The following is a 144,179-nucleotide window of genomic DNA, read 5'->3' on the forward strand; positions in this document are numbered from 1 at the left end:
CACCAGGCAACATCTCGCGGCACACTAGTGTGCCGCGGAACAGTGGTTGAAAAACACTGCCCTAGATGGAGTCATTATGAATGCCACTATTTTAGATCCTTGAGTTTTCCTGCATTGTCTTCTTAAGTGTCTCATGTACTCAGCTGCAAAGTCCAAATTGCTTCTAGCTAGAATGAGGTTATCTTTATCCATCTGGCAAAAATCAGGATTCCTATTATGTGACAGGGAAGTACTCAAGTAATTGAGGACAGAGCAAGGAAGAAAATTGGAGGAAGGCGAAATGATCTTACCTGCTGGCTACATTTCTTTATCATTTGGGGGAGGGTGTTCTTGATATTTCCCATGTGTTTTTTTAAAAACAGCAAACACACTGAATCAAATTTGTCTTATTTTTTACTTGTAATTTATGGCTAATAATTAGCACCCTGACATTCCTGGTTTTCAGTGGTGTCCCCCCCCCCCAAAAAAAACCTTTCTGATCTGGTGTGTAAGAGAGAGAGAAAGAGGGAGGGAGAATTTCTCTAGCAGTTTTAATTAGAATATTGTCCTACTTCTCAAATGATTTTATTCCACCTCAAACCCACCCACCCCTGTTTATATTCTTGGGCTACCTTAACCAATGTTATGCTGGATGAGCATTCGAATGATTAGTTCCTGTTTTTGTTTTTAAACTGGCATATGATGGGTTTATTGCTAATATGTGCTAATGAATGAATTTATTAGTCCACATGGTTAAAGATTTAGAGTGACAGGTTGCAGCTTGGATCCTGCTGATGCGTAGAATCAGGATGTCTGACAATATCAATAACTTCTCCCTGCTCATTGCTCACCCCCACAGCTACCCAATGTGTGTAAGTGTGGCAAATTAAACACTTGAGCATTTTTCACTCAGATATACTCATGGAGACAGTTTCAGTAGGCACCCATATTCCCTACCTAGGGACAGGCAAATCTATTCATTTTTCCAACCCTAAGTAAAGGGCATCCCATTTCTGCATCAGTACACACACCCCCCCAGTCCGTATGAAAATTTGTACTAATTTTCAACACATTTCTTAACATTTTTGCACACAACCATTCCTAAAGCATGCATTTCTGCAAGCTATTTCCTGCAATCTAATTATTATTTTGGTGTATTATTTTTTCTCTGTCTCTCTAGATATATACAGTTTTGTTTGCACTTCCCCTTTTAAAAACACATTTTATTGCTTGGAGAACTGCATTGCAAAATTCAGCAAGGTGCAAATTTCAAAGGATAGCTTTGTTTCCATTTGTGATTTGGTTTGCCTGCCACTTTCTCTCCTACCTCTCTCTCTCCCTGCAAGTTCAGTTTAGCATTAGTGCAATTAATGGGCCTTCAAAAATCTGAAAGGCTTGTCCTTTTAGATAAGGCTTGTGGAATGAATGGAAGGCCAGCACTGAAGAAAATGTACATATTTAAAAATAAAGGTAAAGGTAAAGGGACCCCTGACCATTAGGTCCAGTTGCAGACAACTCTGGGGTTGCGGCGCTCATCTCGCTTTACTGGCCGAGGGAGCCGGCATACAGCTTCCAGGTCATGTGGCCAGCATGACAAAGCCGCTTCTGGCGAACCAGAGCAGAGCATGGAAATGCCGTTTACCTTCCTGCCGGAGTGGTATCTATTTATCTACTTGCACTGATGTGCTTCTGAACTGCTAGGTGGGCAGGAGCAGGGACCAAGCAACGGGAGCTCATTCCGTCGCGGGGATTCGAACCGCCGACCTTCTGATTGGCAAGCCCTAGGCTCTGTGGTTTAACCCACAGCGCCACCCGCGTCCCATTATTTAAAAATGCTTCCCTTTAATTTCTATTCTGCACCAACCCAGCTAAAAGTTTCTCCAACTTGATGTCCTTCAGTCTAAGCCATTTTAGTTTCTCTCATTTTCTCATTCTTCCACTTCTAAATTTAGCTCTCCACATTTCTTCAGTAATATATAGATATTATTTTTAATCATTTTTTGTTTTTTGTTTTTATTTATTTATTCCTCTCTCTCTATATATATATATATATGGTATTATAAATTTACATAAACGATCTAATTTATACAATATGAAAGAAAGAAGGAAAAAAAGAAAGAAAAGATTAAAAAAGAGAAAAAAAGAAAAAGAAAATTTACGTTTAAAATTACAATAGTTGACTTCCACCGCTGCATTTCACTACCTGTAGCTGTCTAAACAATTTATGCCATCTAAACATTTTATACCTGTAGCTATCTAAACATTTTTAATCATTTTGAAAATCCACCAGCATTTTACTGCAAATAAATGTACTTTTGTGTACCGTTTTGACTAATATACACATTCTATTGCTAGCGATTTCCCCATGCATTTTTGCACACTATTTTCATGAATGCATGCATTTGTATGTATGTTTTCCCCTTAGCAGAATGCATTTTGTACATATTGCTTAGTCAAATAACTGCATCACAAAATTTTCTAAGGATAGCTGTGTTTCTGTTTATGTATTGGCTGAAGAAGTGCAAACTTGCCAGGTTCCCATCATAGCTGCACCCAAGCAAATATGTTTCAGCCTGTGTTGGCTGGTTGGACTGGTTTGTGGATACAGCTGCACACCTGTTACCTGCCTCTAAGGGCAACTCTGATGTACCACCATCCCTTGTGGCACTTGAGTCCAGTTTACCTATGAGATCACCTTACCTCCACCTTCCATACACCCTTGACCACTTGGATTGCTGCAACTGGCACTAGTACAGGTGCCACACAAAACCTGTTCCTCATTTTAGTGTGTGCACTTTGGAACTCCCTGCCTATTGATCTCAAGCAGGTGCCTTCACTGTACACTTTTCGACGCCCGCTAACACATTCTTGTTTAGACAAGCCCTCCCAGATGTTTAGAAAGTTGATGCAAGGTTTAATCTGTTTTTTCATCTACTGTTATGTTAACTTTCTGAAAATCTTAAATTATTGTTGTTAATTTTTCTTAGTGATTTTTTAAATAAAATTTTATTATTTTCTACAATAAACAACGAATACAGCAAACAAATAACCAAGAACAATTAAAAAGAAACAAAAAAACACAACAAACATTCTTAGTGATGATTTTATAGTTTTATCACTTTTGTAAACTGCATTGAGGTGGGTTTTTTTTTTACAATCAAGTGGTGTATAAATTTTATGAAATAAATAAATTAGTAGTGTGAGCCCTGGAAAATTATTCAGTGTAAGGTGGAATTCATAGTATTAACCGGTAAGGGGGGGGGGGAGATTAAAATCAACAGCGTTTTCTTTTCTTTTCAGCTGAAGGCAATAATAATAATAAACCCTTGCAACTGATATAAATGCCTGTGCTGCCTCTAAGGGCCCATCAAGGCAGAAGATGTTTCATAGACAGTTTAAAAATAATCACCCAATTGGGGAAAGAAGCTTTTTGTGGAGACTGGATTCTTGATTCTCTGAAAAGCCTTTGAAAAAAGACTGAGAGAATACAGGTGATGCAGACAAATGGGGGTGGGGTGGGGACCAAGACACCAGAAATAAAATCTTATGCTGTATTTGGTGTTGCCATTTAAAATAAAAAACGATGTAAGAATTTTGTGTCTTTTAACACCAAACTCAGGCGGCTGAGTGGCAGCAGGATTAGGGCCAAAATGGAGCCACCAAGAAGCAAGATCAGGGGAACCCTGCTGTATGCAGAAGAACAGAGCATTGCAGTGGGGGAGACAAGCCCCACCAAAGTCAACACAAGGAGAAACCTTTTCGGTGGCGGCGGCTGCCCATTGATGGAATGTTCTGCCCAATGAGGCTTGCCTGGTGAAGAAGAAGAAGAAGAAGAGTTTGGATTTGATATCCCGCTTTATCACTACTCGAAGGAGTCTCAAAGCGGCTAACATTCTCCTTTCCCTTCCTCCCTGACAACAAACACTCTGTGAGGTGAGTGGGGCTGAGAGACTTCAGAGAAGCGTGACTAGCCCAAGGTCACCCAGCAGCTGCATGTGGAGGAGCGGAGACGCGAACCCGGTTCACCAGATTATGAGTCTACCGCTCTTAACCACTACACCACACTGGCTCTCAACACTGGTGGTGTTGTTACATATCTTTAGAGGCCAGGGGAAACCATTCTTCTTTAACCAGGCCTTTGGCTATTAACAATTTATCAGGGGCGCCTTGCCCATAGAGGCTAGATTATTGCAGCACCAGCCCTTTCCTTAAAAGCAGTCAGTTCCCCAAAGCCTGTTGGAAGAAGAAGTCCTTCACCTGCTGGCAGAAGGACAGCAAGGAGGGAGGCTGTCTGGCTCCTCTAAGGAGATCCAAAGTCTGGGAGCAGCCTTGTCCAAGAACAAGGATTTGGAGCCTCAGGTCTTGGGCCTAGTGCACCCCCCCCAGCTTCTTGATCTGGCCCTCAGGAACCTCCCCTATGCCAAACCCTCTTGGAGATGTTTCGCCTGGCTGGAAAGCACTGTTGAAGTCTTGACGCCTCTTGTTCCCCTGGATGGAGGACATAGAGGGGTGTGTAAGTGTGGGCAGAAACTGACCTGCTACACAAAGGGGAAATCTGCCTCTGTTGCTCAGCCCCACCTACCACTAGACGCGGCCCTCTGAAGGCTTGCTCTGAAGGGAATGTGGCCCTCGGGCTGAAATGCCTCGCCCAGCCCTGGCCTCAATGCTGCTTTCCTGATTCCTCTTCTTCATGATGGTGCCCCACCGGCCGTCTACATCTTGAAAGTAGCCATTGGCAAGATGGAAAACAATTCTATCTCCTAACGCATCCCATCACGTACCCCCCACCCACCTTAGTGGGTGTGGGAACCCCTCTATGGTGAAAGGCATTAGGATAAGGTAATACAAGTCATGCACTGCTTGGTTGTTAAAAAAAAAAACCTCAAAGTACTTTGCAAAAAATGATAAAATTATCAAAAGGAAAAATTAACAAGAATTCAAGACATTTCAAAAGTTGAAACAGTAAACTAAAAATGGATTAAGACTCACATCAATTTTCTAAGGTCCTGGGTAGTCTTGTCTAAACATGAACGTTCTTTGCAGGCACGGAAAAGGAGTGCAGTGCAGACATCTGCCTGATGTCATGAGGCAGAGAGTTCCAAGGTGTTGGTTCTGCCACACTATAAGATCCAGTTCTTATAAATGTGAAACGGGTATTATGTGGCACCTGTAACAGGGCCAGTTACTGGTAGAGTAGGCGTAAACTGGTCCCAAGTTGTTAAGAGCTTTATATACTAATAGTAACAGGTTTCAAATGGGTCCCGAGTTGGTTAAGTGAATGTTTCAGCTTAGGACATACTTGGGTTTAAAGAGGGGCCATAAAGGGAGCTGGAATTAATGCCAGATATTACTAGCCAACTGGCAGATTGATAGGATAAAAGCTGCAAGACAATGACTGATGGTATGATTGATTCATGGCACCTCTGAGATGCTTAAAGCTGGTGGGGAATTTTTTAGTGCACCACGGATCTTTCTGGACAGCTCTGTGTGGGAATGTTTAGGAGTGTGGATGAGTATATATTATTTATATATCTCAATCCCAGCTTGTGTGAGCAAGCTCCAAACTTAGCAGAGTTTACATTCCCTTTTAAAACACAGCAAAAAACGTTTGCATAGGCTTGCTTAAGCCAGCTATATTCCTGGTATATTTCCCCTTGTTCCCTCTTAAAAGCAAAAAGACACAATACAGTACTGATTATTAGATATAATAGAGTTTACTCACGGACATCCAAGAGTCACTGTACAGGCTACAAGGAGGCAGACAAACTTAGGTAAATGTATTTACATGCAGTGGAGCTGCTTCCATAGGGGAACAGCCTTCACCCCTGCTTCTCTCAGCTGCAGGCTGAGAGATAGCATGCTGCTTCTTCAAAGGACGAGGCAAAATGGAGAGTCTTCTTTGGGATCTTCCTCCCAGGTAAGACCACACCTACTTCTGGTTCCTGTAACTCAGTCCAGGTAAACAGGAAGTTAAGCCTGGAGGACTGAGTTACCTTCATGTCCTCTCTAGGAGTGTTGTGTTTGGCTGCTCTGTGTTTACATCCCACACTCTGTGGCTGAGCTTGTGATGGAACCATTAGCCGGAGAGAAATCCCCATTAGGCCTGTGATGGATGGTGACCTGTCTCCCTCATTCCCCAGCCAGAGTCGGCCTGTTGATGGATCTCTCCAGGCTGCGCTCGGTGTTCATCAGGACTGTTGTTGGGCAGGCAACACCGCTGGCCTTGCGGGAAGGCTGGCCCTTTCTCTGTGCCTGGCCCGTCAGGGTCTCGGTTGTGATGGAGTGTTGGTTTCGGGGCTTGGCGGTCTGGGCGGGGGAACAAAGGAGGACCTTGTCAAATCACTGAGTAACCCAATGAGGCTGAAAAACAAACTCTGTTGTCAGAGCAGGCAGGAGCCCCCTCTCCAAGCTGTGGAGGCATATAAATGCTGCTCATCAGAGCATAAGCTTGCAATTTGTAGAGCTTTCGAATGACTGTCGACTGGGTTAGGGGGAGGGAAGTCCTGATGGATTTATCAGAAGCAGTTTCAGAAGCAAAAGTGTCGCCGTCCAACCTCTGCTTAAAAAACTCCAAGGAAGGAGAGTCCACCACCTTCTGAGATCATCTGTTCCACACTTGAACATCTCTTACAATCAGGAAGTTCTTCCTGATGTTTAGCCGGAATCTCCTTTCTTGTAACTTGAATCCATTGTTTAGGGTCCTACACTCCAGAACAGGAAAGAAAGAAAAAAAAACAAGCTTGCTCCATCCTCCATGTGACAGCCCTTTAGATATTTGAAGATGGCCATCATACCTCCTCTCAGGCTCTCTTCCAACAGGACTCCAGGTGTGGTCTGACCAAAGCAGAATAGAGAGAATACAGAGGCAAGGGAAAGCTGGATGTAGTCGGACATGCCCTCTGGACTTTAAAAAGACTTTAAGAAGACCAGTTTCAAAAAAAGTTTAAGGAGCTACTGGGTGAGAGTTCTGTGGTAAGAAATACTCAGAAAGAAGGGAGTCCAAGATGGATTGGAGTTTCTGGAGAAATGCTATTGGGTGGCAGAGAGAAGGCGGAACTGCCCCTAACCACTTTGCCTTTGTCTTCACCCAAAAGGAAAGCGATGCCCAACCTGGTGATAACAGAATAAATGATGTTAGGAGGGAGCTGCAGCCCAAATTAGAACAAGAGGTGGTAAGGGAACACCAGGCTACTGCAAATGAATTCAAACGTCAAGGCACTGATGAGCTGCACTCAAGGGTACTAAAGGAGCTTGCGGATGTAACCTCAGAGCTTCTGTCTATTTGTTGACATCCGTGTGTTTCGGGAGACAATGGATGGGTGCGCCTTGGTGGGTGAAGTCAAACTGTTGGATGGTTGCAGCGCCTCCTGTGGGTTTAGAGACTGATAGGGGAGAGATATGTTTTGGTGCAGCTGGGACAGATGAAGGCGTCTGGTTGTGCTGCTGCAGGTGCACCAGAGTGTTTCTTCTCTCTGCGCTCCTCCCAGCAGTCATTCCTCCCCTGGTCACCGCTGTGGATATACAGCCTGGCTGCCTGTCTCCAGGCACTGTGGTCATCTGCAAGGGATTCCCACACGGCGGGGTTGATGTTTCCAGCCTTTATGTCCTGTTTGCAGACATCTTTGTAACGCAGAGTTCATCTGCCAACGGGCCTGGTTCCTGTAGCCAGCTCCCCATAGAGCATTTGCGGATCCTGCCACCTTCCATTCTGTGGACATGACCAAGTTGGGAATGTGGGCTTGGGAGAAAACATCTTTGTTTGAGACACTGTCCTGCCAAGTGATGCCCAAAATCTTCCTGATGAAGCACACATGAAAGGCGTTGAATTGCTCCTAGCAGTTCCTACGTGACTTTGGCCCAGTCATTGTCTCAAAGCCGCCTTATTATTATTATTATTATTATTATTATTTCTAAAGCCGCTAAGCCTTATTACTATTTATAATTTTTTGTCCCACCTTCCTCTCATAGGAGCCCGGGGTGGCAAATGTGCAAGCACTGAAACAATACCATGAAAAACAGAATTTAAAAACCATGTTTAAAACATTTTAAAATGTCCACAAAGCACTCACGTAGCCTCACAGCTAATGTTTGCAAGGTTGACACACACAGTATTGATCAACCTTGCAGGGTTGTTGTGAGGAGGGGGGGGGATCTTGCATGCTACCTTGAATTCCTCGGAGGGAAGATGGGCTATAAATGCAACGAGACATACAGAAAATAAATAAGAATTGCTAATATGGGGTCGTGCTAAGCCAGCATAGGCTTCCCAGGGAAACGAATGCTCCTCTTGATTGATTTAAGACTCTAGAAAAAGAAAAAAAAATACTAAGGAATCAGTGGCAAGAAACAAATCTGACATTAGGATAAGGTAATTATTAGGTATTCACCACTGCCAGCTCCTTCCCTCTGTAATAATCGCTCAGCGCGTGTCAAGTGTCTGCCTTTACAAGACAAGTAAATTGGCTTAAAAGGGGGAAATTGCTTTTCTTTTATACGTGGAGAAAAGAGAGGAGTGTGTGCCAGTGCTACTGACAAATGCAGAAACTGCAAAAACTCACTTTAATGGAGCTCACAATGACGCCACCAGCCAGCCCGCTGCTTTAATTATTCACCAGGTGAACTGGGTTTATTTTATTTTATTTTATTGCATAAGCGGAATGGAATGAATTCAGCAAATGTTGGCCCCTAAGGGGGGGGTCCAGGATCATTGCTGCTGTTGCATTCTAGGATCCTACCTGCCTATTGTATGTTCTAGGATCCAAGCTTAGTGCATAACAGATGGGGATTTCTTAAAGGTGAAATGTTGAAGGCACAAATGCAGAGGATTCCAAAAGAAAGAAAAGCGAGAGGGAGTTGGGCATGTTTAACCTGGATAGGAGGAGACTGAGAAGAGTTAGGATTGTTGTTGTTGTTCAGTCGTTCAGTCGTGTCCGACTCTTTGTGACCCCATAGACCAGAGCACGCCAGGCACGCCTATCCTTCACTGCCTCTCGCAGTTTGGCCAAACTCATGTTAGTAGCTTCGAGAACACTGTCCAACCATCTCATCCTCTGTCGTCCCCTTCTCCTTGTGCCCTCCATCTTTCCCAACATCAGGGTCTTTTCTAGGGAGTCTTCTCTTCTCATGAGGTGGCCAAAGTACTGGAGCCTCAACTTCAGGATCTGTCCTTCTAGTGAGCACTCAGGGCTGATTTCTTTAAGAATGGATAGGTTTGATCTTCTTGCAGTCCATGGGACTCTCAAGAGTCTCCTCCAGCACCATAATTCAAAAGCATCAATTCTTCAGCGATCAGCCTTCTTGATGGTCCAGCTCTCACTTCCGTACATTACTACTGGGAAAACCATAGCTTTAACTATACGGACTTTTGTCGGCAAGGTGATGTCTTTGCTTTTTAAGATGCTGTCTAGGTTTGTCATTGCTTTTCTCCCAAGAAGCAGGCGTCTTCTGATTTCGTGACTGCTGTCACCATCTGCAGTGATCATGGAACCCAAGAAAGTGAAATCTCTCACTGCCTCCATTTCTTCCCCTTCTATTTGCCAGGAAGTGATGGGACCAGTGGCCATGATCTTAGTTTTTTTGATGTTGAGCTTCAGACCATATTTTGCGCTCTCCTCTTTCACCCTCATTAAAAGGTTCTTTAATTCTTCCTCACTTTCTGCCATCAAGGTAGTATCATCAGCATATCTGAGGTTGTTGATATTTTTCCCGGCAATCTTAATTCCGGTTTGGGATTCATCCAGTGCAGCCTTTCGCATGATAGCTGCCTTCAAATATCTAAAGGTCTGTCACACAGAAGATGGAGCACGAGCAAGCTTGTTTTCTCCTGCTCTGGAGGGTAGGACCTGAACCAATGGCTTCATGTTGCAAGAAAGGAGATTCTGTCTAAATATCAGGAATAATTTTTTCTGAAGGGAAGAACTGTTTGACAGTGGAACACTCTCCCTCAGTAGGTGGTGGACTCTCCTTCCTTGGAGGTTTTAAGCAGAGGTTGGATGGTCAGGGATCCTTCAGCTGGGATTCCTGCATTGCAGGGGGTTGGACTAGATGACCCTCAGGGTCCCTACCACTTATACAGTTCTTGGATCTTCTTTTAAACTACAGGGGAAACTCGAAAAATTAGAATATAGTGGAAAGGTTCATTTCTTTCAGTAATTCAACTTAAAAGGTGAAACTAATATATGAGATAGACTCATGACATGCAAAGCGAGATATGTCAAGCCTTTATTTGTTATAATTGTGATGATTATGGCGTACAGCTGATGAGAACCCCAAATTAACAATTTCAACTTTGGGGTTTTCAGCAGCTGTACGCTATAATCATCACAATTATAACAAACAAAGGCTTGTCATATCTCGTTTTGCATGCCATGAGTCTATCTCATATATTAAACTCCTGTAGCTAATGAAAACAATTGCTTACATAAATGGACTTTTCCACGATATTCTAATTTTTCGAGTTTCACCTGTATACTCTTTACACAGGCCTTCACAATGTGAATAGCTTTCTTTTTAACCAACCAGTATCCACTGATCTTCTATTACTACTTATGCATTCTGTTTTCTGGATATTTTAAATACTGATTTTATTGTATTTTGTACATTGCAAGCCAGCTTGATATACTTCATAAAAGTGCTAATGATAAATATCTAAACTGCAGCACAGCTTTGGATGTTCTTTATAAATGGGCATCCTTGTATCAGTCTTCAACCACCTTGATAGCCAGTACAAAAAAATATGGTTAAAGTCCATTAAGGGTAACTGATCTGCGTTAAATAGTCCTGGCTCCTTGCCTCAAGCTCTTCACCGACACGGGGTCCAATTATATGGCGTTAATCATCATTATACTGTCACTTTCTCTTTTCCAAGCCTGCATGGATAGGAGGCATGGATGTTTTATTTATGTGTTATTTAAAACAACATTGATTAAAATTTCGTTTCCTTGGGTCAGGCAACAGCAAAGAGGGAATGAGCAATGTCAGCCTACTAATTATTTTCTTTGAGGAAGTGCCTTACAGTCATATTTTAAGGGCCTAATCCTCGGCGTCTGTTTTGCTTAGCTCAGTGATCCAGCCCCACTCCCTGAAGATGGGAGATGGAGGCCAGGGAACAAAGGACAGCACAGGCATTGTCTTAATCTCCAGCCTAAATATAATTGCTTCCTGATTCTTCCACACCTCCTTCCTTGGCCTGTTCTGGAAGATGGATTTTCCCAGGTGAAATTGCTTCCCATGTTTCAGTCAGCGGAGACAGGCTGGGGCCTGTGTCATTCCAGCTATGCATTAATAGACCTTCAAATAAGATTTCATAGCCTCAAATCAGATTATTTATAGGGCTTGGGTTACTCCAGAGAGCAGAGATGGGCGGATCATGGAAATGGAGAGGAGGAGGAGGTGGAGGAGGAGGAGGAGAAGGAGGGTCACCGCAAAGGAGAGCTTTGCAAAATCGAACCAAATACCTCTGTAGACCAAATATGCTTGCTTTTTCTTTTTTCTTTTTAGTAGGAAATGTGAGGCAAATGCTAATTTTGCTGATGTGGAGATTGTCGGGAACAAACAAATAGGAGACTGTGAGAAATCTTGGATAAACATCCTTGTTGAGCATATTAAATTCAGCTACTGTAGCGAAATGGTGGCACAATATTTTGCTACCAACATTGGGGGTTATGAGGACGGGGAGGTACAAATGAGGATGTTGGGAAGGGGTTTGTGTGTGTTCATGCCCCCTTCCCCCACCCCCATGCCTTCACATCCAGTACCACCACTGGCACCAGATTTCACCCCAAGTCTCTGAGATCCCAGGAATGTACATAGGGACATAGGAAGCTGCCTTATCCTAGTCATGGCTACCAACCATGATGGCTCAGCTCTGCTTCCACAGTTGGAGGCACCAATGCTTCTGTCAGTTGCTGGAAACCACAGGGTTCTCCAGGTCAGACTGCAATGCTGCAGCAGATAGAACAGGCCAGTGCTGAGGCAACACACCACACACTCCCTCTTGCTCTCAGCTGTCCGTGGTCCTGGAAATCTGCTCCACTTACCTGTGGGGAGGAGTTGCGGTGGACCGCGTGGCTGCCCTCTCACTTCCGGGTGGGCGGGGTACTTTGTCCCTCACCGCCCAGAGGATTCCCGGTTGCGTCAGCGAACTGCCAGCCAATTGGCTGGCTGGGGGGCGTGGCTAGGACCCACTTTAAAACAGAGGCGCGAGCCGGAGGGCTTCCTTTCGGCTCGCTTCCTCAATCTCCCACCCTCCCTCCCTACTTGCAGGTTTTCCTTCAATGGCCTTGCTCTGGACTTCGGTTGGTCGCCTGCCCTTGTCAGGGGCTTGGTAGGAATTTTTCCACTTGGCAGATTGGCTTGGCCATGTGGTTTTCGCCTACCGCTTAGCAACTGTCACAACTTTGTAAGGTGTTGCTGTTAGGCATTGGGTGACCTTATGATGGGGGAGGGGAGGCCTGGCCCTCCAATCTTAAGGGTATTCCATTAAAGGAATCCATGGATGTGGATCTTGTCCGAAGCCCGGGGCGGGGCTAGGGCCATGCCGCGACCCCTTGGGAACCCAGGGGGAGCTCGAGTTGGTCTGAATCGATGGAGCTCCCCCTACCAGTGGTTTACCCTTACTTGACTTCTCTGCGGGCAGGAGTCCGATATAGTCAGGTCCACTCAATGCCTAAGCCAATACCGCTCACATTCTGTAACCAATAAAGTTGTGGCCAAATTTTGCCCAATAACATTAACCTTATATCCTGTGCCCTTGTGTTTTATTTCATCCTCGAGGGGGCGGCCGCGGGGTCTCGACACGGAACTCTTGCTCTCAAGCAGTCCTGAGCCTGTTTTGGAGTCTCACATCTCGACATTGACTGAAATGCTTATAGGAATCTTCTGCTTTGTATGACTTCTAAGGGGAGGGGGCAATTAAGTGCTTTATAAATGAGTCATTATTATCAGTAAATGACAAATAGGAACACTAAGCGGAATTAATACTACTTCCAGATTATGATGCAAAAGTCCCCAATCAGTTTTTGCTTTGGCTGTTTGTTTCACTTTTTTGTGTTTAAATCTGTTAACGGCAGCCAGCAAATATACTGCACTGTAGTGTTCTCTAGCATGTAGTTTCTTGGTAAATGCAAAATTAAGTGTTGAGGTGACTATCCCATCATCCATCCCTGTTCTCCTCAGCACACAAGTTCTTAGAAATTGTTATCAGCCCCCCATATCTACTCTCTGCTTCCAGTACCATCCCAGTTGCTAATGAAATCCTTGCACTCTCTTGTTACACTGCGGTTATGGTCTGTAATGATGCTGTTTAACCCTTGTCCCTCTGCCTAATGGGTTGCGAAGCCAGATCCCAAGTTGCCCATCCCTGTTCTCTTCTTATTGCTGCTCATTATCAGATGCATCAATCATTAATCGGATGAGGCAAAGGAGGGGAAAGTCAAGGCGTCTTCCGGGGGAACGGCGGAACTAACCTTTGTATCCCACAACATTCACAAACAGGCCAAAGAAGCAAAGCCTTGGTCAACCTTGAAAGTGGCAACTTTTGAGGATCAGAAGAAGGTAGCCTGACGTGGCAACATTAAGAACATAACAAGAGGAGTAGAGCATCTAGATCAAGGGAAGTAATAGTACCACTGTATTCCACTCTGGTCAGACCTCACCTGGAATACTGTGTCCAGTTCTGGGCACCACAGTTCAAGGAGGATACTGACAAGCTGGAACGTGTCCAGAGGAGGGCAACCAAAATGGTCAAAGGCCTGGAAACGATGCCTTATGAGGAACGGCTTAGGGAGCTGGGTATGTTTAGCCTGGAGAAGAGACGGTTAAGGGGTGATATGATAGCCATGTTCAAATATATAAAAGGATGTCATATAGAGGAGGGAGAAAAGTTGTTTTCTGCTGCTCCAGAGAAGCGGACACAGGGCAATGGATTCAAACTACAAGAAAGAAGATTCCACCTAAACATTAGGAAGAACTTCCTGACAGTGAGAGCTGTTCGGCAGTGGAATTTGCTGCCAAGGAGTGTGGTGGAGTCTCCTTCTTTGGAGGTCTTTAAGCGGAGGCTTGACAGCCATCTGTCAGGAATGCTTTGATGGTGTTTCCTGCTTGGCAGGGGGTTGGACTGGATGGCCCTTGTGGTCTCTTCCAACTCTAGGATTCTAAGAAGAGCCCTGATGGACCAGGCCAATGGCTAATCTAGTCCAGCTTCCTATTCTTACAGTGGCCAACCAGGTGCCTCAGTGGGACAACAGTGAGCAGGATTCAAGCACAATAATCCTCTTCAGTAAGAGCCTAAGAAGAGCCCTGCTGGATCGAGCCCATGGTCCATCTAGTCCAGTATCCTGTTCTCATAGTGGCTTCCTGTGAGGAGCCAGAAAGCAGGATTCAAGCACCAGAGCCCTCTCTCCTCCTGTCGTTTCCAGAAACTGTTATTAGAAGCAGCGTTGCTTCCAACTCTGGAGGCAGAGCGGAGCCAACGTTGCCAGTACTCGCTGACAACCGTCTGCTCCAGGAATTTGTCTAATGCTCTTTTAAAATCTTCTTGGCAGCCATCACTGCCTCCTGTGGATGGGAGTTCCACAGTTTAGCCATGCAGTGTGTGAATGAGCCCTTTCTTCTGTCCTGAATCTTCTAGCATTCAGCTTCGTTGGGTGTCCAGGATGCTCCTCTTGACTTCCTTCCCTTTCACTGTGGCTCACGTGTATTTCACTGGCAGACAGAGAAAGTGTAAAGCAATATTGCTCCATTTTCTGTGGCTGCTCTCATTCTTCCCTGTCACAAATGGGCTCTTTCCTCATTTACTCTGCCGTCGTTAGCCTGCATCCTGAGGTCTCCATCTGGTTTTAAGGGCACCCAGGGAACTATTGAGTTAGGGAAAGCTTACGCCGGTGATCAGTTCATCTTCATACCACCGAGCCCACTATTATTTTATGAGCTCTCAGGAGAGGGATAAAGATGGCATGTTCCAACAACTGCTCATAAATCTCCTGCGGGGAAATCTTCGATGTCACTGTGGGGCTCTGGGATTTGTAACAGCTCCCTACTTTGAGTAAGTTAAGCAAAGGAGTTAACAGTGGAATGAACAGGGGAGGGAAGGGAGAAGCCCATACATGCGTGTGTGTTGGGGAGGAAGGGAAATAGGAGGGATTCATTGTTGAACACTGTTAGTGCACCAGTTTCAGAAGTATTAATTCAGCAAGCCAGAAGGACACCTGATGGTCTCATTTTAGAGTCTGGTCTTTATGGTCTTATGAGGACTGGCACTCAGTGGTTTCCCAATATTGGGTGGGGTGGGGATGTGACTGCCTCCTTGGTTCCACGAACTCATCCGCAGTACCCCCTACCTTACCCTACGAAAGGCAGTATTGGGAATAGCAGTGCATGGCCCACTAAGGAAGATAACAATAAGGCCACAAATTTCAAAACAGTGACAATTAATTGGACATTTCTTCATTAAAACTATTCAGTTTAATGAATTCAACAAAATGGATGATACCAGTGCCTCCTGCTGCCCCCTTGCCTCTTAGCAACCCCCAGGTAATCCCACCTCCCCACACCAGTGGGTGGTACTGCCTATTTTGGTTTAGGTAGTAACACCTCACAATCTGATAAACCAGCGCTACTTCATTTGGGGCCCTCTGATGAATGGGACCCCGTAGGTCTGCTTCAGAGTCCTGATCTGAGGGTGCCACTAAGCTCTGAATCCCAGTTTGTGGTGAGCAACAGCAGGAGAGATCTGTTACCTTTATGTTTGTGAGCTTCTGGTAGGCGTCTGGTTGATCATGGGAGGAAACGGACAAGGCTTTGGACCTGATCCAGCAGGATTCCCATCCTTATCGATTCAACTGGCATCCCAAAGTAGCCCTGGGTGGCAAACATTTCAACAATATAAAACACAAGGAAGCATTCTAAAAACATTTAAAAGTGATGTTTGTATGTTCACCTAGAAATCCACTTTGTCAGGGGTCCTCAAACTTTTTCAGCAGGGGGCCGGTCCACTGTCCCTCAGACCTTGTGGGGAGCCGGACTATATATATATATATTTTGGGGGGGAACAGCAGCGGAGGGGCGATGAGCAGCGTGCGAAAGGGCTCCGGAGAGGGGCTGGCAGCAACAAAGCCCAGCTCCCTTCCTCCTCTAGGCAGGGCAGGGAGAAGCCAGGAGGGAGGGAGGGAGGAGGCATCGCTGGCGCTGCCACTGTGTGAGGGAGAGGGAAAGAACAAGTGCGCTGGCAATCCACGCAGCGATTCCTGGACCGTCCGCGGACCTGATTTAGAAGGCAATTGGGCTGGATCCGCCCCGCGGGCCTTAGTTTGCCAACCCTTGCACTATGTTGAACTAGGGAGTTTTGGTACCCTATCAGAATTATACATCCCAAATTGATGCAGGAATCCATCCAAATCCCAGATCCTGACTTGGGCTGATTTGGGTTGATCCAGCATTCAGCTGCATTGGGTTGAGAGAGGTTTAGATTGCCTTTGATCAGATTGGGTCCACCCAGAGTGTTCTGGAACTGGCAAAAGCAGGGCAAGGAGAGTGGGCTCAGGTAGCCTTCCCCTCCCCCCTACCTTGCTTAAACATATAGGTGTGGGTGGGAAGGCCGGGGGGGAGGAGAGCTGCATCTGGTTGGATCAGGCCCCGAATCAGATTGAGAGGCCCATGCACAGCCCTCACCAGAAACACACACACACAGCATCTTAAAAAGCAAAGACATCACCTTGCCGACAAAGGTCCATATAGTTAAAGCTATGGTTTTCCCAGTAGTAATGTATGGTAGTGAGAGCTGGACCATAAAGAAGGCTGATCGCCGAAGAATTGATGCTTTTGAATTATGGTGCTGGAGGAGACTCTTGAGAGTCCCATGGACTGCAAGAAGATCAAACCTATCTATTCTCAAGGAAATTGGCCCTGAGTGCTCACTAGAAGGACAGATCCTGAAGTTGAGGCTCCAGTACTTTGGCCACCTCATGAGAAGAGAAGACTCCCTAGAAAAGACCCTGATGTTGGGAAAGATGGAGGGCACAAGGAGAAGGGGACGACAGAGGATGAGATGGTTGGACAATGTTCTCGAAGCTACTAACATGAGTTTGGCCAAACTGCGGGAGGCAGTGAAGGATAGGCGTGCTTGGCGTGCTCTGGTCCATGGGGTCACGAAGAGTTGGACACGACTGAACGACTGAACAACAACAACAAATGAAGTCAGGTCAGGTCCCATGGGAATCACTGAGCAATGTTAGCTGTGACTTGAGTCCCATTGGTTTCAGTGGGGGAAATGTGCAACCAGCTTAGTTTAGACCCAACCTATTTTGGAGCAAAACGTATCCCCTGCCCTTTGTAGGGGCGAAGTGGGAGGGCAGGAGCAGCCCTTGAAGATGAAAACTTTAGAACTGAGATATCCTAGGATGTCCTAAAGAGAATGTCCTAATAATAGCCCAACTTCATGCTGTAAATCTCTTTGAGAGCTTTGTTCGAGTGCATTAAAATTCCAAATCGATCTGCCGGTATATCCTTAAAAAAAGGAAGTAATGCTGGTTGCAGAACTGTAATGCTGATGATGTCATAAGCAGACAGTTGTGGTGGAATCCGCGCCAGGAAGATGCAGTTCTGTGGGTCGCCTCACTGATGACTTTCAGCAAAGTTCTCCTTGGACTGACCTCTGCAGAGGCTCCTTTGAAAATAGGATGGAGTATGGCTTCTGTTTTAAAGGAAGGAAAGCCACAGTGATGATCCTTGGAGTCAGGCTTCATTCTGCCATAGCAGTGCCCTAAGAATGTAGATAGATAACTCCTAAACAAGAAACAAAAAAAATGTCTCAAATAATGAATGATGATCAGGAAGAGGAACCTCAACCTCCTGCTCGGGAGGTGAGTTGCTGAACGTTCAATGCCCTCTCCCCAAACACAGAAAAACATGGGATGAGATAACATCTCTAGTATGCAAAAAATAAAAATGTAGGCTTTAAAAACCCACAAAGTCAACAGTATTACTGATGCACTGCTTGACTAGTTCATTTAAAAAAGGACTTAAGTTCTAGTTCCACTTCACCCCTCCAAAAAAGAACTATTTCTGTTCCAGTTCAATTCACCGCTCAATTTACAATTTGATTATGTGGTTTGCTGCATCCCCGGCCCCAAACCTCCAGAATTCGAAGTTCAAAATATACTCAAGAAAACATTGAAATGTGAACATTTGTTTGGCTTATTTCCCTCCAACAACGAAAGGAGCATCACTTTTCAGGTAGCTTAAAATGGCCACTGTAATAACTGCAGAGTTAAGTGTGATGAGACATCTGCAGGGCATCAGGTTGGGGGAAAGCTATCCCATCTTCTCCCACAGTAGAAGGCCTCTCTATCTTCTTTTGGGTGGCCCCTGCCCTGGCTAAAAGCCCAGAAGCAGCTAGTAGATAGCCTTTCACTGCCTCGTTTTCGCCTCAAAGCAGCTTTTCTCAGCTCGCTTGCTGAACTACAACTCCCAAATAGCTCCAGTCAGCATGGGCAAACGTTTGGGATGATGGAAGTAGTAGACCAAAACATCTGGGGGGCACCAGGTTGAGGAAGGCTGCTATAAAGACATGGCAGGGAAAAGGAATTTTATATCCTTGCTCAGTTACTGGAACAGTGGATTGACAACCTTTGCTGAACCACACTTTTCTAATGGTAGCTGTTCAATGCAGCTATATAGCTAGCCCTTGTCTTGTTGCATTGAGTAAACTCCCTTGGTGATGTCTCCAGGTGCTTAACTCTCAGTAAGTCTTCTACACCCCAAGCCCAGGCCAGGAACTTTCTTCACGGTTATATTGGCTAGACCCAGGATGGGCAACCTCTGACCTTTCAGATGTTGTTGGACACCAAACTCCATCAGCCCCGGCCTGCATGGCCCCATGGCCAGAGACTGTGAGAGCTGCAGGCCAGCAACACCCAGAGGGCCTGTGGGGTCCAGGCAGACTAGAAAGAAGCTCTGGTCTCCTTTGGTGTTTCCAGTTGGAAATCTCAAAGCAGTATTTCTCCCTACTGGGACGCACAAATTTGCTTTAGGCTGGAGATGGGAAGCCTATGGCCCTTCCTCACCCATCATCTCTGACCACTGGTCTCGTTGACTGGAGTTGAGGGGAGTCCAATGGATATCTGGAGGGCCACAGCCCCCCCTTCATTCTCTGCTTGGTGTGAACTGGGCAGAGTAAGGACAGTACCCATTTGTGAAACTGAGAAATTTCTTTCTGTTTCTCTTGGTTTTTGAATTTTGGGTCTTCAGAGAAAAGAGAGCAGCAAATCCCGCATACGAAACCCATTCAGTTTCCTTTCCTTTGGAACAAAGAAGGTAGGTGCAAGTTGCTGGATCCAAGCTTAGAAATGAAGTGTTGAGTATCCCCTGTGAAAGCTTATAGTAGTCTGTGGTAGGTCATATATGCCTGGTGTAGAGAAGCCCAGACCTGTGGGCCACATATGCGCCCCCCCCCCAGCCTCTCTATCTGGCTTTTGGATTTTCCCGAGACAGATGTCCCTCTCCCCTGACCAAGCCACACTCTGTCCCCACTCTCTGACTTCCGTGAATGCTTTTTATCAGCTGGAATTTGTGCTTGAACTGCAACCATGCCTGCTTTCTTAAGATTTAGTGTCAGGAATATAACGTAGTCCTGGACACAGCAGAGTTAACCGCAGGTTTTCTTGAAGCTTCTGGCTGTTGAGCATTAACTGGACAGCACAACGCAAGAACTCAGCAACTCACTTGGATAACTATATACAGTATTTATTGAAGCAACTAGTATCCATAAATTACTATGTACAGACTTTACAAATAAAAGAAACAAAACATAAAATCTCTCTCCCCCCCCTCTCTCTCTCTCAACATTCAGTACACCACTAACAACCAACCACACAGCTCTCACACAGAGCTCATTCTTTAGGAACTCATTGACCAATCACAGGTCGTTGCTAAGGGTCTGGAGAGAGAGCAGATCTTGGCTTTCTGCCAACTGGTAATTGCTACAGATGATAAGCTGACTTTCTGCACGTAGGCACTTTGAAATCTCTAACATGCTTTCAGGTATGCATTTGGGGCCTGAGTCACTGAGGGTTTTAAACACTGTTGTATCACTGCCTTGTAAAGAGACCAGAACAAATGCTCCGTAAAGACTGTGAACAGTCTAACCTCTGTGTAAGCAAATCAGGACAGGCGCTCAATAAGCAGGTCTTCTGGAGGAGCCCTAGGAGCGGAGGGCTGTCATGGCATGACACTGCTGCGTTGAAGCTAAGAACATCAGAGGGACTGCTGGATCAGGCCAGTGGCCCACCTAATCCAGCACCCTGCTCCCACAGTGACTGACCAGATGCCTGTGGGAAACCCACAAGCAGCATTTGAACAGGAGAGCCCTCTGCCATCAGAGCAGCCTGCTGGATCAGGTCAAGGGCCCATCAATCCACCCTCCTGTTCTCACAGTAGCCAACCAGATGCATAGGCTCCAACTGCCCCAAAGATGCCGGGACCATCACAAAAACCCTTAAACCAGGCATGTCCAACAGGTAGATCGTGTTATAGGTGGGTAGCCGTGTTGGTCTGCCATAGTCAAAACAAAATAAAATAAAAAATTCCTTCCAGTAGCACCTTAGAGACCAACTAAGTTTGTTCTTGGTATGAGCTTTCGTGATTGTGATCTACCAGTAGATCACTGGCTCTTCACAAAGCAGCTCAACAACTTTGGCTCCCCTAAAAAAAAACTAAACATTTTTTGCCCTGCACCCCCCCAAAAATGGGGCTTTCCTCCTCCCTAATAGAAGCTCAACAACTTTCACCTGAACCCCCCATAAGGGGGTAGATCACTGCCAGTTTTTAACTCTGTGAGTAGATCGCAGTCTCTTGGGAGTTGTCCACCCCTGCCTTAAACCATTACAATTTCTCACTTTGTCATGCAGAGTCCCAATTCCCAAATGCCAGCCACTGCCCCCCACCCCAAGCCACCCTCAAATCTGTTTCCATGTTTTCATTCATTGCTCCTTCCATCTTCTGGCCAGGGAAAGAGAGAAGCAGCAGCCTACTTTGGGTTCTCATTTGCATGCTCTTACGAGCTGCTCAGCAACATTGTGCACAACTGGGAGGGTCTGCTTTGCCCCCAAACGTCTTAGGTCCCTGTCCGGTCTCTTCGCATAGCTGTTCTTGTCTTTCATTGCCAGTTTCATTTGGGAACCCGAAGTGTTACTGAACTGTTGTTCCTTAGTGTGTGGTGTGGTTGGGTGTTTCGTATTTGGCTCCGGCTTTGAGAGAGATGCAGAGAGATCTGGTCCTGCTGTTGTTGTTCAGTCGTTCAGTCGTGTCCGACTCTTCGTGACCCCATGGACCAGAGAACGCCAGGCACACCTATCCTCCACTGCCTCCCGCACTTTGGCCAAACTCATGTTAGTAGCTTTGAGAACACTGTCCAACCATCTCATCCTCTGTCGTCCCCTTCTCCTTGTGCCCTCCATCTTTCCCAACATCAGGGTCTTTTCCAGGGAGTCTTCTCTTCTCATGAGGTGGCCAAAGTACTGGAGCCTCAACTTCAGGATCTGTCCTTCTAGTGAGCACTCAGGGCTGATTTCTTTGAGAATGGATAGGTTTGATCTTCTTGCAGTCCATGGGACTCTCAAGAGTCTCCTCCAGCACCATAATTCAAAAGCATCAATTTTTCGGCGATCAGCCTTCTTTATGGTCCAGCTCTCACTTCCGTACATTACTACTGGGAAAACCATAGCTTTAACTATACGGACCTTTGTCGGCAAGGTGATGTCTCTGCTTTTTAAGATGCTGTCTAGGTTTGTCATTGCTTTTCTCCCAAGAAGCAGGCGTCTTCTAATTTTGTGACTGCTGTCACCATCTGCAGTGATCATGGAACCCAAGAAAGTGAAATCTCTCGCTGCAGCTTGGCTCTTTTCTATAGCTTAAAATGAATGGTAATAGATTCCTAGAGAGGAAAGGTATTCAGGGAGATGGGGAGGAGTCCTCCGGTGCAAAAGCGCCTCTCTCCAAAGCCCTTTCCTGCCTGGCTTCTCACATGGATAGGAAGAAGAGGAGTCCTAGGGCAGCGGGGGGGGGGGCTTGTGTGAGGGGGGGGGGGCTGTGTAGATGATTCATCCAGAATTCACCACAGCACCAGGATGCTGAAGTTGCTTACACATTCCTGATTTTCTCTGAAGTTTGAAATACTTAAAAAGTGGGGGAGTTTATGTATTCCTGAACTGAAAAGACCCTGGACCCAAAAAATAAACATTGGAATACCCTATATCACACACCTGTACAATCTCAACAATAGAGGTTGTTCAAAGTTAACATGCTTCCAAAATGCATGATGACCTTGCATAGTCTCCTCACACAAACACACACCTATAATTAGTTGTATTTATTGATTTGGAGTTTTCTTTACCCCCCTCAGCCTTCCTTAAACGCAGTACATGAATTCAAAGATTTCTGTGCTTAAAATACTGTAGTTTTCCACGTTTCCTCTAATAACTTTTGTACTTGACCAGGAGAAAATGCTCAAGCAGTGATACTGATGTAGAATAGAATGTCCCTATTTGCACCTTAGGTATGTGGGATGCGGGTGGATTGGGACATGGGTGGCGCTGTGGGTTAAATCAAATAGCCTAGGGCTTGCTGATCAGAAGGTCGGCGGTTCGAATCCCCGCAATGGGGGTGAGCTCCTGTTGCTCGGTCCCAGCTCCTGCCCACCTAGCAGTTCGAAACCACGTCAAAGTGCAAGTAGATAAATAGGTACCGCTCCGGCGGGAAGGTAAACGGCGTTTCTGTGCGCTGCTCTGGTTCGCCAGAAGCGGCTTAGTCATGCTGGCCACATGACCCGGAAGCTGTACGCCGTCTCCCTCCGCCATTAACGCGAGATGAGCGCAGCAACTCCAGAGTCGGACACGACTGGACCTAATGGTCAGGGGTCCCTTTACCATTTACCTATGTTGGAGGCTAGGCAGGTGAAGGACCTGAGCGCCTGCAATACCCAGTGACTGGCATTTGGAACCATTGCTGCCTCCAGCTGTGGAGCCAGAGCAGAGCCACTGTGGCTAGCAGCCGCCAGTAGCCCCGATGCTCCCATCCATCCCTGGGAGATTTCTCTGCTTGCCGCCAGCCCAGATCTGTAGCCAAAAAGCTGTTAGTCACAGGCCGTTGCCTCTTGTGATTACTTTCACTTTGATTCCCATCACAGGGTGATTACGGCATTCGGGAGAGGGGAGCTTTGCACTTAACCTCTCGTTTTCTTTGCTCAGCCCTCGAGAGGCCCGGTGGGAATAGCACAGGCCCAGACTGGCTGCCAGGATGACACGGGAGAGGGGAGGGGGGGAGCGGGAAGCAAGGCTGACAAGGTGAGGGGCGGGGGCGCTGGATAATGCCAGCATGTGGAAGAGGAGAGTGAGCTCAAACAGCAGGGCATGGCAGAAGGAGCAGGATGTCAAACCAGCTTAGGCTAGGACCTTTGCCAATTGGTGTGCAGATTCTGTAACTGTTGTGGTGGTTGGAAGCCCATGTGCACTATCTAGACCAAAAGGACATAAGAACAGCCTGCTGGGTCAGACCAATGGCCCATCTAGGTCATCATTCTGTTCTCACAGTAGCCAAGCAGATGCCCTTTTGGGCAGTGGCGGAGCTTCATGTTCTGGCACGGGGGGGGCGGGGCGGAGAGCAGGCGTGGGCGTGGCTGGTGCGCATCCTGGGGGCGTGGTGTGCCACCTGTGGGGGCGTGGTGCCCAGCACGGGCGGGGGGGCAGCCGCGATGGCCCCCCACCAGGATCGTGCTGCCGTGGGCGGCGCGCTCCCCCCCGCCCCCTCTTCCTCCGCCTGTGCCTTTGGGGAACCTACATGCGGAACATAAGCACAAGAGCCCCCCCATCCTTTCCAGCAACTGGCATTCAGAAGCATCGCTCCCCTCGACTGTGGAGGCAGAGGAGAGCCAACCTGGCTAGTAGCCGCTGAGAAACCCCCCCCCCCTCCTCCTCCGTGAATCTATCTAATCCTCTTTTAAAGCTAGCTCAGTTGGTGGTCTTTGCTTCCTCCTGTGGGAGGGAGGTCTCTATCTTAACTCTGTGTTATGTGAAAAAGTACTTCCTTTTGTCTGCCTTGAACATTCGGCTTCAATTAGATGTCCACTGGCTTTTGGAGAGTCATTGCTAGACAGTGCCAGAGCTTTAGACTGTGACTTGGGAGACCAGGGTTCAAATCCCTACTCAGCCATGAAGCTCACTAGGTAGTAGCCTTGGACCAGTCCCGAGAGTAACATTAGTGGGCATGGGGGGGGGCATTCGCAAGGCACAGTTTGGTCCCCATTGTTATTTGGCATCTATTTGAAGATGTTGGGAGGGAGCACTAATTTGTAGTTTGAGAACATGGTGCCACCAGTACACTGGTGAATGTTCTGGCATTTTATGAGATGGTGGGAGTGCTTTTTTCTGGGGGTACTCAAGTGTATGCAATGCTGGCATCTCTTTTTTGTTGTTGTTAAGACATGTGGCACTTACTGTAACAACTTAATGATGAGTAAAAAGGTAAAGGGACCCCTGACCATTAGGTCCAGTCATGTCCGACTCTGGGGTTGCGGCGCTCATCTCACTCTATAGGCCAAGGGAGCCGGCGTTTGTCCTCAGACAGCTTCCAGGTCACGTGGCCAGCATGACAAAGACACTTCTGGCGAACCAGAGCAGCGCACGGAAACGCTGTTTACCTTCCCGCTGGAGCAGTACCTATTTATCTACTTGCACTTTGTCGTGCTTTCGAACTGCTAGGTTGGCACAAGCAGGGACCAAGCATCGGGAGCTCACCCCGTTGCGGGGATTCGAACCGCCGACCTTCTGATTGGCAAGCCCTAGGCTCTGTGGTTTAGTCCTGAATCTTCCAACATTCAGCTTCATTGGCTGTCTATGAGTTTTAGTGTTTTGAGTATATAGTGCCCTGATATTTTATGAGATGGTGGCTTACCTGCATATCTATATTATCCATCCATCCATCCATCCATCCATCCATCCATCCATCCATCCATCCTATTATAAATGAATAAAATGCAAAATGACTTGAATTTCTTGCCCAATCACTACAGCCTGAGTAGACATGTATGAGATGCAAGCGCTGCTCTCACTGCTCTCCTCCTTGGTGCTTGTTCCTTATTCCTTTGTAAATTCTTACCTGTTGCCTCATTCTTGAACAAAGCTTGCTGAGAAAGCGTGTTCTCCTTCATGGAGAACACGTGTTGCGGTGGGGGCTAGCAAGTCACCCCTCTGCTGCTGGGCGGGTTTGTATGGATGGCCGCTACTGTGATTGGGCTCTGGCTGTCGTTGGGGAGATTCATATGTTGCAATTTGTTGATGGAGAGTCCAGAGCCTATAAATGACCCTGCACTCAGCGTCGGAGCCCTCCTGGCTTCGTGCATCGGTTCGCCCGCCCTCCCGCCCTGTTGTTAGGCCTCTGCATTGACCTTGCTATGCCTGTCATTGGGTTGTCTGCGTTGGAGCAGGGGCCTGGTAGGAATTTTTCCATTTGGCTGATTGGCTGGTGCCATCTGGTCTTCGCCTACTGTGTAGCAATTAGTCACAACTTGTAAGGTTGGCGGTTAGGCATTGGTTGAGGAGGGGCAGAGTTGGCTGTGGTTGCCCCTCCTATGCTGCAAAGTGGCAGGTTGGCTGTGGTTGCCCCTTCAAGGCTGCTGCTGCAAGGGGAATTCCGTTAAAGGAATCCAGGGGCTCACCATGCTTGTCCGTTTCCCCCCGGTCAGGGGACAGGGCCCACGCAAGAGCCCCTGGGAGCATTTGGGGAGAACGGGCACACATTCTCTCCCCAAAGTGTTTTCCCCTATACTGACTCCACAGGCGGGTGGATGTCAGTTCTGTCCCCAGAGGGACAGATAGTCTTAACCAATGCCTAAGCAACCACTCACTTATTTTGTATTCAATAAAGTTGTGGCCAAATTAATGCCAAAAACCTAAAACTTATATCTGGTGTGAAGTGTGTTTTACTTGAGGGGTGGTTTGGGGACCTCGACACGCAACTTGAGTGAGTCACTAGGGGAGGGAGGCTGTCGGTTTCCAGGATGTTGGATCATCCACACCTACTGCCCCATAACAACCATTATTCCAAGTTCTGTGATCAATAGCTATGTGGTTTTTTAAAAAAATGTCTGAGATCCTATTTGTGTTGGGGGGTGGGGAATAAGTAAAAGAAACAAAGGAAAATAGCAATTCCCAAAATTGAAATGTGCAGAGGAGTGCTATTGGATAAGGAAGGCAGAAATATTAAAGATGGGCCAGTGGGGAGGGAGCTATAGAGAGACCTAAAATGGACAATTAACATTGCGACACTGTGGGCTCATCGACACGTCCCACTGCTTTCCCAAGGGAAAACCCACCATTTACCACTGAATCGGACCAAACGTCAATCGGTTTTTCTGAGGATTGATGTCTCTTTTGATTCAGTGGTAAACAGTGCGTTTCCCCAGGGAAATCTGCAGGCCAAATGAAAAACGGCTCAGGCCCGTGCCTGAAAAGCGTGGAACAAGCGGAAAATCTCCCGGAGCCAAGGACAAGTGGGGAAGTGTGCAAGAGCCCTGGGCAAGAGCTGGTGAAGTCAATGCTCTATTTCGCAGGAGTCTGCAGCAGGAGGCTTTGCTACATTTCCTCCTAAGTCAGTGGTTCCCAAAGTGGGTGGTGGAATAACCTGGGGGGGCACTAAGAGGCAAGGGGGCAGCAGTGGGGCACTGGAGGTGTTTCGAAAAGCTGGCATTGCTGGATCACGCTCATCCACCTTCCTGAATTAGTTAAACTAAATCGTTTGAATTAGGTTTTAGAAAAATGTCCAAAATGGCAATATGTCGGGGAAACCAGGATGTATGGTGAAGCAATGAAAAAACAGCAGAAACAGCTCCAAAAGCTTAAAAACACTATTTTGGGGGGAGGTTCCCCACCAAAAAAGTTCAACAATTCCGGAGCCTTCCTTAAAAAGCCCAACAACGGTGCAGGTGTCAGGAATTTTACTTTTTGAAATATGGCAACCCTACCTTATTCTGAATAATGTTTTTTATAGGATAGGGGGATCTGTGGGTGAACTTATGGAACCAAGAGGACGGGGGGGGGGGGGCAAAAAAGTTTGGGAACAGCTGTTCTAAGTGAAACACAGTTGACCCAACTAAACTGCCATGGTGACTATGTGGCTCTGAGCTCAGCTCATTACAGTGGTACCTCAGGTTACAGACGCTTTAGGTTACAGACTCTGCTAACCCAGAAATAGTACCTCGGGTTAAGAACTTTGCTTCAGGATGAGAACAGAAATTGTGCAGCAGAGGCCCCATTAGCTAAAGTGGTACCTCAGGTTAAGAACAGTTTCAGGTTAAGAACGGACCTCCAGAACGAATTAAGTTCTTAACCCGAGGTACCACTGTATCTGGCAAAGCAACTCTGTAATCTATCTATCTATCTATCTACAGTGGTGCCCCGCTAGACGAAAATAATTCGTTCTGCGAAAATTTTCGTCTAGCGGGTTTTTCGTCTTGCGGAGCGGCAATGACAGCCGCGCTCCGCAAAACGGGGGGGAAAAAAAGACGAAAATTTTTCGTCTTGCGAACCAGAGCAGCGCACGGAAATGCCGTTTTACCTTCCCGCCGGAGCGGTACCTATTTATCTACTTGCATTTGATGTGTTTTTCAAACTGCTAGGTTGGCAGGAGCTGGGACTGAGCAACAGGAGCTCACCCCGTCGCAGGGATTCGAACCACTGACCTTCCGATCGGCAAGCCCCAGGCTCTGTGGTTTAGACCACAGCACCACCCGCGTCCCACTACCCATGTCCTGCCTCTACCAAACCCTACATATATTAAGTAAATTAGAAACATCGTCACCAGACCCCACCCCACCCATTTCCCCCCTGTCCACCTGTTCCCCCCTTTTCTTCCTAATGCTCTTGTGCTCAAATCCTGCTTGTGGGCAGTGGTGGAGCTTCATGCTCCAGCACCGGGGGGGGGGGAGAGCAGGCAGGGGCGAGGCTGCCGAGCGTCCTGGGGGCATGGTGTGCCACCTGTAGGGACGTGGCCCCCCACACAGGCGGGGGGCAGCCGTGATGGCACCCCACTGGGATCGCGCTGCCAGGGGGCGGTGTGCTCCCTCCGCACTCCTCTTCCTCTGCCAGTGCTTGTGGGCTTCCCACAGGCATCTGGTCAGCAACTGGACCACTGGATGGTGATTTGGGGACTAACCCCAGGTGTTCCAACCAGAGGCAGGAACTTCACCTTGCACACCCTCCAACTTTTCTTCGATGAAAATAGGGATGTGCCATTCCATAATGATCATTTTACTATTTGCACCCCACACATCTTACTGGGTTGCCCCAGCCACTCTAGGTGGCTTCCAACATATATAAAAACATAATAAAACATTAAACTTAAAAAAAAAAAACCCTTACCTATACATGATTGCCTTCAGATGTCTCAGGGGTTGGATAACTCCATACCCTCCAACATTTCTCCAATGGAAATAGGGACATCCTAAGGACACTCCAGGATCAAATCAGAAACTGGGATGCCTTGTGTAAATTAGGGACACCCCTGGAAATTAGGGACACTGGGAGGGTCTGACCTTGTGGATTGACTTCAGGCCTTGGCTTGTTGTATTACACCTGGACTGGCATTTGACCATTTGGACTGTCTGACTGCTCTCTAGGTCAAAACAAAATAAAAAAATTCTTTCCAGTAGCACCTTAGAGACCAAATATGTTTGTTCTTGGTATGAGCTTTCGTGTGCATGCACACTTCTTCAGATGCACACGAAAGCTCATACCAAGAACAAACTTAGTTGGTCTCTAAGGTGCTACTGGAAAGATTTTTTTATTTTGTTTTGACTATGGCAGACCAACACGGCTACCCACCTGTAACTGCTGTCTAGGTTTTCCCTTTTAGGGCACTATTAGGACTTACCTCTGGGTATGCTGAAGTTCAGGACACTTGCTTTAGCCCAGTTGTTTGGAGGTTCAGGGCCTGTTCCTGTTTTGCCTGGCAAAGGTAGCTGCCCTGCTTTAGTTTTTTTTTTAATTGTGTTTTTCATTAAAAATTTTATTGATTTATAAAAGTATGTGCAATGTCTCTCTCTCTTGTATTTTTTCCGTATAACATTTTTACAAATCAGTTTCATTTGTTGAGACATTAGGAAGAAAAGGGGGGAAGAGGTAGATGGGAGGGGGGGAGATGGGTGGGGTGGGGTCTGGTGACGATGTTTCTAGTTTACTTAATATACGTAGGGTTTGGTGTCAGCGTTGCTTGTGCAGGTTCTCTGCTGTTCGCTTGTGTTCCTTTGGTGGTGAGAGAGGTTGGAGTTGGCCTAAGGTGTGGTTGTTCATTTGTGGTTGGCTGTGGTGGTCTTTGTTTCCACGTGCGGGTGGGTGTTTTGGATCAGGTTAGCCATATTGATTTGTATGCTGTTGGTGGATTCTTGTTATTGTCTTGTTGGGCTGTGTGTGTGATAAAGGGGAGCCATACCGGGGTGAAGGCGTCTTCTTCTATTTGTCCCCGTGTCAGTTTCAGCTTGGCGCCGCAATCTTTGCCTGCCACTAGCAGGTGGGTGGTGCACCGAGTTGCTGAAGGAAGCTGGTTTTCCTAAGCCAGGCTGGCACCGGCAGCGCGGCCTTGGGGTTCATCTGTTGGCGAGATCACGTTCGTGATATGTGACGTGTGCTTTTCTTTCTTTCCTGTTAACAGAGCGGGGACACATTCCAGCCTCACTGTAAAAGAGAGCAGCCCTCTTTTCTTGTGTCCCGGAGGGCAGATTTAATTGCATTAAGACATTGCTGAACTGGTCAAATGAAATAAAGCAGAACCTAAAGGGCCCTTTCTGTAGAGTCAATAATGCCCTCCGACCGTGGACTAGCCTGCTTGTTACCCGCACTGTAGCACAAGACAAAGCGGTGCTTTGTCCTGGATCTTAGGCAAGTATTTGAGTTTGCCTTGGTGAAGCCAAGCAGCAGAGCGGACACCAGGGATTTGCATCACTGGGCAGCTGCCAAGGCTCAAACGCTAGTGATGGAGGGCAGAGGTGCCAACCTCAATGAAATATGGGGAGAGCGGTCAGGTAAGCCCTACCCTGCCAGGTGGCGCTGTGGGTTAAACCACAGAGTCTAGGGCTTGCCGATCAGAAGGTTGGCGGTTCGAATCCCCGCGACGGGGTGAGCTCCCGTTGTTCGGTCCCAACTCCTGCCCACCTAGCAGTTTGAAAGCACATCAAAGTGCAAGTAGATAAATAGGGACCGCTCCGGCGGGAAGGTAAACGGCGTTTCCATGTGCTGCTCTGGTTTGCCAGAAGTGGCTTAGTCATGCTGGCCACATGACCCGGAAGCTGTCTGCAGACAAACGCCGGCTCCCTCGGCCTATAGAGCGAGATGAGCGCTGCAACCCCAGAGTCGGACACGACCGGACCTAATGGTCAGGGGTCCCTTTACCTTTACCTCAGGTTAAGAACTTAATTCGTTCTGGAGGTCCATTCTTAACCTGAAACTGTTCTTAACCTGAGTTAACACTTTAGCTAACTGGAGAAGCTAGACTGCAGGTGAAGTCCTTCTTGTTCCAACAGGCTTTTAGGAACTGGAAGTGTTTAAGGAAAGGTGTGGTTCTGTGATTTTTTTTATTATTATAATTATTTGAATGTCTTACTAGTTCTTATATTGTTTTAATTATATTAATGTTTAATTGTTAAAAAAGTTTTTCCTATGTCTTTAGCTGTTTTGACTTTATCTGTAAGCCACCTTCAGCCCTTGTCAGAGGAAAAGGTGGGAGGAAATAATAATATTAACAACATCATGATATATTGAATATAATTACAGTTTTTAAATGTAGTACAACAGTCCTGTGATTGCTGCACCACTTGCTTGTTGTTGTTGTTCAGTCGTTCAGTCGTGTCCAACTCTTCGTGACCCCATGGACCAGAGCACGCCAGGCACGCCTATCCTTCACTGCCTCTCGCAGTTTGGCCACTTGCTTGGTCCCCCACTAAACCTTCATTATTTACTGTGCTACTATTGCAGGGTTAAATTGGTGACATGACAAAAGGGGGTGGCATGGGAAGTGTCTACCATACTAAACTCTGCATTTAGGTCTACTCAGCCCACAGGGAATGGATAAGCTTTGGATTCAAGGTTGGGTTGCCAGGATGCACAATCCTGAAGGTTCTCTCGTGGAGACAGGTGTCAAGTAGGGCTTTGCAAGGATGGCGTTCCAGTTTCTGCCCTCTTTGTTGTCATGCCGGTTGGTGACCTGTTCGTTTTGTGATAACACTTGGCTGGCCATCGTTGGCTGTGCCATGTTTCGGCCTGTGGGCCACCCACCAAAGCAGCGTGCAAAAGGCGAACTCCACGCTGGGAATTGTTAGGAAATGAACTGAAAATGAAACTGCCGGTATCATAATACCTATGGTGTGTACAGTTCTGGTAACCTCACCTCAAAAAAGATGTTGGAGTTGGAAAAGGTTCAGAAAAGGGCGACACAAACGATCAACGGGATGGAGCGACTCCCTTATGAAGGAAGGACATCCAATTACCTTAAGCTGAATTTTGGAAGATTCAGGAGAGATAAAAGGAAGTCTTTCCTCACACAGCACATGGTTAATCTATGGAACCCCCTTCCTCAGCATGCAGGGATGGCCACCAACTTGGATGGCTTTAGACAAATTTATGGGGGAAAGGGCTATTGAAGGCTGCTAGCCACAACGGCTAGGCTCTGTTTCCACAGTTGGAGGCAGGAATGTTTCTGAATACTAGTTGCTGGAAATCACAGGAGCAGAGACGACTCTTGTGCTTGTGTCTTGCTTGTGGATTTCCCACAGGCAAGTGTTCAGGCAGACAATGAGAACAGGATGCTGGGCTAGATGGGTCATTGGCCTGATCCAGCAGACTCTTATTATGTTCTTAGAACACCTTCAGCAAAAGGACCTCTCCCCAGATTTCTTTCCCCTTATTATCACTTGAGCCTTGCATCCACTGAGGTGTGTAACAACCTTTCTCTCTCTCCTCCTTCTCCCCCACAAACCTGCAAGGTTTTGATTGGTGGGGGTGCAGGTGCCATCTCTGCGTGCTCCAAAGAACTTCTGGCTCTTTGAATTAAAGGAGGAAGGCTTTGCAAGGCTCTTGGGGATGTTGCTTGTCGATGAAGCCAGATGAGGTGCTAATGAAAATATGATTGAAAGGGTCTTCTGTTGCCTTTCATTTGCAAGTCAAGGAGGCCAGAGATTTAACTCTTGCTTCTGCCGTCCTCTGGTAGATTTGCACAGAGGCCCTTTAGGGGCTTTGTTGCCAAAGCAGGTCTTAAGATGAAGCGAGATAGAGCCATTAATGCCTTCAGCACATCCTTTCTACCCTAATTTCCAACCAGAATTGGCTCCAAAAGCCACATGCTATTAGCAGTCAAAATGCCTGGACGGCAAACCGTTTTTTCAGTCTGAGTGGTGCATGAGGGCATTGGGTATGTGGAGACTGGTAAAGAGGAGACTGAGAGGAGATATGGCCTCTATCTTTTCCATTCCTCATCAGGCTTGGTTTCCAGACCCTTGAACATCTTGGTTGCTCTCCTCTGCACATGTTCCAACTTGTCAACACCCTTCTTGAATTTTGGTGCCCAAAACTGGACACAGTTTTCCAAGTGTGGTCTGACTGAGGCAGAATAGAGTGGTGCTATTACCTCCCTTGATCTGGACACTGTACTTCTGTTGATGCGGCCCAGTATTGCATCACACTGTTGACTCATGCAGGGGCGTAGCAAGGGGAGTGCAATGGGTACGGTCTGCCCTGGGTGTACCCACTGAGGGGGGTGACAAAATGGTGGGCGGCACTCACCGCGGGCCTGCAGCACACCCGAACCACACGTCTCTCCTGGGAGTGACGCAATGGCTTGAGCGCCCGCAGGCTCCATACTACCCCAAACCTGTTGCCTCCCCCTCAGCTGTAGGGCAGCTGAGTGGGAGAAGACAGGCAGACTCCTTGGAGGCCCTGCAGAGAGTCCTGCCCCAGCTTGCCCCATCCCATGTGGGGCTGTAGGGCAGCTGAGTGGGATAAGACAGGCAGACTCCTTGAGTGGGAGAAGACAGGCAGACTCCTTGGAGGCCCTGCAGAGCGTTCTGCCCCAGCTTGCCCCATCCCATGGGTGGCTGGCCCCACCCCCGGGCACAGGGCACATGCGCCACCCCAGTCGTCCAATCGGCTTGCTCCACTGCTGGACTCATGTTAAGCTTGTGGTCCACTAAGACCCCTAGATGCTTTTCACACATACTACTGGAAAGCCAGGTGTCCCCCATGTTATATTTGTGCAGCTGGTTATTCCTGATTAAGTACAGAACCATACATTTGTTCCTGTTGAAATTCATTCTGTTAGTTTGGGCCCAGTTCTCCAATCTGAGTTCCAGAATTTAACTACCAGCTGCTTTGCTGCCACATTCTGCAGTGGATGCTGCCGGACAAACCTCCGTTCTGCTGAGCTGGTGTTCCTTCTGCTTCCCCTGGGCAGGTGAAGGAGGATCCTGCAGAGCCAGGAACGCTGACTTCCAAACCCTACGCCTGGCACTTGGCTAATCCTGAGATGGAATCTGTTGAAGTCACGCTGCACGGGGCCAGCAATGTTCCCTCGACCAAGAAGGGCAACATACCCAATCCCTATGTCATTGTGTGAGTATCTTTTCTGACTCTCTTATCTTTTGGTGTTTTCTTGAATGCAAGGAGATGGTGTCAATTTGGGGAGACGTGTCGTGGTCACAGGCAGTGCTTTTTTCTAAAAAAAATGTTTAGGGGTACTCTCATTTGGGCTGCTCCTTGTTCCCTTTCCCCCCAACCCCCAAATGAGCGACTTGAGGCGGCGCTAAGAGGATGGATAGGCCCCCGGCAATGGCGGCGGTGGGGTCGGCTTGAGCAAGGAGGGGCAAGCGCTCACCGGCTGTCTCTAGCCTGGCAAGGGGAGGAAGAGGAGCAGCACCGTCGCCTGCACCGTGGGCCCCCCCGACTCTCCCCCCACCCCGGGCACTGGCGTAGTGAATGACAGAGCTCCAGTCTGTGCTGCTACTGTGGAGACAGCTGGCACGTCGGTCCATCGGTTGGTTGGTTGGGGCAACGTAAAAAAAGCACTGGTCACAGGAAAGTTTCTCTGGGTTAGGAGTGTATTGCTTCACAGAAGACCTATGTCAGGAGTGGAGAACCTTTGTATGAATGTCGTTGCTTATGTAGCCCCAGTGGCGTACAAGAGCGAGGCAACAGCAGGCTGAAGGGGAGGGAAAGGAGACTGGCTGAGAGGGAGAATGAAATGGAGTGTACCTTGGAAAAGGGCATGGCTGCAACATTTTGCTGCATGTCCCACCCGTCAATAAACTGATGAAGAAGAGACCACGAGGTATAGAGGAAATGTTGACACACTCCACCCCCTCTACTCTTTGAATTCAAATACAGTACTTACTTCTGTAGGTGATTGCATCCTTCACCACAGATTTATGATATCTTCTACAGTTGGTGGGCGAGAGGCCAAGGCAGCACTTCCAGCATTTTAAACTTGGAATGGAATAAATAAAACAGAGCTGCATCTTGATGCACTGAGTTATCCAGCCTTGTGTATAATAGATGCATCCTGGGACTCAATTAAAGGCCTCTGACTTTGGTATGGCAGACTAATTGAAAGGGCATCACTGAGTTGTTTTGAATTCTGAGTGTCTGAGTCATGAACTCATATATATATATATATATATATATATATATATATATATATATATATTAATGAAAAAAGAGATCTGGAATATAGAATCCCCCTCCTCCAAGGGAAGCCAAGGTGCTCACTGTGTGCTTAGTGCCTTGGCAAACAAGGTTTGATGTTTGGGGAAGGAATGTTGGTTTAGCATCCCTGAATCCCAGATCTCGGCACTGGTAGGCACAGCTGTGCATATTCCATAATTCCAACACCAAACCTTGCAAACACAGCATTTTGCATTTGGTGCAGCAGAGCTCCTGACAGTTGCAGTTTGCATTTCTGGACCTTAAACCTGCATTTAAAAGGGGCTATTAAGAATTAAAGGGCAACCACTATGTGCCTCTATATGCTCTATGAACATGTCAGCTTTAAAATAAAGCTGGGATCGTATTATTTTATTTATTTGTTTAAATAAAATAATCCTCAAGTTGCATTCCCCACTCAGTTGAACATCTGAACCAGAGTTCTTAACCCTTTTCTGAATGAAGGGGGTGGGAATAAACAAGAGCTGGTGTCACCAGCAGGATAGCTGCTAGCCCTGCTCACTCAATGTACTTACGTTTTTATTTCATAAAATTTATATACCACTTGATTGTAAAAAAAAACCCTCAAAGTGGTTTACAAAAAAAGAGAAAGCAATAAAATCACCAATAAGAAAAATGTAACAATAATTTTAGATTAAAACTTGCAACAACTTTCCTTTTTAAAATGAATTTTCTTTTTTAACGGAGTAATAATAATACAAATAGAAATTTGCACCCACCCCCAAGACCATTATTTATCACAATTATCCAACTTTCCCAAAAAAATTACACTTCTTCGGATGGCATGGCCCCTTTCTGTTTTAACAATACAAATATCACAAATACCGTCCATATTTCCTCAAAGTCATTTCTCTTCCATATTTCCCTTCTTAACTTTGATAGCGCACGTTAAGTTATCATTAATTGCTATATCGCACACTTCTTTATACCATTCTTCTGTTTGAAATCCTCCTTGCTTTTTCCATTTCCCAGCTATGATCATTCTTGCCGCTGTCAGCAATTAAAACTTGCACCAACTTTCTAAGCATCTGGGTAGTCTTATCTAAACAAGAATGTTTTTAGCAGGCGCCCAAAAAGTGTACATTGAAGGCTTATGTCAATAGGCAGGGAGTTCCAAAGTGTAAGTGTTGCCACACTAGATATTTCTTACAAATGTGGCGGGGGTATTAAGTGGCACCTGTTAACCTGTGCCAGTTCTACTGTTTGAAGCGATCAAGTGGGCATATATATGGCATAAGGCAATCTCGTAGGTGGATCCTGAACAGTAACTGCGTCTCTCCTCTCTGGGAAAAAGATCTAGTGGGAGCACGAGAGTTGGACTTTGGGGCAGATGTCCAGAATGAGCAAAAGGGCCCCAAACACAGCAATTACTGCGTTTTGAAATGAATGGAGTAAGACAGACTTTGCTTTCTAAAATGCATTAAACCCAGGGCAGGGATAGGCTAATCTGTCAGCTTTCGTTTCTCTTGGTTCTTCGTTTTTACAGTTCTCCACATTTCCGCATCAGACTTTGTGGAAAGTCATCAGGAATTTACAGTGCATAAACACGTTTTGTGTGCAATTTCCTCCTTAACACGCAGAGTTGTTTTCCTCCAAAGCAATTTCTCTCAATAGAATGCATTTTTGAATGTATGCTGCTTTCACAGCTGTCTGCTTTTGATGTGCACTTTTGCCCTCGCGCAAGCATATTATTTGTAGACTTTACTTTTGCCTTGCAAAATCTGGAAGAGTGCCAACCTGGCTGTGCTTTGGTTTGTGTGTTGTTTTGGAAAGGGTGAATTCTGAAGGCAAACCAAATCAAATTCTTTTCCCTCTCCCTAATCCGTAGTCTAAGATGACCAAATCGTACCCCCTGCAACTTGACAAAGTGCATGGGTTATTCTAAGCAAAGGTTGGTCCATTTCCAGATATAGATCTGCTCGTTGATTTGCTGTCCATTTCTGCCGAGGTTTTCTATAAATTAGTTCTGATGGGAGGAAGAGGGTCCCGGAGGGTCCTCCCAGTCAGGACTCTGTCACCCAAGAACAGCATGTTTCTCCAGGACAGGATCAAGGTGCCAAGCCATGCTGGGGGAAGGGAAGGGGCTGCCAGTCACAGGTGCCCGTTGTTGATTGGCAGGGTTTTCTCTGTGTGGATGCCAAGCTCGCCCTACAAGCCCCTGCCCACCCAGAGCTGTTTATAAGGTTTTCCCCCCCCCCTGCATAATAAAACTCCATGCAAATAGACTGAAAGGCATGCTTGTGGATACATTGCCCTCCTCGTATTATAAGAAGATTGGAAAGCTGGACAATTTCTAAAATGTCTTTATTAAACAGCGTTGATGAAATGTTTACAAAGATACCACACTCCACCACACAAATCCCACCCATGCAAATTGAAGCATAGCTGAAAATTCTTTCCAGTAGCACCTTAGAGACCAACTGAGTTTGTTCTTGGTATGAGCTTTCGTGTGCATGCATCTGAAAAAGTGTGCATGCACATGAAAGCTCATACCCAGAACAAACTCAGTTGGTCTCTAAGGTGCTACTGGAAAGAATTTTCTATTTTGTTTCGACTATGGCAGACCAACACGATACCCACCTGTAACTAAAACATAGCTGAAAAGAACAAGATGCCTGTGAGAGGCAAGTACAGAAGGAAGAGCAAATGGAGAACCCCTGCTATCTTCTGAGTATAGAATCATAAAATCATAGAGTTGGGAAGGGATCGTGACCAGCTTCTTTTGCCAGGTCCCTTGATGCTGTAATTAAGCCCAAACGGTCTCCTCCGTGGGCTTTGCCATGAGCCAGGGAGGAGGTGAGAGAAGACAAGCTCCTTCCTCCGTTAGTTTTCTCTCCTAGAGAGGCTTCTGCTGGAGCCAAAATTTGTTACCCTGGAAAAACACTTGTCTCTTGGGCCTTTGCGTTTTCCACCCGCTCACAAGATGGATGGATGCAAAGACTTTTTCACGGTCAAATGCAGATCTTGTGAGAATACAGACTGTTCCTTGGTGCAAGTGGCTCACGACTGGTTTCATCACCAGAAGGTGGCTTTTGAATGGCTGCTGCAATATTTGGATTAAGGGCTGGGGATAAGAACATAAGAGGAACCAGATGGATCAGGCCAATGGCCCCCTGTTCCAGCACCCTGTTGTCACTAAACCAGTTGCCCACAAGCAGGATTCAAGCACAAGAGCCCTCTCTACTCCTGTGGCTTCCAGAAGCACAGTCTCCTCTTGACCATTGGGGCAGAGCACAACCATCTTGGCGAGTAGCCATGGATAGCCTTTTTCTTCATGGTTGTCCCATCCTCTTTCAAGACCATCTAGGTTGGTGGCCATCACCGCCTCCTGTGGCAGGGAGTTCCATAGTTTAACTATGAGCTGCTTGAAGAAGGACTTTCTTTTACTAAAACCTGAAACAGACAAAACCCAGATGAGGAATTACCGACCAAGATCACTTCTAAATCTGGATTACAAAATATTTGCCAATGTCATGGCCACGAGGTTAAAAAGAGTTTTGAAGGAATATATCCACAAAGCTCAAGCAGGGTTTTTTTTACCTGGTAGACGTATGAATAGCAATACAAGGAACATTGTGGATATATTGGAAAGATTGGAAAAGAAGATAAACACAGAAGCGGCATTGATGTTCATAGACGCGGAGAAGGCCTTTGACAACATTTCTTGGAGTTTTATGAAGAAAGAATTTGGAAAAGATGGAGGTCGGTCAAAGATTCTTGAATGGCGTAAATGCTATTTATAAAGAACGAAAAGCAAAAATCATTATAAACAATGTGATATCGGAGGAAATCAGAATAGAAAAAGGACTTTCTTTTACCTCTCATGACTCTTCCAATCTTCAGCTTCATTAGATGTCCTCGAATTCTAGCGTTACAACGTTGAGCAGTTGTGTGTCTCTGGGTCCTGGAAGAAAGGTGCTTTTTTTAGGATTCTAGGAAGCTGCCTTATACTGAGTCAGGCCACTGGTCCATGTGTAACCTGGGATCTGCTGCTTGCAAGACAAATGCTCTGCCACTGAGCTATGGGTGGGGGTGGCATCTATGGGCCATGACTCCATCTTTTCCGCACCCTGAGAGCCAGTGTGGTGTAGTGGTTAACAGCGGTAGACTCGTAATCTGGGGAACCGGGTTCGCGTCTCCGCTCCACATGCAGCTGCTGGGTGACCTTGGGCTAGTCACACTTCTCTGAAGTCTCTCAGCCCCACTCACCTCACAGAGTGTTTGTTGTGGGGGAGGAAGGGAAAGGAGAATGTGAACCGCTTTGAGACTCCTTCGGGTAGTGATAAAGCAGGAAATCAAATCCAAACTCCTCCTCCTCCTCCACCACCCTTTGCGTCTCCATATTTTACCATTTATATTGTTATGGCATTTTTGTCTGAAGCCGTACTGGAAAAAAACATTTGAACAAGAATCACAGGAAATGCCTGGGTGAAAAGGCAGGGAGTCTTTCTCAACCCTGGACCTGCCTGGAGGCAGGAGTGACATTCAAAGCAGCGAGAAAGCAACAACGTGTGAGATTAAAACCAAGAATGCTTCAGAGCTCATGCTTTCTCCCCCCCCCCCCATTATTGACCCTCCCCTCTCCAAGCCTTAACAACACACACAGTCTAGGAGGAGCTGTCCGTGCATTTGCTGTGCCAAAGACCCAGATGAAAGTGAGATGAAATTGCTGTGATTCAGGCTGCCGCCAGACGTGGACTTAAGAGGTCAGCGCTGTTAGATCAGAATCCACAAGACAGAGGCTGATCTAGTCCAGCGTCTTCCGCACCAAACCAAGATCCCTCATGTGGCCATAAGGCATGCCCGTGTTACATGCCATCCCAAGTGGGGAATGAGTCTAGGGCAGGGCCAGCAACCTTTTTCAGTTGTGGTCCGATGCACCGTCCCTCAGACCATGTGGTGGGCTGGACTATATTTTTTTGGGGGGGGGGATGAATGAATTCCTATGCCCCACAAATAACCCAGAGATGCATTTTAAATAAAAGCACACATTCTACTCATGCAAAAACAGCAGGCAGGCCCCACAAATAACCCAGAGATGCATTTTAAATAAAAGGACACATTCTACTCATGTAAAAACACGCTGATTCCCGGACCATCTGTGGGCCGGATTGAGAAGGCGATTGGCGGTGGCGAGCCAGGCGTGCAGTGATCAGCCCTCCATCCCTCCGTCCGTCCCTCTCCGGTTGGTGTGTGCGCCCCACCCAGGAGGCGGGCACAATCCCCGGCGGCCGCCCCTCCTCTCGGTGCTACAATTGGTCACTGGAGTGCTTCTCCAGCCTGCCACTGCGCAGGACTGGGGGGGGGCACGGGGTGGCCAGGAAGGAGCCCGAGGGGTCCCCGTGGAAGGGATCCACGTGGAACGTGAGCCGAGATCAGTCCCTAAACTGGAGACCTCCCTGCCACAGGAGCCGCCCTCCAGTTGCTGCCCACCCGGAGGGAAAGGTGGGCATCAGGGGGCGTTGGACGGATCCTTGCACCACGGTGCCAGATAGGCTTAAGACGGCCCTGACCACAGCATTAACACCACAACAGATCTTGCTTCTCCATTAGTTGCAGCTTCTCTGTGTCTTGCTTCCAGCTTAGCCCTCACACACTGGCTTTCATCTTCCCACCTAGCAGCTAGGTGGAGGAAAGGCCCCATCACTTAGTTGCAGCTCTTGCAACCTGGCTCCTTTTGGGGTGCTGAGGAGGACACTTAGCTGATGAGGACCAGCTACGGTCATTGGCCTACAAAGATACTCGCCCGACCAGTTTAGCAGCAGTATCCTACTTCAGATTCTAATCCTCACTGGGTATAGGACCCACAAAGATTGGAAGGGACTCAGAGCATCTTCTAGATTGCCCCCCCCCAAAACCCACAATACCCTGGTTAGGAAGTCAGATGCTTAGAGCATGGGTAGGCAAACTAAGGCCCGGGGGCCGGATGCGGCCCAATCGCCTTCTCAATATGGCCCGCAGACGGTCCGGGAATTAGCGTGTTTTTACATGAGTAGAATGTGTCCTTTTATTTAAAATGCATCTCTGGCTTATTTGTGGGGTGTAGGAATTCGTTCATTTCCCCCCCCCCCAAAAAAAATATAGTCCCCCCCACACAAGGTCAGAGGGACAGTGGACTGTCCCTCTGCTGAAAAATTTTGCTGACCCCTGGGCTTAGTTAGAGTCCTGCTGTACCAGATCAATGGAATGGCCTGATCCAGCAGACTCTTCTGGTGTTCTGGTGCTATGACAAACAGGAGCAACCGTGGGTGGAGGATATTTGCATATCTCACAAATTAGACGGGCCACGTGCACCAGGTGTCTGAGTAGCCATGGTGAGGAGAACCAGGGGGCAGAAAGATATATGTGCTATTGTTTGCAGGAATGCCGCCTAGATCTCTGAGAGTGGCGTAAAGAAGGGTGGGCCATGTTAAGGGCCAGGCAGACCTTGGCCTAAGAACAGCCCCTAATGAGGCTGTTGCTAGGCAGAGGGAAAGCTGCATCCATTATGCAATGTGAATTAGCAAAAGATACAAATGAGAGGGAGGCTTGGGCAGGTTGTCAATCAAAGGCTGATTTGCACATGAATGGCACTTCCCCCCTTATATCAAAATAGCTCCTTTTGAAATGTGAGGTGTTTGGTTTTTTAAAAAAACAAACAAACAAAACAAACCCCACCTTTATTGGGGTGGGGAGCCTCCAGTAGAACACTTACTAACTGTGAATCCTTAAAAGCATTTGTTTTTAAAAAATGAAAACGAAGCCCTAATATTAAAGGAATGAGCGCAATTAAAAAGCCAATAGAAACCATTTGAATATCGAAAAGCACATTGTAGAGTTGGATAAAGTTCAGAAAAGAACAGCCAAAATGATCCAAGTTTGAAGTGACTATTCTATGGAAGAAGGTTGCAGAATTTGGGACTTTTTTGTTTAGAGAAAGGCGAGGAAGAGGCAACATGATAGGCATTTATAAGATTAGGCCTGCAGTGGAGAAAGTGGACAGAGAAAAGTTTTTCTCCCTCTCTCATAACACTAGAAAATGTGGATGTCCCATGAAGCTGAATGTTGGAAGATTCAAGGCAGATAAAAAGAAGTCCTTCTTCACGCAGGGTAGAGTTAAACTATGGAACTCACTCCCACAGGAGGCAGGGAGGGCTCTTGTGCTGAGGTCCTGCTTGTGGGTTTCCCACTGGGGCATCTGGTTGGCCACTGTGAGAACAGGATGCAGGACTTGGTGGGCTATTGGCCTGATTCAGCAGGCTTTCCTGATTTTACATTCTGTCTGGTATTTGTTGCACACAGCACTGTTTCCATTCTGCTGCAGTCTGTCTTCTGCCAAACACTTGGTCTTGCTGTACATTGTAGCAAAATTATGTAAGCTATGCCATGAATTATATTATTCCACCCCATTAATTTCACTGCAAAGGAATCCCAGTGCAAATGGTGTGTGTGTGTGTGATCAATTATGTACCATTTGTGAACTGAAAGCGACAGCAACAGTGCATATTGATCATTAGCAGCTGGATTGATTTCCAATCCAAGCACGGGACTTATCCATGAACATGGGCAATTTCCACTCCTGTTTCTGTTTGGATCAGAATTCTCCAATCGTTCTACTATCTAACAAAAAGACACATAAACATAGGTTCACAGAGGTAACATTTTCAGGGCAATTTCTCAGGGTGGATCTTACGGCAGTGGTGTCTCTAGCCTTAGGCAAGGGCTTAAGAGCGGTAGACTCGTAATCTGGTGAACCGGGTTCGCGTCTCCGCTCCTCCACATGCAGCTGCTGGGTGACCTTGGGCTAGTCACACTTCTCTGAAGTCTCTCAGCCCCACTCACCTCACAGAGTGTTTGTTGTGGGGGAGGAAGGGAAAGGAGAATGTTAGCCACTTTGAGACTCCTTCAGGTAGTGAAAAGCGGGATATCAAATCCAAACTCTTCTTCTTCTTCTTCTTCTTAATTTGTCAAAGCTAAATTTTTGAGCATGGACACTGGTCCAGCCATTCTTTTAGGACTTTCAGAGGTGATGCAAAAGACATGTCATGGGTCAGTCCAATGCATTCCTTGCCTCCTGCCCCCGTGGAAGTGCTGAAGAAGTGAAAGCCATTAACAGTTGAAGCCAAGATATTGTCCCCCACAGGCTCCTGGTTTTCAATTACATTATGTCCCTTTTAATTCCTGCTCCTCTCTAATTTTATTCATCGTTGATGCAAGCGGTCTCAACAGCATTTGGTGGGTTGTAAAAGCAAGCTCTGTGCATCTGTTCATGGCTCACTGAGATGAGAAATGAGTTCTGTGCCTCTTGCCGGGTCTGTGGGACTGCAGCATTTGAGGAATGCCCTGATGACTTTCTATCAAAATGCTTGTAGTAGCCGGTGGAGGAGGAACACACGTTGGGGAGTGTGCAAGGAATTGTGGGGGGGGGAGGAGTTCCCCCTTTACAGCTCTGTGGGGTTACACTGCACCATCACTTCTGACACAGGGCCTGGACTGAAAACATACCTTGCTGAACCTGTCAAAGCAGGTGTAAAGGTAAAGGTAAAGGTACCCCTGATCGTTAGGTCCAGCCGTGGACGATTCTGGGGTTGGGGCGCTCATCTCACTCTATAGGCCGAGGGTCATGTGGCCAGCATGACTAAGCCGCTTCTGGTGAGCCAGAGCAGCGCATGGAAATGCTGTTTACCTTCCCACCGGAGTGGTACCTATTTATCTACTTGCACTTTGATGTGCTTTCGAACTGCTAAGAAAGGGGGGATACACAGATAGATAGATAGATGATAGATAGATAGATAGATAGTTACAGTTTTCAACCAGCATATAAAGAGTGGGGAACATGATGCATTGGCTATGTTTGGCATTAAAATATTTATTTACTATATTTATATAATATTGTTCTCCAAGCAGGATTTCTGTAATGCTCTTTATGTGCAGCTGCCTCTGAAGATGCTTTGAGATCTTCAAATGGGGCAGAATGTGGCCACCCTGGTGTTTATTATTATTTTATTTTATTTCATTAAATTTATACACTGCTTGTTTGTTTAAAAACCAACCAACCAACCAACCAACCTCAAAGTGGTTTACAAAATGTGGGGGGGAGGGGAGAAAATCGGGACATGTAACACCAGTTCTACACCATTTATATTTCCAGTTACAGGTGGGTAGCCGTGTTGGTCTGCCATAGTCGAAACAAAATAGAAAATTCTTTCCAGTAGCACCTTAGAGACCAACTGAGTTTGTTCTTGGTATGAGCTTTCGTGTGCATGCACACTTCTTCAGATACACTGAAACAGAAGTCACCAGATCCTTAAATATAGTGAGGGAGTGGGGAGGGGTATTACTCAGAAGGGTGGTGGGAATGGGTGATCAGCTGATAGGGGTGGAAAACCTGTTGACGACTCTTAACGGCTGCAATTAGTCTTGCAGGGAAAGGCAAGGGGTGAGATGGCTAAAGATAGCTTTGTTATGTGTAATGAGATAAGAATCCAATGTCTTTGTTCAGACCAGGTTTCTCCATGGTTTTAAGTTTGGTGATTAGTTGAATTTATATTGGCTCTGGGCCCAGCTGAAAATGCTGGTGCTGATCTTTAAAGCCCTTAATAGCTTGGGACTAAGTTACCTAAAGGGCAGCTTCTAGTTGTCTGCAGTGCCCACTCAAAGAGCTCCACTTCAAAGGTCCTGCTCTGTGGTCACTGGTCAAAACAATTAGGGGTGTAAGGAGGAATTGCTCTCAATGCATTGCTTTCCATTCTGCACTCCAGTCATTGCCTGCAGCCCTATTTTTGTTCCAGTGCCATTCACCATCTGCCAAAAAGTACTTTTATTAATCTTGCTGTCCGTTGGGGCAAAACTATGCAACTTATTTAAGTAATTAGGATGTTGCCATTATGTTACTCCACCCCTTTCATTACAGTGCAAAGGAAACGGGATGCCAATGTAGGGGACGTGGCCATCATCCGTTGCTTGCCATTTGCAGACTGACAACCACCACAACAGTAAATACCAATCGTATTCGCTGGATTGATTTCCATTCCAGACGTGAGATGAATAAGAGCGTGTCGGCAATTTCTACTCCTAAATTTTCCGACATCCCTTGTAACAAAGCTTGCAGCTGAGAGAACCTTTGTCATCTCAAAATGCACCACCCTGAGACCATTTCCAATTCTCTTTACACCGTCTTAATACATCTTGATTTCCACACGAACTATTTCTATCACTTACGTATGCAGCCATCAAATACTTGTCGTGCATGTTGCAAGGAAGGACATGCAGAAATGTTGATGTCAGTGCAACTGATCAGTGAGAATGGAATAGCAAGACCCCCTTGCTCCCTCCTGGAGGTGAGGCATGCAAGACTGAGGTTGTTGTTGTTCAGTCGTTCAGTCGTGTCCGACTCTTGGTGACCCCATGGACCAGAGCACGCCAGGCACGCCTATCCTCCACTGCCTCTCGCAGTTTGGCCAAACTCAGGCCAGTCACTTCGAGAACGCTGTCCAACCATCTCATCCTCTGTCGTCCCCTTCTCCTTGTGCCCTCCATCTTTCCCAACATCAGGGTCTTTTCTAGGGAGTCTTCTCTTCTCATGAGGTGGCCAAAGTACTGGAGTCTCAACTTCAGGATCTGTCCTTCTAGTGAGCACTCAGGGCTGATTTCTTTAAGAATGGATAGGTTTGATCTTCTTGCAGTCCATGGGACTCTCAAGAGTCTCCTCCAGCACCATAATTCAAAAGCATCAATTGTTCGGCGATCAGCCTTCTTGATGGTCCAGCTCTCACTTCCGTACATTACTACTGGGAAAACCATAGCTTTAACTATACGGACCTTTGTCGGCAAGGTGATGTCTTTGCTTTTTTAAGATGCTGTCTAGGACTGAGGTGGGGAGGGGCAAATGAAAGGTCCCCCTCCAAACCTTGTTCTAATACTTTAGCTCGGCCACTTCAGAGCAGATGAAAGAAATTCAAGGACCCCTTAATGATTGTTTTCCTCTCTCCTTGAGGAACCAGATTGCCATGAAATATCCCATTTGTCACGGCCATTTGTGCTCCTGGAAGTGAGGAGCACAGTTTGTGAGGAATTGGGGCATCTGGGGGGACAATGAGCTTTTGAGACGCCAGGAGCAGTTGAGCACATTATCTGCTGCAGAAGGAATAGGGTTCAAATAATAATAAAACTTTATTACGGTCATAGACCAGCAAAAGAGAAAATAAAACGATAGTACATAGTATAAATATTTCTTAAATATTGTCTTTTAACAATACTATTTCAGATCCCATGTTAGATTAAAATTAAGCTAAAATTTAATGGGAGATAATTCCATTTAAGTATTATCTGCTACTGGACGGCTTTATCGCTGTTGTCGGTTGATGTCATGATGCGTCTCAGTCTTGCCACATGATAGCAAAATTTAGCTACAGTCATAGTTCGCTCTGGGTTGGTGTCCTCAATTAAATATCTAGTCAGCATTTCAACTGAACGGCCTGGTAGATTTTTTAACAGGGGTTCGATTAACTCCTTCCTCAAATCTCGATACAGAGTGCAGTGTAGGAGGACGTGGCTAATAGATTCGATTTCCTTGAGATCGCAAGGACATAGCCTCTGTTCTATTGGGATCCGAAGATATCTACCAGTTAGTAACGCCGAGGGTAATGCATTAAAACGAGCCCTAGCATTCTTTATCAAACCATCTCTTAGAGTGGGTCATTTGTTGGGGTTTATAAATATATGGTTTTACAAATAATTCTTGAAGTCTTGTTATCAGCTTCTGGTATAATGATTGCATATCAGATGTATTCGCCGCCGATTCTAAACAGCTCTTCTGAAATAATTCCGCCCAGGAATAGGGTTCAACTTTACGTAGCAGCTGGGTTGCTTTTCTGCTCAGAGGTTCTGCTGGTCTCGGAAGGCATTCATTATTCACACAAAGGCAGCCTTCTGTTGATGGCTTCAAGCTTGGCATGCTTGATGAATCATAGAATTGTAGAGTTCTGCAATTCTAGGATCATCTAGTCCAGGGGATAGGCAACCTAAGGCCCGTGGGCCGGATGCATTGCCTTCCCATGGATGGACTGGGAATCAGCGTGTTTTTACATGAGTATAATGTGTCCTTTTATTTAAAATGCATCTCTGGGTTATTTATGGGGCCTGCCTGGTGTTTTTACATGAGTAGAATGTGTGTTTTTATTTAAAATGCATCTCTGGGTTATTTGTGGGGCATAGGAATTCACTCATTCCCCCCACCACCACCACCAAAAAAATATAGTCCTGCCCACCACATGGTCTGAGGGACGGTTGCTGACCCCTGATCTAGTCCATCCCCTGCAATGCACATATCATAGCTAAAGCATCTGTGACAGATGGCCACTCCATCTCCGCTTAAAAACCTCCAACTTCCAAGGGAGGAAGATGTTCCGCTGTCAAACAACTGTAAATGTCAGAAAGTTCTGATGAGGCACACAGCAATAAAACAGTAACTGAAGCCCACCCATCAATTCCTCAAAAGATTTCTTATCCTGTCAGGAGTCTTCAGCACAGGAAACTGCCTGGAACTGAGCCAAACCGTTGGTCCATCTAGTTCAGTGTTTTCTACACTGACTGGGCTTAGGGAGCTGGGTATGTTTAGCCTGGAGAAGAGAAGGTTAAGGGGCGATATGATAGCCATGTTCAAATATATAAAAGGATGTCATATAGAGGAGGGTGAAAGGTTGTTTTCTGCTGCTCCAGAGAAGCGGACACGGGGCAATGGATTCAAACTACAAGAAAGAAGATTCCACCTAAACATTAGGAAGAACTTCCTGACAGTGAGAGCTGTTCGGCAGTGGAATTTGCTGCCAAGGAGTGTGGTGGAGTCTCCTTCTTTGGAGGTCTTTAAGCGGAGGCTTGACAGCCATCTGTCAGGAATGATTTGATGGTGTTTCCTGCTTGGCAGGGGGTTGGACTTGATGGCCCTTGTGGTCTCTTCCAACTCTATGATTCTATGATTCTATTCTATGATTCTATGACTGGCAACAGTTCTCCAGGGTTTCAAATGAGACAGGCTCCCAGCCTGACCTGGAGATGCAGAAAATTGAATTTGGGATATTCAGCATGCAAAGCTTCTTGTGGTGGAAGGAAAGAGTATGGATTATATCACTTGGGTTTTAATTTTTGCTTTAAAAAAAACAACAATAAAAAGCAAAACGTAAAATTTTACTCTTTCCTACCACCACAAGAAGGTCACAAGTCTTGAGACGCAGAAAACATACTTGTCTGCCTGCCTCAGTATCTCTCTGGAGTGCAGTTTGATGCTAACCAAGTGCTACTCCGTGCTCAGTCGTGCATGTGTAGCTGCATGACGTCAAAATGTGCCGTTCAATATCCAGCCGCAAAGCGACAGGCAAAAGTAGGTCACTGTGGCAGGAGAGCTAGAGAGGTTTGGACTTGTTGTGACTGCCGGGAGAAAGCATTTGTCTAGCTTCATGGCCCCACATGTGCATCTGAGTCCTGCTAAGAAGAGACTGAAGTGAGTTTCTTGTTTGGGTTGAAGGCTGCTTGCTTGCAGTCTGTGAAGAGCTACTGCAGCCATGTCACCGCATTTAGTGTTTTCAGCAAATTAACAGCCCTTGACTTCCACTCCGTGGGCTTCATTTGGAGTCAGACTTGGAAATTATCCTGAAGAAGAAGAAGAAGAAGAAGAAGAAGAAGAAGAAGAAGAAGAAGAGTTTGGATTTGATATCCTGCTTTATCACTACCTGAAGGAGTCTCCTTTCCCTTCCTCCCAAACAAACACTCTGTGAGGTGAGTGGGGCTGAGAGACTTCAATGAAGTGTGACTAGCCCAAGGTCACTCAGCAGCTGCATGTGGAGGAGCGGAGACGCGAACCCTGTTCCCCAGATTACGAATCTACCACTCTTAACCACTACACCACACTGGCTCTCTGCCCCACTGAGAAAATCACTCTTTTCCCCTCCCTGTGCCCAATACATCTTTTGGAGGTGTCATCACTGCAAACCCCTCCATCTTAGACTCAGGTTGTTCAGGATATATGTTTTATTTACACATATAGACAACACAGACTCCATGGTCCCTCATTCCAAGGATAAGTGACTGGAACCTCCTGGAATCTCACACTGTTCAGAGATTGGGGTGTCTTGTAACAGTGTTAGGAACGTAAGAAGGGCCTTGTCAGGAAACCCCCCCACCCCCCGGATGGCAGGTAGCATCCCGGGAGAGCTTGCAGTACAGGGAACCGCCCCCGTTGTTCACCAGCTCGTCATCCCCCTCCTCTGCAGGAAGCGACCATTCCTCCAGTGGGGAGGGGGAGTTAGAGGCAGGAAGTCGGCGCAGGGGCTCTGAAGAGATCGCAGAGCCTGAGCACCAAGGGGGAAGCGGGGAACAGGGACAGTTTCCCGCGCCCCGAGTTCGCAGACAGGAAAAATGTGGAAGGGGGAGGCGGGGGTTCAGGATCCCGCACCTCTTTTGCTGGACAAAGAACCAGAAGAGTTCATTCCCGGACTCTGCAGAGGGATGAGATGGACGTTTGAACTTTCGCTCCACTGTAAATATCTGCACAATAAAGTTTTTAGAAGTTCTGCGTTTGGCTGATTTCTCATGAGCAACCACTGAACATCCTTACAGGCCTGTTGGATAGGGCCAATGACCCCTATAGTCCAGCACCCTCTTCTCACAGTGGCCAACAAGATGTCTGTGGGAAACCAGCAAGCAGGATCCTCCCCTCCTGTCGTTTCCAGCACCTAGTTTTCAACCGGTATTCCTCTCCTCCTATTCCCAATTATGTTGCTTGGACCTGAAGTCGAACTCAATCCCTCCCAAGAGTTCCAACCCTCATGATCCAGGAGCCCTGGGTAATGTCATTCCCAAGCATCTATCGCCCACTGTGAACATTATTACTCAATGCTGAAGTGTGTGTTAATACAAGCAGAAACTGCTCTTATTGGTGGAGTAATGATGTGCTTAAGCGAAACCAATAGATTGCATTTCTCATCCATACTTTCTACTTACCCTGTCATGCAAATCACACAGCTATTAAACATTTATTGCTCAATAGAAATGATAAGCTGTCCCCGCCCCCCAGCCTGCAGAAAGACATGGATAATCTTGGTATCTTGCAGGTGGATTATATCCACTTTGCTTCATCTCTCTAAATTCCACCTGAGCCTGGACCAGGTAAGACTCTGGCAGCCTGCTCTAGCTTTCCATCCTTTTTTCCATGTCAGTGCCTTTGCCTCAACCATTAAGAACCTTTTAAAGATAATCTGCTCACTCATCATCTCCATTTGTACATCACCCAGTAACTGCATTATGGTTAATTCAACAACAACAAAAATGCACTGAAGCTTTTTCTTTAAAAGACTTGTAGCAAGTACAGACTTCCATCAAGGAGCAGCCCTCTTCGTGATTACTCTTACGTTTACACTTGTTTTTATAAGTTAATCTGAGTTCACCTTTCTGGGGAAAGGGGGTGAATAAATATCACAAATAACGACAACAAATTTGGCGTGCCAATTTCTCAGCTTAATATGCTGGGCTCCTGCAGAGAGCGGGGTGGGGGGGGAACATCCTTGCCTTCCTCTGTGCCTCACTTGACCCACACGGCAGAACGAGGTGCAAGAAAATGCTGAGTGGCCATATGGACTAGACCAGTTCAGGAAGAATATGCGGCTTTGGAAGGGATTTGCATTTGCCGTGGAAGCAGTATAGAACCAAACGAAATTTCTCTGGTTCAGTACTGACCTGTGCTGGCCCCAAGGGTTTGTCCGTGAAGCGAGGTCCAAGTCCAGTCCTGGGTCTAGGGGTCCGAAGGAGGTCAGTCTGGCGGGGAGCAAGGCAGGGAGCAGGTCGAGGTCCAAGGCAGGTGCAGGCACGAGGTTGCAGGTTGAGCATACGCTTGCAACTAAGTTGCTCACGCAACTTGGGCTGGGTCTGGCTGGCTTTTATCTGGCCCTATGCTTAGGGCGGCCCCGATCCCCCGGAGACTCGCCTCTCCTCCGGGCCTGGAGGCGAGCACTCCTCCTGTAGGCACTTAGCTCTCTTTGCCTCTCTGTCCTGAGCCTCTGCAGCTCAGGAGAGGCTGGTGGGTTACTGGACCCAGGGGCTGCCTCAGCTTCCTCCGAAGAGGCTGGGAGTGGAGCACCTGCAGGCAATGGGTCCTCCCTCCCATCAGGAGCCAGAGCAGACTCTGCTGATGCCTGCACCTGGGGATCCAGCACAGGTGGGGATCCTTCAGGCTCAAGCCCTGGCCCCGGCTCAGCTGGTTCTGGAGGCGGGGAATCCTGTGCAGGCTGGGATCCCTCAGGTTCAGCATCAGAGTCTGACTCCCAGGCCATCACATGACCCATGCCAAATGGCGTGCAGATTAAAAATGGGAAGGATGAGCTAGTGCGTGTTTTCATGGAATTATAGAGTTAGAAGGGACCGCCAAGGGTCATCTAGTCCGCTCCCTGCAATGCAGGAGTCCTGCCCACAGCTGTCCCTGGGTGGGCACTGCCCACTTCTACCCATCCATACCCTTCTTTACCTAGCTCTGGTTGCAGTTGCAGGAGCTGAGTTTGGCGCTAGCTTCACCTCTCTAGAAGTCACAGACACCGTACTATTTCAGTCACCAGTGGGGACATCTAGTTCGGCATCCTGTTCTCACCGTGGCCAGCCAGATACCACAACGGGAAACCTGCAAGCAGGACCCAGCCACAAGAGCCCTCTCCCATATAAACAGCAGGGGAGCCATCCTGCTGGATCAGGTCACATGGGGCCCACCTAGTCCAGCATCCTGCTCTCCCAATGGCTTGCCAGAGAAACTCTGCCTTCCAGCAGATGAAGGTAAACACATCAAAACGGGGCCCTGTCCTGGTTTCTGATCCATAACTGACTTCTGACTCCTGCTCAATGACTGAAACTAAGATCTTCATATCAAGCCTGACTATGGACTAACATGAACTTTCCTCTATTCAAAGATTTTCATTTCCAATACTGTAACGGATTATTGTGTTGTACATATGCGACGAACCTCCACTTCACACTTTCCCCTTGTTACTAAGTGAATTTCTAATCAGGTGTTCTGGGTCAAATTACAATGCACCCCACCTGTCCCTCTGAGGTCCGTCTGTTATGTCTATCCCCTTTTATTTATAATCTGGGGATCTCTTAGTAACGGGAGTTTTCCTGTCCAGCGGCCGTGGCCGGTTCTATCCTCTGCTCTGGGCTTCAGGGGTTAAACTCTTCTTTGCCTACAGTTCGGGGTCTCTCTTTCATTAGATCCCCTCACTATATCAGTTAGCTAAGCCCTCTTAGCAACTCTGTGGCAATACCAGGGTTTCCGCCCGCTAGCCCCTCCTGAGGGAACTCCAAGACACAAACTATCACCCTTCAGTTTAGTTTTGTCCTTTCCCTGAGTTCACCTCCTCAGTATATAACTCGCTGGACCAAATGAACGACGATATTTTCTTAGCTCAACAATAAGAAGTCTTTATTTCTTACAGAACATAACGGTTTCAGTAATGGTTAGAAGCTTAGTTTCATAACAGTGTAAACTCTTTCTTTCAGCATCATATACACATCTTCAATGATCCTAACCTAACCTAACCTAACCTACCCACCACTATCCTGGCCCCACGCCCTCCTTCTTCCAGTCACCACTCCCTCTCTAACGGCTGCTCCCTCCTTTTAAAGAGTGGAATGTCCCACCTCCCATGAGATACCTGCCACTCAAACTGGGGTGCCCATTAACTCCTAAAACCCCGTGGCTTTCAGAACATCCCTTAACTTAGATCCTGGTTCGTTACAACATATCCCTGTGAGTTTGAGTTTGTAATCTCTGTTTGAATCTATGTATTTGAATGGATTAGTTTTTGTCATAATTTACTATTGATTTGCGAGTAGGGACTATTCCCACTATTGAAACTTTACTAGCCCAGAGTTCTTGGTGTGTTTTTTTCTCCTGCAGTTCCAAGCAACTGGGAGTCAGAAGCATTACAGCTTGCAGCCATCGAGGCAGAGCATAGCCATCAAGGCTGGTAGCCATCGATAGCTCCACCCTTCCGCCACTCCCATTGTTCCTTAGGTTGGCCTGTTGCGGGTCTGTCCAGAGCACCCACCTCAGTCTCTCCTCCCCATTTGCCCAGGAACACACACCACGTACCCCTTCAGTCTTCATTGGGACTCTAAGCACGTTATGATCAGCGCAGCAAGCCCCTGTGGAGCTCATTACCAGAGGCCGGATTCTCTCCTCTAGCTGTGTAGGAATGCCACGAGTTTAATGCTCGCTTCTTCCTGAATAATGCCAACTGTCTTCTCTCTGTTTCTCAGTTGTGGGTCTTGCTGGGTTCCCCCTCTTCTTTTCCCTTCCAGCTTGGGACTGTGCAGAGCCAGAAAGTTCATTTTAAAAAAGGAAAAAAAAATTGAGTTCAAGGTGTTTCCAAAGGGACAGGTTCCAGTTCACAGTTGTCCCTTTCCAAACTAGTTCGGTTCATGTCCAGTGCGCACAGTTCACTTCAAGGTAATCCAAATGATCCTCAGTTAAAAAATGTTTTGTTTTAAGGATTCAGAATGTTACAAGCTGCTGTGCCCAAAGTATAAAATAACCAAGTGGAGGCGAAGAAAACATCAAATCACTGGAATGTGACTTGGGTAATTTGTTTCCCTAGCAATTATGTTCTTTAAGCTTAAAAGGCCCAAGGAATCTGAAGAGTTTTTTTAAAACGTAAGAGAACGAACTTGAAGGTGAAGTAGAAATTGCAGAAAGTTCTGTCACCAAATGAACTTAATTCACGTTCAGTTCACCTGCCAATTATGGAAATCATTCTTGGGGATTTTTGAACTAATGCAGTGAACTTTGTTCATTTGATGCATTGATGGTGTGAGACAGTAGAGTCTGAAAGAGGGACCAAGGCTAGGGATCAGGGCCTTCCTGAGTAGAGGATGGGGAATAGCGTTCGCAAATAGAGTTTGCGAATAGCCCCTAGCCAGGGGTTGCCAAACTTACCTGTCCTCGGGCCAGTTCCTCCGGCGCCGATCGCACAGCGGGCTGGAGGGTGGGGGAGCACATGCCCATACGAGCGCAATCGCTTTTTCTGGCGCACTTCTGGTGCGGCGCAGCACTGGAAATAGCTTGTGCACATGCACAAGCGTTATTTCCGGCGTACTTCTGGTGCGGTGCGGTGCCAGAAATAGCTTGTGTGTGTGTGCATGGGCCTCTGCAGACCCAGAAATGACGCTTGCACATGCACACAAGCTATTTCCGGCGCTGCGCCGCGCCAGAAGTGCGCTGGAAATAATGCTTGCACATGCGCACAAACTATTTCCGGTGCTGCGCTGACCCAGAGATGCGCAGCCGTGCCATGCCACGCCACGCCGCACCAGTAAGAGCAGGCGGCAGCGGTTGTCAGGGGCCGGATAATTGGCTCGCGTGGGCCGTATCCGGCCCGCGGGCCTTAGTTTGGGGACCCCTGCCCTAGCTTATTTCACAAATGTGTTTGTTGCTCCGCCCATCAGTGGCACGTGACCACAGAAGGGAAGGGGGCCCTCAGGCTGAAAAACGTCCCCCAACTTTGAAGTGCTGCCCTCTGCCCCCTTGTGATGGCATCTCCCCCCGCCCCCAACACACATGCCGGTTCTGTGTGAGCCAATGGGTCAGGCAGACCATGATTTGGCTTTGTGGGTCTGCCGGCATCTGTGGCCAAATGTGATGCTCTCCTGAGCAGCTGATTAAAAACAAAAAGACAAGTCGCCTCCCTGCATGGCGAGGCCAGTGATCAGAAACGCCAAGTCAATGTGCCCGAAGCCTTTGGCTCCTTCTGGGTCTTCGCGTCAAGATTGCTCCTTTGATTTGGGTGTGAGTGTGGAGAGAGCAGAATTTCTGAGCAGGCCCTATTGATCTTTGCCTCCAGCAAACCCAAGGTGGTGTGTGTGTGTGTGTGTGTGTGTGTGTGTGTGTGTGTGTGTGTGTGTAAAGATTTCTGTGCACTGTTTGGCTTCTAGGATCTCTATGGTGAGGGCTCTGTCTGTCTGTCTGTCTGCTGAGCTGCCTCTACCTACCCCCCCCCCCCGCGCGCGCCTTGCCATGAAAAGCGGAGGGAGGAAAGTGCATCATTTCATCCATTATTGATGCCTTGGTGGTCCAACCAGATCTTTTGGGGATGGAGAGTGGGAGGGGAGGGGAGCGAGATTAAAAGGGTCATGTGATGAGGCAGCATGCAATTTTCCTAGAGGGCCAGATATCCGCCTAAGCTAAGAGAGGACCAATTACTGGATGAAATGCCAGCAGCTACACTTAAGAGGCGAAAGCAGTTAAAAAAACGAGGAGGAGGAGGAGGGGGACATTTCCCCTCTAAAGCAGGCATCCCATTAACACATTGTGGGGGACTGTGACTCCATTAAGATGGCCTCCCAAGCGATGGGTGATATCAAATGGCTTGTGAAGAAATGGCCATTAATTTTTCATTGCTTGGAGGAGAGGGGAGCTTGGCGGGGGTGGGGTGGGGTGGGGGGATTTTAAAGGCAGAGTAGCCCAGAGCAACAGCTGGGGAGATGCGCAGGAACATCCCAGGGACAAGGGGCAAAGCCACTCATCCATCTGGTGTCGAAGGCAGCCCAGCTCCAAGGCTGCCAGATGAGTCCCTCTCGCTTTGTCTGGTGCGGCTCAGAAAGAGCTTCTGACCCTGAAGGGGTTGTGTCTTTGTGTGTGTGTGTATTTGCCGTCTTGCAACCATTTCAAGAAATGGTTGCGTCCACTGCGGTCTTTGCTTGAGATTCAGAAGGTGGTGAGAATGCCAAGGCCTTCATTTGATTAGCAGATAGAAAACATATGAATCTGAGTCCAACCAATCGGCTGCATTTCAGTTCAGCTCTTGGTCTGGGAAATGACAATTACCGGTAAGTACTGTACGCAGGGCCGTCTTAAAGGGATCAGCCGCCGTGGCCCGACGATCCCTCGGCGCCCCCGGCGTGCCGCCTCTCCGCCCGCCTCCCTCCCGCGCTGGCCGCCCCTCGGGAGGGGGGTGGGCGAGCGGGGGATGAGGGGCGTGGCGCTGGAGCGGTGCGGGGCTTTGCGCGCCCTTCCCAGCGCTCCAGCTGGGGCTCCGGAGGGCGGGCGGCTTGCCGCTCGCCCGCTGGCACACGAGCGCCCGGCCACCAGGCCACCCGTGGGGGCGGGGGCGCCCGGTATGCCGGCGGGCTCGCAGGGGCGCCCCTGGGGGGTCCGGCGCCCTGGTGCGCCGTGCCACCCAGCCCCTATGACGAGACGGCTCTGACTGTACGCTGGCATTAAAAAAAAATGAACTGTACCAATTCTTCCCTGGTTCCTAGACTCAGGTTCTCAGGCTTAGGAAGCAGGACCGGAACCAGACCCTATGCAGGGCAGGTTCAATATATTCCCAGGTGTGTTGTTGTTGTTGTTGTTGTTGTTGTTCAGTCATTCAGTCGTGTCCGACTCTTCGTGACCCCATGGACCAGAGCACGCCAGGCATGCCTATCCTTCACTGCCTCTCGCAGTTTGGCCAAACTCATGTTAGTAGCTTCGAGAACACTGTCCAACCATCTCATCCTCTGTCGTCCCCTTCTCCTTGTGCCCTCCATCTTTCCCAACATCAGGGTCTTTTCTGCAAAACCAATCAGACACACCCCTAGGAATTATAGGAGTTTGGTTCATTCCATGCTTGTGGTGGATGGGGTACAGCATGACCTTTCTGTATTGCACTTCTTTCTCTGCACTGCTTCAAGGAAAGCTAAAATTCATGGATATATAATTTCATGCAGTCAGGGGCTATCCGTGGCTGCTGGCTATGGTGGCTCTGCTCTGTCTCCCCAGTTGGAGGCAGTAATGTTTCTGAATCCCAATTGCTGGGAACCGCAGGAAGGGAGTGTTGCTCTTGTGCTCAATCCTGCTTGCTAGCTTCCTTTTGGTGCATCCAGCTGGCCACTGTCAGAACAGGATGCCGAACTAGATGGGCCATTACCAGCCTGATCCAGCAGGGCTCTCCCTATGTTCTTATAATTTCTGATCTGCTCTGGCAGTAATTGCCACTTTTTGAAGAAGAAGAAGAAGAAGAAGAAGAAGAAGAAGAAGAAGAAGAAGAAGAAAGAGAGTGTCTTAGATTTTGCACAGAATAAACAGCAAAAATGGATAATTATGGAACACTATATAAATGCTGGGAACTTGCTAATTAGCACTCTGGTTCCTGCTCATGGTGCCTTTTGTGAATGCTCCTTGATGGGGGTTCTTAACCCTTCCTCTCCCTTCCCCGCCTCTCTCTCCCCCAAGTACCTGCTTCCCCTCTTCACCATTCCTTCAGGGAATTAGTTCTTTGGTGTGTGATAATAGGCGCTCATATAAATGGATAGCAAAGGCCTTGGTAATGATGGCTGTTTCCAAGGAACACTGCGGCAAGAGTGAAGTGTAAATAATGGTGTTGATTAGCTGGATCAATACAAGCCCAAAATTAAAATACAGTCACGGCAAGCCTCTGAAAGCAGGTAAAACATGTCTGTTTCCCAGAAGGGACAGAGTGATAGATTCCCCATTATGTACATACTAGCAGTGATGGCACATTCCAAGATAGCGAAGGAGCATGCCACATCAGTGGCGCTCCTGGTGGCACCAGTGTTGTGGATTGCCCTCCCTGCTGAGCCACGAAAGGCGCCCTCTGAACTGGCAGGCCGGCATTGCCTCAAACGGAATCTCTTACTCCAATCCTTGTGCTTTTATGGGATTGTTCTATTGTAATGTCGCATATTTTAATTGTTTCATTGTATCTTTAATTGTATTTTAATGTTTTAACAGGATTGTTTTCTTGCTGGTTTTAACTAAGGTGTATTTATAATTATTTGTGCATTTCAACAATGTGGCAGAAATGGCTTTTGTAAAATGCTTAGAAGCTTACTTGGAGAGGGGTCATTTTGCTATGTATTCTCTCTCTCTCTCTCTCTCTCTCCTCTCTCTCTCTCTCCTCTCTCTCTCTCTCTCTCTCTCTCGTGTGTGTGTGTGTGTGTGTGTGAGAGAGAGAGAGAGAGAGAGAGAGAGAGAGAGAGAGAGAAATTCTCCAACTGTTCCGGCCAGTTTTCCTGTTTCCAGTTGTACATGCTTTTTCAGAAAGAAGCCCCATCATATTGAATTGGGCTTGCTACTTATAACTGTGTTTAGGATGGCAGGTAGCTTTTGTGAGAAGTTAGTTTTCCCTTTAAGAAATAGCACACACACACACACATCTTAAATGAGTCACATTTCCTCTTCTCTCTTTCTCATTTGACCTTTTCTTCAAGTTTAGAGCAGCTTCCATGCACCAGACAAGTCTTTAGCCTTGACACTTGAAAACGTGGCTACTCTCCAGTTTCAATCTGGTTTCCCTGGAAACTCCAGAGTCGCCTGCTAATTAGATGTTTGTGGGAAGCCAGAGTTGAACCATCAGCAGAGGTGGCTGGTACCAAGTGGGAGTGCTAGGGATCAAGGCAAGGAGGCCAACAGTACGTGGCACTAGAGCCAATGGCAGACAGAGCCAACTCAGCCTAGTTTAGTCCCCTTCCTCTTGCTGAGCTCTAAGGGGCAACACTGAGACGAAGAGGAGGAAGCCAATAGGCATAGAAACATGGAATCATAGAGTTGGAAAGGACCCCAAGGGTCATCTCGTCCAACCTCCTGCAAAGGAAGAATCTCAACTAAAGAATCCATGACAGAAGGCCATCGAACCTTTACTGCATCGCACTGACTCTAGATGTACTACTGACAACAAGCGAAGTGTTCCCCATCTTATACTGGTGTAACTTGCTTTTCCTGCATAAGTGTAGAACCTGAAATTTGTCCCTATTGAAATTCATGTCGTTACTTTGGGCCCAGTTCTCCAATCTGTTAAGATCATATTGAATCTCGATTCTGTCTTCTGTGGCATTAGCTACCCCTCCCAGTTTGGCGCAGACCCTCCCAGTGTCCCTATTTTCCAGGGACGTCTCTGATTTAGAGAAGCCATCCCAGTTTCTGATTTGATCCCAGAATGTCCCACTTTTCCTTAAAGGCAAAGGTACCCCTGACTGTTAGGTCCAGTCATGGACGACTCTGGGGTTGCGGCACTCAACCTCACTCTATAGTCCGAGGGAGCTGGTGTTTGTTTACAGACAGCTTCCGGGTCATGTGGCCAGCATGAGTAAGCTGCTTCTGGAGAACCAGAGCAGCACATGGAAACGCCGTTTACTTTCCCACCGGAGTGGTACCTATTTATCTACTTGCACTTTGATGTGCTTTAGAACTGCTAGGTGGACAGGAGCTGGGACCGAGCAACAGGAGCTCACCCTGTCGTGGGGGGGATTTGAACCGCTGACCTTCTGATCAGCAAGCCCTAGGCTCAGTGGTTTAGACCGCAGCGCCACCCGCATTTCCTTAGGATGTCCCTATTTTCATTGGAGAAATGTTGGAGGGTATGGAGTTATGAGACCCCTGAGCCACCTGAAGGCAATCCTGTATACGGAAGTTTTTTTTTTAAGTTTAATGTTTTATTATGTTTTTATATATGTTGGAAGCTGCCCAGAGTAGCTGGGGCAACCCAGTAAGATGTGTGGGGTATAAATTATAAAATCATCATTATGGAATGGGACGTCCCTACTTTCATCAGAGAAATGTGGGAGGGTATGTTGGTGTCATTACGAAGGTGAGGGCAAATTTGTCTAGGTGGCTGGAAGGAGACTGTGGTTGAGAGGTGACCTTCTCGGCATATAACCTTTAAGACCATGTCCTGCTCTGTCCCAGTTCCCTGGCTGACCAGTTTGGTCACGTAGCAACGAAATGGATTATCAAGCCAGGCCCTCCTGAGAGTGCATGGCAGGAGGAAGGGAATAAAGGAGACTTTCAAACACCCTTTCAGTTCTGATTTCATTAAGAAGGCTTATGCGTCTTGAGTCAGAAAAGAGCCTCTGTTTGCTGTTCCAAGGCCTCCAAGATTTAGTGGCCTGGTATTTGTGATTTAACAGGATTATGTTGCTGCTTTGCAATGGGTTGTGTAAGGTCCAGTGTGGTACCTAGATTTGTGCCATGACTAGTGGAAGGAGTTTGAAAGCGTATAAAATTGTAGTCAATGCTAGTTTTAAGCCTTGAAATGCATGAACCAAAGGCAGCCACTTTGCAGATGGAGGCCTGCAACTCAGAGAGAAGGTCTGAACCTGGGAATACACTGATCTGTAATGCAGTCTTGAGGCCACTGCACAGCATTCTTTCTCCAAAAGCCAAAGTCCGCCTTGATCTGTGATGGTTTGCTCAGCATCAGCCACCCAGTTGTCGGGGCCAGTGTGGTGTAATGGGTAGAGTCTTGGACTATGACCTGGCAGAGGAGGCTTCGAATGGCGCTCGTTGGTTGACCTTGGGTCAACCACTGCCTTCTCTCAATCTCACCTACCTCACAGGATTGCTGTGGGGATTAAATTGAGGAGGGGGAGATCCATGCACGCCACCTTGAGCTCCTCGGAGAAAAAAGGTGGTCGATGCAATAAGTGAACAAAGCCAGCTTTGAAGTCACAAACGCCTTCTCTTCTGTTTCTCCTAGAAAAACCACCTCGGGTGAAGACAGCAAGCAGCCAGCCCAGAGCGTGACTCACGTGGCTGCCCAGCCGACCCACAGGCCAGTCTGGGAGGAGACAGTGACTGTGGAAATTAATGAGGAGAATGCAGGAGAAGAAGGTGTGCAATGCAGGAGAGAGGCATGAGGCGCTCTCCTCTTGGGGGTGGGAGCCCCTCTAATGTAGTAGCTTAGGCCCAGGCTACATTGCTTTTAACACTTTGTTTTTACTGCTGATACATCATTGATCTTCTAGCAATGTGAACATTAATGCATATTCTACCACACAGGGCTGTGCATGACTAACAGAAGAGCTGTTGCATGCCACAACACACCCTGCTGCTCCTAGCAGCGCACACCAGAGCAGAGGCAACAGACCTCTGGCCCACAGCTGTTCAGCCCCTCAGGCCAGGGGTGTAGCAAAGTAAATTGGTACCCGGGGGCAATTTTTTTTGTCGCCCCCCCCCCAGGCATGGGGAGGTCAGGTGGTACCCGGTGGGGAAAATTTCTTGTCAACCCCCCCCCATTGATTCCCCCCCCACAAAAAATGGTTTTACGTTATTTCATATTTTCTTACAAAGGAATAATAACAAGTAATAATAATAATAAACTTTTATTTATATCCCGCCCTCCCCAGCCAAAGTCGGGCTCAGGGTGGCTAACATCAGATACATAACATTGGTATAAAATCAAACAATAATTAAATTACCTCCTAAAAACATCTCAAAATCAAATTGAAGTCTAATTAGATGGCTTTCCACAGGGTTAGGGTTGGGAACAGTAAAGTGTGCTCTGAACTGAAATTTCAGCCTTCGTGACATAGGAAAACAGCCAAGTAAACAGCTATTTTGGTGGAGGAGGGTCAAGATATTAACCGATATGCATGAAATTTCATATATAGCTATATAATCCCTAGTATAGTAAGATAAGACCTTCAGAGCATGCATTTAAAAAATAAAAAATAAAAAAATCAATTTTTTTCATTTTTTAAAAAAATTGTTCCTTGATAATTTGTCACCCCCTCCATTATGGAACACGGGGCGACTCGCCCCCCCTTGCTACACCCCCGCCTCAGGCTTCCCCAGTTTGGTCATTTCAGCCAAGCCACATATATGAAGGGGTGAAAGGGCCTTTGCAGGCTCTACACATTGGCTGGGTCTGCAAAGCCCCTTGCCCAGCACTTCCCAACCACCAGGCACAAATTAACTGTGGTGCCTGCATTGCTGTGGGCAAATTAGATGACCCTTCAGGTCCCTTCCAGCTCTACAGTTCTATCATTCTAAGTTACTTTGGCAAGAAAGAAAAAAGTTCCACTTTTGTGCAATCTTTTATTACAAATTTTGAAATAAAAACGGCGAACAATAAAAAGGTAAGTTCATAAGTTCATAAGTTCCGAGAAAAGACATTCAGTACGATGGCATTGTCAATATTACCCAGGCAGAGGTTCAGACAGAAAGGGATCTCTCCAGAAAAAAATATGGGGTCCATGTGCCATTTCTTCCTTTCTCAAGAGCATAACAAATTTAACAGGTACAAAAGCAGCCGCCTTACAAAGAGGCATTTTCTATACAAAGTGTGTTGTTGAATGCAGTCTCAATTCTCTGTAGACACTAGAGTAAGAATTGCACTGAACACAGAAGCCTCACCTTCAGTCTCTACAAGCCCCACTTCCTATTAACACCAGCCTCTGAGATTTCCCTAGCATCAAATGCTCTTGTTTAACACTGGAGAAAGATGGAGGCATGAACATTGTGCTAGAGGCACTCTGGCTGTAAGCGCCTTAAGAGCCTGCTGAGCTGGTTTGACAAAAATGAGCATGTGGGGTAGAGAGTCTGCAACCTTCCAGATATTGTCGGACTCCCACTGGCCCCCAGCTGGCACGACTAATGGTTATGGATAATGGGTACTGGAGTCCCATAGGGGCTAGAACCTTGCTTTTTCAAAATGGAAAGCGGAGATCTTTTGGGTATTGAATCCTTCAGCTGACACAGAATTGCATGCACCTACACACACATGCTGGGACGCGGGTGGCGCTGTGGGTTAAACCACAGAGCCTAGGGCTTGCTGATCAGAAGGTCGGTGGTTTGAATCCCCACGACGGGGTGAGCTCCTGTTTCTCGGTCCCAGCTCCTGCCCACCTAGCAGTTTGAAAGTACGTCAAAGTGCAAGTAGATAAATAGGTACCGCTCCGGCGGGAAGGTAAATGGTGTTTCCATGAGCTGCTCTGGTTTGCCAGAAGTGGCTTAGTCATGCTGGCCACATGACCCGGAAGCTGTATGCTGCCTCCCTCGGCCATTAACGCGAGATGGGCGCCGCAACCCCAGAGTAGGACACGACTGGACCTAATGGTCAGGGGTCCCTTTACTTTTTTTACACACACACAGACACACACACACACACACAGAGAGAGAGAGGAAGACAGAGAAAGTCATCTCCCAGCTCAATTATCTATCTGATGAGGAAATGATTGTTGATAATTTTTACATTTTTCCAAGGCAGTGGCCATGTGCCCTGGTGACTTTATCTTGATCGTTCCAAGCTGAGCAATGTTATGTGGGTAATTGCAGCAATACTAATGGCATTAGCGCCCGCAATTAGATTAATGCCAGACTCTGGCGAAACAAAGCCAGTGGCAGCCAGACAACCCACTCCTCGTAATTCCATTACAGCTGTTGCTTAAGTGAAATAAAGCAGCATTTGATGTACTCCTCTACCTATCCTAGCCTGGAATGATTGAGAGAGACAGAGTCTGTATCCTTTCAGGGTCAGACCCTTAAATGGGGCAAATCAAATTCAGATGAGCCATTCATTTACACAATCTGGATTATATGTAATTTAGGGGTGGGGAGAGAAGCTGGCTGCGTGCATACTTTTTGTCTTGCAGCCTCAGTCTCCATCTGTCCACTGGCCTAAGTAAGTCAGCTCAGTCCATTGACTGAGGACTGATTCAGACGATGCTTTCAAAGGGCGAAACAGTGTACCGGTAGGTTGGAACTGAGTGTGTGATGATGGGCACCTGATGCTTCCATCATGTAGCCAGGTAACCAGTCAGTCTATGACCAAACTGAAGGAGTGCATTAATTGAAGTACTGTAGATGGTGCTGTCAGTATGGTTGGGTGCTCTGGACCAAGATGGTGCAACTTGCCTGAACTCTGAGTACTATTGGATGTGGACTTTTGCTAGACTTTTCCGGTGGATCAAGTTTTGGACCTAGACTGATTATTTGCGAGTAACCTGGTCGGTGAGTGTTTTGGCAAGAGGCTTATACTTAGAACCGCAGAATCATAGAATTGTAGAGTTGGAAGGGACCCTGAGGGTCATCTAGTTCAACTCCCTGCAATGCAGGAATCACAGCTAAAGACAGATGGCCATCCAGCCTTTACTTAGAAACCTCCAAGGAAGGAGAGCCCATCTGCTTCTGAAGGAGTCTGTTTCACTGTCAAGCAGCTTTTACCCTCAGAAATTTCTTCCCAACAAGAGAGAGTACAGTATTTGTAACAAAGGGGGTGACTTACTTGAGGTGTATGTGGAAATCCTAGCAGTGGCACACCCTCTTCTCTGAAAATAGCAAGCCCCTGATAGCAAGGTGTGAAGGGCTGTGTGTTTGTGTGTGTGTGTGTGTGTGTGTGTGAGAGAGAGAGAGAGGGAGAGAGAGGGAGAGGGAGGGAGGGAGGGAGGGAGGGAGGGAGAGAGAGAGAGAGAGAGAGAGAGAGAGAGAGAGGGAGGGAGGGAGGGAGGGAGGGAGGGGGAAAGACATATTTCAGTTTAGCCCTAAAGCAGGCATGGCCAAACGTGGCCCTCCAGATGTTTTGGGACTACAATTCCCAGCATCCCTGACCACTGGTCCTGTTAGCTAGGGATGATGGGAGTTGTAGTTCCAAAACATCTGGTGGGCCAAGTTTGGCTATGCCAGCCCTAAACCAAGCCATCTCAAAACAAACAAACAAACTCCCCAAAGGCTTGTTTCTCTTTCAGGGCAGCCTGAAAGCATTTTGCTCTCTGAGGTAGAGCTGCAAATGTTGACCCCCACCCACCCACCCACCCCGGGAGCCACCAACGTTTTGGGGCCGGTTGGCACATTTGTAATCTTGAGAGAGTGCCCTGGGCACCAGTCAAAAACATGTCTGCCACAGGGGCACTGCATTACACCGAATGCCTGCAGCATCTAAAAGTGCAGAAAAGGGGGACAGGACTGTGAAACAGTGTGAGCATGCCTCCCCGTGGGGGGGGGGAGGCACCTACGTGCTGTGCTCCAGCTCTGCTTACTCATATAAAGAAGCATTTTGCACCTCTTCTCTGTCCAGAATGGATGGGATGGTGGGTGTGCAATCTTGGCATCCATTGGTGTTTAAGTGCGGCCGGGGTGTTCAATACAGGAGAGGCTGATCCTCTGCCAACAAGACCTGAGCTTGAAGAGAAAACATCTCTTGTGCATGGTGGATTTTGGGCAGGGATGTTTATGTAGACTATTTGCAGCAGGTGTCCTGGGGAGCGCACTAGTGCCCATGGGTGCCGTGGTAGTGACTGACCCCTGACGCACAGCATCCAAGGCTGGTCAAGTGACTTTTCCCACCTGATGCAGAAAATTCCGCAAGCACCTCCCACCCCCTCTCTAGCAGGAAAAGTAGCAGCAATTATGATGAATTTAAAAGCCATTGGGTGCCCTTTTATGATGTCTGAAATCAGTTGCCTCATTCACTCCATTGGGCCTTTACAGCAATTCAGGCTGTGTGGGATTCATTGTATTCTTTTGCAAAGACGACCTTGGCAAAGCAGAAGTGGAATTATTCTGCCGTACAGAGAGGCTCTGTCCCTGGGCCAAGGGAAAGAGCTGGCGAGGGGCCCAGCACAGTCACAACAACCCCTCCCCCTCCGGGTGCCCTTTGACACAAGTGTAATAACCATAGTGGGCAGCCAACATCCCTGCGATTTTCTGGAGTGCGGCTGAAGTCAGGGAGCAGCTTGAGTCTGCCGTGCATCAAGATGAGAAGAACAGAGGAGGGAGGGAATGTGAAAGAGAGGGGGGGAAAGAGTGTGGTGGGCAGGTTTGTCGGCAGATCATCAGTGGCAAGATAATCAGCGGATGATCAGAGGTCTATTCAGGTGCTGTTGCTTTGGTGATTCCCCCGCACCCTCCCCTCGCTGATGGGGTCACACCGAAAGCAAGCTGCTGTTATTGTAGAAGGATGTGCAGCTGGAGTCTTCCTTTGTCAAGCCTCCTGTACAAGAGATAATGAAGAGGGATGGGGATGAGACATGTTTGCCACATGGAGACCATATTGAGGGAGGCACCAGAGCAAGAGCTTTATCCTGACTTCAGACCAACAGCAGAGCCAGTGACTTCTAAGCTGTCATTTAAAACAGACAGGAAGTTACTGCCCCAACGCAGCAAGCTCCCCCCCCCCAAATAAATAAATAAATAAATCGGGATCTCCCCAAATTTCACTTCCTGTTCTTGCCCACCCACCCACTCCCAAAGAAAACCACACAAAAATTGGGATAACCTGTGGTTTTGGATTACTGTGTACAATTTTGGTTGCCTCACCTAAAAAGGATACTGCAGAATTGGAGAAGTTTCAGAATAGGGCAACCATGGGGGTGGAGTGATTCCCCTATGAAAAAAAAGGTTGCAGAGTTTGGGACTCTTTAGTTCAGAGAAAAGGTGAATAAGAGGCAACATGATAGAGGTTTATAAAATTACATATGTGGCGCTGTGGGTTAAACCACAGAGCCTAGGGCTTGCTGATCAGAAGGTCGGCGGTTTGAATCCCCGTGATGGGGTGAGCTCCCGTTGCTCGGTCCCAGCTCCTGCCCACCTAGCAGTTCAAAAGCATGTCAAAGTGCAAGTAGATAAATAGGTACCGCTCTGGCGGGAAGGTAAACGGCATTTCCGTGCGCTGCTCTGGTTCACCAGAAGCGGCTTAGTCGTGCTGGTCACATGACCTGGAAGCTGTACGCCAGCTCCCTCAGCCATTAACGCGAGATGGGCGCCGCAACCCCAGAGTCGGACACGACTGGACCTAATGGTCAGGGGTCCCTTTACCTCTCTCTCTCTATATATATATATCCAGAGCATGGAGAAAGTGGATAGAGACAAGTTGCCCCTCTCTCATAACTCTAGAACTCATGGACAGCCAAGGAGGCTGAGTGTTGGAAAACTCAGGACAGATAAAAGAAAGTACTTTTCTTTAACTTTGGAACTGGCTCCCAGAGGCGGCAGGGTCAGCCACCTATGGATGGCTTTAAAGGGGGGTTAGACACATTCCTGGGGAGAGGTCTGTTGATGGCTCCTAGCCAGGCTGGCTTTGCTCTGTCTCCACAGTTGGAGGCAGCAATGCTTCTGTATGCCAGTTTCTGGAAACAGCAGGAAAAGGAGAGGAATCTTGTGGTCGGGTCTTTCTTGCTGGCTTCTCTATAGGCAACTGCTCAGCCACTGTGAGAACAGGATGTTGGTCTAGGTGGTCCAGTGGCCTGATCCAGCAGGCTTTTCTTAGGTTCTTATGCTCTTATTTTATGGGGGTTTGGGTCATCTGAGGACTACTGGCCATTTCCTACACAATGAAGTTACTTAACAAATAAGTCTTCTGTTGTTCTATTTTTGGTGGTCAGCGCTGATTATTTCTATTCTGTGTGCCCTTTATTTAGAAGGTTCCTTCTCTGTTTGTGGATTTCATATTTCTGCTTTAGCAGGGCAAGATTAGCACATTATCAAGGTTCCCCTCCTTCCCCCAACAACAAAAAGTGTATTCAGATAAATGATTGTGAATTGTGGGGTAGATGGAGGAGAAAACAGATAAGGTTTCATGGTGGGGTCGGTCGATCTAATTGCAACATGGCCACAGTTTGCTGTACTGATGAGCTACAGTATATGTATCTTAAGCAGCAAGACACCAACATTTACAGCACCTCCAAATAGCAATAGACTACAGTTCAGCACCAAGGACAGCAGCAGTGACAACTGGGTGCCCCTGAGGATTCTAGGGCATTTTCACAAGCAATGCGAAGAATAACATGACAGTGGAAGAGGGCTATTTTTAATCACATGAGCCTTTTGCTTGATGCTTGTTGATTTCAGTTTAGAAATGTGGGGAATTCATGCCAACATTTTGTGGGAGGCGAGGGTCGCAAATCAGAGCAGGGTTGTGTGAACAAATGACCCGCCTCAATTTACACTCTCTTTCCCCCATATTTTGCAGCAAGCCTTGTTGAGTGCTCATGAAAAGAGAGTAGGTTAAGTGAGCTGCCTCCCATTGCCCACCCTCACACCTTAGTCCTTCATCACTTTGAACACCTAGACTTCCCCCTTCTCCCAATTTCACCTGGTGGCGAAACAGGAATAGGAGTAGGGGCATCAGCCAGTTCTCTCTCCCCCACCCCATTTCCCCCTTGCACTGCTTGGATGCCTAGGAGAAAGCTGTCATAGCAGCAAGAAGCCTCAGGGACCACTAAGTTCAACATCCATCCATTCATTCATTTTAGATTAAGGGAGACCCCACCCCCACTAAACCCTAGAAATTAATAAAAGGTAGGATTTTGATTATTTGGAGTACTGAAAGGAAGATTGTGTCATATTCCTATTCAGCCACGGCAGAGCTCAGGGGAGGGAGAAGCCAGCCAACCAGCCGAGTCTCAAGAGGGTACTTGGCTGGAGACAGAGTCTGTATACAAGGTCCAGTCCAGTCCAGTCCTAAGGTCAGGACTATCTCAGTTCACATAGTCAGTTCACATAGTCAGACGATCCAAGGGTAAAGAAACCGGAGGTTCCAAGGTCACGAGAAGCGAGAAGCTGCAAGAATGTTGTTTCCAGCAACTGACTGAGGCTGGAAACCCTGCTTAAGAAAGCTGGAGCCAGCTGGCTCTTATCAGGAGCAAGAAGGCTAATCAGCAGCAGGTACGGTCACTTCACCTTCTGCTCCTTCAGGCTGCTGCTCAGCAGGTGAAGCTGACTCCTGGCCCATGACAGATTGGAGGCCAGTGGAAAAACACAGACTCAGCTTCCTTTCCAAGCCAGGGCCTCACCTGGCAAAAGGTGTTGATGGCCCATCTAAGAGGAATCTTGGGTCTGGACAGAAAGAGGTTGCCAGGGTGATGTTGTGTGGGTTAGAAGTGACAGGAAGAGAGAGTCTTTAGAGCAAGGTGTGCTGGGAGGGAGAAAGGGGAGAAGAAAGACGGGCATCCATCTTGGGCTGGCTGGCTGAAGGGAGGCTGGGAGAGAGGCCTTGGACTAGAGGGCTGAACTGCTCCTCTTGAAATGACCCTGCTATAAGACCCGGACTCCCTCCATGCAGACAGAAGGTATAAATAGATGACTAAACCATATTCCTTAAAATTATGGCAGTCTTCACTGTATCTCAATTCTCCAGAGCAACACAGACCCCTTATGAGTGCCTGGCATCCCAGCCCCCCCCCCCCCCAACCTGGGATCTTGCTACTGGTCAACAGTGAGTGGGGATAGTGCCCAACTTTTGTAACAATATTTATATCCTATCTTTTCTCAAAGGAACTCAAGGTGGCATACACACCTCCTCCCTCTCCATTGTATCCTCACAACAACCCTATGAGGTGGTTTAGGTTGCGAGACTGTGACTGCCCCTCCCTCGGAAAACTTTCCAGGCTTTTTTCATAGCATATGTTGGATCTCTGGATGCTGAAGATGCAGGTCTATCCCCATTCTTTGCAAGGAAGTTTGTGGAATAGCCTTGTCTAACCTCGCGGGGTAAGGTTTTGTGAACTGTAAAACAATGGAAATTAATAATAAAACCTCTGTTCTTCACACTACATGATGGTGATGGTGATTAGGAGATTCCTCTACCAAATCTGATTAGGAGCAATGCTCAATTGAGCTACCCCCCTTAATTGGTAACATTGATTTTTGCCTCATCTGCTTGAGAAACTCATCAGCCTTGATAAAAGCTATGAATGTACATTAGATTAGTTAATCAAGTTGAAGATCCCATGTGGGCGCTTTCAAATTGGATGCTGGTGGTATAGGGACATAGGAAGTTGGCGAATGCCATGTTGGGCCAGGGGTCTGTCTGAGTGAGTGTTTTCCTCACTGACAGATAGCAGTGCTTCATGGTTTCAGAGAGAGGCTCTTCACAGCCTACCTTGGTGATTCCAGAGATGGAACCAGGGGCCCTTTCCATGCAAAGGAAGGGTTCCACCGCTGAGCTGCATTCCACAAATAATTTTAACAAAGTCTTGGGGCGAGGGGTTTATTAGTTTTAAATGCATGGTGAGGATGTGGCATCCTACCTTTCCTGCTGTCAACCTATAAAGAGTCAGTGCAGTGTGATGGTTAGTGTCTGGTTAGGCCCTTGGAACTTCCTGGCAAATAGAAGGGGAAGAAATGGAGGCAGTGAGAGATTTCACTTTCTTGGGTTCCATGATCACTGCAGATAGTGACAGCAGTCACGAAATTAGAAGACGCCTGCTTCTTGGGAGAAAAGCAATGACAAACCTAGACAGCATCTTAAAAAGCAGAGACATCACCTTGCCGACAAAGGTCCGTATAGTTAAAGCTGGACCATAAAGAAGGCTGATCGCCGAAGAATTGATGCTTTTGAATTATGGTGCTGGAGAAGACTCTTGAGAGTCCCATGGACTGCAAGAAGATCAAACCTATCCATTCTCAAAGAAATCAGCCCTGAGTGCTCACTAGAAGGACAGATCCTGAAGTTGAGGCTCCAGTACTTTGGCCACCTCATGAGAAGAGAAGACTCCCTGGAAAAGACCCTGATGTTGGGAAAGATGGAGGGCACAAGGAGAAGGGGACGACAGAGGATGAGATGGTTGGACAGTGTTCTCGAAGCTACTAACATGAGTTTGGCCGAACTGCGGGAGGCAGTGAAGGATAGGCGTGCCTGGCGTGCTCTGGTCCATGGGGTCACGAAGAGTCGGACACGACTGAACGACTGAACAACAACAACAAAAGACCTGGGAATCCAGGGTTCAAATCCCCACTCAGTCATGAAGCTCATGGGTGACCTTGGGAGAAGAGAAGAAGAGTTTGGATTTGATATCCCGCTTTATCACTACCTAAAGAAGTCTCAAAGCGGCTAACATTCTCCTTTCCCTTCCTCCCTCACAACAAACACTGTGAGGTGAGTGGGGCTGAGAGACTTCAAAGAAGTGTGATTAGCCCAAGGTCACCCAGCAGCTGCATGTGGAGGAGTGGAGACGCGAACCCGGTTCACCAGATTACGAGACTACCGCTCTTAACCACTACACCACACTGGCTCTCCACACTGGGAGCCAGTCACTGCCTCTCCCAGCCTAACCTACCTCACAGGGTTGTTGTAGGGATTAAATGAGGAAGGAGAGAACCATGTGCAGCACCATGAGCTCCTTGGAGAAAAGGTGAGATGCAAAAGCAATGCAATGCAATGTTCTGCTTCACTGTTCTGATAAAAATAATTGAAAATCCCCTCCTGCTTGGTGCACTTTGGCCCCGAGGGATTTTAATTACACGTGCTAATGATTCTGCCTCCTTTTCTTTCTTTTCCAGGCATTTCCCTGATTGTGGCCGACAAAGACACCAAAGAGATCTTGGCCAAATACAGCATCCCTGTGAAGTACCTGCAACCCTTTCACCACTACCACTGTGCCCTAGTGCTGGTAAGCCACAACCCACAATCTGCTCCCATTATCTGCCTGGCTGTCCAACGTTGGGCATATGTACCATTGGCTTCTCAGCCCATGCCTAACTTAAGGTTCAGAAAGGCAAAGTTGGGCCATCACCATAAACCTGGACCATTGTGGAAGACACAGACACATGTTTTGTTGGTGGGTTCCATTCTCTCTGGCCATTAACCAAGCTGACTGGAGGCGATGGGGGTTGGAGTTAAGCCATGCCTGGAAGGCTGCAGGTTCCCCACCTCTGTTCGGAGAGCTGCCTCCTCCTCTGGGAAGCTGCCTACATGCTTTGATGGTTGGGAGAGGCACTGCTTTGTGCTTGCCTGCTGTGCCGTCTGAGATGTGGCAGACTGGGGTGCAGAGCCTCAGGTCCTGGGGGCCAAATGTGACCCTTCAGGCCCCTCTGTCTGACCCTTGGAGCTCTCCCCAGGCCAAAGCTCAATAATATGCTTTGCACACACACCCTCCTTGAGGGTTTTTTAGAATAAGTCTGCTAATGCCTCTTCCTGATCGCCGAAGAATTGATGCTTTTGAATTATGGGGCTGGAGAAGACTCTTGAGAGTCCCATGGACTGCAAAAAGATCAAATTTATCCATTCTTAAGGAAATCAGCCCTGAGTGCTCACTGGGAGGGCAGATCCTGAAGTTGAGGCTCCAGTACTTTGGCCACCTCATGAGAAGAGAAGACTCCCTAGAAAAGACCCTGATGTTGGGAAAGATGGAGGGCACAAGGAGAAGGGGACGACAGAGGATGAGATGGTTGGACAGTGTTCTCGAAGCGACTGGCATGAGTTTGGCCAAACTGCGGGAGGCAGTGGAGGATAGGTGTGCCTGGCGTGCTCTGGTCCATGGGGTCACAAAGAGTCAGACACGACTGAACAACTGAACAACAACAACAAATGCCTCTTCCTTGTTTGGATGGAGGTTAGAGGTTAGAGAGGGGAGTGGGATTGTGTGCACACAGTTAAATGTGGCATGAGTTGCAGTGCCCACTTCTGCCTGTGGCCTCATCCACAACTGGCCTGTGACCCTCAGACAGTTGCCCAGGCAGGAATGTGGCTCTTGGGCTGCAGGAGGTCCCCACCTCAGGCTTGGATGATCTATGCAAGCAATCTAAAGGCCTGGCCTTTATGTGCCCTGATAAGTTGCTATCCATCTTCAAAGATGGATTGTCATGAATAAACAAGTGCATTACTGCAGAGAGGGGAAACTGAGGCCGGCAGGCCAATTATGGCCCTCCAGGCATGTCTGTTTGGCCCTCAAGACTCTCTCCAAGTTGCCAGCCTCTCATTTTCTCTGCTTTGCACCCTCCTTGAATATTTTTGCCTGGCCTCGAGCTCTGATAATGCCTCTTGCTTGCCCACATGGAGAACAGGGAGGGCTGTGTGAGAATATTAGATCATGTTGCTCTACTCACTTTTGCTTGTGGATCCACACACCACTGTGGATAAGGGACGTATGGATGAGCCCTGATTCTCCTGCATGGAGAAGAGAAGATGTTGCAGCAGGGAGTTCTCACCTAGCCTCTTCCAAGTTTTGCTGTGTTCCCATTTGTTGTGCATTTTTCTGACACAGAGGACTGATTCAAATGTACCACCTGTCTTCCAAGACAGTCTTCTTCTTCTCTCTCCCAAGGAGGCATCTTTACTTTCCCCGCATGTTGGGATCCAACTTCCTAATTCCAGGCTTACACACTACATTCTACAGCAGCCTCACTCACACAAAAAACGTTTTGTTGAAGATCACTGGGGTCAGGCCCAGGAAATCTTTATGCAAAGGCAATAATCCGCGATGGGAAAATGTTTCAGGTTTTCAAAGCCTGAGAAGTCAGAAGCATGTGCTCGAGTAAATGTGATAAGCCAGAGCCCCGGGATTCCTTCAAAAGAGGGGAAGGGCCATCATCTGCTTTGCCTGGGTTTGAGCTCTGACATCTCCAGGTAGGATGGAGTGAGACCTCTTGTCTGAAACCCTGTAGAGCCATTTCCAGTCAACATAGACCAAGCTGGTCTGAGCCAGGCTGCATTCACACGGCAGTTTATTCTGTTTTCATGACTTCCCCCTAACTAAGCGTAAGAACATCTGATCAGCCTGCTGGATCAGGTCAGTGGCCCATCTAGTCCAGCAGCCAACCAGAGGCCTTTAGGAAACCAGCAAGCAGGACCCAATCACAAGAGCAGCCCTCTGCCCTCCTGGGGCTTCCAGCAACTGGCACTCAGATGTCTTGCTGCCTCCTTCTGTGGAGGGCAGAGCAGAGGCCTTTTGGCTAAGATCAAGTGTAGAGCCATATTGGTCAGCAGCCAACAATAGCTTTATCCTCCATGAATTTGTCCAATTCTCTTCTAGGTTGGTGGCCATTGCTGCCTCCTGTGGGAGGGAGTTCCGTGTTTGTACTCTGGGAAGAAGCCCTTTCTTTGAACTGTCCTGAACCTCCCCCAACTCTGTTGTTGTTGTTGTTGTTCAGTCGTTCAGTCATGTCCGACTCTTCGTGACCCCATGGACCAGAGCACACCAGGCACGCCTATCCTTCACTGCCTCTCGCAGTTTGGCCAAACTCATGTTAGTAGCTTCGAAAACACTGTCCAACCATGTCATCCTCTGTCGTCCCCTTCTCCTTGTGCCCTCCATCTTTCCCAACATCAGGGTCTTTTCTAGGGAGTCTTCTCTTCTCATGAGGTGGCCAAAGTACTGGAGCCTCAGCTTCAGGATCTGTCCTTCTAGTGTGCACTCAGGGCTGATTTCCTTGAGAATGGATAGGTTTGATCTTCTTGCAGTCCATGGGACTCTCAAGAGTCTCCTCCAGCACCATAATTCAAAAGCATCAATTCTTCGGCGATCAGCCTTCTTGATGGTCCAGCTCTCACTTCCGTACATTACTACTGGGGAAACCATAGCTTTAACTATACGGACCTTTGTTGGCAAGGTGATGTCTTTGCTTTTTAAGATGCTGTCTAGGTTTGTCATTGCTTTTCTCCCAAGAAGCAGGCGTCTTCTAATTTCGTGACTGCTGTCACCATCTGCAGTGATCATGGAACCCAAGAAAGTGAAATCTCTCACTGCCTCCATTTCTTCCCCTTGTATTTGCCAGGAGGTGATGGGACCAGTGGCCATGATCTTAGTTTTTTTGATGTTGAGCTTCAGACCATATTTTGCGCTTTCCTCTTTCCAACTCTGTAATATCCTTTATTTGGGTGAGACAACTGGAACTTAACACACTGAAGCCCCTTCTCAAACCATAGTGGAATATAGTGTGCAAGTTTAGGACTCTTTTCTGCTTTGTGTGCTTCCAGAAGAAAATCCATATGGGCCCCAAAATCCCCTCCCTCACAGCACGCCTGAACCTGGGACCTTTGGAACTGCTCCATTGGGGTGGATGGTGCCCTGCCCTGCCCATCTGTCCTCAGCCAGCCCCCCACCTTCCTGCTGCCTACTTACACCTGGTCCAAGGGATAGCAGTGACTGTCAGCTTCTTCTTCTCCCCCTGACTCAATTGCTATCCTTGTAGGGAGGGGAAGGGGGGCAAACCTAAAACTCATCAGCTCTGGGTGAGATGGGCTTGTCTTCCTCTGCCTCAGAAGGAGCCGCTGCATCCTGGGGTGGGGGTGGGGGGAGGAATTATGCGTTTTTGTCAAGGTTTCACGCAGCACAGAATGTAACGCCTGTTAATTCCCTCCCTCTCTGCATTAAAAAAACCTGACCTTTATTCCATACACCATTTCCCCTCATTTGAACAGTGATTTTTAAGGAGAGTGCTTGTATTGATGAGGTAATAATGATTAGCTGTCTTGTGGCGTGATTGCTCCAAAGTCCATTTGCAGACTCCAGTGGCCCCGAGATTAGCTTTCCATGTGGTTCTTTGTGTTTCTCTGGCTGATTTATTCATGATCCCAAACGGTCATCCAAAGCTGCTGGCATGGCTGCTTTACTCGCATTTAAGAATCCGTAGGGGGTCGCCATTTTGTGGCAAGTCCGCTTATGTGTTTGGCTCAGTGGGAAGAAAGGTCAGCCCTTCACAGCCCTCAGTTCAGTGTTGGTGCTAGGAATTGTAGTGGCACTGGGAATCATAGCTCTGTGAGGGGCAGACTACAGTTCCCAGGAACCTTTGGGGGAAACAGTGTGTTTTAAATGCATAACGTGTCTCTTTTCTCTGCCGATCCAAACATTATTTACTTTTCCCTTAGAGGTTGTTGGCGGGTCTTCATGGGCTGCGAAATGTTTAAATGCCAAAGGGGAAAGATTGATGGCATTGATCTTTCTAGACAGGGCACTCCAGAGGACAATGGGGTTTAATTATCAGTGCCTGCAGTTATGGCCGCTCGGGGCCACCACAGAGTAATCTGGACTGTTGAGAAACTCTTGGTTTGTTTCCTCATTTGCTTGCTCTCTCTCCATTCCCATTTCACCTTAAGCATTTCGTTCTTTCCCGAACAGCCTAGGAAGAAGGACCCGGCGGGGACCAAGCTGCACGTCACCATAATCCGTAAAGGCAGTCTCATCCCCCGCCAGCCTGGAATGAATTACACAGGCTTGGAGGTAAGGTTCAGGTCAGCAAATCCAAAGTGGTGGGCGAGGTGGCATTGGCGAGCTTTGGGACCTTTGAGGAGGTGAGTGGCACCAGGCCAGTGCCAAGACCTTTGGGGTCAAATGCCCCGCAAGTGCCTGCGGCCGCAATTCTGTTTCTGCTGACCAAATGGATTGGTGACAATTTCAGAACGCACAAAGGTAGGGAATTTTCACACAGCATGTGGTGACTTTAAATGAATGGAAACTAATTAATTAAGGTGGGCGTTGACTTGCTGGAATATGTGCAGAGGACAGTGAAGATGATCAAGGGTCTGGAATGGATGGATCCTTTCCCTTCCTACCTCCTTTCCCCTCCCACCTCTCCCAGCTTCTATCCCTGCTTGCTAGAGATCCTGTCTCCATTAATTTTGTTGTATTGGTGGAAATGAGAAAGTGAAGGAATAGGAGGAAACTCTCCTCCATCAGGAATTATTGTGCCCCCCCCTTTTTAAGGTACCTTAAAAAAACCTTAATATTGTTACATAGCACCCCAGTCTCTGAGCAGTGAGAATTTCCAGGGGTTCCAGCACTCACTCTGGGTTTTGTTTCCTTGGAAGGAAGGTTGGTGGAGACTGGTGTCTTTAGGATAGATTGTTTTATTTGGAAATCTATACAACCTGAGGATAACATGGAGGGGCTCACAGCCCAAATGCCCCCCACCCCAAGATTCTGCTCCTCCGCTAGTTGCAGTTGGCTATATTGGCTGGGGCTGATGGGAGCTGAAGCCCAACAACATCTGGAGGATGCCACCTGATCAGGAGAGCTTAAGGGGGAGGGAGACAATATTACAGGTGATACTGGTACTGGTGATAATAGCTTGATTGATGCATAGGAAACTGAGGTGGTGCCCCAGAAACCTGATAAAGGACAGGAAACTGCAAGAAGAAAGGGAATGACTCATGGTTTCAGTTGTCTCTATACTAATACTCAGAGTATGGGAAACAAGCAAGATGAATTTGAACTCTAAATGCAAAATGGCAAATATGACCCACCAGGCATTACTGAAACCTGGTGGGATGAGACTAATGACTGGAATGTAGAAACTGAGGGGTATAACCTGTTCAAAAGGAATAGAGCAAGCAGGGAGGGAGGGGGGAGTAGCAGCATTATACATAAAGAATATGTACACTTGTGACGAAATCCATGACCTGGAGCATGGAACACCATGGGACACAGATTGAGGGCATATGGGTAAAAATTGTAGGAGAGGGAAGCAACAGGGACCTTACAGTGGTGTCAGCTATAGACCGCCAAGCCAGACCGAAGACTTGGATGATGCCTTCCTAGAGCAGATTGCCAAACCATTCAAAAAGGAGAGATATAGTAGTCAAAGGAAACTTCAGCTACCCTGATATCTGTTAAACTCTGCCAAGAATATAAGTTCCAACAAATTTCTCCCTTGCCTCGCTGAAAATTTCATTTTTCCAGAAGATAGAAGAAGCAACAAGGGGGTTGTCTATCTTGGACCTGGTCCTCACCTACAGGGAGGAACTGATTAATGAAGTGGAAGTACAGTGGTACCTCGGGTTACATATGCTTCAGGTTACATACACTTCAGGTTACAGATTCCGCTAACCCAGAAATAACGCTTCAGGTTAAGAACTTTGCTTCAGGATAAGAACAGAAATCGTGCTCTGGCGGCGCAGCGGCAGCAGGAGGCCCCATTAGCTAAAGTGGTGCTTCAGGTTAAGAACAGTTTCAGGTTAAGAACGGACCTCCAGAACGAATTAAGTACGTAACCAGGGGTACCACTGTACTGGAAACCTTGGGAGGAAGTGATCAGGTCCTCTTGGGTTTCATGACACAGAGGCAAGTAAAAGCTGAGTGTGGTTGGACATGCACTCTAGACTTGAAAAAGGCTGGTTTCAAAAAGTTTAAGGAACCGCTGGGTGAGATCCCATAGCTAGAAATACTCAGAGAGAAGGAAGTACAAGATGGATGGGAGTTTCTTAAAGGTGAAATATTGAAGGCACAAGGTAGACAATTCTAACAAGAAAGAAAAGTGGGAGGCATCTAAAGAAACCAGTGTGGCTGCATAAGGAGCTTACAGATGAGATGAGATGAGATGAGATGAGAATTCATAAGAAATAGAAGAAAGAAGAAGTTATGAGAAGTCAAAGATGCTAAGAGGTAACATTTAGGGGAGAAGTGAGGGGAAGGGTTGATGATTGTGAACATGTGTTGCATGTCTATATCCCATCCCCTCCCGTGATAAATAAGACACAAGACACCATGAATAAGGTTAAATGGGCAAGAAAAGGCCACAACTTTATTGGTAACGGATGTTGAGCGGTATTGGCATTAGGCATTGGACCTAACTAGCTATATCCGACTCCAGTACGTTGCACTGGCAGTCCGGGAAGGGATAACCACAGATGGGTGAGCCCTGCTGCTGCACATCAGCTAGGATCTCACCCTGTGATCACCGATATGGGGCGTGCCTTAGGCCCTCACCTTCCACGGCTCTGGACACGGACACGCCCCCCGGACTCCTTCAGCATTTGGGGGAGGTGATGGCCCAACCTCCCCCCCCCCATTCTAACCTTCCCGAGATAGTCCAATGCCTAACCGCCAAAACCAAAGTTGTGACGAATTGCTACGAGGTAGGCGAAAACCACCAGGCGGAGCCAATTTGCCAAGTGGGAAAATTCCTACCAGGCCCCTCAACGGCGACCAACCGCGGTCCATAGCGAGGTCGAGAAGAAACCTAGCCTAAAGGGGGGGTGGGCAGGGAAAAACCGGGTCAGCTGGGCAGTGAAGAGAAGAGGCCAAGCTCTGGCCGCGGGCCCACTTAAATGCAGTGGGCACGCCCTTGCCGACTGAGCTGGTTGACCAGTTGGGCAGGGCACCGTGCCCAGAGATCGGCCAATAGTGCCAGGGGATGGCAGCATCCCCTGAGCACGTGCAGGGGCCGTGATTACTGCAACCCACCCTCCTTCTAAGGGCGGAAGGGGCATTAAGAGCAGAACCAGGTCTTTGGTAATCATTCTCTCTGATTTCAGGTATTCCTCAAGGGGATCAATGAGCCTCTGGAACAGCCCGACGGCACCGTCTTAGCTGTAGGCCGGATAGTGAACAACGTCAAAGCTTACATGTAAGTGGGGAGAAATCACAACAGACTGCTAAGAATAGAATCAAAGAACTGTAAAGTTGGAAGGTACCCTAAAGGGTCCTCTTGCCCAATCCCCTGCAATGCAGGAATTCCAGCTAAAGGCACATGAATGGGGTGGGGACGGGGACAGGGCAGTCCTAGACATGTCCTAACTATAACCCTAAGCATCTTTGCACAAGAGGACATAAATTCTGCCTTAGTGCATGAAATATACTAGGAATTAAGTGTGAATTTCATGCTCTTTATTCAGCTCATAGTAGTGAGGAATGCAGTTCCCCCAAAACGTTTGCTTTATATACACTATTTACACAATGGGCCCCACGTGATTGGCTAATTCCGGGATACTCCTGTATGCCAATCGGAGTGCGGATTCACTTCCACCTGGAGCTGGATTGGGTGGCTCCTGCGGACCAATCAGACTGCTGCAATCTCAATCCTATTGTTCTGGGACCAATCAGACTGCTGCAATCTCAATCCTATTGTTCTGGGACCAGTCAGACTGCTGCAATCTCAATCCTATTGTTCTAGGACCAATCAGACTGCTGCATTTTGGATCCTATTCAACTCAGTACATAACTGTGCAGATTCTACCAAACATCCCCCGATGAGCGAAAGAGAGCCACTCTTGGTCAATGTAGGCAATACTGAACTAGCTAACTTGAACTTTCTGAACTGAAGCTGCCCAGAAATGAAACACAAACCAAAATGCAGCCATTCTTCAAAAGTCACGCTCTCCCAAATATTGCAGTGCAGTTCTCCAGCCTAGTAGTGTTGGCAAAAATGCATACCTGTATACTGAGATAACGTGTTCATACGAATGCAAGTATCGTGACTATAGCACACAAAAATTCGTTGTATTGGGGGAAATTGCTTTGCCAAAATGTGCATATTGGATGTGCATCCAAAAAGCTGTATGTTAGGAGAAATTAGCACTAATATGCTGGTGAATTTTTATGGAGACTATTTTTTAAAAAAGCAAAATGATGTGGAAATGTGGAGAGCTGAATTTAAGATGGAAGGAGCAAGAGAATTTGAAATGGACAGACTTTCCCACCCTTGCTTCTGAGGAAATGCGCCTAGAGTTGTGTCGTCATTCTTAGACAATCTGGCAATACATTTCTGAATGATAGCTGCAAACAACCCCTATTATTCCGTTCTCCCCCTCCCTCCCTCCCTCTGAAGGAAAGAGATGAAGGCCCGGCCGCTTGATGCTCACCCGGTCCCAGAGAAGGACATCACCTTCCCAGATCCTCCAATGGAGGCTTTTGAGGTCCCACAAGTCATCAACCAAGGACACCCGCAGGTACTAGCCAAGTGTTGCTTGAAAGTTTTCTGCCTTGAGGAAGGACATAAGGAGAGAAAGAGGAGCCTGCTGGATCAGGCCAGTGGCCAATCCAGGCCAGCATCGTGTTCTCACAGAGGCCAGCCAAAAGTATCCAGAGGTGGATTTAGGGCAGCACAACCAGTTCCCCCACACTGCCTTCCTTCCTTCCTTCCTTCCTTCCTTCCTGAGCTTGGGGCTGCACAGAAAGAAGTGGAGGCCCCTGCCTGAGGCCCATGGCTAGTGGGTTGCACAGTTGCATTGGAGAGGCTTCAATTGCTCTCCCCCAGCATGACTCAGGCACAGCAGGAACAAATGCTGCTGGAGGGCCCTGAGTGCGCTTGCTTTGATTGTTTGTTCATCCAATTTGGAATTGGAAGGGGGATTTCAGGCTCGCTCACAGTACCTATCCCCATTTTCAGTTCCTCCAAAGCCTCTTCGCGGACCACATCTACCTTACCTCTTGCATCCCTTCCTGCCAAGATGAAGGAAGCTGCCATCCGAAACAGATTCCTTTTGGCTCCTACAACTTAAGAAACAGCCCCTCTGGGGATGCACCAGTGGGGAGGGCGGAAATTAGCCTAAAGAGGAAGGCATTTGCAGCCAAGTCCCATCAAAAGGGGGTTCATCCTGATTCAGCTGACAGCCTCTTTGATGAGGCCTGGTGCCAAGCAAAGCTGGGGAAAAGGGAGGCAGGTTTGGCGGCATAAATGATTTAGCAGAGCCATCTGGGCTGAGAAAATTTATTCCTTTCGTCACACACACCCTGTTAGTTTTCTTTAAAAGCCTTGATTGAATGTTGGTTTTAGGGAAGGCTTTTCAATTAAATGGCCCGGTGGAACTGGCCAGTCTCCCTTCTCAGCTTTTTTTGCAGATTTCTTGTGTAGTATTAGAAAAAGCTACCTTTGCACTGATTGGCATCAGCGATGCTGGGAGAAGTAAAGGGACACGGGTGGCGCTGTGGTCTAAACCAGTGGCGTCCGGAGCCACTTTGCTGCCCAGAGTGACAAACACGTGGGCACCCCCCAGGGGCACGGTGCTACTCCGTAGCGCACGTGCGCCATGACACCACAACGCATGCACGCTAAGGAGCGCAGTCCGTCCGGAATGCCAGGCGCAAGCAGCCACCGCATGGCAACTCGCAAGGCTGCGAGGCATGCACAGTCCGTGCGGGATTCCGCACTTGCGCAGTCCATCCCGGATGCCGGGCGCGTGTGGCACCCTGTCCGTGCAGCAACTCATAAGGCTGCAGCGCGTGAGCAGAGAGTTGCAGCGTGAGCAGCCGCCGCACGGAAGTGGTGCTAGGCGGCAGCTTGGGAGTCACGGGGGGGGTGGCACTGAGTGTCACCCCCTCCAGGCTGGAACCAGCTGGAACTGGGGGGGGGGTGCTGCTCTCAACGCCCCCACCTTCCTACGCCACTGGTCTAAACCACTGAGCCTCTTGGGCTTTCCGATCAGAAGGTCGGTGGTTCGAATCCCCGTGACGGGGTGAGCTCCTGTTGCTCTGTCTCAACTCCTGTCAACCTAGCAGTTTCAAAGCACACCACTGCAAGCAGATAAATAGGTACTGCAGTGGCGGGAAGGTAAACGGCGTTTCCGTGAGCTCTGGTTTCCGTTGCGGCAGAAGCAGTTTAGTCCTGCTGGCCACATGACCTGGAAAGCTGTCTGTGGACGAACGCCAGCTCCCTTGGCCTGAAAGTGAGACGAGTGCCGCATCCCATAGTCGCCTTTGACTGGACTTAACCATCCAGGGGTCTTTTACCTTTCTTTTTTATCCTGGGAGAGAGCCCTTCTCCAGCCTAAGCCAAAGACACGAAGGCCTGCACCTCAGTCCCTTCTGCATGCCGTGCGCTCTGTCGCTGAGTGGGAATAGAGGAGAAATTCCATTCAGTTTGCATTAGAAGGCAAGCTTACCTAAGCCACCCTTTCAGAAACAATGCACAGGTGGACACATATAAGCATCCTTTAAAATTCACACCTCTGAATTTTGCAGTGCAGTTCTTCATTGGTTCGGGTCTTACCCTCTAGAGGAGGAGAAAATAAGCTTGCTCCATCCTCCGTGTTACAATCCTTGACATATTTGAAGATGGCCATCATATCTCCTCTCAGTCTCTTCTTTTCCAGGCTGTACACACCCAGCTCCTTCAACCATTCCTCATAAGACTTGATTTCCAGACCCTCAATCCCCTTGGTCGCCCTTCCTCTACACAACTTCCAGCTTGTCAACAAACATCCTTCTTAAACTGTGGTGCTCAGAACACACTCAGTGTGGACAATGCTGAGTTTAACTCAGTTTAAGTCAGCCTTCTACATTCCTATGCACCATGCTCCTCCATCTTCAGAGGGTATACTTTGAATTCAGTCGGCATTAACACGGAAGCCTCTGCCAGGCCATGACTTTAAGAACAGGAGAAACAGCTGGGGAGGGAGAAGTGGAGTGTGTGTGTGTGTGTGTGTGTGTGTATATATATATATATATATATATATATATATATATATATATATATATATATATATATATATATATATATATATATATGTTGATAATTTATGTGACTTTGTTTCTCAATTCGAGCCTTTTACATTTTTTAATGTATTGTGATATTTTATGCATTGTGACTTGCTGTTGTTTTTTATTGATTATAGTTTAGTAATGATTTGCTGTAACTGCTGAGAGTGAATTTCTGTTTAGTTATTATTTGCTGATACTCTGAGAGTTAATGTTATTGTGTACTATTATATTCTCATGGATCGTTGAGTATTACTTTGTTTGATAGGTTATTTAGCTTCCAATCAAAATTTTTTGTTATGACTTTTTGTATTGTATCGGATTGAATTTTTCTAAGATGCCTGGTCTTTGCTGTATATTTTGTTGTTGCATAAGCTTGCAAACGGCCTCATGCCTAACAATACAGGAAGGCGCTGCACAATCTGAATGTGAAATGGAATGGAATGGAATGAAAAATGCAATGAATGTGTGCAGCAGTGCAGGAGGTTCCGAGTTCCAATCCTCGCCATCTGAAGGTGGGGCTGGGACTCTGCTCGGCCTGAAACCCTGGAGAGCTGCTGCCAGGCAGTGTAAACCTTACTGAGCTCAACGGACCAAGGGTCTGACTCTGTATAAAGCAGCTTCCTCATTTTTGGTTTCCTCCTACCCTTTGAAAGCCCCACTTTCCTTACAGGAAAGCCAGTGGTTTTGTTCCTTTCCCCAGAGCAGGCAGGGCGATGTCTTCATTTTAGCCTTGGGATCAGATTGATCCGTAATGGGAGGTTGGGGTATTCTCTTCTTATGGGACAACTTCTGAAAGCTAATATCTCTTATTTAGCCTCAGAAGCAAGAGGAGGATTTAGAGAAGCAAAAGTGTGATTTGCGTTACGTACCATAAATCATGCTTGCTGCACACACAGGGTTGCATTTAGCCAATTGAATTACAAATTAATCCGCGGAGGGAATTGAACTGTCATGGTATTTCCTCCCCCTTCTTCCCCCTTCCCTTCCCTTCCCTACGTGCTTTTTGGCAAGCCATTTAACTCCTTGGTGCGCAACATGGGCTGAGCATGCTTATGGCTAGAGCGCATGCAGTGGTGGTGTCCCTAAGAAATAGAGTGTGGGGCGCAATTAACAGTCCAGAGTCATTGCGTTCCTTGAATAAGTTTTGGAAATAGTGGTCAGTTTTACTCTAAGCTTTGCTCCAGGGGAGCTGAACCTAAAGTCCCTTTCTAAAGGCTGTTGTTACGCCTCTTGCATTCTTTAATGCCAAGCCCAGCCCACCTTTGCCATCTCTGCATTTTTTATTCAGTGCATGGGGGTTGGGGGTTGGGACTGCATGCGCTCACAGTGCCCTCCTCCGGCACATTCAGCCCCCCCCCCCAACCTGAACATATGCTCACTGGGGCAGATTTGCATATACTTTAGTTAAGTTTGGTCACAGTGGAGCTCAAAGCCCTGTAGAGAGGCAGTGTGGTGCAATGGGGTTTAAATGAGTGGAATAATGGAGCCAGCTTAGCCCAGCAGTTCCATCGACCAATGCATTGCTTGGATCCCCCAAACGCTTCCCGCGGTTTGAGACCCGCAGGCGCTGCCTGGCTTTTAAAAAAGGGGGGGGAATGAGTCGAATAACCGTGTACACCACATTGAGCTCCTTAGAGGAGAAGGTGGGATAGAAATGCAATGAATCATCATCATCATAATAACAATATTGTTTCACAAAGAGTTAGCATAGGGAACAGATGACTCTCTTGTTGCAACAGTTCCACTGACTGACTGACTGTTTCTGGGCACAATTCTTCTTCTTTTTTCCAGATAATTTTTTATTGATTTTAAATAAACCACATACATAGATATAATATAACACAAAAATTTCCCAACTAATCGACATCCCTTCTTCCTTCTTATGTCTTCTTTACATCATTCTTATATTCCGCACAAATAATTCATTTCATCACCTTCTAAACTCATTTTTCTCTAACATTTTAACAAAATATTGTCTGTCATTTTGATTTTATTCATTACAACATAACTGTTATTTCACCCTATTAGATCTACATCATTCTTTTACGATTTACACACCTTGTCTAAATATTCTCTAAACCTTCCCCATTTGTTACTAAATGTTTCATCTCCCTGTTGTCTGACTCTCATTGTCATTTTTGCAATTTCCATATATTCCGTAATTTTTTGTTGCCATTGCTGCACCGTTGGTATTGTTTTTTGTTTCCAGACCTGTGCCAGCAAGAGTCTCGCCCCGGTCGTGGCGTACATGAAAAAAATTTGGTCACAGTTTCTGGGCACAATTCATAGCACTGGTTTTGACCTATAAAGCTCCACATGGCATAGGCCCAGGCTATCAGAAAGACCACATTCCCTCATACGAACCTGCCTGGGCTCTGAGAACTTTTTGTAGGGGGCTTCTCTCGGTCCCCCCAACCTCACAGAGACTCCTGGTGGGGACGTGAGAGAGGTCTGCTCCCAGGCAACTTTGGAACTCCCTCCCTAGAGAAGCTCGACTGGCTCCCTCCTTGCTGTCCTTCTGCCGGCAGGTGAAATCCTTTTTCCAACAGGCTTTTGGGAACTGGCTGCTTTTAATGAAAGAGGTGGTGCTGTTATGCTTTTTTATTGTCATTATCTGTATGCTTTAAGAAACAACAGAAGCAACCGGTAAGAGAAAGAGCCGTGGAGATCTTGTAAACTGCCTTGTGCCCAGCAATGTAGGAACACGGCAGTATACAAATCAAAAGTGAAATGGAAATTTAATTTGTGTTAGTGTTTAATTGTGTTTTAATGATTCCCCGCCTCCTAAGGTTTTTAGCTGCTTCTATTTTAGCTACAAGGTGCCTTGAGCCCCTGTCTGGGGAAAAGGCTAAATCACAGTAATTTTAACTGCCCACCTTTCTTCTTTTTTTTGTAAATGATTTTTATTGATTTTTCCTCTGAATTTTAACAAAGATTGTAACAGAAAAGTTTTACAAACAAGTAATACAAAAAATTATATTACAAAAGATTTATGCCACTCTAATTGTTTACATTTACGATTTCGTTCACTTCCCTTCTTTCTTCTTATGTCTTCTCTAAATCATACATCTATGTTTCGCACATCAATTGTTTTTCCACCAATTTAATTTTTCTTTTCTTTTCGGATTTCAATTGGTTTTACAATCCCATTTCGAAATTATATATCTTTCCTTATTTCTTTACTATTCTCTTATTTAAAATAACTACATGCCATGTGTTTTATGTCATCCTTTACGTCTTACACACCTTATCCAGATATTCCATAAACTTTCCCCATTCTTTTCTAAACGTTTCTTCCCCCTGCTGAAGGCTAGAGGGGAGGGGGGGAGAGGGGGGGCTTCCGTGGTTTCCCCTATGTGCAAAAGGCTGGTCGATGCACTTAGTTCTCTGGATCTCTGAGGGAAGGCCGAGCTCTGCTTAGGGAAGTTAATGGCTTTCCACGGGCGAATCTTATGTGCCAGCTAATCAGCTTCGATCCTGCTGCCACCCCAGCAGTGACACCACCACCCCCCACTGTCACTCTGCATCAGCATCCACAGACAAGGGCTCTGTATGTGGTCAAGCTGACATGGGCATCTCTCCTCTCAGGGTGCTGGGGGGAGAGCAGCCAGTGCCCAGGTTAACCCCTTCTGAGAATGCTTCTGCCTAAATAAAATAAAGAGCTCTCAGCCTAGATGATGTGCTATAGAATCATAAGGAAACCAGGAGAGCCTACTGCTGGATCAGGCCAGTGACCCATCTAGTCCAGCATCCTCTTTTCAAAGTGGCAAACCAGATGCTTATGGGAAACCCAGAAGCAGGATTCCCTCCCCTCCTCTGGTCTTTAGCAGCTGGTCTTCAGAAGCACTGCTGCCTCCAACTGCAGAAGGCAGAGCATAGCCATCCTGGCTGGTAGCCATCAATAGCCCTCTCCTCCTCCTCCATGAATTTGTCTGGTCCTCTTTTGAAGCCATCTAGGTTGGTAGGAACCCAGGTGGCGCTGTGGGTTAAACCACGGAGTCTAGGGCTTGCTGATCAGAAGGTCGGCGGTTCGAATCCCTGCCACGGGGTGAGCTCCCGTAGCTCGGTCCCAGCTCCTGCCCACCTAGCAGTTCGAAGGCACGTCAAAGTGCAAGTAGATAAATAGGTACCACTCCAGCGGGAAGGTAAATGGCGTTTCCGTGCGCTGCTCTGGTTCACCAGAAGCGGCTTAGTCATGCTGGCCGCATGACCCAGAAGCTGTCTGCGGACAAACGCCAGCTCCCTCGGCCTATAGAGCGAGATGAGCGCCGCAACCCCAGAGTCGGACACGACTGGACCTGATGGTCAGGGGTCCCCTTACCTTTACCTTAGGTTGGTGGCCATCCCTGCCTCCTGCAGGAATGAGATTAGCCATGTGCTGCATGAAGAAGGCCTGTCTTTTATCTGCCCCAGAGTTGCAAAGGGACTCGTTGAGTGTGCCACCAGATTGCCAATAGCTTGCCATGTACCCACTGCTCCACTTTCCAAGGCTGGTCCTCTTGGCCTCCCTCCTCTGCACATGTTGTAACGTTGCCATCTTTATAATCCTATCAAAAGCACAACAGAAGGAAACTGATTCATCAAGCATTTATTGTAATTCAATACAAACTCACGGTGATGTAGAGTATCAGAAACAGCTGCTGAGGACAAGCCCTGTGTCTGCTGGCACACCCACCCACACCCCTCTGGGAAAGGGCTCCTTGCATGCCCAGACAGCAAAATCTTTCAGCCTCTTTAGTCTTCACTTCTTTTTTGCTCTCAGAGACAGGAATTGACCACTTGCATACTGTTTTCAGCATAATGTGGAAGGAGGTTCCATCAAAGGTCCAGATTGCCTGGGACTTCTTTTCTCTTTGTGGGATATTTAAGACCATTCCTTTCCGCTGTCCCATCAGAGGAGTGCACTGGGCTCACTTCTCCCCGCTGTTGAGGGTGGGGAAATCAGATGGGAAACCAGATGGGAGAGGGAGTAGAATGGAGCATACAGAACAGGAGCAAGCCACTTTGCTGCAGATCCCCCTGGTCTCTCTTCCGATACCCTGACTGGGCTTCTTCCACTTTTCACTGACCATCAGGTTTCTCCAGCTGCTGGCCCTCCTGAGCAGCCAACGTGGAATACATCCTACCTGTTCCAAGGACAGGATGGAGTCACAGCTTTCTCGGATGATACCGCCCTGGTGATTGAATACTACAAAAAAAGTAAGTCTTTATCTCTGGGAGGTAATGGTGGAAGTTGATAAAATTATGCCTGGCTTGGAAGGGTGAGTGTTTCTCCCACTCTTGTAGCACTAGAACTGGCAGACGCACAATGAAACTGAATGCTGGAGGTTTCAGGACAGATAAAAATAAGTCTCTCTTCACACAGTGCCTGGTTGAGCTATGGAACTCACTGCTGCAGGAGACATTCTATAAAAGATCTCAAAGTAGCTGTCTTAATACAAAGAAATTTCAGAAATAGACTGGAAAGAGAAGTGGCTGAATTGCAACTAATCACCAAACTTAAAACCATGGAGAAACCTGGTCTGAACAAAGACATTGGATTCTTATCTCATTATACATAACAAAGCTATCTTTAGCCATCTCACCCCTTGCCTTTCCCTGCAAGACTAATTGCAGTCGTTAAGAGTCGTCAACAGGTTTTCCACACCTATCAGCTGATCACCCATTCCCACCACCCTTCTGAGTAATACCCCTCCCCACTCCCTCACTATATTTAAGGATCTGGTGACTTCTGTTTCAGTGTATCTGAGGAAGTGTGCATGCACACGAAAGCTCATACCAAGAACAAACTCAGTTGGTCTCTAAGGTGCTACTGGAAAGAATTTTCTATTTTGTTTCAACTGCTGCAGGAGACATTGATGGCCATGAACTCAGATGGGTTTAAAAGAAGACTGGACAAATTTATGGAGGAGAGGGCTATTAAGCATGAGGGCTATGGTCTGCCTCTACAGTCCCCAGAAGCAGTGATGCTAGAAACAGCAAGAGGGGAGAGTGCTCTTGGGGTCAAATCCTGCTTGCAGGTGTCCAATAATAGGCATCTGGTTGGCCACTGGGAGAACAGGATGCCAGGCAAGATGGGCCTGATCCAGCAGGCTCTAGCTATGTTCTTAGCGAAGTTTTGACCCCAGCCTCCTTGCTGAGTTCTATTATAGCAGCAGCGAGGCTAAGGAGGAGCAAGCTGAGAGGCAGAGCCCCCCCTGCCCCCGGTGGACTGACGCTGGTGGGGCAGTGCCCAACCTGCCCCTCTGGACCAACCCCCCAGTGAGATAAGACCATATGGGAGTGTGAAATGATTTGTGGGGGATTCTCAAGATGAGATGTGGCGCTTGGCAACACTAAGATCTGGGGGTAAGGCATTCGATTCATTTTTGGATTGTGGACTGGGACATTGCTTGTGTGAAACCAGGGATGTTTTTGGGGGAGCAGATCTTCCAGAATTCACCAGCCCCTTACCTGGCAGGGGTCCGCTATGTGGAATACTGCAGACTCCTCACGGCGGCTAGGTTAAACATCCTGGAAACAGCAGTCTTGTTGGGAAGATACAGGGGAGTCCCATATGCCCTGAGAGTCTGTCCCTGTGCCTTGGGAATGGTTGAGTCAACCGAACACATTCTCCTGACCTGTCCATTTTATGTAGACCTTAGACAAAAACTGACAGCTCCACTCTTAGGCCACCTTAGCCTGGTAGAGAGAGAATGTCAGGTTTCGTTTTTGGTGAACAATTTTAGTGGTACCACAACCTTTGAGGTGGCCAAATTTCTTTTTTTTTTGGCCCTTAAATGACGTAAGGTTAAAATCGATAGTATCGATATGGGTCTTTATGTATAATCTACTTTTAGTGTATGTTTTAGTGTAAACCCCTCTGAGTTGTCTCAGGTGTTTTAAAATTTGTATGGATAATGATTGTGTTCTGACTGACGGTCGAACAAATTGTTGTTGTTGTTGTTGTTGGATTGTGGACTCAAAAATAGCACTGCCTGGTGGTCAGTTTTGGTTAAGAATGTAGCACTCTGGTACTATATCTATAGACCACTGCGGTTGGCCCCTGTGAGAACAGGATGTTGGACTAGATGGTCCATGGACTGGATCCAGCAGGGTCTTTGTGTCCTTATGTTCTGGATGCAAGGTCCATCTTGACCAGCAGCACCAAACATCAATTCACCTTGGAGACAAGATCGGCTGGTTTGCAACTCAGGAGCCTGGGGTGAAATTTTGGATGAGGAGGATTTTTGAAAACATCCTGCCATGTTGCAATGGAGGACTAATCAGGATGTTTTATCCCCGCTTGCCCACCAGATCCGAATGGAGACCTGGAAATTCCACCAAAGTCTTTGGGCTTCTCTGTGCTGCCACTGAGTAATCGTGTCTATCGGAAGCTTGTGGCAGACAGTAGCAGGGATGGAGTTCGTGTAGAAAACCTTCCCATCCAGGTAACAGCAACCAAAGGCAACAGGACCTGCTGCAAAATCTTCTGGTGTATTCTAACCTTGCCCCTCCACTGCAAAGGGCATTAAGATCAACACATGAGACCTGGTTAGTTTTTTGCTATGGCCTGATGGTTATCGACTTGTGGTAACACATCAACAGTCTTTTTCATTACTCTTCCTGCTGAAATATTGGGGGCCCCATCAGTACTGGCATTCTGCCGGCTCTTGAAAACACAGCTTCTGACTCGGGGTCTCCTGTTTTTGATTGCTGTTTCAAGTGTTATGCTGATTTAATGGACTTGTATGTCATATATTTAAATTACGGGTGTATGGTTGTATTACTATGCATTTTAATTACAGGTAGCTGTATTTTTATAATTGTTTGTTTGTGAACCACCTTGGTACTCCTGTTCAGGGTTCCACCCACTCTTCCTCTAGTGACCTCCTCCATTTCTGGTCATGACTGATCCTCATGACACTCCTCATTGCTGAATGCTGAGGGCCACAAATTCCCCAGCCCTGAATTAGACCACCTGGAAGTTGCTGATGCCACAACCTCCACAGACCTGCCCTTAGTCCTTGTGGATCCTGTGGACATTCCCTCTTCTGCTTGGTAATGTGCATCCCACGCTGCTGGACAGCTGCTCTGTTTGGCAAAGTGGAGTGGAGAACTCAGCATAAGACTGGAAAAAGGAGACCTGGAGAGGAACCTACAGATACACTCATCCCTGGACCCATCCCTTCACCTATGCTTTTATAATCATAGAATTTTAGAGTTGGAAGGGACCACGAGGGTCATCAAGTCCAACCCCCCTGCAATGGGGCTCGAACCCACGACTCTGAGATGAAGAGTTTCATGCTCTACAGCAGGCATGGGCAAACTCAGCCCTCCAGATATTTTGAGACTACAATTCCCATCATCCCTGACCACTGGTCCTGTTAGCTAGGGATGATGGGAGTTGTAGTCCGAAAACATCTGGAGGGCCAAGTTTGCCTATGCCTGCTCTATAGACCAAACCACCCAATTTGAATGATCCAGTCTTTCCAGACAGAGCCCTATTACTTTGATCTCCTTCTTGTTTCCTCTCAGTCATTGCAGGATCAATCCAGACACCGAGGAAAAGGAATCCACCTTAATAACTCCCATTAAGGTTATACAGCAAATCCCTCCCTCTTTTCTAAGTTTAGGAGTCTCATGTTCGTACCAACTGAGCTACCCAACCTCCCCTTGCTGGTGGGCTTTCCAAATAGAAACATAGCTGACTGGGCGCTGACTGGGGCCTAGGCTCGATGGACTTGGGATCTGATCCAGCCATGCGATTCTTAACTCTGCGTGTTGACAGTTTTTAATCAACCATTTGTCTTTGTTGATTTCTCAGAATACAAACCTGCGCACCAGAAGTGGAGAAGTCCCAACTGTCCAGCTTGGTGTTCAGTTGATAAATTCAGAGGTGAGACATATGGAAATGCCAGCAATATCAGCTTGGGGAGCTCCAGATAGGAGATATCTGAGATTCTTGCCTTTGTTTAAAAAAGGGGGGGTGGGACTGGACAGCTCAGATGGTCCATGTAGGACACTGGTGAACAACCTGCACCCTGAGGTGCATGCGGCCCTCAGCCCAGTTTCAGGTGGCCCTTGGCCTGATTCATGTGGTTGGGGAGCAGCGGCATTGGGGGCTTCAAATCCCACAATATTTTTTGGCAGGTGGCAGCGCCCCACCAATATTGAGGGGACCCCCCCCAACTGCCACCGCTGGGTGCCCTCCATGCTCCCCAGCCCCCCCAGCCTCCGCCCGGCAGCCCAGGAGCCAGGATGAGCAGGCATGGAGATCGCCCTCTGCACATCCTGCCCCCCACCCAGTGCATCCCAGGCAGTGTCATGTGTCATGTGACAGCACCCCCTCAATGTGGGTGGGGGGGGGCTTGTTGGCATCCCTGCTGGAGAGGAGGGGAAATATGAAGGTAGCAAGGAAAGAGAGGAGAAAGGAGTGCCCCCACCCTTTATTAAGTCTGGCCCCTTCCATTTCAGGCTCTGATCCCATCCACTTTTGACTCCAACCCCACCCACCAACATGATTCACCTTGAGGGAATGTAACCTTTGACAGGCAAAAAGGCTGCCCACCCCAATATGGGGCATCTGTCTTCCTCTAAGGTAGATAGTGTGCTCTGTCCTTGGGGGGACCTTTCCTTTAGAGAGGGCCCACACACCCAAGACACTCCTCCCCCCAGTCGTCACCCAGTGCACCTCAGATTGTGGGGGCACCTCAAGAAGAGTCTGAATGTGGTGTGGACAGGTTCATGTGGGGAGTAAACACTTGGAACCCAAGGTGTAAGTGCCAGCACTTTGCATTGTGTTCAGACACAGACTAGTGCTTCATGATGTTTAGTTGGAATCTCCTTTCATAGAAGCGTAGAATGGTAGAGATGGAAGGGACCCCGATTCTGCAGTTCTATAATTCTTTGAACTCCTGGCTCTGTGATACTTTGGATACTATCCTTCAAATGTGATGCTCTGTCAGAATCAAAACAAGCCGGAGATGCCAACACATTGGAAGCAGTCCGGTTCCAAATGTTCTGGACAGAGCATGGGTGTGTGTGACACTTGTCTTGCGAAGGCTAAATGTTCCAGACCTTTGCATGCTTGGCACCAGACTGCACACTCCTGACTCTAACCACACTGCTATTTGAACCTGGGCCTGCGATCCTGTGCTTGTGCTGCTGCCTCGAATCGAGCTCCCCTCCGCCGGCCCTCATGTGATTCTGCCCGAGAGGTGCAAAAATCACTACCGGTACAGACAGCAGGCAACCGGGCAGCCAACTCCTCTGGAAAGAGAGAGTGCCCCTGGAGGCAGTTCATGAATATAGATGATAGTTTGCATTCTCTTGTAAAGCCCTCTGCCCTCCCTCCTCTGCCTCAAGCGCTTGCAAAGGAGTCTGTGTTAAAATAACAGAGAAGCCGAGAGGCTCAGCCTTGCTAAGCACCAACTCCAGCCTGTCAGTCCAAATTAGGTTGTAAAGGATGGAGGGAATGTGCCTGCCCGTCTGCTCTGCAGCGAAAAGGAAGGGGGTAGAAAGTGTGGGGGAGGGAGGCTGATTAAAATACCAAGGGGTTCTCTTCTGTCTGCCAGCAGCTAGCCCACAAATAACAGGAATCGACGTTGCGTTGTGTCACGTGCAGTGCAAATCTAACCTGCTGTTCCCAGTGCTCAGAGTTCATGGCCTCTCTCAGGTTGCCACTTGTCATGGGCTGTTTGGACACAGAGGAACGGTGGGAGGAACCAACTGAGGAACCATCAAGGGAAGAAAGCTCAGATCCCAGGGAACGATGATGGGACAGTGATGAGTAGTCAGAGGGAGAAGACTGGGAAGAGGTGATGTCAGAAGATGAAGGGGTAGCAGGCTCAGTGAGTTGAGAGTCTGTGGCAGAAAGAAATCAAGAATCGGGGCAGAAGCCGAATCAGATAAGTGAAAAGGAGGGAAGTCAAGAGGCAGAGATGTGTCAGTCTAGTGAAGAGTCATGAGTGTCTCCCCTCCTGCTGCAATAAGCTCCCCTCCTGCCTGGTATCCCAGGACCAGGAGAGGCATGGAATGGAAGGAGCAAAGACAGGCTGCATGCAGGCGCAGTCTCTGATTGCTTGCAAGAAGCCCTAGAGAGGAGGAGACATAGAAGGCTCTGGAGAGGCAGGGACTCTGAGTCTCAGCAATGATTTCGTGGAGTAAGACCTAGAAGGCATGAACTGCTGTGTTCATTAGGCCTGAAACTCCACCACGTCTGTGAGGATTGTGTTCCGCAAATGAAGAGTTAACGCCAGCTTTGAACTGTGCCATTTACTGACCGGCTCGCTTGGTGACACTGCCTTCCCGTTAGCCTTGGAGGTCAGGTGTTCAGCCTCATCTGCACTCATTGCAAATGCTAAGCTTTCCTGGACTCCAGAACATTAGGTGCAATATTTGTTTGTTTGCTTGTTTGCTCTTGCCCAGGGCAACCCAGTGTAGGTAGTCACACTAGAGACTGGCACCATATACAGGGGGCCCTGGGTGCCTGGGCACCCACAATTTTTTTGCTGTGGGTGCCTGACCTCTGCTCCCCACCACTGTCACCCCCTGCTGGTACTCATTTAGGTACATTAATTTCAGTGGGTCTGCTCTGAGCAGGGCTAACCTTGGATGCAATCCTCTGGGTTGTGCTTTTTATTTTTCCAGAAACTGCTTTGAGACACATTCTGAAAAGTAGGGTATAAAATTCTTCAGAAATATTGCAATTAATAATACCGTATATACTTGAGTATAAGCCTAGTTTTTCAGCACATTTTTTGTGCTGAAAAAGCTGCCCTCGGCTTATACTTGAGTGAGGCGGGCGGTGGGGACGGCGAGAAAGAAGCCCTTTCTCTTCGCTTGTGCTGCCACCCGCTCTCCCCAGTCAACCATTCCTTAAGAAGTGTGCAAGAACAGCGGTTCTTTACTCTCCCCAGGCAGCTTGTTCCATTCCTGAACTGCTCGCATAAATGCAAACTTGGCAAAGGAGGAAGAGGAAGGAGCAGCCCAAAGGGCTGCTTTCGGGCTGCTCATTCCTCCTCCTCCTCCACAGCAGCAAAGGTGAATCGGCTTATACTTGAGTCAATAAGCTTTCCCAGGTTTTTGTGGGAAAATTAGGTGCCTTGGTTTATATTTGGGTCGGCTTATACTCAGGTATATACGGTAGTAGCTACAGACAAGCACAGAGTAGAGACTCTTTCACTGCCTAGGGCCGAACCTCACAAGTCTTTTGCTGTTGTTGTTCAGTCGTTCAGTCGTGTCCGACTCTTCGTGACCCCATGGACCAGAGCACGCCAGGCACGCCTATCTTTCACTTCCTCCCGCAGTTTGGCCAAACTCATGCTAGTCGCTTCGAGAACACTGTCCAACCATCTCATCCTCTGTCGTCTCCTTCTCCTTGTGCCCTCCATCTTTCCCAACATCAGGGTCTTTTCCAGGGAGTCTTCTCTTCTCATGAGGTGGCCAAAGTACTGGAGCCTCAACTTCAGGATCTGTCCTTCTAGTGAGCACTCAGGGCTGATTTCTTTGAGAATGGATAGGTTTGGTCTTCTTGCAGTCCATGGGACTCTCAAGAGTCTCCTCCAGCACCATAATTCAAAAGCATCAATTCTTCGGCGATCAGCCTTCTTTATGGTCCAGCTCTCACTTCCATACATTACTACTGGGAAAACCATAGCTTTAACTATACGGACCTTTGTCGGCAAGGTGATGTCTCTGCTTTTTAAGATGCTGTCTAGGTTTGTCATTGCTTTCCTCCCAAGAAGCAGGCATCTTCTAATTTCCTGACTGCTGTCACCATCTGCAGTGATCATGGAACCCAAGAAAGTGAAATCTCTCACTGCCTCCATTTCTTCCCCTTCTATTTGCCAGGAGGTGATGGGACCAGTGGCCATGATCTTAGTTTTTTTGATGTTGAGCTTCAGACCATATTTTGCGCTCTCCTCTTTCACCCTCAAGTCTTTACAGAAACATTATTTTTACAGGGGATGGGGTATTCTGGGACTGGTGCTACAGTTGCAGAAAACAGCTGTGCCTTTGCCTTCTCCCCACCACCGCCCCTCCCCATCTGCAAAGTTAATTTGGGACTGAACTTAAAGCTGGCAGGTTAATTCCATTGCTCTCCCCCCACAAAGAGCCTGGCCCCCTGGCTGGGGCATGGCTGTCTGGCGAGCTACTTTGGAGTAATGGCCCAGGGGGTCAGCGGAGGGGGGCCGCGTGTGATGAATTATTCACAGGGGTGTTGGTAAGTGCAGAATTAATCCCCTTCCTTCCAGCTGGCTGCTGCACTAAATTATCACTCCTAGTCATGCGGGAAAATGCTGCGGAATTCATTTAGCTGATTATTGTTTTGATCTAAGGGCTGTTGTGATCTTTTTTTATCCCCCTTCCCCAGTTCTCCTCCTCCTCCTCCTCCTCCTCCTCTTTCTCCCCCTCCCCAACTAATGTATGTACAAGCGAGGGAGCGGGGGGGGGGGGGGCGGAATATCAGGTGACAAGCTCAGCTTCTCAATCCTGCGCTTAAAGCTTGTTTCAGCAAATCGGCCCTAGCAACAATGGAGAAAAGAATGGATTTGTTGCTAGCGACACAAAGGAAAGGGAGGAGGGCGGTTGGAAGCGGCGCCGCGGGTTCAAGCAATCACAGCTTTGCGATGAACTGGACCGTTTTAAGTGCTAACCTCCCAGAATCCATCAGATTTTTTTTTGTATGAGCAACCTGGTATGAGCAAACCGGTGTAAAGAGTGCAGGGTTTGGAAAGGTTTAAAATGTGCCAAGATCGCTGGTATCCAAGAGGCAGTTCAAGTCACCTGTGGATCCTTTGTGCGCCCCTGGATTTTTAGTTGGGGAGAGCGCTGTTGCGGCGGGTCCTGCTTATGGGTTACTTAGAGGCATCTAGTTGGCCAACACACAAAAGAAACGCCAGTCTAGACCGGCCATTGGTGTGATCCACTCTTATGTTTTTCATTCCTGCCTCTACACACACACACACACACACACACACACACACAGGACCAAGTCTTCTGCATGAGCCTTGGTATGACAACAGGCTAGAGTCAATAAGGCAAGATACAGTTGTGTTTCAGCCATTTGGAGGAAGAGTTGCCCCCTTTTAGGAGGTTTCCTGACGTTTCCCCCCTACCTCTAGATACCCCAGCGATCCCCCAAGCAAACACAGTCCTTCCTCTTCTTTGTGGGTGATGCTACTTTGGCACAGCGATGCTACTTTGGCACAGTGATTGGCACTCACCCCCAAACTTGGGAGCTAGTGGGAGCAATTACGTATGTTAGCAGGATTGGTTTGTCCAGCAATTCAGAGAGTGACAACTCAAAGGCATGTTAAAGGTAAAGGGACCCCTGACCATTAGGTCCAGTCGTGTCCGACTCTGGGGTTGTGGCGCTCATCTCGCGTTACTGGCCAAGGGAGCCAGTGTAGAGCTTCCGGGCCATGTGGCCAGCATGACTAAGCCGCTTCTGGTGAAACCAGAGCTGTGCATGGAAACGCCGTTTACCTTCCCGCCGGAGTGGTACCTATTTATCTACTTGCACTTTTGATGTGCTTCCGAATTGCTAGGTGGGCAGGAGCTGGGACCGAGGAACGGGAGCTCACCCCGTCACAGGGATTCGAAACACCGACCTTCTGATCAGCAAGCCCTAGGCTCTGTGGTTTAACCCACAGCACCACCCACGTCCCTAAAGGCATGTAAGGGAGCTTACAAAGGAGGAACATGCTGGTTTGGTTAAGCATGAGAAAAAGATGAGCTCTGTAGGTTCCAGCCTGCATCTCCTTCTCCTCTTCGTGCCTCCCCATTCCACTGAGACTAGGGCTGCCAATTTTTTGAGCTTTTATTGTTGAGCTTTTTGGAGGAAACCTCCCCCCCCCAAAAAATCGTGATTTTAAGCTTTTTGAGCTGTTTCTGCTGATTTTTCCATCGCATTCCTGATGCCATTTTTACACCTGAAAACCAGGACATGCCAGGAATTTTCCTGACATATGGCAAGCCCAACTGAGACACATTCTCCTGAGTTGCTGCTGTGCCCGCTGCCTCCATCACCCACCCTTTCATTCTTTTTCCTCATGGAGAAGGGCCATGGCTGAGTTCGTAAGTGAATCTGCTTTGCATGCAAGAGGTCCTGGGTTCAACGTCTAGCATTTCCAGGTAAGGCTGGGAATGTCCCCTGCCTTAAGCCAGGGATGGCCACCGACTTGGATGACTTTCAAAGAGGATTAGGCAAATTCATGCAAAGGAGGGCTATTGATGGTTACTAGCCATGAAGGCTACGCTCTGCCTCCGCAGCTGGAGGCAGAAATCCTTCTGAATGCCAGTTTCTGGAAACCGCAGGAGGAGAGAGAGTGGCTCTTGAGTTTGAATCCTGCTTGCTGGTTGTGGGAATGTTCGGGAAGGCAGGAGAGGATATATTGTTTAATTATATCCTTTCCAACTTGCGTTAGCATGTTCTATAATTTAGCAGAGTAACATTCCCCTTTTTAAACTTGAACAGTGGATAGGTTTGCCAGGCTCGTTTAAGCCTCTAAAATAAGTTTCCTGGTAATTCACCTTTTCTTCCCTCCTAAAAAGAATAGACAGAACACAGTCTTATAGAAAAGTATAAAATAGTTTACTCACTCATTCTGTTCACAGATGGATCCCAGAAGGCAGACTTAAGTTACAAAATATATACACCTGGAATGTATCCCATAGGGAGATAGTTCCTTTGTCCTCTCTTGGCCAAGAGAGCGTCTCAGGCTGATGCTTCTTCTACGAAACCAAAATAGAGAAGAGAAGAGATGTGGTGGCCAGTCCTGTGCTTTTGTTACCTGCACAGGTGAGGTCACGCCCACCTCTGGTCACATGTAGAGGAAGTTTGTCCCAGCACAGGAGGAAACAGGAAGTTTATCTACTGGCTGGACAAACATGTCTAAACATGTCCACTCTAGGAATGTTGCATTTGACTGCTCTGTGTTTCACAACCCACACTAGTTTCCCACAGACAACTTTTCAGCCACTGTGAGAGCACAATGCTGGACTAGTTGGGCCACTGGCCGGATCCAACAGGCTTTCCTTGTGTTACATTTTTCACCCTCGAGTGTCGCTGCCACATGGACCAAACTAGTCATAAGGCAGCACCTTATGTTCCTATGTTGTTGTTCAGTCGTTCAGTCATGTCCGACTCTTCGTGACCCCATGGACCAGAGCACGCCAGGCACCCCTATCCTTCACTGCCTCCCGCAGTTTGGCCAAACTCATGTTAGTAGCTTCGAGAACACTGTCCAACCATCTCATCCTCTGTCGTCCCCTTCTCCTTGTGCCCTCCATCTTTCCCAACATCAGGGTCTTTTCCAGCGAGTCTTCTCTTCTCATGAGGTGGCCAAAGTACTGGAGCCTCAACTTCAGGATCTGTCCTTCTAGTGAGCACTCAGGGCTGATTTCTTTGAGAATGGATAGGTTTGATCTTCTTGCAGTCCATGGGACTCTCAAGAGTCTCCTCCAGCACCATAATTCAAAAGCATCAATTCTTTGGCGATCAGCCTTCTTTATGGTCCAGCTCTCACTTCCGTACATTACTACTGGGAAAACCATAGCTTTAACTATACGGACCTTTGTCGGCAAGGTGATGTCTTTGCTTTTTAAGATGCTGTCTAGGTTTGTCATTGCTTTTCTCCCAAGAAGCAGGCGTCTTCTATATGTTCCTATGAGGCAATGTCAACATTTCCACCACCAGAAACCCCCTCCCACACACACAAAAACTGACACAAAATCTGCATTTGCGTGGTATGAGCTACCATTTTGGGGGGGGGGGGATTTAATTAAATGTAATAGAAACAGCACTTTTGATCCTACATTTCTTTTCCTTGCTCGCTGTCACTTTAAACTGTTTTAACCAAGTAACAAATTGGGGTTTTCGGGTGGTCTTTAGAAGAAGAAAAACACACAAAAGGCAATCCCGACTGATAACAGTAGAATTAAACACCCCATCATGCGATGCGTCTAGCTTTAAAGTGTCAGGTACTGACAGGTCCCTTAGTGCCCAGTGAGCTGTAGAAAGGTGGGGAGAGAACATAAATTAAACTGATAATGTTTGACGATGGGAAGAGAGACGCTCTTTCCCTTGGGGTGGAGGAGAGCAGTCTTTTTCCGGGGCATCGGGGCACCTACTCTCTGACAACAATGACTGTTGTTGTTTTTGTCACTTTGCCTGCAGAGTGGTGCCATTTCGTTGATCTTGTTTTATTTATGAATCGCTTCCCAGGGAGCATCTCAAAGCCATGTAGCAATTAAAAAAACAACACCACAATAAAAATGTGTATTAAAAAAAATCCCCTATGTTAAAATGAAGTAGAACCATTTCATACATTGCAAACAGCTTTAAATCCAATACCCAGATGCAGACTGGGATTAATGGGGTAAAACAAAACAAAACCACCCTCTGCTTGTTGAAAAAGGCACAAAAAGAAATGGTGCTGCTCTGATAATATGTAATGGGTAGAGGCTGCCACGAGGACCCAGGTGGCACTGTGGGTTAAACCACTGAGCCTAGGGCTTGCTGATCAGAAGGTCGGCGGTTCGAATCCCTGCCACGGGGTGAGCTCCCGTTGCTCGGTCCCAGCTCCTGCCCACTTAGCAGTTCGAAAGCACGTCAAAGTGCAAGTAGATAAACAGGGACTGCTCCGGCGGGAAGGTAAACGGCGTTTCCGTGCGCTGCTCTGGTTCACCAGAAGCGGCTTAGTCATGCTAGCCACATGACCCGGGAGCTGTCTGCAGACAAACGCCGGCTCCCTCGGCCTATAGAGCGAGATGAGCGCCGCAACCCCAGAGTCGGACACGACTGGACCTGATGGTCAGGGGTCCCTTTACTTTAGAGGCTGCCACACTAAGGACCCAGCTCCTGTGCCAGACAGAACAGGCCTCCTGCAGAGGTGGAGTCTGCAGGAGCCCCACTCCAGCAAAGTCCAGGAATCAGGTGAGTATATAAGGACTCACACAGAAAGATGCTTTATTGTGATTCCTGCACTGTAGACGAGGTGACAGTTGGGGTTCCTTCCAACTCTACAGTCCTGTGGTTCTCAGTTCCTCATTTTCCCCATCTTAAGTTTAATTCTCCCCATTTCCACATCACTTTGCATATTATTATTTTTTAAGCCCTCATGAAAATCCACCAGCTGTTTACAGGTAGTATGTAGCTCTCCTAAAATGCACTTTTTTGCATGCCTTTCCCCCTAAAATACACAGTTCTGGGCATTTCCCCCTATAAATAACACATTTCTGTGCATGTGATACTCCAGAATAACAGCATTTATGTACACACTACTAGACCAGAAAAGTGCAAAGACTGAGCTTTGGGTCATGTTTTGCTTTAGAAAGTGTGAGTTCAGTAGGTTCATATTTTAATGCAGAATGGACCAAATTTCTCCCTCATTCCTAATATGAAGTGAGCCAATATTTTAGGTGTTCTGGTTACAACATGTATATTGTGGGAATGTTCAGGGAGCCAGGAGAGGATATATTGTTTAATTATATCCTTCCCGACTTGTGTTAACAAGTTCTACAATTTAGCAGAGTAACATTCCCCTGTTAAACTTTCACAGCGGATAGGTTTGCCAGGCTTGTATAAGCCTCTAAAATAAGTTCCCTGGTAATTTCCCTTTATTCCCTCTTAAAAAGAATAGACATGACACAGTCTTGTATAAAAGTATAAAATTCTATAATTTAGCAGAGTAACATTCCCCTCTTTAAACTTGCACAGTGCATAGGTTTGCCAGGCTTGTTTAAGCCTCTAAAATAAGTTTCCTGGTAATTCACCTTTTATTCCCTCCTAAAAAGAATAGACACAACACAGTCTTATAGAAAAGTATAAAATAGTTTACTCACGCATCCTGTTCACAGATGGATCCCAGAAGGCAGACTTAAGTTACAAAATATATACACTTGAATGTATCCCATAGGGAGATCGTTCCTTTGTCCTCTCTTGGTTGGAAACTGGAAGCCAAGAGAGCATTTCAGGCTGATGCTTCTTCGACGAAAGCAAAATGGAGAAGAGAGAGAGATGGCTGCCTGCCCTGTGCTATTTTGTTACCTGCATAGGTGAGGTCATGTCCACCTTTGGTCACATGTAGAGGAAGTTTGTCCCTGCCCAGGAGGAAACAGGAAGTTCTGACTGGCTGGTCCAGACATCCCCTTTTTATGTCGGGCTCTTAGAGCAAATGCCACTTTCCCACATTAACTTGACAAGGACATGACCAGATGGACAAACCTTGACTTTTATTTATGTCCACTCTAGGAATGTTGTATTTGACTGCTCTGTGTTTCACACCCCAAATATATGGCTTTGTACTGGTACCTAATGCAGGGAGTTATCTTAAAACTGCACCTGTCTGTTTCCTTGTTGCTAGCATACTGCTGTCTCATCTGTTGGGATCTGATCTGGCATCCTTTCAAGTTTACCTTTGTGTTTTCCATGCTTCACTGAGGCACTGGGAAATTCCAAGGGGTAGTGCTACCTGGCTCTCATTTCTTCAGAACGAAAGGGGATGGGAATCCTGTGGCTTGTGTGCGATATTTGCTTTGAATACAAATGGTTCTGCTCTATCCTGCCTTGGCCAGACCCCACCTGGAGCCCTGTGTCCAGTTCTGGGTGCCACAATTTAAAAAGGATATTGAAAAGCTGGAATGTGTGCGGGGGGGGGGTATATTGGAAAAGAGGTGATATAGTAGTCATCTTCAAATATTTGAAGGGCTGTCACGCAGGAAATGGAGCAAGCTTCTTTTCTGCTGCTGCAGATGGGAGGACCTGGACCAATAGATTCAAATGGCAAGAAGTGAGATTCTGCCTATATACTTTCTGGTATATAGGAAAGAAGGAAGAACTTTCTGGTGGCAAGAGCCATTCAACAGTGGAAGGGACTCCCTTGGGAGGTTGTGGACTCTCCTTCCTTGGAGGTTTAAAGCAGACGTTGGATGGTCATCTGTCAGGAACTCTTTAGTTGTGACTCCTGCATAGCAGGGGGTTGGACTAGATGGCCCTTGGGTATCCCTTCCAATCTATAACTCTATGATTCTATGAAATAAAACAGGGCTAAGATGATATGTGCTTCCCCTTTTGTTTTGGTGCCGTTCAGCTCTCTTACAAGACTTTGGAGATTTCAGGGTTTGGGGTGAAGTCAAAGGGGTCTGGCACTGATCAGGAAGTGGCTTCCCCCAGAACCCTCCTACTCCCATCAGAAAAACACTACACAGACCAATCGTTGTTGCTGTTACCACAAAAGCAGGTGACCAGGCCACTGGTACGCCAATATTATTGGACAATTTGCAGCTCAGCCCTAAAATAAATCTGAGCCTATGTGAGAGCCCTTCTCTGTGTTGAGCTCCCTAGGGATTGAGAGGCCGCAACAGGGATGGGGAGCCTGGGCCTCTTCAAGCCCCATCTGCCCGGCATGGCCCAGGGATGACGGGAGACATATGTCTGGCTTTATCTGACGGGCGACTGCGGGGCTCCCGCTTCTACGCCTCTTTACATCCTGGCAAACCAAATCTCTCTCTCACACACACACACACATGCTCATTCTCAACAAGTGCCGTTCTCCACAAACATCTTCATTCTCCTAGTGGAGTTGTGTTTGTGTGTGTGTGTAGTCTTCTTCCAGCTGAAACGGCTTCCTTAGGTACTGTTGCCAAGTTATAATTTATTTATTCATTTATAATAATGCATCGATGAGCCAGTGAGTAAATCACATCGTGCATGTTGGAGTTAACTCTTTATTAGCAAGACCAGGATCTGCACAGACATGACAGAATGTCAGGCCTAGTGAGCACAGCAGCTCATCCCTGGTAGGTCCTGCCCTATGGATCAGTTGCTGAGGCTGAAACCTCCTGCCTCCCCACAACTGTCTTAAGTCTCCTCCTTGCCAGGGCTTTCCCCAAGCAATCAGAGACTGTGCCTCCATGAAGGTAACCTCTCCTCCGCTCTCTTCTTGCCTCTCCCCACTTCTGGGAGACCAAGGGGGAGGGGAGCTCATTGCAGCAGGAGGGGGAGACACTCGTGCCTCTTCACCAGCATGACTCATCTATGCCTCTTGGCTTCCCTCTTCTCCTGTTTCAGCTTCAGCTCCTGCCCCTGATTCCTGACTTCTTTCTGCCACAGACTCTCCCCACTGACTATGCCCTGTTACCTCTTCAGCTTCTGACACCCCTTCCTTGTCTTCTCCTTTTGACCATTCATTGTCTTCCCACTGCCACTCCCCTTTTTACTCTGAGGAAAGCTTACTTGAATGTTGCCCACTGCTGCTGAGTGAGATGAGCCCAGTGGCTGAGCCATAGCTGTCAAGTTTCGGATTTGAAAATAAGGGATCAGCAGTCTCACCTACCCCGGGGACAGTCACATGTCAGTGGTGGGCGGAGCCAGAAGCAAAAGTGGGCGGCACTGGTGTGAACGCGTGCAGTAGGCATACTGTATTTTGGAAACGCTGCCCGTGGGCTACAACGCCTCAGCTGCTCAGCAAGCTCCAGATAAAAAGTTACAAAGCGCGCGCCGCTCCATCGTATTGTAACGTTTCAAGGCATCAGCCGCCCGTTTTCAAAGGCAGCCAGGCTCCCCCCCCCCCAGCTAACCCTATTGTCTAGCTGAGGGGCTCGGCGGCAGCTGATAGGGACTGATGCAGGGGGCCAAATACGCCCCCCTGTATGCACAGGAAATGGCTCCCGCTTGCTTTGAGGCTGCAAGGAGGCGAGGTCTTCCCAGTCCCTGGCCAGCAGGGGGAGGGAGAGGAGCTGCTTCCTTTGAAAAAACGGGAAATTAAAGGGATATAAAAATAAGGGATGGCAGCGGGAAACTGCTTGAAATAAGGGAGATTCCCGGGGAAAATGGGATATTGGACAGCACTGGCCCAGTGGCTGGGCCCAAATTAAGGCAGCATCCTGCAATCCACTGCTTGAAGGCCAGGGCATGGACCAGCACAGAAGTTTGTGGGGTTAGAAGCAAGTAAGTGAGCAAGCAAACAAACAAACAAGCGAGTGAGTGAGTGAGCAAGCAAGCAAGCAAGCAACTCCAGCAATCCTGCAGCTGTTTTTGCTTGCACATATAAGAGCTGCTGTGATTACAGTAAGGGGGAGGGGGGAGATTATTACAGAAGGAAATGAAAGGCTAGCGCCTGAATAGAGGTGGGTTGTGGGCTCTCCATTATTCTCTGCCAGGTTCCTTCCTGCCCTAATCCCCCTCCCCGCTTTGTCGTTAGGAAATCTTGATTGCTGCAGAAATTACAGAGGAGTGATAGAATGACTGCCGAATTGAAAAGGACTGAGCCAGCCTCGCTTTGTTAGGCAGCTAATGAGTGGAAGACAGCAGGGCCAAAGCGGAGCGGAGCAGAACATGCACGCGCGCACACACATTGATAGGAACGTCTTTGTGGAAGAACATTTGTCCGTTTCCACTCGCTTCTCCCAGAGGAGGGTTTAGGGGAGAGCTAATTGAATTAGGAGCATGTGCAGCCTTGCTAGCCAACCTGCCTTGTCTTTGTCAGGCAAAAAGTGGGGTGGGGTGTGGGACTGGAGTCATCTGTATCCTTCCAGCCCACCTTGGGCGCCATCTGTGCACTTGGTGTCATTTGCAAAGAGCCTGATAAACTGTTGCATTTTGCATGAGCTGCTTCTTCCCCGCGAGGTTCCGCACAAACTGGGGCATGATTGCTGCCCAGGCGTCCGCTGCTTTGGATGCCAAGGGCGCTCAGCCAAGGTCAAGGCCTCCCGGCCGAATGAAACGCTGTGATCCGGCTGGTGGAGTTGGCGCTGGTCCACAAGGACATCAGCAGGGCATCCCCCAACCACCATTTGGGCGGATGCTCACTCTGCACATCCTTCTCGGGAGCACAGAATCCAGGGATGGAAGAGGATCTGAGCGAGAGAAGAAGCAGGACAAGTGAAAGGCAGTCCTTCTTCACAAAGCATGTAGTTAAACCCACAGGAGGCAGGGGTGCATGGTCGTACCCAAGGGGGGGCAGCAGGGGGCAGCTGCCCCCCCTAGTTTTGATCCTGGGTACGCCCCTGCAGGGGTGGCTGCCATGGGCAAAGCCAGGATTGGGGGGAGGGGGCAGAACCGAGCTATCTGCAACACGATTGGTCACTTAAGTATTTTTATTTATTTCCTTGATTTAGGGGGGCAGCTGGCCTCCCCCCACGCCCGTCTGTCTCCGCCCATGGGGACCGCCAACTTGGTAGGCTTTGAAAGAGGATTGGACGAATTAATGGACAGGAGGGCTATCATTGGCTACTAACCACGATGACCGTGCTCTCTCTGCCTCCACAGTCAGAGGCAGCCCTGATGAGGCATCGCGGCCTCTAGTCACGGAGGCCGGAGGCTCTGAGGGCCACTTCGCCACCAGCCACCCGCAGCGGCCAATTTGGCGAGTTAGGGATTCATTTACGAGGAAATGAGTCGGAGGCATTTGCTGGGCACGTCAACGAATGCCGAGGGAGCTGGTGGAGATTGGCTCCTTTCGGGAATGATTGAAGTTTTTGCCCTCGCCGAATCCGCTCCAATTAGAGAGCCACCCCTGTTTGCTTAAGGACCATCTGCCGAGTGTCGTTTGTTTGCACCGCTGATGAGCTTCAGACAGCAGCTTCGTAATTGATCTGTAGGGCCCTGCCAAGGGGGGGGGGGAGGCAGCCGCTCCCAAGCCAATAGCAGGGTGTCCGACAATGTGATGGCTTATTATTTGCAAGAAAGGGGTCTGTGCAAGTACATACATGTGTACTAGAGTTTCCCGAGTCGGACATGCACACCTTTTAATATTTGTGTGCAGGGGCGTAGCAAGAGGGGGTGTAGGGGGCGGACCGTCCCATATTCCATAATGGAGGGGGTGAAAAATTACCAAGGAACAATTACTGCCCTACTAGGGTGGTTCATAAAAAAACTTTTTTTAAATGCCTGCTCCAAAGGTCTTACCTTACTATACTAGGGATTATATAGCTATGTATGAAATTTCATGCATATCGGTTAATATCTTGACCCTCCTCCACCAAAATAGCTGTTTACTTGGCTGTTTTCCTATGCCGTGAAGGCTGAAATTTCAGTTCAGTGGAGCACTTACTGTTCCCAACCCTAACCCTGTGGAAAGCCATCTAATTAGACTTTAATTTGATTTTGAGATGTTTTTAGCAGGTAATTTAATTATTTTTTGATTTTATACCAATGTTATGTATCTGATGTTAGCCACCCTGAGCCTGACTTTGGCCAGGGAGGGCGGGATATAAATAAAAGTTTTTTATTATTATTACTTATTATTATTCCTTTGTAAGAAAATATGAAATAACGTAAAACCATTTTTGCGGGGGGGGGGGAATCAATGGGGAGGGTGACAAAAAAAATTCCGCACCAGGTACCACCTGACCTTCCTACGCCTCTGGTTGTGTGACAAGCCAGTGCTCACCAATTGACGCTTTTCCTGCTAACTGTTAAAGACCCAGCAGGTCCAGCTAGGAAAATCAGTTGACAATCTTTGAGATCAAACTGAGACCCTAACTTTCTAAATGCAAACTGAACCGAACTTTCCCCACTCCTAATTTCCCTCACATTCTGATTCTGCATTGACCTTGTCGCCCAATCCTGCAGAACATCACCACCCTGTAGTCCAGCCTCGACAGTTTTCCGCAGAAGTTTCTGATGCTTTTGAATAAAGCTAACGATATTGATGGTTGTCATGATTTGACGATTAATTTTACAGTTTTCATAACAGCGTCTTCATCCATGCACAGGTTTCAGGGCTTTGTACATAAAAAAATGCAACCAGTCCTATACGGTGGTACCTTGGTTTAAGAACAGCTTAGTTTATGAACAACTTGGATTAAGAGTGCTGCAAACCTGGAAGCAGGTGTTTTGGTTTGTGAACTTAGCCTTGGAATAAGAACACGTTTCGCTTCCTGTTGAGTGTGTTCCATTTGTAAACTGAGTCCCCCGCTGCTATGGGAAAGCACGCCTTGGTTTAAGAACGCTGAACTGACCGCGAAACTCCGAGACCAGAGGGAGGAGAAGGTGCAAGAAGATTGGAAGAAATTTAAAGAATATTTGAAACAACGTGAAAAGTTAGATATTTGAAATTGAAATCAGTGGATATTATAGGCGATAGCAATACAATGTTAGTGTAAAAGAGTGTATAAGAAGTTAAGTTAGTGATATATTTGAATTTTTTTCTGTATTTTGGTAAGAATAAGGTATTATATATAAGTTGATAGATAAGGTTTTAGATAAGTTGAAAAGAAGATTTAAAGTAGTTATAAAGTTACTAAAGTATATCTGAAATGAACGCAGAAGAGAGGGCGAGAGGAAGTCCCCCTAATTAAGATATAAAATAAGATCAAGATAGTTAAATAGGTGTTTTATGTATTTCTTATGTTTTGTATGAGTTTTTTCTTTGTTTTATTTTTTGTAGTATGTATGTATACTTTTTTGTAATTTGTATGTTTGTATTGTTTTTATTTGTTTGCTAAGTTTCTTGAAATACCAATAAATTCTTATAATAAAAGACTTCCGGAACGGATTAAGTTCGTAAACCAAGGTACCACTGTAATATTGATGCAAAATATTGACCATTATCCATGCAATAATTGGCATTGTAATGTTATGTATTTCTTATTGCTTAGCGGCCAGACGTGTTTTTGACATCATCCACCACAGATGGCCTTCCTGTCCTGGATCCAGAACTGGTGGGGGAGCTGGGGACCATCAAGGAGCCCTGGACGAGTATGGTGCCCCAAAAAGAGGTGAGTGACTCCCTTTCCTTGAGCTACGTGAAATATGGGAAGGTCTAGCAGCAGAGCTACAGGGCTGTATTTCTCTTGAAGTTAGAAATCACTGGGAAGTTACGGTGCCTTTGCAACATCTGGTGATTTGCAAGTACAAAAGCAGAGCACATGGGAAGGAAGCACACTCCTGAAGCAAGCAGCTCGGCTGCTAGAACTGCATCCATTTATATTTTTTATTTTTTGCAATAATTTTTATTAAGGTGTTCAGTCCCGCAATACAATATGGAAAAGGTACTAAAACAGATACCAAAAGAGGAAAAAAGGAATCAAACAAACAGCAGGGAGAGGATTAAGTACATATATCTGAGGCAGTGGACTCATCTGGAAAATATATATTCCAGGAGAGGTGACAAGAGCTTATTTCTGCAATTGAGCGTGGTGGCAACAGATGTAGGTGCCTTTTTTCCCTGGGTCTGTGTGTGTGTGTGTGTGTGTGTGTGTGTGTGTGTGTGTGTGTGTGGACAGGTGGATGGATGTGGGATGGGAAGACCTGCACTGTTTTGTGGCCCTGCCTCTTCCCTTTGCGTCTTTGGATTTGGCGGCCGTTTTCTCTTGTGCCGTGAACCTCACAGCAGCCATTTTATGACCGGCACCCATGGCACTTTCTCAGAATTCCAAATGTGCCCGCTACCCCAAAAAAAGAGTCAGATGAAGAGGGAATGCAGAGCTCTTTTCTTTTTTTATAATAATTTTTATTAAATTTTACATACAATCTTTTAAACTTTCATTAATATTCATCTCTCATACATATTTTTGACTTCCATCAACCACTTCTCAAGATTTTCAAATTTCCTCATTTCTGCTTTTATTTCCAACTTCGCTATTACTTTTTTTAACACAATAATTAATTATTACCTTCCAAGATTATCTCCGTAGTATTTCCTAAAATTAACCTTACAAAACCTCTTGCAAACCTACTAGAGTGATTTGTTGTTTACAATTGTGTTTCAAGTATTTCTCATATTTAGTCCAATCCTTCAGGAATTCCTGGTCCCGCCAGTTTTCGAATGCAGAGCTCTTTTCGGGGGCAGTGGCAGCGGCCGCACACACATGCTCCTCCACCAACTGCCTGAACAAGGTCTATCTTGTTTCTAGAAACTCAGATCTCCACTGTAGGCCAGGCATTGGGAGTAGCTACAGTCACGGGTCTGCATCACTGGGCATGTGCCAAGGTCCACATTCCTCTGTGGGGCCCACTGTTGACTCTGTGCACCTCCCAGCACAGCTCCTCCTCATCTGCTCACCTGCCCTTTCAAAGCATAAGAGCATAAGCAGAACCCTGCTGGATCAGGCCCATGGTCCACCTAGTCCAGCCTCCTGTCCTCATAGGGGCCAACCAGATGCCCATTGTGGGAAAACAGCAAGTAAAACAGGAGCACGAGAGCCTTCTTCTCTTCCAGTAAGTGGTATTTGGAAGCACTGCTACCTGTGACCATAGAGACACAGCAGAGCTGTCATGACTAATAGGCGTTGGTCACAGAATCCAAGTGTAAGGACGTTCAGTGGTTGCTCATGAGAAATCAGCCAAACGCAGAACTTCTAAAACTAAGTTCTTTATTGTGCAAAATATTTACAGTGGAGCAAAAGTTCAAACGTCCATCTCATCCCTCTGCAGAGTCCGGGAATGAACCCTTCCGGTTCTTTGTCCAGCAAAAAAGGCGCGGGATCCTGAACCCCTGCCTCCCCCTTCCACGTCTTTCCTGTCTTCGAACTCGGGGCATGGGAACCTGACCCTGTTCCCCGCTTCTACCTTGGTGCTCAGGCTCTGCGATCTCCTTACAACCCCTGCGCCGACTTCCTGCCTCTAACTCCCCCTCCCCACTGGAGGAATAGTCGCTTCCTGTAGAGGAGGGGGAGGATGAGCTGGTGAACAGAGGGGCCGGATCCCTGTACTGCAGGCGATCCCAGGATGCTACCTGCCGTGGGGAGGGGGGTTTCCTGACACCAAGAATCACAGGATCACAGAACTCTGAAGCTGGAAGGTACCCCCCAAGGCTCACCTAGCCCAACCCCACTGCAAAATAGGAATCAGGGGGCAAGACTCTATGACAGGTGGCCCTCCAAACTGCATCAAAACCTCTAGGGAAGGAGAGTCCACTGCCACCTTCAACAGCCCCCTCCTCCATGAATTTGCACGTAGCTCTCCTAAAGCCGTCTAGGCTGGTGGCCCCCCCTGCTTCCTGCAGGAGCGAGTTCCACAGTTTAACGCAAAGCTGCGTGAAGAAGGACCTGCTTTTCTCTCTCCTGGTAATATAATTTGAGAGGAGATGAAGCAGGTTCCTCTAACTTGCTGTCTACTCTGCCTTGGTGGGGTAGGGGGGTGGTGCTGTGTATTTTGGTTCATGGGGAGCGGAGGGCAAACAAAAACGGAGTAAGCAAAGGGAGAGTCAGGGAGGGGGTCTTTCTCTGGAGGAGGAGGGACCTGCTCAACCCCCCCCCTCCGAAACCTGGAATTGACAACTGGTAGCAGGTATTGTACTCTGACCCCATTAAAAAGAAACAGCAGCCCATGGCTGGCTGTATGAGTTTCAAGGCTTCCGGCACAATAAAGAGGATTCAGTTCTGAATCCATTTAGCTAATTCTTTGCTATTACAGCTGCATTAGTCTTTAGACCCCGGGCTTTCCCCAGAACTCATATCTTTCAGGGCTGTGAATATATGGCTGACTTCAGAAAACCTGGGGGATTGATAAAATCGTTACTAGTGCCTCAGTCACTAAGTGAAGGTCTCGCACACTTCATCTGTCTGGATTTTTTTAAAAAAATAAAAAATAAAATAGCACGCCATTAAAATGTGGCTATTAAATAACTAGGGAGAGGAACAAAGGGCTCAATGGCAACAGCTGCATTTTTTAAAGCACTTTAAAAGGGGGGAATTTGCACACAGCAGAATTTGACATTTTTGCATCCTTGGCCCAGAGCCAGACACAGATCTGGAGTTGCCACAGTTGCTGTCTGAACCAGAGAGTGGTAATCACAGAGCTCTGCAAGCGTTGCCCTAATAAATGTGTTTGTGAAGAGAGAGAATGAAATATTTATTATTATTATTATTATTATTATTATTATTATTATTATTTTAATTTATTACTCCCCTTTCATCCTAAGGTCCCAGGGCAGGCTGCAATAATTTCAAGGAAATAACATCGAATAAAAATAACAACAATGTCTAATGAAAAGTAACAGTTCATACAATAGCTTATATTGTATTTGGGTTTTCAGTCTTTCTGCATTATAAAACTTCAGGATAAGGGTGGTGAAAGCATGGGGATTGGATGCACGGGTGTGTGTGTGTGAGAGAGAGAGCCCCCTTGCCATTTCCCACTCTAAATTTCTCCCAAGCTTCAGGGTGGGGGTGGGTTGAAAAATTATGAACTTTGTGGAAACTCTCTTGCTATTTTGGTTAGACATATGGTATGGCAATGGATAATGGTTGGTCTTAAAATGAATGGTGAGATAAAGGGGGGAAGGATTTTAACGTAAATTTAATTCTAACTATGTTGTTGAAATAGATTGGCGATTAGACAATGAAAGCTTAGAAATACAGTGTGGAGGATAGTTAAAAATGATGAATTAGATCTGTAAGTTGGAAAAGTATTTTGTAAGAAATATTGGTAAATGTAAGAAGGAGAGGAAATAATATGGGGATTAATTGGCAATAACTGTAAATTAGGTTTAAGTTGGGAGTCAACGGGTGGGAATCAGGGAAGTCCCCGAGTGTTAAGATGATAGGTGCATTGTAAGTGATTAAATTGGCAAAGCATAATTGTTCACCCCAGTGAGAGGGGGGTATATTTGGCATGCTCCTCTTGGTGAGAGAAAGGGGGGTTAGAAAAATTTAATCATGTGTTGTAATTTGGTTATAATTGGAAAAAACTCTAATAAATATTTTTTTTTTAACTAAATTTCTCCCAAGCTTCTGCTAGCCTCCCAGCCACCTGCAAGCACAAGAATTAAAGGGATGAAACAGCTCCTAGCATCCCTCTCCAAATGGCTGTTAGCAACGGGGTGGGGGTGGGTTTGTGGGTGTGAGACAATGCCTCTAAATTGGAGCCTCCTGCCCCAGTGGCTCCACAAAGTTAACAGCAGGTCTAGAAGATGTTAAACACCCCCTCCTCCAGAGTCCCTTCCCCACATTTAAGGCAACAGTGTGAGGCTGTTACTTACTGACTTTTTCCTCCCGCCGCTTTGACTGAAGACTTTAAAATCTTATAAAACCATGCAGAAGATTCCTTAATAAGCTATGCGCCGATGGAGCTTGTTTCAAGAACGGTTTTGGATATCTGCATTAAGTTATGCAACTGTGAAGCTTCAGGGTGGTAGATGTAAATAGAGAGATTCTTTCGGTGGGTTCCCCCCCACCCCCAATTATATCTGGTTTTGAGTGCTCTTCTTTCTGCCCCTCCTCCCCAAAAACACGGCTTCTCTATAATGCAGAAACTAATGCTTGCATCTGCAACTTGTTAATTTAAGCAATGGATTTATTGTAATGCAAAACAACAACAGCACTGTTTTGTCTTCACAAAGCAACGTATTTTTTAAAAAAAATGCTGCAGAGGAATTTGTATGGGTTTAGTGCATGCTGCTACGTTCATTGTGATGCTGCTGCCTGCTTGCTAACCGCTGGCGCTCTCTCTCTCTCTCTCTCTCTCTCTCTCTCTCTCTCTCTCTCTCTCTCTCGGCTGGTGCAACAAGCCCATCCGTGGCTTTGGGTTCTCATTCCACATGCCGGAACAAAGCTGGCAATACAATGCAAGAAGCGATTTTTTGCTTCCCCCAGCATACAAATATCCAAACCCCACTCACTCAATCTACTGAACTTTTTTGCTTTGCAGTTCATTGCTGTATGGAGTTAATTTTGACCATGGCTTAATAGAAAAAACACACAATAAACGACTCAATACATCCTTGCTGGACAGGAACCAGCCCAGCAAATGTTAAATGAGCGAGTGGCCCTCGAGCAGGGGACCTGCAGCCTAGTGGGTGGGGAAGCCTTCTGAGTAAAGGTAAAGGTAAAGGACCCCTGACAGTTAAGTCCAGTCACGAACGACTCTGGGGTTGCTGCGCTCATCTCGCTTTACTGGCCAAGGGAGCTGGCGTTTGTCCGCAGACAGCTTCCGGGTCATGTGGCCAGCATGACTAAGCCGCTTCTGGCGAAACCAGAGCAGCACACAGAAACGCTGTTTATCTTCCCGCTGGAGCGGTACCTATTTATCTACTTGCACTTGGACGTGCTTTCGAACTGCTAGGTGGTCAGGAGCAGGGACCGAGCAACGGGAGCTCACTCCGTCGCGGGGATTTGAACCACCGACCTAGGCTGAGTGGTTTAGACCACAGCGCCACCCGCGTCCCTGCCTTCTGAGTAGTTCAGAGCAATTGGAAAGTCGGGGCTCTGGGGTTCGTTGAAGGAAAATGCTCATCTAAAGCAGTACGGGGGTTGCGGTTGACTGTGTCCTTGATCTCTGATGATACCAGAGGAAGCAACACCTCTGAATACCAATTGGTGGGAAATACAGGAGGAGAGAGGGCTCTGGTGCTCAGGTTGTGCTTGAGGCTTCTGGGTGGCCACTGCAAGAACAGGATGCTGGACAGGATGGGCCATTGGCCCAATATTGTTGTTCAGTCATTCAGTCATGTCCAACTCTTCGTGACCCCATGGACCAGAGCACGCTAGGCACGCCTATCCTCCACTGCCTCCCGCAGTTTAGCCAAACTCATGTTAGTAGCTTCGAGAACACTGTCCAACCATCTCATCCTCTGTTGTCCCCTTCTCCTTGTGCCCTCCATCTTTCCCAGCATCAGGGTCTTTTCCAGGGAGTCTTCTCTTCTCATGAGGTGGCCAAAGTACTGGAGCCTCAACTTCAGGATCTGTCCTTCTAGTGAGCACTCAGGGCTGATTTCTTTAAGGATGGATAAGTTTGATCTTTTTGCAGTCCATGGGACTCTCAAGAGTCTCCTCCAGCACCATTGGCCCAATACCTCAGAGCTATTCCCAGGGCTTTTTCTCAGCCAAAACTCGCTGCAACTCAGTTCTTGCCCCTCTCAGGTGGGCGCCATTGCCATTCCAAGAGAACGTTGAGTTCCAGCTCCTCTTTTTCTAGAAAAATAGCACTGCTTCTTCTTGTATTAAGAATGCCACCCTCAGTCTGAAAATGGTCCTTTACCCTTCTGCATCCCTTAGTTCTGGGTTGGGAAGCCTGTGCTGGACTCCCAACGACCATCCCTGCCCATTGGCCATGATGGCTGAGACTGATGGGACCATTGAGAGGACGGCAGACTCCCCATCCCCGCTTTAGCCAAACTCGTCAGAACTGGCTTAGGGCATCTGAAAAGAAAGAATAATAATAGGAATAGGAATAGAATAGGAATAGGAATAGGAATAGGAATAATTTATTATTGGCCAAGTACATTTTCCAACATACTTGGAATTTGTTTCGGCTACATTGCAATGTAAACATACAGACACTGTTCCTCTCACAATACAAAGAAGCAAAGAAACCCCACCCATATTTTACCTCCCCTTAAGCTATACAACTACGAATTTAACAATTTAATGGCACAAGGGAAAAAACTATTCTTGTGCCTGGCCGATTTTGTATATGAAGTCCTGTAGCGACGTCCAGATGGAAGTAAATCAAGCAGATGATGACCGGGATGTAAAGGATCTGCTACAATTCTCTCTGCTCTCTTCCTAACTCGGGTAGCATAATGTGAGGGTTTTCCAAAGGAAGCCTGTTTTGCTGTTGCTGGGTTTATTTTCTCACGTGGCCAAAGATGAAGACAGACACTTTTATTACATGGGCTAGAATTGCAGCGGATGTCTTAAATGTATCATGGGCTGTAAATGGGTATCCCAGCCCAGGACCAGGTGGCCGGGGGTGCGGGTGGGAAGCCACTACAAATTACCCAGTCCTGAAGGTCCAAAAGAGCTCCCATGTATCTTGCATATATTTATGTATTTCTTAACAAAATACGTATTTCTTGTTCACTGTACGCACCGTTCTGAATAACGGTTTGTGAACTTGTGCCGTCAACCGAGCATTTCGGATCGGTCCCAGCTCTGTACAAATGTTTGCTTCCACACAAATGCACATGTTTTTGTAAGCAAAGTCTTCATGTGATACACATTGTGTGGTATTACACATACAAGTTTAATGTTTAAAGTGTATGGTTAGTTCGGCTTATATTTTAGATAATATTCATTAGGATCTTAATATTTTCAACAGGTATGCATATTCTCATATTTATTATTAACATGAACACGATCTTGCACATTTATTTTTTATCCCAAGTAAATATTTTTAGCTGATCTGTCCTTGCTGGGGGGCTTGAAACATTTCCCCCTGGGGTCCAGACCTGCTCTTGGCAGCTGTGTCCTAGCCAACACGAATCTCGGCGTTGCAGAGAAGTAGGACGGTTTGCAAGGCCCTCAGCCACAGCCCTTTTGCAAATGCCAAGCTGGGTTCATGTCCCATTGCTTTTTTTTCCATTTTTAGAGAAATGCCTTGTACTCTGGGCATGGCAAATGAGGTTCATCATGAGCTGCAATCTTTCCTGACTCTTCCAAGTTTCCTCTTGTGAGCTGAATGACACGGGAGTCCCAGATCGCAGTTTGTATTTGGGATAGAAAACGTTGATGATCTTGCCTGCTGTTAGGAGCAAGAGACAAGAGGCAGAAGGAGGAGAGCAGCTGGTGTGCGAATCTGGCTCTGGGGAGAGTTTTCACACATGTCACTCCAAGCACCTTTCAGCTGCACTCGCACTTGTCTGTTTGTATGTGTGAACGTTGGCATCGCAAGAGAGAAAGTGGGATGAGCCGTTGATAAAGGTGCCTTTTAGTCAGTGTAGGTTTTATTATAAAATGCATTCAACACAGTAGCAGCAGCCACCAAGGCCCAGGGCCTGAAGTTCTTATGGCCGTCAGTGCTTCCAGTAGTAAACTCACTTTGTACGTACTGATGGGTTGGAGTCTCTATGGAGGAAAAAAAGAGAGAGGAGGAGGCGGTACCAATTTTCTTTGGAGGGACCCAGAAGAAGAAGAAGAAGAAGAAGAAGAAGAAGAAGAAGAAGAAAAGGAGGAGGAGTTTGGAATTGATATCCCGCTTTATCACTACTCGAAGGAGTCTCAAAGCGGCTCACATTCTCCTTTCCCTTCCTCGCCCACAACAAACACTCTGTGACGCGAGTGAGGCTGAGAGACTTCAGAGAAGTGTGACTAGCTCAAGGTCACCCAGCAGCTGCATGTGGAGGAGCGGTGACACGAACCCGGTTCACCAGATTACGAGTCTGCCGCTCTTAACCACTACACCACACTGGCTTCAGAACCACAAGTAAGAAGGGGGGAAAGCAAATTCATGCCCCCTAAAGTCAGTGAGGACCGAGCCTACTGAATAGCCACAGAAGGATGACTATCAGCTGGAAGGGGGGGAATTTATGGCAAAGGAAACTTATATTAGCATCAAATGTGTGCAAAAATGCATGTTTAAGCTTTTAGAAAGAAAGAAAGAAAGAAAGAAAGAAAGAAAGAAAGAAAGAAAGAAAGACATATAAACATATGCAGTAATAGTCACCACATGGCTAGAGTGTGGGACATCCACATTCCCAGACTATACTCCGTACTTTCAACCTGTCAGTCTTCTCTCTCATCAAGATTCACTAGCCAAAAGCTCCTCATTCTGCGTACCGAAGGGTTTCAATAACTTCCTCATTTGGACGAGGGATGGGAGGATACTAGCAGTTCCAGTTTCCTCTCCGTTTCTCATTTTTCCCACTCACACACTTCCCCACATCTATTTGCATTTTAAAAAAAAAAGTCCTCATGAAAATTCATCAGCATTTTCATGCAAATTTCTCCTAATAGACACATTTTGCCTAATACACACATTTTGCAAAGCAGGTTCCCCTAATATAATGCCTTTTTTTTCTATGTTACCTTTTCTTTGTGAGCTTCACTAATAGATGCATCTTTCTTCACGCTTTGCCCCCAGCATAGGCTCTTTGGTACGCATTACATGGCTAAGGGACTCCACTGTAAAATTCAGAGAAGGGCCAATTTAGAACGACGTTTCTATGTTTCAGTTTGCGTGTTGTTTCGGGAAGTGTGGATTAGGCAAAGTCACCTTTCAGTACACACTGAATTGGCTTTCTCCCTAATTCAGATGTGTACCCATACCCTCCAAGTGCCCCGATTTTTTCCGAGACTGTCACAAAATTCCTAAATCAGAGCCAGTGTGGTGTAGTGGTTAAGAGCGGTAGACTCGTAATCTGGAGAACCGGGTTTGTGTCTCCACTCCTCCACATGCAGCTGCTGGGTGACCTTGGGCTAGTCACACTTCTTTGAAGTCTCTCAGCCCCACTCACCTCACAGAGTGTTTGTTGTGGGGGAGGAAGGGAAAGGAGAATGTTAGCCGCTTTGAGACTCCTTCGGGTACCCAAACTCTTCTTCTTCTTCTTCTTCTTCTTCTTCTTCTTCTTCTTCTTCTGACTTGATCCTAGGGCGCTTCAATTTCCCCTGGCCAGCAGACAGGGGCCGCGGCAGCAGTTCCTTGGGTGGCACCATTGGGAAGGAGGCAGGTGGGCTCCAGGACTCTGCTAGTGGGCTCACACCTTGTGACCCCTCCTCTTGCTGCTTTCTTCAGGCGAGGGAGAAGGGGCTTGCCCAGCTGGGGTGCCCGGTGGCCTCCTCAAGGCAAACAGAGGAATTAATGGGGGCCCAGAAGGCCTCTCCAATCCCCGCCTGCAGGGAGGAACACCTTTGCCATGTTTCCATGCAGTATTGAAGTCACTCGAGCTGTCCTGCTCTAGGGCTGGGATCCCATCCTCTCCCCACAGCCCTGCCTTCACCCTCAACAGGACGTTGTCACAGTACCCGGTCTTCGCGGCGTCCCTGGATGTCACACACACACGGGTCCGTTCTGCACGGGTCCATTGTCAGACGGAAACTGAAAACATTTGACGGGTGACACGGCCAAGCCAACCTGGGTGAGTGGAGAGGTGTAGAGATCTTTTATCTCAATTTCCTGAGACGTTCCCCACTTTTCCTGCCTTGGGTTTCTGCCTGCTTTCAGGGCAGGGCATAAGGCACTTGGGGAGTTTTCCTCCTTGCTAGAGTTGCACATGTATTCTACAACTGGAGCAGACCCACCATTTAGGGGTGTCAGTATTCCTGGCTCATCTCACACAGGGGTGTAGCAAGGGGGGGGCATAGGGGGCGGTCCACCCCAGGTTCCATAATGGAGGGGGTGACAAATTATCAAGGAACAATTACTGCCCTACTAGGGCGGTTCATTAAAAACTTTTTTTTGAAAATGCCTGCTCCAAAGGTCTTATCTTACTATAATAGGGATTATATAGCTATATATGAAATTTCATGCATATCGCTTAATATCTTGACCCTCCTCCACCAAAATAGCTGTTTACTTGGCTGTTTTCCTATGTCGTGAAGGCTGAAATTTCAGTTCAGTGGAGTACTTACTGTTCCCAACCCTAACCCTGTGGAAAGCCATCGAATTAGACTTTAATTTGATTCTGAGATGTTTTTAGGAGGTAATTAATTATTGTTTGATTTTATACCAATGATATGTATCTGATGTTAGCCACCCTGAGCCCAACTTCGGCCGGGGAGGGTGGGATATAAATAAAAGTTTTTTATTATTGTTGTTGTTGTTGTTCAGTCGTTCAGTCGTGTCCGACTCTTCGTGACCCCATGGACCAGAGCACGCCAGGCACGCCTATCCTTCACTGCCTCTCGCAGTTTGGCCAAACTCATGTTAGTAGCTTCGAGAACACTGTCCAACTATCTCATCCTCTGTCGTCCCCTTCTCCTTGTGCCCTCCCATCTTTCCCAACATCAGGGTCTTTTCTAGGGAGACTTCTCTCTTCTCTTCTCTTCTCTTCTCTTCTTATTATTACTTTTTATTATTCCTTTGTAAGAAAATATGAAATAACGTAAAATCATTTTTGCACCGGGGGGGGGGGAATCAATGGGGGGGTTGACACCTGACCTTCCTACGCCTCTGGTCTCACATGCTCCTTAGTAACCTACTGGGGGCTTTTCCAGTTTGGAAGACAGTGTAGCAAGATCCTGCAAGTCTACTGTTGGCCTTGCTTGCCACTGGTGCCGCCTCGCTGCCAAACTAGGGATTGTCAAGAGCAGTCCAGGCAAGAGGCTGTGAAAGTCGGGGTGGCTCCAAGATTCGCGAGGCGGACCCAGGATCATTTCTGCTGGACGTCCATCTGCAGTTGTTATAGTGCCATCTAGTGCCATTTAGAATCAACGTGCCAGGCCTGTGCATCCAGCAAAGAGCACGCACCTCCCTGCTCCATTCAGGCATTTGTTCTGACATGCAGTGCTACTCGTGTGCAGGAGGGAGCAAGGATAGTTGCTGGTGCCTTCATCTCCGGACTACAGGCTTCCCATGGCCTCCCACAGCGGTTGGCCGCTGTGAGAACAAGGAGGTTGGGCTAGGTGGGCCGCTGACCTGATCCAGCAGCCCACGCTCTTCTTATCCTCCCTGTATTTTCCCTTACAAAATGCATTTGCCATGCTTCAGTTCTGTGCTTTCATGTGCGATTGAAGAGGCTTGTTAGCAGGGATTTTTGACCCCCTTCCAGCCCTAATCATTCCTATTGTTGCTCTGAGCTGGAATTGGCTCCTGTTTCAGGGCCAGAGCAACCGAGCAAAGCCCATTTGGTGAGGAGGACAATGGAAGCTAATGCATTTCGTGGTGCTGGATTGCACCAATCTTTTTCCAAGCTTCTCTGCGTTACAGCCCTTAATCCCCTGCGATTAGCTGCCACCTGCCGCAAGGCTTGTTATTACCAAGGTGGAATTTTGAGGCTGGTCCCTTTTTGCTGGCTTTCGATAAATGGCACTTTGAAGAGGGATGCCTGAGTAAGACGATCTGAGAGGAGAGTCAGAGAAAGGGGGATGGGGGAAGGCTGCAAACGCCTCAGCTTGAGGGGTAGGTGTCATTAAGGCTGTCATTCTGTGGACACATAGGAATATAGGAATCTGTGTTGCAAGGGTTGAACTAGATGACCCTCAGGAGTTCCTTCCAGCTCTTCTATCTATGATTCTGTGCTTCTTTTCTGAGTCAGACCATTGGCTGGCATCCGTTTGTCTTGAGAGACAACAGAGGAGTGCGCCTTTTGGAATGAGGTCTGGCTGTTGGAAGTTTGCAGTACCTGCTGTGGTTGTAGAGCTCTGAGCTCCTTCCGTTTCTCCTCTGGTCGCTGCTAGGGATACATGACTGCCTATCTCTAGGCACTGTGGTCATCCTGCAAGGGATTCCCACATTGCAGGGTTGATGTTGCCAGCCTTCATGCCGTGGTTGCAGACATCTTTGTAGCGCAGAGTTGCCCTGCCAATTTGCCCCGTGGAGAATTTTCTTGGGAATCCTGACATCTTCCATTCTGTGGGCGTGACAAAGCCAGCGTAGAAGTCGCTGAGACAGGAGTGCAAACACCCTGGGAATGTGGGTTTAGAAGAGCACATCTTTGCTTTGAATTCTGTCCTGCCATGTGCTACCCAAAATCCTCCTGACACAGTGCATGTGGAAGGCATTGAGGCATCGCTCATGACGGTTGTAAGTTGCCCACGACTCCCATAAAGCAGCGTGTTCAACGCGTGAGCCTAGTGGACCTTCATCTTGGCATCACATTCTCCCATGCCCTTTTGGAGAGGCGATTGCCGAAGCTGCCTTACCAATATGCTTGTCCAGCTCAGCGATGGTGGAGAGATTGCTGGTTATGCTGGGACCCAGGTAGAGAGAATTGTCAACCACTTCAAACATGTGGTCGCCAGTGCTGATGCGTGGAGAGCCGGCGACATCCTGGCCCAAGATGTTGGTCACCGTCAGGCTGGTGGTAAGGCCAAACTCCCTGTCGGCTTAGCAAAACAGCTGATGAGTCTCTGTAGTGATGAATCTTGGAGTGAGCTGTCAAGGCTGCGTCATCTGCAAACAACATCTCTTGGATAAGGATCTGCCACACTTTTGTCTTGGCGCAGAGGCGTGCCAGGTTGAACAGACACTCCTCAAATGAAAGTACACACCATCTTCAGTTGAGTTGAACGCATAGGAGAGCAACGGGGAGAAGAATATCCCAACGGGTGTTGCAGCAAGAACACAGCCCTGTTTCATGCTGCTCTTTATAGGGAAACTGTCTGAATATGAGCTGTCAGATTGGACAGTGCCGTACATGTTCTCATTGTGGGATGTGAAACACGAGAGCAGTCAAATACAACATCGCTAGAGTGGACATGAAGGTGGTCTCACCCTCCCGCCGGAGCTTCCTGTTCTCCTGGACTGAGATGAACTTCCTCTGTGTAACTGGAGATGGGTGTGGCCTCACCTGTGCAGGTTGACACAAAACCACAGGGCCCAGACTCCATCTTCCTCTTTTGGATCGGCTGCTCAGCAGAGCGACATCTACCGGTAGTTAGGGCAAAGATGCTCTCTTGGCTTCCAGCTTCCAGCCAAGAGAGGACAAAGGGGCTTTCTCCCGTATGGAGATAGTCTCCATATGTATACTATTTTCTAAGCTAAAAGTCTGCCTTCTGGGATCTTATTGTGAACAGGATGATCTATGTAAGTAAACTCTTTTTATGCATTTATAGAAGACTGTGTCGTGTCTTATTTTAGGAGGGAATTAAAGGGGGGAAAGCTATGGTTTTCCCAGTAGTAATGTACGGAAGTGAGAGCTGGACCATCAAGAAGGCTGATCGCCGAAGAATTGATGCTTTTGAATTATGGTGCTGGAGGAGACTCTTGAGAGTCCCATGGACTGCAAGAAGATCAAACCTATCCATTCTCAAAGAAATCAGCCCTGGGTGCTCACTGGAAGGACAGATCCTGAAGTTGAGGCTCCAGTACTTTGGCCACCTCATGAGAAGAGAAGACTCCCTAGAAAAGACCCTGATGCTGGGAAAGATGGAGGGCACAAGGAGAAGGGGACGACAGAGGATGAGATGGTTGGACAGTGTTCTCGAAGCGACTGGCATGAGTTTGGCCAAACTGTGGGAGGCAGTGGAGGATAGGCGTGCCTGGCGTGCTCTGGTCCATGGGGTCACGAAGAGTCGGACACGACTGAACGACTGAAGAACAACAAAAAGGGGAAAATACCAGGACATATACTATGGAGACTCTAGCAAATCTGAGCAAGCTATCCGCTATGTGTGTTTAAAAGGGGAATGAAAACTCTGCTAAGTTCTGGGACTTGTTAACACAAGTTGGAATAGGATATCTTAAACAATGTATCCTCTCCTGCATCCCTAAACATTCCCACACTCATGGAAAGACACAATCGCCTAACGCAATATTGTCTACAGGCAGTGACTTGCTAGGGTTTCAAACAAAGGTATTTATTAGCCCTTCCTGGAGATGCCAGAGATTGAACCTGGGAACTTCTACATACAAAGCATAAGAGCACCAGAAGCTCCTTCATGCCCAGTTATGTTCTAGGTTCTTCTAGCTCAGTATTGCCCACACTGACTTGCAGCTGCTGTCTAGGATATCAGGCAGGGATCTTCCCTGCTCAACCAGTGAAGCACAAGGATACCAACAGTATCTGCTTTAGAAACCAAGCTTGCTGGATTCATCCACTATCCTGAGATGGCAAGCAGAGGACCCAGTTTTATCCTTTGCGGGCGAGATTTCTACTAACCCTGATGCCTAAGATCTCCCTCCACAACTGGAGGCAATAAACTTCTGGGTGCCAGGTGCTGCGTGCTCCATAGGTGGGGGGTGCTGTTGTACACAGTTTTTCTCCCTCTCTCTCCCTCTCAACACTAGAACTCAATGTGGACATCCGGTGAAGCTGGACATTGGACGTGTCAGGGCAGACAAAAGAAAGCCCTTCTTCACACAGTGTGTGGTTAAACTATGGAACTCACTCCCACAGGATGCAGTGATGGCCACAAACTAAGATGGCTTTAAGACAGGTTTCACAAATTCATGGAGGATGGGGTGCGGGGATTCTTTGCTGGAGCTTCCCATGTGTAAGTTTAGGCCACCTACACGTGGGATTCCAGTTGCCGGGGATGTGCGGCCAGCACCTCACATGCGTTTTCGCACGGGCGCCGGCCAAGCCTGCGAACGAACCGTACCGCTGTTCGCCAGGCTAATCTGAAGGTGCATGAGTCGTTCGGATGAAAATGCCTCGAGAAAATAGCTACAGATACTTGCGACCTCCTGAATTACACTAAAGTTACACCTAAGCATGAAGGTTAAATGGACCCAAAAATTTTAAATAAAGATGAAATAAAGACAGACACGATACTTCTTTTGAATGGCTTTGGCTGACCCGCATAGGCTTTTACACTTTACTAAACCTGTCACTGTTCTAAGCTTTTCCTAAGCTAACAAACCCTTCACCGCCAAAGTCTTCCGCAATGCTAAGGCTAACTAAAAACTATACGCACCAAATCTTCCGCAATCTAAGCCTATGCTAAAACTAAAACTATCTAAGCCTTTACCAAGAATCTTCCGCAAACTAAGAACCTAACTAAATCTACACGCGCTTCCAACCCATCCAATCCAGAGACCCCAAAAACTAAACTTAACCCAACTAAACAAAACCCAAAATAAATGTGCCTAAGCGGGGAGCCGCAGCCTTTTATTGACAACCAAGTGAAACGTCACAATCAATATATTTACCAATAGAAATGCTGTTGCTGCCCCCAAAAAAGGCGGGAAGCAGAATAAACGATCATTGACAGATTCAAAACCTCTGGAACTAAACTTTTTAGGCGGAGTAATCTCAGTGGCAACATGCCTACTGAGCTTTACTTTTACTTTCACTTTTAAACGGAAGGATACGTAAAATAGTGCATAAACAAACTTAAGTAAAGCAAATAACCCTGGGTTCAAAGGAACCCACGAAGTGTATTCCCACAATGGGGCATGAATTTGGAGGCAGAAATGTTTCTGAATGCCAGTTGCTGGAAGCCACAGGAGGGGAGAGGGCTCTGGTGCTTGAATCCTGCTTGCGGGCATCCCACTGGGGCATCTGGTTGGCCACTGTGAGAACAGGATGCTGGACTGGGCGGGCCATTGGCCTGATCCAGCAGGTTGTTCTTATGGAAGAGGGCTCTTGTGCTCTAATCCTGCTTGCTGGTTTCCCACAGGCATCTGGTTGGCCACTGTGGGAACAGGATACTGGACTAGGAGACCCTTTGAACACCTTTCAATTTATATATTAGCTCAGGAAGTTTGGACTGGGTTGATCCAGCAGGCTATGTTCTTTTCTTCTCAAGCACTTTATACCTATTTGGGAACAAAGATGAGATTTGGATTTTGCAGATTCCCCATATATTCCTATGAACTTTCTTGCATATGCTCTCATTCTTCAAGAGCCTGCCTTGGAAATTGGCGGGAGGGGAGAGAGAGAATGGGTCCAGAGCACTTCTGGTAGATGTAACTGAGCTGTTGCGCAGCATGGATTAGAAACTGGCTGAGTCCTGCCTGGGCAGCAGAGCGCTGCAAAACCTCGTTGTTGCACTGTGTCGTGGAACAGTTGATTGGTGCCTGATTTACTGCTAATTCTGTAAGCCAAACAGACCTTTTTAAGTGCTAATTAACAGCCCAAACGAAAGGAGCTCATTAGACGTTGTTGTAGCTATCTCGCTAACAAGCCCAAATTATTTTGTGCTAATTAGAATTCTGAGCCAAGCAGGGTTTGACAGCCAAACTGAAGCAGATAGAATATGAGCAGAATATGGTGTATGTGAGAAATGTCATATCTTGGCATATTGAATGGTGAGGGGGGGGGAGAGAGATGTCTTTATTTTCTTTTTGCCTCATTAACCCCCAATGGCATATCGGCATTATCAGTGTTGAATGAAGCCTATCCCTGCCTTGTAGTACAAGCTGACCTTATGCTCTTTGAGTTTACCGAGCCTACATATTTTAATGGTAGTGCAAAGACACTACCATTAAAATATGTAGGCTCGGTAAACAACTTTCATGGATGGGAGAAAAGGCGGTTGTTATTATTATTGATTAAATTTGTATTGCGCCCTTCATCCACACATCCCAGGGCTGTTCACGACATTAAATAACAGTATAAAAAACCACAAAATACATAGTAAAAAATGAGAACAACAAGCCAATAACCCCCCCTGCCGCAACACATTGAAAAGGGCATCAGATGTCAATCAGCCAAAGGCCTGGTTGAAGAGGAACGTTTTTGCCTGGTGCCTAAATGTGTATAATGAAGGCACCAACTGAACATCCCTGGGGGGGGGAGCATTCCACAAACGGGGAGCCACTGCAGAAATGACCCATTTTTGAGTTGCCACGCTCTGGACCTCTTGCTGAGAAAGCACATAAAGAAGGGCATCGGATGATTATTGCAGAGTCCGGGTTGGTTTACATAGGAAGAGGCAGCCCTTGAAGTATTGAGGTCCTGAGCCACTTAAGGCTTTATAGGTCAAAAGCAGTGCTTTGAATTGGGCCTAGAAGCTAATTGGCAGCCAGCGCAGTTGGACCAGGATTGGTGCAATATACTCAAACCGTCTTATCCCGGTGAGCAAACTGGCCGCCAAATTCTGCACCAGCTTAAGCTTCTAAACCACCTTCAGAGGCAGCCCATACATATAACGTATTGCAGTAATCCAACCTACTGGTTACCAGAAGAAGAAGAAGAAGAAGAAGAAGAAGAAGAAGAAGAGTTTGGATTTGATATCCCGCTTTTCACTACCCGAAGGAGTCTCAAAGCGGCTAACATTCTCCTTTCCCTTCCTCCCTCACAACAAACACTCTGTGAGGTGAGTGGGGCTGAGAGACTTCAAAGAAGTGTGACTAGCCCAAGGTCACCCAGCAGCTGCATGTGGAGGAGCGGAGACGCGAACCCGGTTCACCAGATTACGAGTCTACCGCTCTTAACCACTACACCACACTACCAGAGCATAGACAACAGAAGCTAGGCTATCCCTGTTTAGATAGGGGGGCATCTGGGCCACCAATCGAAGCTGATGGAAAGGCCCTCTGAGGCCACCTAAGCCTCAAGTGACAGCAAAGGATCGAGAAGTACCCCAAGCTGCATACCCACTCCTTCAGAGGGAGTGTAACCCCTTTAAGAGCAGGCAACCTCCAAAGCCATCCATTCTAGGGACCTGCCCACCCAGTGCTTCAGTGACGAATGTCATCATTCAGGAAAACCAAAGCAGTTTGTGTGCCAAAACCAGGCCTAAACACTGCTTGAAATGGATATACAAAATCAGTTTCCTCCAAGAGTGCCTGGATCTGGTCCGTGACCACCCACTCAAGAACCTTGCCCAGGGAGAGGAAAGCAACTGAGTAGCAGCTAATTTTCTGAGTCCAGGGATGGTTTCTTGAGGAGTAGTTTCACCACTGCCTCCTTCGAGCAGACAGGGACCACCCCCTCTTTCAAGGAGGCATAAACCACTTCCCTGGTCCAGCCAGCTGTCCCCTTCTTTTGCTAGTTTTTATCAGTCGAGAGGGACGAGGGTCCAGAGTGCCCTGACTGATCCAAGCATGTTGACCTCATCCTTGAGTCTTACTAACTGAAATTCATCAAACACAACAGGACAAGACAGCGATCTGGGACACCCCATGAGATTAACCTGCTGTAACAGCAGAGTCAAGATCTCTGTGGATGCAAGCGATTTTATGCTCCAAATGCTTTGCAAACAAGTCACAGCAAGCTACCAACTGTTCTGCCACCTCCTTTGGGCCAGCCTGTAAAAGGCCCAGCACTGCCAAGAAAGAGCTCCTCCGGACAACGAAATGAGAATGCAATGTAGCAAAGAAGGTATACTTTATTGCCTTCACTGCCACTAGGTAGGTTTGATGATGAGCCCTCACCAATTTCCAGTTGCATTCAGCCAGAACTATCCTTCACCTGCATTTGAGCTGTCTCCAAACTTTTTTCTTTGCCCTAAGCTCTGGAGTATACCAGGGAGTCAAATGGACCCATCAGCCTCAGAGGACGGACCATCCTCAAAAGTCCCCTGCCTCTGCAGAAGGGGAAAGGTGCTGAAAGCCTACATCTCAACAGGAAGCTTTGGGAACAAAATTCCTGGCTTTATAAAAGTGAACCAAAGGGTGAGGCATTGGGGAGAGAGTTGGAGGAGGTGGAGAGTGCCATATAGATCTTAAAACATTGCATGTGATGGACTCTTGCAATTGGCCTTGACCAAATGCAACAGCAAATAAAATAATAATAATAATAATAATAATAATAATAATAATAATAATAATAATAATAATAATAATAATAAAGGCAATGTGATTCTTGGCTGCATCAACAAAAATCTAGTGTCCAGATCAAGGGAAGTAATAGTACTGCAATATTCTGCCTTGTTTGGACCCCACCTGGAGTCCTGTGCTCTGTTCTGGACATCACACATCACAGCTTAAGAAGGATATTGACCTGCACAGAGGAGGGTCTGGAAACCAAGCCTTATGGGGAACGGTTGAGGGAGTTGGCCATTTTTAGCCTGCAAAAGAGAAGACAGGTGATATGATGGCCATCTTCTGAACTCTGGGAAGCCAAGACTGTTGTTTTTAGGTATTTTGTTAAATTTATCCATATAACCCAAGTAACAAAATAGAATTTGATGAGACTTTAAAACTGAACCAAACTGAACCAAGGCTGCAATGGGATGGTACATTCAGATGAAGAAATGATAAAGCTGGCTATCGGGATGTTTGAGATGAAATGCAGACAGGCTAGCGGAGAGCACCATCGTAAGAAACGAAGAGAGCAAGAGTCTGGTGCACATGACTTACAAGATATACAGAAACATATGACTTAAACCATCAGAGGCCCAAGTAATGGAATGCCTTTAGGAGATATCTACGAAAGTATATTGAAACACCTGAACTCCTGTCAGAATGAAACAAGTTCCGTGAAAATTATGAGTCAGGAGAGAAAAAGGAATTTAAAGAAATAGAATTGAAAGTAATAGTACAATTAATAGTATACATGGAAAATGATAGAAGACAGAAGATATTGCAACTGAGAAGATTGGAAACCTAGCACGGGGTGTGGTAGGGGGTGGTGGAGGGATGGTGGAGGTTAAGGGTGGTAGAGGGCAAGAAGGAAAGTAAAATGTTATTTAAAGTTATGGTTAATTATTCTATATTCAAGAGGTGGGAGATTGTATGTATGTATATTTGTATGTATTTATCTGTAAGCTTTTATATCAATTTTTTCAATAAAAATTAAAAACTTGGAAAAAACAAAAAAGAATAAAAGACTCTATATTACAACAATTGCATTTTTCAACTAATTATAAGTTATTTATCCCAATTTTTTTTTTGAGCGACTTATGGAAGAGATAAATTGTGTTTTTTATGTATTCAATAAAATTCCACAAAAGAGGTTGCCTTTTTTCTTTCGTTCTTTCAAAAAACAGACGCACCAGTTAAGTTGTTCATGTAATGCAATTTTCCATATGTTACTGCACCATAACGAGGTGTTAATTCCAGACAGTGTTTTCCGTGGAAGCCATGACTGTTAAAAGTGGCTCACCACACCCTGTTTCAACGCTAAGAAAGTTCTTAGGCAAAAGTATGCAAAGTCGTGTGGGGAAAAAGCGCTAGGTGGTGCATTTTGCGCCTCAAACTATCCTTTTGAAGGTCTGGTCTTTTTGATCGTCCGCTTGTGCTTTATACCTCCTTTGCGCTTATTATTTGGGCCAGGGTCTTTGAGCCTGACGTCTGAGCCTGCGACACGCATCTTTGAACATGTTTGGTCGGAGGCCGTGGGAAGCCGATTGATGGCTTTCATCTCTCCCAGTGTTCCAGCCCTTTGAGAAAAGGGAATTGGACGACGACGACGTGGGGAGGTTGCGGGGAAATCGGAGTGTTTGTGTGACACCGCCCAGGATGGATGGCTGCCTCCCCTGCCTTATCTCAGAGGAACAGGCTGAGCAAAGCCAACCCCAGCCAGATAGAGCTTGTCTCTTCAGAGGGTTTACTAGTGTAATCCAATGGCTTTTATTCTGTTGCTCGATGTACTATCTGCCTTCGGCAGCTGGGTCTGTGGTGCGGCCGTGATGACCATCTCTTTGCCCTCCCTCAAAACCGCCCGTTTTGAATGGGGCAACTCGGAGCGAAGCTGTGTCTCTATTAAGCCGAGATCAAATGCTTTTCGATACAATCCAATTAACTCTCAAATTGAATAGCAATGCGGAGGATAATATACCGTTCTCATCCCTGGCATGAATTTTCCTCTCCTTCCTTCTTCCAGCTCCCATTACAAGACTGCAGGCCGTCTTGCCTCACAGTAGATGAAGGCAAATAGCTTGTGAGTTCACCTCCAGTTTAACCAGATAAAGGGCAATTAATTCCCAATGACACCACCCAGGTGCAGGACAGGAGATGAGATTGATCACTTGTAAGGAATGTGTGTTGGAAATAAATACAAGGGGGGTGGGTGGGTGGGTGGCTGATTTTAACTTTCAGAAGGTCCCCCTGGGGGTATCCCTCTGCCACCGCCCAATCTCACACACTCAGTGTTGTCTTTCTCCCACTGGTATTGTAAGGCCACCCTCAAGGTCAGGATTTGACCCATGAAATCTTTACTTGATTTGAGGCACTGAAACCGTTAAGTTAAGATGAGTTGGTTTTGGCAAAATGGAATCTCTCTTCCATCTCAAATGCAAGCGTTCACAAGGAAGGAGATTCTGACGCAAGCTTGGGAAGAACTTTCTGACTGGGAAGGGCCATTTGATGGTGGGGCAGAAGTGGTAGACTCTGATTCTTTGGAGACTTTAAAAGTAAGCCTGTGGAGCAGTGCGGTGGAAGGCCTATGCTCAGGTGTGTGATCCGATGCCCAGCACTGAAAATAGATAAGAACGTGAGAAGAGCCCTGCTTAATCAGACCACTGACCCATCTAGTCCAACGTCTTGTTCTCTGTGTCCAACCAGATGCTTCCAGGAAGCCCACAGGAAGGACCTGTGCTCCCCAATCACGATCCCACACAACTGGCACCCAGAGGCATTTCTGCCTCTGATAGTAGGGGCACAAGGGCCCTCTCCCCTCCTGTGGTTCCCAGCAACCTGTCACCCAGAAGCATTGCTGCCTCCAATGGTGGAGGCAGGGCACAGCCATCATGGCTAGAAGCCACCACCAGTCCTCTGCTCCTTCCTGAATTCCTTCAGTCCTTTTTTAAAGCCATCCAAGCTGGTGGAGTTCCGTAGTTCCTGCATTGTGGACTTTCTTTTATCAGCCCTGAATTTTCCTACACTCGGCCTCATTGGAAGTCCGTGAGTCCTAGTGTTACGGCACTCTTACCATTACACCACCACTGTCTGTCTGTCAATATTGTGTTAGAACATCTGGCCTGGAATTTCCCTACTGTCTGCTTTGAGGGTGGGGGCACATTGAGCACCAGAGTCAAGTGACTCCACTAGCTGAGAGATCTTTGGCAATCCTGTGGGGAATCGGAAGGGATAAAGCCAAACAGAGGAGCCCCACGGGAATGCAAACATCAGTGATCCTCAGTACAATTAAGATATCAGGATTAGGAAAATGGGCTACAGCATGCAGGGCAGCAATGCAGACACAGAGGATGGATTAAATAAGAAAACAGACAGGGACAGAGATCAGTGGCTCATCTGCTGGTAAGGACTGCATCAATTGGACCTGCCAGCAGCTGATGGATTAAAACTTGGGCTATGGGACCTAAACAAGGTGACAGGCTCAGCACACGGCATCTTGTGCATTGATAGCAAAGTTGCTTATTCTGAGTGGAGCCAAACTGGCATCACCTATGCACAAGAGGGAGGTAGCAGCAGGCTTCTGCAGAAGCACAAAAAAGCCTTTAGAAAGGCGTGGGAGAAATGGGGCCGGGGGCAGAATAAAACTCCAAAAAAGCCCAGTGAGAACTGAGCATCCTCAACATTGTATGGAGAGCTGCAGATTCCCCGTTCTTCTCTTACGTTGTGGAAGTTGTTGTATAGCTTAATCAGATGGGGTTGTGTTTTAATTGTTGTCCCAAGGTGCTCTGAGCAATGTGTTATTGCTGTAAGCCGCTTTGATGCTCTCTTTTTATGGCATTTTATTATTTTTTATTTATTTTGTAAAATGCACGCACCTCTTGATTGTAAAACAAGCCTCAGAGAGGTTTACGAAAAGAAAGAAAAAAGAAATCACATCAATACTTTAAAACATACAAGAAAAAAAAACTAAAATACATTGAAATTCACATCAGTATTTCTAAGGGTCTGCGTAGGCCTGCCAAAAGAAGAACCGGAAAGGAGTTCCAAAGTTCTACACTAAACAATTGGGTTCTTATTAGGGTTGCTACCCATCCCTAGAAAAGCGTGATCATCCTTTTTCTTGGAGAAAAGTGTCCCCTGTCCTGTTTAGACTTCAAACGGGACATCTTTTTTCACATATTCAAGCTCCTCCTTCTCCAACTACTGCTCAGAACTGTGGGGTGGGGGGGAGAGCGAGAGAAGGGATTTGAAGGGGCCTGTTCTGGTGTGGGAGGAAAAGGTTCTTGTGCGGGCAGAGGGGGTGGGGTGGATTGGACCACTGGCGGAGGAAGAGGAGTGGGGGGGAGCGCACCACCCCTGGCAGCACGATCCCGGTGGGGTGCCATTGCAGCTGCCCTCTCCGCCCGCGCTGGGCGCCATGCCCCCACAGGTGGAGTGCTACGCCCCCAGGACGCACATCAGCCCCACCCCACCTGCTCTCCGCCCCCCCAGTGCCGGAGCATGAAGCTCCGCCACTGGATTGGAATCGGAGAACAAGAGTGAGGTTTGCACGGCCCTGGTGGAGACTGGGGGTAGGGAGAGTTCAGGTGTGGGCAGAGGTGGGTGAGCCGGAGAAAGGGGTTCCGGGTCCCTTTTGTCCGGTAGAGAATAAACCATTGTACAGTGGTACCTCTAGTTACGAACTTAATTCGTTCCAGAGGTCCGTTGTTAACCTGAAACTGTTCTTAACGAGAGGCGGGCTTCCGCTAATGGGGCCTCTTGCTGCCGACGCACCGACGGCGCACGATTTCCGTTCTCATCCTGGGGCAAAGTTCTCAACTTGAGGTAACTCTTCCAGGTTAGCGGAGTTTGGAAGCTGAAGCGTTTGTAACCTGAGGCGTTTGTAGCTCGAGGTACCACTGTATACCCCATGCAGATTGCTTTGAAGTCATTTGTGGACCAGGTAAATTGATTTTTAGACCCCCAATTCCCTCTCCTGACCCGTCCCATAATTTGCCTAACTAAAAATGGCAACCCTAGTTCTTACAATTACAGAACAAGTATTATTTGTCACCTCTTACATTGTCAATCTTGTAGATCAAAGCAGTTGAGTGGGCATATATAGGGAGTCACAGGTAAACTGGGTCCCAAGTTGTAAAGGCCTTTGAATACTAATAGTAATGCCTTAAGCTCAGCTTAGTAGCAGCTCACGAACCAGTGAAGATCTCTGAGCGCACAGGCCGCACTCCCGTCATGCTGCAGCATTCTAACTGCAACATGAAGCCTCACCTATTGTGGTAAATAAGTATTTTTATAAACCAATAATTGGACTGGTATGTCTCTAAATCTCCCCTGTGGAACCACTCATTCCATCTGCTAAAAATGGAGTAGGACAAAATCTTCCTGGTATTCAATTTTTTGCAGGGAATGAAGGCTATTTTTCATGCCAATGTTGATGTTTGGCACTTGCTAAGCAGCACATGCTAGGGACGCGGGTGGTGCTGTGGGTTAAACCACAGAGCCTAGGGCTTGCCGATCAGAAGGTCGGCGGTTCGAATCCCCGCGACGGGGTGAGCTCCCGTTGCTCTGTCCCAGCTCCTGCCAACCTAGCAGTTCAAAAGCATGTCAAATTGCAAGTAGATAAATAGGTACCGCTCTGGGAAGGTAAACGCCGTTTCCGTGCGCTGCTCTGGTTCGCCAGAAGCGGCTTAGTGATGCTGGCCACATGACCTGGAAGCTGTACGCCGGCTCCCTCGGCCAAAAAAGCGAGATGGGCGCCACAACCCCAGAGTCGTCCGTGACTGGACCTAATGGTCAGGGGTCCCTTTACCTTTACCTTTACCTTTAAGCAGCACACGCTACCAGTAGAGGAAAGCACAGCTTTGCACTCCTGGGTCCTATGCTCTTTGTTTTTAAACGTGTTTCTGATGAAATTCCCAGCCTTGGAGAAAACAGGACAGGGATTCTGTGGACAGAAGGCAACAGAGAACAGCTTCTGAAAAACGCCAACAGCATCAGCAAGGCAAGCGGCAATAGCCCTCGTGCAATCCATGAGTGCATGCTGCAGATAACAGCAGTGCCTGAGCACAGCCTGGTAGAATCATCATCATTTACACAGGAAGGCCTTGGGATGCAGAGCAGCATCTGTAAATCTTGTGTCTCCGTGACCTCTAGTTACTGACTCTCTTTGCTCTTCTCCAGGGAGACATAGACCATAATTGCTTCGGAAGGAGGGCCAGCCATTAAGACTGACCCAGCTGCCCTTTCTTTCACCCTGATTCCAACTTGAAGCAAACAAACTATTCCAGTCGATAGAAACCACAGGAAGGGAGATGGCTTTTTTTTAAAAAAATTAAATTTTTCTGCCATTTAAATGTATAGGCTATTCCCAAATTTTCATGAAAACAGATGTTGATAAGTGCCTAAAATTGATTACAAGATATTGTAGTTCTCTTATATATGTATTGTAGTTATCTGTAGTGTCACATGGAAGATGGAACAAGCTTGGTTTCTGCTGCTCCAGAGGGAAGGACCCAAACCAATCGATTCAAAACAAAATAAACAAAATAAAAAAAATTCCTTCCAGTAGCACCTTAGAGAATAACTAAGTTTGTTCTTGGTATGAGCTTTCGTGTGCATGCACACTTCTTCAGATGCACTGAAACAGAAGTCGCCAGATTCAAGTTACAAGAAAGGAGATTCTGGCTAAACAACAGGAAAAACTTTCTGAAAGTGAGAGCCATTCAACAATGGCGCTAACTCCCTCAGAAGGTGGTAGACTCTCTTTCCTGCGAGGTTTTTAAGCAGAGGTTGGATGGCCATCTGTCAGGGATGCTTGAGTTGAGATTCCTGCATCGCAGGGGGTTAGACTAGATGACCCCCCAGGGTCCCTTCCAACTCTGCAATTCCATGGTTCTGTGCTTTCTACCAAGGCTCTTCCTGCACACAGGTGCCTCCTTTTTGCCCTGCCTGGAATAGAAAATTTGGGCATGTTAAAAGGGCAAACCTGCCCCTGAATCCCATTGTCTGCATTTACCCCTTGAAGTGCAGCAGGTAGTCCCTGGTTTTTTGGGGTGGGGGTGGGGGGGTTGCAGCTGGGCCCCGTGAGATCATGTAAAACAGTTTCTCCGCAGGCATGGCAAGATTAATAGATTCCAACATCTGAACTTCATCACCGGCATCAAAGACTCCCCAAGCAATTTGTGAAATAAATAAATAAGTGTGCAGGAGAAAACACTGAACAAATATATATATATATATATGATGAATGAGAGAGAGGAGAAGAGGGAGATTTCTCTTTGCTAGCATATGAATGACATTAAAAATTACTAAAGGGAAAGGAAGCTATGGGAATATATATATTTAGAATCTAAATAAACAGGCTGGCAGGAAATGCAATGCTTTTTAACTTTCTTGTAGTCATTAATAAGGAATTTATCATCTTCACCCTTCCCTCACCTGGCTGTTGGTGAGGAGGAAAAGGCAGAAGCCTGAGTGGGAGATGTGGGCTTGATTTCTGCTTGAATCCAAGGCTGTGGCTATGGGAGAAGCAAGGCCTTCTTGTGGAGTTAATGCTGGGAGCCCCTCCATCGTAGGCTCAGGCTGTCTATATGTGTAAATAAACCATATATCCCAAAGACATAGCAGTCTCCGCTGCCCCTCATTCCAAGGAAACTGAACTCTGGATAAATGCCTGGAACACCAGGAATCTCACTTCACTCAGAGATTGTGGTGGCATGCAACACTGGTGTCAAAAGTGGAATTCATTTTTTTTTTCCTGGAGGAGGACCTGTGTGCCTGAGTCAAGGTAAAGGGAGGAACAGGTATTCCTCCGGAGCAGTTCAGGTTGATGCTCCAGCAGCAAAGCCAGGAACAAATGGAGCGGCAAGGCCAGTCGGATCAGCTGCTTGACAAACTGGAGCAACAGCAGAAAGAGCCAGTGGTTCAATAAAATGGAGCAGCTGCAAGCTGAATGTGGGAGAAGCCTCCTCGGAGAAAAAAGTCAGAGCCCTGCCTGACTGATGAGATGCTAAGACGGGGACTAAAGTGATCCAGGAGCCTAGCTGTAAGGCAACCAGATAGAAGGGATGGCTGAAGAGGGGGACTTCCGGCGAGGGCGCCATTGCCGGTGGCTGGGAGTTGTCTTCGTTCCGAGACAGCTCCAGTTTTCCCGGGGGCTGGGAGACCCGCAACCGCGCTGCGGGCTCCGGTGAGCCGCGGGAGGGGCGTCCCGCGGTTTGGGCTCTCCAGCGGGCCCCTTTGCGTCGCCCCATTCTCGAGCCTCCCTTGTAAAAGGGGGGTTCGAGTGAATGGGCAACGGCGCGGGGCTGTGGAGGCTGTCCCCATCCGGGAAAACACAGTGGCGACCGCCGCTGGCTTTTGAGCGCTCCCGTTCTTCCTCATTTGAACTCAAAACAAGAAGAAATCCGTAAGCTGTAAGTACGGGGCTTAATTGGACTATAAAGTTGTTTATTTGGGTTTAGGGGAGAAACTTTAAAGAGGAAGTCCGTTTCTCTCCTGCCTGACAAAAGAATAGTATCATTGACTCTGGCTGTTGCTAGTTTTAACTGATACAAAGTTTTTCTTGACTTGGTGGATTTGCTAATTAGGATTTGGAACAAGACTTAAGTGATACTTGGAGTGTCTAGGTGTGCAAGGTATGTATTTGTTTTATTTTATTTTGTTGATGTTTGTAGTGTTTGTTTTTGCTGTTATTGTTATTGTTATTATTTGTTGTTTTTTGGCTGTATTTGTTCTATACATTGTGGAAAATCAATAAATTTCTGGTAAAAAAAAAAGAAGAAGAAGGGATGGCTGAAGAGATCCAGGTGTGTCTGAGCAGCTGAAGGGCTGGGACTGCAAAGAAATGCAGCCAGTAGCTGAAGGCAAGGGGGAAGGATGACGCCTTGGAGAAAAGTGAACTGGCTGGAGCTGAGGATCTGCTTCTGAGTGATTTCTCCACCCGCTCCCTGGGAGCCTGCTGTGGAAGAGCAGGATGAAAGGCCACTGAAGGAGGAAGAGAGCCAACTGCAGTGACTTTAACCTAGTGGCACATTGGATACAACCAAATATTTTTGCGTGTGTACTGGGGTGGTGGTGAACGTTGGTACTTACCGTGATAAGTTCCTTCTCTGCAGGGAGAAGGATGATCCTGTGTGGGTTGTCACTGTCCATATCGCCACTGGCAGAAAGTCACTGGTTTGTTTGTTTGTGGGGGTTTTTTGGAGTATACCTGGGGCAGGGACAACCCCTTTATCTCCAGTTCAATTTGTGCTTAAGCAGGTAACTGTACAGTCAGGAATAAACAACTAACAGACTAAAAAAGAAGGAAACCAAATTGTTGGGAGCAGGAAATTCAGCAGTCCCCGTGAGGCATGCCTCTCTGTTCCCTGGACTCCCGTCCCAAGCTTGCTGTGTAGATAGGACAAGTGAAGAGGAAAAGGGGGGTGCCCCCCGGTATGTGCTAAAGAGCAAGAGGGACAGGGAGATAGGAGGCCCCTGAACATTGTGGGGGGGCATGTCTGGCTCCCTGGGCAACCCTCCATGCTCTGATGACCTTTCCCATGTACACAGCAGTATACCTGGGAGGGCCGGATCGTATTTCTCCCTACAGAGAAGGAACTTAACGTGGTAAGTACCAACGTTCGCTTCTCCTGTAGGAAGGGAAATATGATCCTGTGTGGTGTGTGTCTCAGCAGTTCCCAAATCAGGGGGGAGCCGCTGTGGGCCCTACCTCTTTGGTGTCAAAACACCTGTTGAACCACTCGTCTCCCAAGGAGACCTCCGCTGAGGCGTACGTATCTAGCTTGTAATGACTCATGAAGGTGGAAGGCCAAGGTCAAATGGTCGCCCTGTATATGCCACACAGGTGTCACACATCTAAACCCTACAGGGGTCGTGATTCAGGTTGCAGCCCCTTGCGTAGTGTTCGTCTCTATTTGCTGCTTCAAGGCAGGCGTTTGTTGTGAATGGCTTTATTCTTCTGGGTTGTTCTATTTTAAAATTCAAATTTCTCCCAGGAAAAGCTGCATGGGAATATTGGGTGCTGTCCAATGCACTCCTTCAGCTAGTGCAATGGAACATTTCCCCCTTTCCTACCCCCACCCCACCCTGTGCCCTCTGTGCCTTCCCCTGTTTGCTCAGGCAGGTTGCAGGGAAACCCCAGAACAAATTTAGGGGGCCTGCAGGCGGGGTGGGGAGGAAGGGGACCCATTGCACTACCAGAATGAGTGACTTAGTGCTGCTTTGGATAGAAGTCATTCTTTTATTTATTTTTTAAATGTGTGTGCAAGGAACTTATCCACATATGTGGTGGGGATATAAGCATGCTCAGAAGTTGTGGAAGCAAAAGTTCTCTGCCATGGAGATTGACATTATTGTTGGCAAGAAACAGATCACTTTGGATGCTAAATTGTGTCTCTCATCAATCTTGAATGGAGCTGAAGCTGCCTTACTCCTCAAAAATTAATTCCGTACTTGCTGGTTGCCGCTCATCTAGGGATCTCTGGAGGAAGGAAGGACGCATCCTGTTACTCTCTGGGTTGAGGGTTTTTAGGAAATCCTGCTGGTTACCATTTCAAAAAAACTGACTTATAAGCTACCATATGTGTTGCCAGGGATGAGGTTTTCATAGAATCATAGAGTTGGAAGGGACCCTGAGGATCATCTAGTCCAACCCCCTGCAATACAGGAATATGCGGCTGTCCCATACAGGGATCGAACCTGCAACCTTGGAATTATCAGCACCATGCTCTAACCAACTGAGCTATCCGTGGTGGACCCCTCCAGCTTCTGCTTGGGGCGATTTGTGATTGATATGACCAAACACTCTCACAGTCGGCACATTCCTACTAAACGAGTTTATTTGGCGACATCTGTGATTATTTCATAAGTTACGTATAAATATGAACCTTGTACCCCACCATGGAATATATTTTATGCTACTCATTCTTTTTTAAAAGCTTTCTATCATCATTATGATTTGTATTCTGCTATTTTGTATTACTCTTTTGACGGTTTTTATTCTTATTTTTTAACTTGATGTTTTGTTTGCTTGTTTTTGTTTACTGCATTTGCAAATCCCATTAAATAAAAGCGAGTGTCTCGAAACCTGCATGAGTAGCTCTTGACATCTTTGTGGTGCAAGGCATTCTTGGAGAACCAGAAGCAATATCTGTTCAGAACCCAGATGCCCCAGTCCTGCATTCGTCATATCCACACCATGTTCAGTGGATTTTATTTCATAACCATTTTCTTCTGTGAGGATTGTCCTTGGAGGAAAATAATAGGGGAAACTATATTGTGTTTTCCAGGAATCCTTCATTGCTCCTGAACACAAGAGCTCCTTGTTTGACCTAAGAGAGGTGAGTGTGGCTCAAACCACCGTGTTGTCTGATTTCATGATCAAAAGCATGGTTCCCTCTTGAGGGATGTGTCCCCTTGACTATCTACAATGCTGTTTGGCCAGGCCACCTCTCAGGGAATCAATGCTGCTCTCTGTTTTCACAGCACCATCAATATATTTTATTTTATTTTATTATTTCGTAAGATTTATACACAGCTTGGTTGTAAATTAAAAAAAAGCAAAGCAGCTTACAAAAAGACAAAAACAAGAAAATCAATTTAAAAATTACAACATACAAAAGTTAAAATACGAAACAGATTAAAGCTACCTCCACATTCCATGCATCTGTTTTTAAGCGAGCGGCAAAAAGAGCACAGCAAAGGCAACCTGCTTGATATCCATCAGCAGGGAGTTCCAAAGTGCAGGCGCTGCAGAAAGGATATCGTGTGGCCCCTGCAGCAGTGCCAATTCCAGCGATGGAAGTATAGGTGGACAGCTCCCTGCTCCAAGGGCCATACAAGACTCAAAGAGGAAGCCACTCTCTTGCTTCGTCACTGATCACTAATGATGCTAATTCTTTAGGGTTTTAAGCATTAAGCATCTATAGCCACATCCACGCCTCTCTGTTTGGCTGAGGTGAAGCATATCCTTAACAAAGATACAGATTTGCTGCTGCTTCTTTTTTGTGAGTGTTTTTTGAGTTACTCCTCTAGAAAATTATAATAACTTTGGCTTGTCAATATTTACAGACTTATTACAGTAAGCCCACAAGTCACACAGGGGTTACGTTCCAGGGATCATACCTAAAGCCAAAATTGCAGTTGTATACGGTAGTTAAAACACATTGGGTTCGATGACAGGTGGGATCGCCAAAGTCTTTCTGCCCCACCCTTTTAAAAATTATTTTGCCAAGCATGTAAAATCGAATATGAGCAGGTTAAATGCATGTAAGTTGCAGTCTTAATGTACTTACTGATTATTTATATATTACATTTACGTCTCACTTTTCCCTCCAAGGAACTCGGGGTGTCATACGTGGTTCTCCTCCTAGATGTACCCTCACAGTAGACCCACTAGGTAGGTTAGGATGAGAGCAAGTGACGGGCCCCCGATATCACACCCAAAGAGCTTAATGGCTGAGAGGGCGAGGATTTGAACTCTGGTCTCCCAGGGCCTAGTCTGACACTCTAACCACGGCACCACCACTGGCCTGTTGTCTGCGTGAAGTACTCTTCCTATGAGACTAAAGCACATTTCTGTGAAATCTTACAAGATGCAAACAGGGTGAAGGAGCAGGTCCCCAGCTGACAGGATGACGGAGTTGATGAGCAGCCCTGTCTCTGAGGGTCGGGACAAGGGGCTTGCAATTCTACACCCAGCAGTGTGCCCCCTTGACCTTAATTGGTCCCACTTGACCTATTAAATCCTGCAGAGAGCCAGGGGTGGTGTCGCGGACAGAGTGATGGACTATGAGCTGAGAGAGACCAGGGTTCAAGTCCCCGCTCCACCAGGAAGCTCACTGGCTGTGACCTCGGGGGCCGGTCACTCTTGCCCTTCAGCCTGGCCTCCCTCACAGGATTGTTGTGGGGATTCATTGAGGAGGTGGGAGAACCACGTATTTCACCTTGAGCTCCGTGGAGGAATAAAATAGATAGCAGAGGAAATATAACTGGTTGGGTCTAAAGCATGTGGCAGGAAAGTGCTGGTTCCACCCCCCTCTGGCTGGTAGCCAATCAGAGAGAGGCTCCAGCCCTCTTGGGGGGATTTCTGGGGGGGCTGCCTGACCAGACTCAGGTCTGGCTCGGCTGTCCATCTCAGCCATAAAGCGCACTGGGTGTGACTTTGGGCGAGTCAATGCCTCTCAGCCTAGCTTACCTCGCAGGGTTGTTGTGGGGACTCAGTGAGGAGGTGGGGAGAAGCATGCACACCGCCTTGAGCTGCTTGGAGAGAAAGGAGGATAGAAATGCCACAAATAAATAAAAAACGAGAGACCCCTGCAAGACTGAAACCCCAGAGAGCCTTTGCTGCGCTGCCTGTCAGTGGCCAGTACTGAGCTAGACGGACAAATGGCCTGATTCAGTGGAAGACTGCTCCCAACGTTGTTGTTGTTGTTCAGTCGTTCAGTCGTGTCCGACTCTTCGTGACCCCATGGACCAGAGGACGCCGGGCACCCCTATCCTCCACTGCCTCCCGCAGTTTGGCCAAGCTCCCAACGTAGACGCATGCAACTTTACTGGGGGAATGAAAGCAGCGGATCACCAGCACAAGGTCATTTGGGCTGCTGAAAGAAGACACAGCGGACGATGCAAACCGTGCCAAATCTCTCCCCCATAGACAGATCCAGGAGCGATGCAGCAAAACAGACCAAGCTGATGCCCAAGGAGATCTGAGGCGTTCCCAGGAAGGTCACGGAGGGAGATGTTTAAAAGCTGAGAGGCCTCAGAAGCTAATTGAGCCTTTGAAACATGAGAAGCGGAGTGCATGGCAGAGAAAGGTGCTGAGGCAGCAAGGTATCTGAGCAGCAGGGACTGATACCTCTCTCTGTCATCTCTAAAGGAGCCTGGTGCTGAGTCAGAGAGAAGGACAAAGAGTTAAGGTTGGGCTCTGGCTGGTGCGGGTAGGGAAACACAATGGGGCTCTGCTACCCAAGGAGGACAGGCCAGTCAGGGGCCACAGCCCCCACCATACATTCAAAGCCCTGCTGTACCACTGGAGTGCTTTAACTGTCAATCCTTCTTCTTCCAAGGGAAGGTGTCCAGAGGAGGGCAACCAAAATGGTCAAAGGCCTGGAAACGATGCCTTATGAGGAACGGCTTAGGGAGCTGGGTATGTTTAGCCTGGAGAAGAGAAGGTTAAGGGGTGATATGATAGCCATGTTCAAATATATCAAAGGATGTCATATAGAGGAGGGTGAAAGGTTGTTTTCTGCTGCTCCAGAGAAGCGGACACGGGGCAATGGATTCAAACTACAAGAAAGAAGATTCCACCTAAACATTAGGAAGAACTTCCTGACAGTAAGAGCTGTTCGACAGTGGAATTTGCTTCCAAGGAGTGTGGTGGAGTCTCCTTCTTTGGAGGTCTTTAAGCAGAGGCTGCTGATTTGCAAGTGTTCATATGTGTGTTCATCCTTCCTGCAGTCCATCTCAATCCTTTCACCTGGTGCAGATGACCCGGGGCCCTCCAGGTGTTGTAGTCCAACTTTGGTAGTGCTTTCTGCCAGGGCACCTGCGCCTTTAACAACTGTCTGGAAAAAAAGAGAAAAAACCAACATTCAACAGGTGCTGCATTTGCGTCCCTATGTGTGGCAAAGGAGACTTGACACCCTGGTTGCTACAAGGAGCTGTGTTGTAGCAACGGCAGCTCCCGGAGTGAGCTGGGCAGCAGCTGACCTCTGCAACCAGGTGCCAACACCTGCCCTGCCCACAGGAGAGTTGTGACTTGCCCTCATGCAGCAGGGAACCTCTGTAAGTTTAGGGTCCAGCTGGCTAATGGGACCATCAGCACTTGATTCTGTCGGCGATGGAGCCGGCAGATGTGACGCAAAGCCCTTTGGAGCCTCTTCCGGAGGACAGGTGAGCACACCTGTTTGCTTTGCGGTTCCGGAGTTTGTGCAGTGCCTCTGGAGGTTGCTGTTTGGAGTGACAGGCGCCTGGCAACCAGTGGAGAGGCTTGTTAATCTGATCTCTGCCAGGGGGTATTTTTTATTTCTGCCCCCCCCCCCCCATGGGATGGTGTGAGGAACATCCAAAGCACGCAGATGGCACTGTATTACCGCCCCTTCTCTGCCACAGTGAGTATTTGGGGCTGCAGGAGGAGGAGGAAGGAGAATCCTTACAGTCTTTCTTTGACGTTGGGGTACTTGCGGCTGGGGCTGAATAAACCGTTTCTGCTGCAATCCTATGTACTTCCATGGGAGGGAATCCAGCTGAGCTCTGTAGGGGCTCCCCTCCGATTTGTCATATATAGTGAGAGTCTGTCCTACCCTGCAAGTCTCTGTTGTTGTCTACCTTCACATTTGTTTAGTGTGAATTAGTGTTACATGCCCCCTCCCCTTCCTTGAGACGTCCAGAAGTAACAGGGGATTTGGTTTAATTTAGCATGGCACTGAGGATTGTTGGTTTGTTTATTTAATAATATTTATATACTATTTGATTGTTTTTTTTTTTAAAAAAAGAACACCACCGAAACAGTTTACAAAAAGCTAAAACAAGAAAAAATTGCCACAGTTCTTTAAAACGCGGAAAAGTTCAATATTAAAACAGATTAAAATTCATTCACATCAACTTTATCAGCATCTGGATGGACATGTCTAAACAAGGATGTTTTTAGCAGGTACCAAAACGAGCACAGCAAAGGCCCCTGCTTGGCATCAATAGGCAGGGAGTTCCAAAGTTCCTAAATGATCAAGTGTCTTTCTAATATCTACTGATGGATGGTGGATGCTAGATTGTTAAATGGATGGATAAGCAGAGCATAGAAAGGAGAAACAGATTCCTGTGAGGGCTGGGTTGAAATGACATTATTAATTATTATTGTTATTACTATTTGCTTGTATCCAACGTGGCACTTAAGTCTCTGGCTCTGTCGGTGCAAGGATTCGCCCTTGCACTCCACCCGCCTCATGCAGCTTCCCCGTGAAGAGGGATTTACTGTAAAACCACTTTGAGAACTGTAGCTCTGTGAAGGGAATCAGCACCCTTAGCACCCTCAACAAACTACAGCTCCCGGCCATGACTGTTCATAAAGATGTACCGTATTTTTCGCTCCATAGAACGCACCGGACCATAGGGCGCACCTCATTTTTAGAGGAGGAAACAAGGAACAAAAATATTTTTCTGATTTTCCTCCTCTAAAAGCCCTGTGTGTGTGTGTGTGTGTGTGTGTGTGTGTTTGAGGATCAGCTAAAAGTTTTGCAGCTTTTTTTGCAAAGGGAAAAGCCCCGGCTTTTTTGAGGATCAGCTAAAAGTTTTGCAGCTGTTTTTGCAAAGGCAAAGGGCTTTTTTTAGGATCAGCTAAAAGTTTTGCAGCTTTTTTTGCAAAGGGAAAAGCCCTGGGTTTTTTTTTTCGAGGATCAGCTAAAGGTTTTGCAGCTTTTTTTGCAAAGGGGGAAAAGCAAAGCTCCTTTTGCAAAGGGGGAAAAGCAAAGAGGAAAAGCCCCATTTTTATGAGGTTTAACTCACATTTCTGAAAAATCTTAAGGAAAGGGAGCCATTTCTACAGTTTCCAGACAGATAATCTAATCAGCCAGTCACATGTCGCTGGGGAAACAAACAACCTCCCTCTGCAGCACATTCAACAATGGAGGCCTCAGCAAGAGGGCGGGGCTGAAAGGGAGCCAGGGACTCTTATCTCTCTCCCGATCTCTTGCTGATCAGCTGCTGAGCCGGGTCCTTTCAACACTCCCTTTTCCTTTGTAAAATAAAAAGCATGATCCTCTTTTGGCCCCTGGGCAATTCAGCTCCAGGGACCACCATTCGCTCCATAAGACGCACAGATATTTCCCCTTACTTTTTAGGAGGAAAAAAGTGTGTCTTATGGAGCAAAA

The 144,179-nt window shown here is 47.3% G+C and overlaps 1 protein-coding gene across 1 annotated transcript; it reads left to right on the forward strand.

Annotated features, from left to right (window-relative positions):
• The first annotated feature begins 30,019 nt into the window (after positions 1-30,019).
• Positions 30,020-108,128, forward strand: LOC117053166 (coiled-coil domain-containing protein 33-like). The gene is made up of 11 exons (XM_033160716.1): positions 30,020-30,043; positions 33,463-33,620; positions 60,218-60,351; positions 70,738-70,847; positions 75,294-75,395; positions 78,428-78,519; positions 79,720-79,840; positions 87,446-87,569; positions 89,667-89,800; positions 91,177-91,248; positions 107,961-108,128. Exons 1-11 carry the CDS (start codon positions 30,020-30,022, stop codon positions 108,126-108,128), a joined length of 1,239 nt encoding a protein of 412 aa, XP_033016607.1.
• The last annotated feature ends 36,051 nt before the right edge of the window (positions 108,129-144,179 follow it).

The sequence above is a fragment of the Lacerta agilis genome, chromosome 9 (genome assembly GCF_009819535.1).
Source record: "Lacerta agilis isolate rLacAgi1 chromosome 9, rLacAgi1.pri, whole genome shotgun sequence".
NCBI lineage: Eukaryota > Metazoa > Chordata > Lepidosauria > Squamata > Lacertidae > Lacerta > Lacerta agilis.

Excerpts from the sequence above, each read along its gene's own strand:
- LOC117053166 (XM_033160716.1), top strand. The coding sequence starts at position 30,020 with ATGAAATATGGGGAGAGCGGTCAG. Across the intron at positions 70,848-75,293 it reads ACCACTGTGCCCTAGTGCTG|CCTAGGAAGAAGGACCCGGC; the intron begins GTAAGCCACAAC and ends TTTCCCGAACAG. Across the intron at positions 87,570-89,666 it reads GATTGAATACTACAAAAAAA|ATCCGAATGGAGACCTGGAA; the intron begins GTAAGTCTTTAT and ends CTTGCCCACCAG.